Below are 144,179 nucleotides of genomic sequence, written 5' to 3' on the forward strand. Positions count from 1 at the left end.
AACAACAGAGATCCTTGATGCTTAGATGACTTCAGGTGTTTCCTCCACTTGCTGTTGTTCACTCCATACCCCTGTGCATTGTAATTAGGATGTAAAAAGGATGAAATGCAGAAAAGCCTAAGTGGTAGGCTCTTTGTTTCAAAATGGTTTGGGGAGACAACCTTAGAAATTTCTTTTGGAGAAGAATGTAACAATCTCGGGGAGAATGGCATTTTCTATGCCTGATTTAACCAAATACTTTTCAGCCACAGTGGGCAAAAGACAGCACTTGACTGCTATGCTACAGGCTTTTAGTCTTAATGGTGCTGCTACCTCTGCTTCGCTGGGATTCCTCAGAACTTGCTTAGCCATGGGTGTAGTAATTGGACTCAATTATTCATTCCCAATAAATGAGCCAAGTAAGTGGAAGTACATGGGGGAAATAGCGGGGTGGGGGGCAGTCATCGCCTTGGAACTGACAGGAAAGAAAATAACATGAAAGACTTCTTGAATATAGGGAAACATAAGAGCTTTCAGGGAAGGATGTGTGGCCCTTGTTTTGGATCCTTTATTCTGTCTAAACTGAAAACAAAGAGATCAGGGATTATGGAGATGGAAAGAAAAGAAGCAGGAAATAGATGAACTGAGAGCATCTACATAGTATGTGTTTAGCACGATGAATTGAGGTCAGGTTAACAGCTGAAAAATAAAGTCATTACAAACATTGAGCTGGATTCTGGAATTAGGAGATATAAACCCCACTAGATGTCAGGTCTTTCATCTGTAATGTAATGTGTAATGTGTGTGGAGCTACAGTCGCGTGGAGGGAATAATACCTACTCTGACTGCCTTGCCAATCATCATGAGATGCAATAGGGAAAACATGTTCGAAGCACATAAGAAATTAAAGTAAACAGCTGTGCAAATGAAGGCGTTTTTGTAATTTTATAAATTCCTCTTTTGTTCTTAGTCCCTTTTTTCAACCCTTTCCTATTATGCCTTCCCTCCTGCTTTTAGCATTTTCCCTCTTTATCTACGACCTGCAGCTGACTGACTTGAGGAGTAAATGTTTGACAGGTAGATAGCAGAGCTCTTGTACATGGCATGCTCATCAGGATGGGACCACTTGGACCAGCTTCTTTCAAATGAGGCACCATAGAGGAAATTCATTCATTCATTACTATAAAAACTTATTCATCTATCAAACATTTACAGAAAGTTCACTATATCACAGGCACTGCCCTAGACACTGATGATATGGCAATGGATAATATATAGTCATCCTCTCGAGGATGTCAGCTTCCCTTGTGGCAGCTGGTAAAGAATCCATCTGCAATCCGGGAGACCTGGCTTTGATCACTGGGTTGGGAAGATCCCCTAGAGAAGGGAAAAGCTATCCATTCCAGTATTCTGGCCTGGAGAATTCCATGGACTGTATAACCCATGGGGTCACAAAGAGTTGGACACAATGGAGCAAATTTCACTTCACTTCACTTGAGGATGTCAGAGTCTAGTACTTTCTTGGAGGTCTTCCTAGAAAAAATATGTCATATATTTTTTAAGAGAATTTCAGAAATTTGCTGGACAATGTAGTCAACCTTTAAGCAGAGTACTTGCATTTCTTTGGAAGGACAGACTTTCCCTTATCATGTGTAAAAATCCATTTGTTGGGACTGCCTTTTGTATTTCTTGCCTTTGTCTTCCTTCCTCTCCCGGGAAGTCTCATACTGATAATTTATGCATCTAGGGAGTGACCTTGTGATTTCCCTTACTCTCTTTGGAAGTCAAACAGCCAATATGTTGGGCCAAACTGGAGAGACAAAGCTGTTTCTAGAAAGCTAACCAGGTTATGAACTACCTGATTATTAATATGAGGGTGAGGCATGAACGCATGATTGGGGGTAAGTGTAAAGTTGGCCAGGAAGGGATTTGGCTGAACGGAATAAAGGGGGAAAATCATACAGTAACAGGTGAGGTAGTGAGTTTAGGAAGTGGGGAGAAGAGCATATGTTAGGATATGGATGAGTCTGCTGATCCTGCGGTAACTCTAAACAGTTATTAAGCATGAAATTTAGCAAATGCTTCCTGAGCTAAATCACACCATTTAAAAGGAGATAAATTCATACACATATGGACACCTTATCTTTGACAAAGGAGGCAAAAATATACAATGGAGAAAAGACAATCCCTTTGATAAGTGGGAAAGAAGTCATCTGGGAAAACTGTTGAAAAAGTGAGTTCTTTGAGGGCAATGGTGGAAAATTAAAGTTGGCAAAGTCAGTTTAGGCTCAGTTATAAGGTTTGAAATGGCTTAAAATCTAAAAGGCTTATTTATTCTGCAGCTAACAAGGTGACAATTTTTGGTTGTGTATGGAAATGTTACAGTCATAACTCCATGTCAGGAATATGAATACAACTATCATTCAACAAATATTTGTTGGATGTCTACTCATTTGCAAGGTACTATCAATTCTGATGAGAATAAAAAGAAGTATATCACTTAATCCCTGATCTAAAGTTTTTCTTTTTACATTATGGATAAGGAAATACATGCCATATCCAGAGAAAGATAAATAATTATGAATTATTTTAAAATCAGTAGTACTGGATGTACTTGTAACACGTGTACACTTGTACAGTGACACTTGTAACACTCTTTTGGTTTCCATTGAGCATAATCTGGAATCTTCCATTTGAAATTGTTTGTTACAAGTTTGTCTCTTCATTTTCAGTTTGTAATCTGTTAGTTGACTCTAAATTGCTGCTTGTAAAAGAGAAATTACATAGCAAATGTGAGTGCTGCAAACCCACTACCATGAGAGGATTTATAAAGAAAATCTTGCTAAGTCCCCATCTCTTCTCAACTGTGAAGTGCATTAGCTGAATGGAGATTCTTTGTTTGTCTCAATGATTAATTATGTCTTGCACTGTCCTAGAATTTGATATTTAATTATCCTAAAATGCTTTATGAATATAGATCAGGTGTCTTCAGGATCATGTGAGTGTGCCAGGTATGTTTGTCGAGTGATCTTTTCTCTAATCAATGTAAATTTTGCCAGAGACAGGAAGCAATAGTGACTTCTTCGTTGTCTGATTTTGAACTATAGCTACATCTGGAGGGAGGGGAACACCACCTTAGAGCACCTTTTATCTCAGGCCACAATTGGAATTTGGATGCTTATTTCAGTCTCAGCTATTAATTCTGGCTTATTTCCTTGTCAGGCACACACACAGTGTGTGTATGTGTGTGTGTGTGTGTGCACATTGTGTGCACGTGCAGATCATTGACATTATAGACAACACAAAATGAGTGTGTTTTGTTTCTGATTTGTATTTTGCTTGTCTTATTTATTTATTCTTGGGAGGAGGGGATCACAAGGAAATTGCTTGCTTTTTGCTGGTGGAAATCTTGGAGAGGATCTTCCTCTTGTTAGTATCACCACCATCATCCCCATCATCATGACAGCATCGTAAGCTTCATCATCAAAACTTTAGTAATCACTGCCCTTGAGATGGATTCTGTTTGGCTGTTTTTTCCACTATAAGAAAGATACACTTAGACTTCTGGACCATAAGGTCCAGGGATGCCACCATTATCTCCCTATCAATAGACTCTTCTGTTACATAGTAGAATCAATTGTGCTCTTTCTTAGGTAACTTGAGCTCATCCTCGTGGCTCATGGTAAAGAATCCACCTGCAAGGCAGGAGACCTGGGTCCAATCCCTGGGTCAGGAAGATCCCTTGGAGAAGGGAATGGCTACCCACTCAAGTATTCTTTCTGGGAGAATCTCATGGACAGAGGACCCTGGCGGGCTATAGTCCATGGGGTCACAAAGAATCAAACACAACTAACTCAGGTAACTTGACAAGATGACTAACTGGGATTTGGAGCTTAGCCTGAGGTCACAGAATATAACATGTGTAAAGTTAGGACCTATACTTTTATATTAGATTTCATTTGCTCTGTACAGAATTCACTGGGTTAATTGTCAAAGGCAAATAAGGAACTGAGAGTTAATAGAGGACACTGGATGGCTTCTCAAATAACTGCTTCTCTTACATTCTTCCTTCTTATGGGAAGTCTTTCCTTTTCTTTGCCAGCCATACATTAAACCAGCCTTAAAACTGACACAGATGCAGGCTCATGTCTGGAAGATATTAGTCTGCCAAAGAATTCAGCCTGTGAGCTTGTAAGAATTTAACTCAAATATTTGATAATTCCCCTGTTCTAGTGTTTCACAGGTATTTCTATTTTCTGGGTTAGCAGCCACATCACTCAGTATTGTTGAGTATGGAAAGGATTGTGAAAATGTGGGCTGAAGGATGCTTTGAACCTCTGGATCTCCCCAGTGGCACTGGGTCTAACAGCCTAAAAGTGATTTTTCTTTATATTTCACAAATCTAAACTGAGGCCTGTTTCTTAAATACATTTAAATATTAGCTGAATATAAAAATGTTAATATAGCCAACAATCCATGAATGTGCAAATGTATTTCAAAATATTCCTCACCCTGAGAATCAGAAAATGGCATATTTGGGTCAAGTGAAGATGGATACAAAAAACCAAAATGGAAACATGCCTATCTGTGTATCTAAGCATTACTACTGGGTCTATTACTATAGTGCTTGTGTCTTTTGTTGAGAAACGTTTCTCCTCAATGATGATAAACTCAGAAATAAGCAGGAACAAGAGAGCTAATTTATAAATAACATGAATCTCAACCATAATGGCTAATATCAGGAGGACATTATGTAGATGCATCCAGATCATTAAGTGAAAAGGTTGGAAACATTACAAATTCTTTATCCATGTGAAGACACAAAGACAAAAAGGGAGAAGGTAAGAGGGGATGAGAGGCAGGTGCTTTTTGTTCATTAGTTTGTTTTGGAGATCCAAAATGTAACAGGAACCTCTCAATTTTGTATATTAGCATTGCTCTCACCTGTAATACATTGCTGCCCTTCATAACCAAGGTCTTAGTTTACAGATCTTTGTGAAATTAATATCTGGGAATGAGAGTGGTCTGGATGAACTCAATAAAAACCATATTATTACACCATGACTTTGATTTCATTGTGGGTTACATAAAATATTCCATTTACATAGTTACCAATGATGTAACTAAACCCATATACTGATATACTTTATAAGAAATATCTAGAAATCCATCATGACTGGTGACTGAGCCATGATTGAGTTCCAATTTCATAATATTCCCTTTAACTTTTTCATGGAAAACCTTTGTCCCAAATTCGTTTTTCTGCTGAGGCAGTCCACAGTATGTCTTACACAGAATAAAGATTTTCTAATCAGCCCCCATTATAAAGAAGGTCCCATGAATAAATTTGTTGATGAAGCAATTTTAATAGGCATGAACTACTGTTTCTTTTTCTTAAAATGATCACCCAAAGATCAAAAACAACTGAGTGAATCTCATAACTTGAACTATTTTTCATTTTATGTTTCTATCATTCTCAATTTTCATCTCTGTATTTTACAGGAGATCATTAACCAAATAAAAATGTACTTTCAGAGAGTGATAAGTTTTCTCTTTATAGGCTGAATGAGATTCTTTTTTAAATATACTGAAAATAACTTGTAGACACTTCCATTCTTCTGTCATTTATCTAATGTGGTCTGTACTTCAACAGGGTAGATGGCAATGGCACTCCACTCCAGTATTCTTGCCTGGAAAATCCCATAGACGGAGGAGCCTGGTAGGCTGCAGTCCATGGGGTCGCAAAGAGTAGGACACGACTGAGCAACTTCACTTTCATGCATTGGAGAGGGAAAGGCAACCCACTCCACTGTTCTTGCCTGGAGAATGCCAGGGACGGAGGAGCCTGGTGGGCTGCCATCTATGGGGTCACACAGAGTCGGACACCACTGAAACGACTTAGCAGCAGCTAAGTTGTGACTTAGTAGCTTCTTTGTATTCAAGAAATTCAAAAGGAATTTGTACAGCTTTCCTTTGTTCAGCTCCCCAGGTGCTACGTTAAATTCTATCATAGAGTGGTAAACGAAGGCTACTTCCAGATGTCACCGTGCAGAAAGACTAGGGCAGGCACTGCATCAGGTGCTGTAAAGAGGATAAAATATTTAAAGTATAGGTCTTATCTTCAGGAACTGACATTTAGAAAAGGAGAAAATATATGCAGATAATTACCCATTTAATGTAACGTGTGATATGGAGGTGGAGATATCCAGCATGACCAATACTCACATGAAGGTGTTTCATGTTGACACTTTCAAGGAAGACTCCTTGGGAGACGGGACTGACTTGGGATATGAAGGGAAATTTTGACTGGTGGAGAGAGATTTGCAGTGCATGGCAAGGATTGGGGTGAGTTCCCATAATGCACATCCAGAGTGTATTATGCAGGTCAACATGATTAGAACAGAATTTATGCAGGAAAGTGTGAGAAAAGTTTGACTGGTTCAGGTGAGATGGCAAAGGACTTTGAATAGCCAGTTAAGGACTTTAACCATAGAAGTAACTAAAGATTTCTTAGAGTAAAATAAAATTAAATGCTTCAGAATTATATATAAGAGGTTGCAGGAATCTTGTAAGGCTATCAACTTCTAGCTCATGTTTTCATATTGTTGTTCAGTTGCTCTTTTGTGTCCGACTCTTTGTGACCCCATGAACTGCAGGATGCAAGGCTTTCCTGTCCTTCTCCATCTCCTGGAGTTTCTTCAGACTCATGTCCATTGAGTCAATGATGCCATCCAACCATCTCATCCTCTGTCCATCCCTTCTACTCCTGACCTCAATCTTTTCCAATATCAGGGTCTTTTCTAATAAGTTGGCTTTTCCCATCAGATGGCCAAAGTATTGGAGCTTCATTATCAGTCCTTCCAAAGAATATTCAGGGTTTATTTCCTTTAGGATTGACTGGTTTGATCTCCTTGCTGTCCAAGGGACTCTCAAGAGTTTTCTCTAGCACCACAGATCAACAGCATCAATTCTTTGGTGATCAGTTTTCTTTATGGTGCAACTCTCACAGCCATATATGATTACTGGATAAACCATAGTTGTGACTATACAAACCTTTGTCAGCAAAGTGATGTCTCTGCTTTTTAATATGCTGTCTAGGTTTGTCACAGCTTTTCTTCCAAGGAGCAAGCATCTTTTCATTTCATGGCTGCAGTCACTGTCCACAGTGATTTTGGAGCCCAAGAAAGTAAAGTCTGTCACTGTTTCCATTTATTCTCCATCTATTTGCCATGAAGTGATGGGACCAGATGCCATGATCTTAGTTTTTGAATGTTAAGTTTTAAGCTAGCTTTTTCATGCTCCTCTTCCATCTTCATCAAGATACTTTAGTTCCTCTTCCTTCTCTTTCTGCCATAAGGGTGATGTCATCTGCATATCTGAGGTTACTGATATTTCTCCCAGCAACCTGGATTCAAACTTGTGATTCATCCAGCCCATTTTGCAAGATGTACTCTGCATATAAGTTAAATAAACAAGGTGACAACATACAGCCTTGTTGTACTCCTTTCCCAATTTTGAACTGTTGTTCCATATTGGGTTTTAACTGTTGCTTCTTGACCTGTATACAGATTTCTCAGGAGGCAGGTAAGTTGGTCTGGTTATACCCATCTTTTGAAGAAGTTTCCATAGTTTGTTGTGATCTACACAGTCAAAGGCTTTCATATACTCAATGAAGCAGATGTTTTTCTGGAATTCCCTTGCTTTTTCTATGATCCAAACGATGTTTGCAATTTGACCCCAGGTTCCTCTGCATTTTCTAAACCCAGATTGTGTATCTGGAAGTTCTTGGTTCACGTACTATTGAAGCTTGAAGGATTTTGAGTATTACTTTGCTAGTGTGTGAAACGAGTGCAGTTGTATGGTAGTTTGAACACTCTTTGGCATTGCCCTTCTGTAGGACTGGAATGAAAACTAATCTTTTCCAGTCCTGTTATATGTTTTCAAATAACAAAGTATTTATTATACCAGCTAGATAGGTAGTATTTCTTCTGGAACATTTAAACTCTCTAGTCAAGTAGATCACTATGTTCTTTCAATTAAAATGTTCATTCTTTTTGCAACTCAACTTGGACAAACAAGATTTTCAGAAATCAAGGCCTTAGTCTTGCTCATCTCGGACAACTTTATGGGATATCTTTGATTACCACATATACTCAAAAGCCTGGCATTTGTCAGAAGTCAACATACTGGTTACTCAGAGTGCCTGAAGAACTATGGACAGAGGTTTGCAACACTGTACATGAGGCAGTGACCAAAAGCAACCCAAAGAAAGAGAAATGCAAGAAGACAAAGTGATTGTCTGAGGAGGCCTTACAAATAGCTGAGAAGAGAAGAACAAAAAAAGCAAAGGAGAAAGGGAAAGATATACCCATCTGAATGCAGAGTTCCAGAGAATAGCAAGGAGAAATGAAAGAAAAAAAGTCGTAAGTGAGCAATGCAATGACACAGAGGAAAACAAAAAAAATGGGAAAGATTAGAGATCTCTTCAAGAAAACTTGAGATACTAAGTGAACATTTCATGCAAAGATGGGCACAATAAAGGACAGAAACAGCAAGGACCTAACAGAAGGAGAAGAGATTAAGGAGAAGTGGCAAGAATATGCAGACGAATTGTACAAAAAAAGTCTTAATGACCCAGATAACCACGATGATGTGATAACTCACCTAGAGCCAGACATCCTGGAATGTGATGTCAAGTGGGCTTTAGGAAGCATTAATCTGAACAAAGCTAAAGGAAGTGATGGAATTCCAGCTTAGCTATTCAAAATTCTAAATTATGATGCTGTTAAAATGCTATAGTCAATATGTCAGCAAATTTGGAAAACTCAGCAGTGGCCACAGGGCTGGAAAAAGTCAGTTTTCATTCCAATCCCAAAGAAAGTCAATGGCTAAGAATGTTCAAGCCAACATAAAATTGCACTTATTTCACATGCTAGCAAAGAAATGCTCAATGTCCTTCAGACTAGGCTTCAACAGTGTGTGAACTGAGAGTTTCCAGAAGTACAAACTGGATTTAGAAAAGGCAGAGGAAACAGAGATCGAATTGTCAACAACCTTTGGATCATAAAGAAAGCAAGAGAGGTCCAGAAAAACATCTACTTCTGCTACACTGAGTACGCTAAAGCCTTTGACTGTGTGGATCACAACAAACTGTGGAAAGTTCTTCAAGAGATGGAAATACCAAACCACCTTAGTTGTCTCCTGAGGAACCCATATGCAAGTCAAAAAGCAACAGTGAGAACTGATCATGGGACAAGGGACTAGTCAAAATTGGGAAAGGAATGTACAAGGCTTCATATTGTCACCCTGCTTATTTAACTTATATGCAGAATACACCACGTGAAATGTTGGGCTGGATGAATCACAAGCTGGAATCAAGACTGCTGGGAGAAATACCAACAACCTCAGATATGCAGATGATGCCACTATAATGGCAAAAGTGAAGAAGAACTTAAGAGCCTCTTGATGAGGGTAAAGGAGGAGAGTGAAAAGGCTGGCTTAAAACTTAACATTCAAAAAATGAAGATCATGGCATCTGGTCCCATCACTTCATGGCAAATAGATGAGAAAACAATGGAAACAATGACAGACTTTATCTCTTGGGCTCAAAAATCACTGTACATGGCGACTGCAGCCACAGAATGAAGACACTTCTCCTTGGAAGAAAAGTTATGACAAATATAGACAGCATATTAAAAAGACCTGTTGACACAGGTTTGTATTGTCAAAGCTATAGTTTTTCCAGCAGTCATGTACGGATGTGAGAGTTGCACCATAAAGACGGCTGAATGCCAAAGTAATGATGCTTTTGAAATGTGGTTCTAAATAAGACTCTTGAGAGTCCCTTGGACTGCAAGGAGATCAAACCAGCCAATCCTAAAGGAAATCAACCCTGAATATTCATTGGAAAGATGGATGCTGAAGCTCCAATACTTTGGCCAGCTGATAGGAAGAGCCGACTCACTGGAAAAGACCCTGATGCTGGGAAAGATTGAGTGCAGTTGTACAAGGGAGTGACAGAGGATGAGATGTTGGATGGCATCATCAACTCAATGGATATGAATTTGAGTAGACTCTGTGAGATAGTGAAGGACAGGGAAACCTGGTGTGCTGCAGTCCATTGGGTTGCAAAGAATCAGACATGAGTTAGTGACAGCACATTTTATAATTGTGATATAGAAAGATGAAATGAGACAGTAACACTCCCTCCATCACATGAAAATTCTTATCCATCTGCTCTGATGTCTCTGTAACAATATTATGAAATTAACATTTGACATGATGATCCAATGATGATCAGGGTGATCCTCAGTACACTGATTTTAGCATTATCTCCCTTATTCCTTTTTTACTTTCAGACACTGTGCAAGTAAAAGCTAGATAAGCATTATTTCCTTTTTTAAGTACATTAAGCATAGGTAGTGGGCAGCCAAGAGGATAAATTAATTGTCTGCTTAATGCATCTGAGTGCATTATCTTACCCAGAAGTGAAAATCTTTAACTCTCAGGTAGCAGCACAATAGGGAAAAACCAACTACGTACTTTTCAGGGATTCAAAATACCGTGAATTGGGAAGTCAGGGAGGCCTTGGACAAAAGTAAAATACATGCACTCATTGGACAGTATTTTGGACTACTTAATATTTTCTTTTTACTCTGATGACTGCACTTTTGCTATGCTTTGCTCCAGAAGTGGTCTGGACTCACTCCTTTCAAATGGACTTATTCTGTTTCACCAGGCAGCAGATCTCTGTGATCCCTAGAATTGGCAGTCTGTTTTCCTGCAGAAGAGCTGATGTAATCTGGAATGCTTGCTCCTTTGTTCTTGCTCCATTTATCTTCTCCCCATTCTTGAAGGTGCCCGCTCCAGGACACTTTCTGTGTCTATACTAACCTCTCACAGTGGCTCAGGTTCACACTGCACCACCTGCAATTGCATTTCACATGCATATTCTCATTTTTGGTTGTGCCAGAGAATCATTCATGCAGACTTCTTTTCTTTTTCTTTCTTTTAAATATTGAATCATTTACTTTCAACTTGACTCTTGTTTCCGAATTAGTTATGCAACTTTGCAAAAACAAAGAGACCATACCCAGAAATCATGCTGGTCCTCTGCATTTGTATAAAGTCCTATGGGTGATCCCGAGGCCTAATTATGGTTCAGAACTTTTGACTTACTATTTTGCATTTTTGCCTTATTTGAGTAAATCTTCTTTGTAACTAAATTACAAGGCACTGCAGTTTCACTAGAGTATTTCACCTTACAGCATCTGCACTGTCAATAGCATTGTGCATTGCTTTGATTAATTCACTTTGCAGAGATACTGGAAGAAGTCATGGCTCTGACCCCAGATATACTTCTCCAGGACAGTTACTAAACACATTTAATCATAAGGAACATGCAAAGACTCCCCCCACCCCCACCCCCCCCCCCCCCACCACAGAACACACATGCTTCAAGAGCCCTGTTTATTTAGCCAAGAACAAAAGCCTGCTGGCAGTTTTAGACAATTTTTTTAGAATTCCGAATTAATATGAAAAACAATAACTCCTGATGAAAATAAAAATTTGGACTTACCTACATCTAACCTGACTGTTATGAAATTTATTTAAGAAAACCGTGGTGCTCCAAAATCCCATCTGAATCTGAACAGACCAAAATGAAGCTTAAATAGTGTAGCCTATTCCTCAAGGGCCTGTGCCCCTCAGTGACCTGAAAAATATTAAAGGCAGGTCAGGGAAACCCTTCAGGCTTACCCCCACTTCATCTTCCCTTTCTGGGGCGTTTTCACAGAGCGGTTTTTGCACGGCGGTAGACCTTTGTGTAGCCTCTGTGAGCTCACTGACATGGGGAGTGGTGATGAGGATGCAGGCGCTTCTGGCGTAAGGGCAGGTGACCAGATAGCCTGATGTGCAGCCTCTTCAACAACATATGCCACTTCTTGCTCGTAAAGAGGAGCCCTGATTGCCCTTACTCCTCCTCCATAGAAAACTGAACCCTGTATGTTCACAACGCTGCCTTGTGACGACGGTGCCCCCCGAAGAAGCCCACCCTCTGAACTCCCCCTCCTATTTTAGCTTGACTGTGGGGGGAATTATGTTGGGTCTCTAAAGGGCGCGTCTTCCATCGGGCTTTTAGGTCAGGGAGCCTGTTCTTCCAGCTGAGCTCCTTTTCGGCCTCTTTCCTTCCTCCCCTCCACAACTTTGAGGGGCGGCTGTTTTCACGTCTGCGCTTAGACTTGCGGAAGCAAACGCCAAAAGGAATTAACTGGAGTCGCTCTATTAATTTATGCTTCGACAGTAATGACCTTAAGACAGAGAGGAATCGTATATTAACTTGTTCCTAGGATATAGCACGGCTAAGTTAACGCGTTTAGGAGAATCGGCCCGGCCGGGCCCATTTGCGAGGGTAAGTGAGGCCGCGCGAGGCCGTGAGCGGAGTTCCTGCGCGTCCCGCTAGATGGCAGGGCGGCCTCGGCCACGGGTGGGCCGCGGCGGCCGCAGACGTTGTGTTTGCCACTCATTATTTGACACGCTCACAAATCGACCATTTTTCTCATGTTGTTCATTTGGAAATTGTATTTAAACTTATTTATTTACACGGGCGCATACATAGCCTGGATGCTTACAAATAAATAAGCCTACACCGGCCGAGGTAAAGGTGTGGAAGAAACAAGGCGTCCCCGCGCGCGGCCGCCGAGTGAGACATCCGCCGCGCCGCAGACGCCCGCCGCGCTCCGCACCAGCGCGCACGCCGCCATCCCGCCTCCTTGATGTCAGGAAGGGAGAGACGGCTGTGAAAGTCAAAGGGCATAATCCCTTCCAGGAGGGAAACTGTTTTTAACACATGGTTTGGTCAGTGAGGGGCGCTTAGGGGAGGAAAAAAAAAAAAGGCAGAAAAATCAGCATCGTACATTCAAACCCTCCCCCGAAAGAAGATTAAAACCAGATTAGAAATTTGAATTTTATTCAAATCCTTTCTCCCCTTTCCTCTCCCTCCTTTCATCTCTCCTACCCTTTTTACTTTCCAGTCTCTCTTTGTCCCTGTTCCTATCAAGTCTCCCTCCTCTTTCCGCCTTTCTCCGCAGTCTGAATTTCCACATCTCCCTTCCCCATCCTTCATTCTCTCAGAATTTGATGCCGCTGAGCTGCCTCTGATCCCGCATCCCTTTATGTCGCCTTTTCCCGTTAATGAATTGTTAAATTTTCATAGGGAGCAGTGACTGTGCTCTTCTCTGCTCCTGGGCACTGCAGTTTGCAGGCTGCTTTCCTTCTGGGCAAGAATGCCACAGCTATGAGCCGTCTACTTCTTGTCTGCAAATAATTTTTCAGGGTTTAAACATTGCATATGCAGGAAGATCTTTCTTTCTTTTTTGTCTGTCTTCCTCCCTTCCTCCACCATCCAGGTTTAGTTTAGGTAGGGTTAGAATTTCAATTAATGAAAGGTACTGGAAAAGGAAGACTGACTTCCTTCCGTGGTGATGAAAACGGTTTTCTAAAATGCCTGGCTTTTGTGGCTTTCTGCAGTGGAAACATTTCAGGAAACTCATGCGTGCAGAGGGCCATTTGGCTGCATTTTCAGAGTGAGATTTTTGGAAACACCCTCTGCTGTCATTGCCTAGTGGGCAATCTTGTACCCTTAAATTATAACTTTTAATGTATTTTCTTTCCAGATTACACTGCATTAAGGTCATTGTTCAATTGTTCTATGTTCAATAACACACTCCTTTAGTTGTGTGTCCTTCTTCCTTTTTTGTTACAGGATGATTTATGATTAATGTGTGGGTAAGGAAAAATAGAACAAAAAGTAGTCAATAAATTTCAGTCTGATTAAGAAGTGATTTCTTTCCCCCTTAAAATCTACATGTAGGATATTTAGGGAATTATATGTGGTTCAATATAAAATGTACAAATATAGTTTTAACCCACTCTGATATTTTATACAGTGGTCTGTAGTCTAACCATGTACCTAACCATTTCATCCTCTGCTGCGCCGTTTTTCTTTTTCCTTTCATCTTTCCCAGTATCAGGGTCTTTCCGAACAAGTCAGCTCTTCGCATCAGGTGGCCAAAGTATTGGAACTTCAGCTTCAGAATCAATCCTGCCAATGAATGTCTTAGGCACTTGAAATTCTTAAGTTCTTTGAAATTTTATTACAGAAAGTTATGTTTAATTGGAGTTTTATGTTAAATATATTATATTTTTAATAATAGGAAAGCGATGTGTAGTATGCAGAATACTGTCAGTTGTGAAGAAATATTGCTTAAACATACCATGAACATCCCATCCAACTTAAAGACGTTGGGTACCTCAGTACTTAATGCCCTCCCTTCCCTTTTACTTCCCCCACCTCTTTTTTTTTTCCCATTATATCTTTCTTATATGTCATTGTGGTCATTAATGAGAAATTCATGTTAGCAGTGTATATAATAAAAAAAAATGAAAGTAAACCACTTTCTTTTCATTTTAGCATTTTCTTCAAACTAGGGATGCTGACCATTTCAAAAACCTATAGATAGGTGCTGACATTTTATGTTTGTGCCCTTACCATAAACCTTAACCAAATCCTTTAGATTATTTCAGGAGAATCTTTCTTCTCAGCTAATCCTGGACACATTTAGAGATCTATGAAGAAATAAATTGTTCTCCTCCTGATCTACTGTGGCATACTTCCCGTTGTTAGGTGAATAATTGAGCAATTTATTTTAATCAGGAGCTCTTTGCAGAGGGGGTGCTGGAGAGGGTTAATTGCTAGGGTAAAACAACTACAGGAGTTCAGTTTACTGGGGTGCTAATTGGGTAACAGGTGAGCATAAATAGTGTGGAGAAGCAGGAAATTAGAACATGGGAGGGACAATGTAGATTTTAAGCTCCACAGCCCTGTAAATGTACTTAAGTCATCAGTGCTGCAAACTGAGTAGTAAAGTGTTTTCCCTTCAGACATTTCAGCCTGCAGTGCTATCAATGGGATTGGCTTGGGAGAGAAAGGGAGATGGATTTACTGTTGAGTAAATGACCTCGGCTGTAGCAAACAGTTTTCCTTTAGGCTTTCTGCATCGATGTTGTGTGTTGAGGAAAAAGGCAAGTGCTAGTGAAGCTGGGCTAATTCCTAGTTATGCTATGACCAGTGACTCTCTTGTAACTGTATGTGATATAGTTTGATTATTTTGTATTTAGTGTCATACTTTTGGACATCTATGAGGGATAAAGAGAGACTGTGTGTAGGGGATGCAGAATCATTAAAAGGTGATATAAATCTTGTGCTACAGGCCTGAGGGAAAGGGTCATATTTTAGAATAGAACAGAAATTTATTTTCTCCAATTCTGGAAACCAGAAGTCCAGAATAAGTATTACTGGAACAAAATCAATGTGTCAGTAGGTCTTGCGACCTCCAGCCCATAGTGGCTGCTAGCATTCCTTGGTTTATGGCCACCATCTTCAAATCTCTCTCTGCTTAGTCACTGAAGAGAGATGTGTGTGTCAAATTTTCATTTGCCTCCTTATAACATGTGATTGCGTTTAGGTCCCACCTGGATAATCCACAATACTTTCTCTATTGCAAGATCCTTAATCTACTCACATTTGTGATGACTTTACACATAACACTCATAGGTTCTATGATAAGATCTGCTATCTTGGGGGCATTCTTTAGCCTACCGTAGAGGTCTGTGAGTTACTATTGCTGCTGTTCAATATAAGCTTAATGAATTTGATGTAATTGCTCAGAAATATCCAATTTCTCAAACAGGTGCCTCCCCAGACTTGGAGACCCACCTGAACCATCCTCCAACCTAGCCTAAATGAGTGGAACAGACAGTTGGGGAGCTGCTGGAAACTCCTAGGCATTGGGGTAGTATTGGCCAAGAAAAATACAAAGCAATATTATTTTTCACAAGCCCTTTTTTATCAGTAGCTTTAACTTAATTTCTCATAGTTCTCTTCATCTGGTCTTCCTAACAGTATTAATTAACTCATTAATTAATCCACCAGAAGGCATTTATCAAGCACGGACTATGTACAAGGTATTGTGTAAACTGTGGAATACAGAAATGAGTTCGGGGCATCCAGAGGACTGCAGTAATCATAGTCCTTAGCTTATTGTTAACTTTTGTCAACAGTTAGCATAAGTTTCTTTCACCTCTCCCTCCTTCTCCTTCCTTGCTATGCTTCTTTCCCTAGGAAATACAAAAAAAAAAATTGTGTCTTGGAGGTCGTGAAGAGGACGTGACTGCCAGTTGACCACAGAGCTGAACCTGGGCAATCTCAGGCGTCTAGTTCCATCCCCCATCTTTGGAACGTATGCTTTGCCCACCGTTCCCACGTTAGGAGCCAGGTTCAGGAATGTAGCCTTGAGAGAAGAATGTGTTGCTGAGACTATCTGGACTGAATTTGTGACTGAACCTGGAAGGTAGAAGACAGAAACTTCTATCACTTTCTTCTTGATTCGCAGGTGTATCTTTTATCTTATAGAGCAGTGTTGTCTGATAGTGTGGCAACTAACTGCTTATGACTATTTGAATTTAAAATAACTAAAAATTAAAATTCAGTGCCTTGGTCACACTAGCTACATTTCAAATGCTCAATAGCCACGCGCTTCTCCATATAGCTACCAGAGACCATGCATAGACAATTTCCATTATCACAGAAAGTTGCTTAGGATAGTGCTGTCCTAGAAATATTAGTTCCTTATTGGTTTTAGACATAGTTAATATTTTCTTCAAATCTGTCCTTTACATTTTCTATGATGAAGCAGATTAAAGAAAACTTCCCTTTCTTTGACATTCCCTTTAATGGGAAGAATAATCTATGTCTCCTCCCTTTGAATCTGGGACTCTTTTGAATAGTACAGAAGTGATGCTGTGCCAGCTTCTGGGTGAAAGACTTCATAAATTGGTAGGTTTGAAATCTGATTTCTCTGAAAACAACCAACGTAGGAGGCATGTAGAGGTGTTTTGTCAACAGTCCCAGCTGATCCCGGTTATCAGTTGTTTCTACTTACCCTAGACGTTTTAGTGGAGCTGTCTTGGATGAGTGCTTGGCTAAGAACTACCAAATGGGGTCATTCCATGAAATGTGGACTAGAAGAATAGTCCAGTTAAGCCCTTCTTGAATTCTAGACCCAGAAAGCTATGAAATAAAATAAAATGGAATTTTAAAAGACCGTTACATTTCAGGGTAATCTGTTATGCAGCAATAGGTAACCAGGTAGCCTTTTTATTAAACAGACAAAAAACTGATGTAAGCAGTGCAGTTTAATATGCACACTATTGCATAACAGCTATGAATGATAGAGCCTTAGCAACAGTCAGGCTGGAGTTTATATTTTGACTCTGCCCCTTGAACAGGTTGATTGTACTGATTTCATTGTCTGCACTTATAAAAGAGAGAGACTAGTGCATTGCAACACTAATATAGAGACGAGGAAGCAATGAAACGGCAGATGCTAAGAAAGCCCTTGTACAGTGTTTGATTCATGAAGGAGATGCTCTAATTAAGAAATGTGTAAGATATAGATGTGGCGCAAAGGACAAATGATTGACCTACTTGGTCAAGTGAGATGGGGGCAGTTGTCAGGCAAGTATCCTCAGAATTAAAGGATTATCTGTGTATAGAGGTAATAAAAGAATTTTTCAGTCTAATTTAGGGGAGAAAAAGATATCTGAGGTAATGCAATTAGGGTGTGCTAAAGCAGGCTCAGTCATTTATATATTTGTTTAAAAATTTGTATATGCATATATTTGTATAATATATAGGTATATGTCTGTATAGATTTAATATGTCTGCATATATTCTTATATATCTATAAATATATGCATATGAAATAGATATAAATATTCTTTATTATATTTCAATGAAGACAGGCCTAACTTAATATAGTCAAATTTATAATCTTTTTTTTTTTTAATAACTCTGTTTTGGGTGTGTTGTTTAACAAATACTACCCTACGTAGAAAACATAGGTACTTTCCTATAGCATCTTCTAAGATTTAGTTTTGCCACTTATATATGTCTTTAACACATCTAGAAAAAATTTTGTTTATGAGGTAAGGTAGGAATTTGATTTCATGTGGATAATCAATTATCTTAGAACAATATATTAAACAATTCATCCTTTCCTGCTGATTTGTAATGCCCTCTGTGTCAAGAATCAAATTTCCAAATAGGCATGGGTCTATTCTTTTCAGCACTTCTGTGTATTTATCAATACATTACTATCACATGGTCTAATTACTATAGAGATCACATCTTGATATTTGATAGGGCAAGCTTTCTTTCTTTCATCCATCTCATTCCTTCTTTCCTTCCTTTCTTTCTTAATTTTTTTAATTAAAATTTTATTTGTCAGAACAGTTTTAGGTTCACAGCAAAATTGAGGGATGGGAGAAGATGTCTTATATAAACCCTGCCCCCACACAAGCACATATGCTCAGGATTCTCCAATATCAACATTTTTTACCAGAATGATATATTTATTATAATTGATGAAATTAGAAGTAACTACATTTTTATTTTCACATTTTGAAGATTAGGTAACAATGTAGGAAAATAATCATGATATTATTAAATGAACAAAAATAAACACAAGATTTCCAAATTTCCAAATCTGCTAGAAATTGTAGATGTCTGTATCATTAAGAGAATGGAAGAAAATATCTCAAAATATTTACCATGATTGTTTCTGGGTAATAGGCCATTTTCTCAGTTATCTCCACACTTCTTTATATCCTACAAATGTTTTAAGAGTACAATTACTTTTACAATCTGAAAAGCCAGTACAGCTCAACAGAAAGAGCATTCATTTTGAAAATATTTGTGTGCAAAGAAGTCTCAAGAAGGAGCTCTTTATTCTTTTTTTGCTTATTCAGAAGGAAGAAATGCTTGACAGTTCTTCCTTTTCCTCTCACTCTTTCCTCTTGCATCTGTCTCTGGGGGCCGCCCTAGTGGGCACCTACATATCCATTATTTTCAATATAACTTAGCAGAAGGGTTATTGGGCTTCCTTGATAGCTCAGTTGGTAAAGAATCTGTCTGCAATCCAGGAGACCCCAGTTAGATTCCAGGGTAGGAAGATTCACTGGAGAAGAGATAGGCTAAGAATACTTGGGCTTCCGTTGTGGCTCAGCTGGTGAAGAATCCACCTGCGATGAGGGAGACCTGGTTTGATCCCTGGGTTGAGAAGATCCTCTGGAGAAGGGAAAGGCTACCCACTCCAGTATTCTGGCCTAGAGAATTCCATGGGCTGTATAGTCCATGGGATTGCAAAGAGTCGGACACGACTGAGAGACTTTCAGTTTCATTTAGTAGAAGGGACAGGTTGTTGCAGAAAATAATGTACTATCCAGCAAGTGGCTCTCCAGCTGTTCAAATCAGGTTTGAGTTCATACTCAGTTGGATGCAGACAGATGTTGTGGAATTCTCTGTCTTCAATCCCCTTCTGGTTTATGGAACCATCTCTGCCTAGGGGTTCACCTCTTATGCTCAGAGATCACCTTACTTTAGTTTGATATGTTCAGTTCAGTTCAGTTCAGTCGCTCAGTCATGTCTGACTGCGACGCCATGAATCGCAGCACGCCAGGCCTCCGTGTCCATCACCAACTCCCGGAGTTCACTCAGACTCATGTCCATCAAGTTGGTGATGCCATCCAGCCATCTCATCCTCTGTCGTCCCCTTCTCCTCCTGCCCCCAATCCCTCCCAGAATCAGAGTCTTTTCCAATGAGTCAACTCTTCGCATGAGGTGGCCAAAGTACTGGAGTTTCAGCTTGACATGTTGGGACTATTTAAAAAAAAAGTTCCTAAATAATTCTATTTTCTTTTTTTGTGGTCTCCAATGATGTTGACTTTTTATTCCTACAGAAATTGATACTATTTTTTTACAGTCTGACTTCTAAGTGAGTTTCCAGTCTTTCCCCTTGTTCTGAGCAGAAATGTCTGTGGTCGTGAGATCCAGAGGTCACCACGTGTGTGTTGATGGCAATAGTGGTCAGCCTGTCCTTTGAATCCCAATTAGTTGGCCCTGAACCCCATTCTTGAAGAGTTGTACTGATCAAGGAATCTCTACCATCAAAACAACTCTAATCTTAGGTATTGGCTCACAGATGGAGGTGACGATGCTGGGAGACAACTTTTGAAAGTCATCACTTCTTAGTTAGATTTGCATTTTGTCATAAAGTTCATCCTTAATGCTGAAATTCTTTATTTTGAAAAGGTCACTGAGGATTATTGTGCTTTGGAAAACATCTAGAGGTTTCTGTGTAATGTTCATTCTTTGGCTCTCCTTTGACCATTTACTTGTCCATATTGCACTTTTCACACTTGGAAACAGATCTATATACTCATGGGCTATTGCAGTGTTGATGTTCCTCTGTTCACTATTTTTTTTTTTTTACTTTCCATTTTTAAAATATAAGATCTTGTGACCATAGTATTGCATTCAAGGTTCTCAAAAACATGACACCATCCTTTAGTATCATTTCCCACTATACCTCAATTTCCTTAAACCCTCTGGCTCAATAATTTCTCAGACTCATTACCATTTTATAACAAGATCATGTATTTTTCAGTCCATGTTATTCTTAGTTCAAAAAAATCTTTCACCAAAGTTCAAGATCTTAGAAGCCTTTCTATTCCTCAACTGTGTCTCGAAGACATTCCTCTCTTTCAGCAGACCCCACCTTCCCTTGTACTACTGCTCCTGCACACATTTAGGAAGTATATGGGAAAAAAAGGAGAAACTTTTAGAAAAAAAACTTATTTTAGAAGCAATCTTCTTTCTTTCATTTTTTAAACCTTCATGTATATTGACAAGCCTATCAAGTTCTGTATGGCAGGAAATGAATCAAACTACAAATATTGATCAAGAAACATGTTTGTTGCTGATCAGAGATACAATTGCTTGTAAAAATGTGCATTTTGGTCAATATTTATTCCTTCCTAAAACTACACAATTATGTTTTCTTCTCTTAAACTCAATTTGTCCAGTTTTATTCAATTTCTTGTACCCATGTGTAATTTATTTATATGATTAGCTTGTCCTCTGTGGAAACTTAAAATGATATAACTTCCTTTGAACAACGTATCTGGAGCAGTTATGATGTGTTATCATCAGCTAAGGGAAATCTCTTGCTCATGAGTCACAAAAACAGATGTGAGCAAATAATCCCTTATTGTAATCAATTTTCGGAGAAGGCAATGGCACCCCACTCCAGTACTCTTGCCTGGAAAATCCTGTGGATGGAGAAGTCTGGTGGGCTGCAGTCCATGGGATCGCTAAGAGTCGGACACGACTGAGCGACTTCCCTTTCACTTTTCACTTTCATGCATTGGAGAAGGAAATGGCAACCCACTGCAGTGTTCTTGCCTGGAGAATCCCAGGGACGGGGGAGCCTGTTGGGCTGCCGTCTCTGAGGTCACACAGAGTCGGACACAACTGAAGCGACTTAGCAGTAATCAATTTTCATAAGGTAGTTACAGCAAAGACAAGGGTGGACAAAATTTATACTAGTCCCATAACTAAATTTTCACAATCTTAAATATAGTTAAGTCATTAAGTCTTATCTTCGGAAATAAGATAATAGTAGTTAGAGATCTTAAACTTTTGTTTATTACCTAAGACACATTAACAATCATTAACTGATTGTTACATTATATTAGCATTGTGAAATAATTTTATTTTTTCTTTTAAGTATATTAAAATTTGGTTTATAATGACTCCTATAATATATAGCAACTTACATATGGAGTACAACACTGCTAAGTGATTTATACCTGTACTTTGTAATGTCCTATAAGCCCCATGTGTTGTATAAAATTTTATAATAGTTCAATTCAGTTGCTCAGTCATGTCCGACTCTTTGAGATCCCGTCAACTGCAGCATGTTAGGCTTCCCTGTCCATCACCAATTCCCGGAGCTTGCTCAAGCTCATGTCCATCAAGTTGGTGATGCCATCCAACCATCTCATCCTCTGTCATCCTCTCCTCCTCCCGCCTTCAATCTTTCCGAACATCAGGGTCTTTTCCAAATGAGTCAGTTCATTGCATCAGAAAGCCAAAGTATTGGAGCTTCAGCTTCAGCATCAGTAATTCCAATGAATATTCAGGACTGATTTCCTTTAGGATTGACTGGTTTGATCTCTTTGCAGTCCAAGGGACTCTCAAGAGTCTTCTCCAACACCACAGTTCAAAAGCATCAATTCTTCGGCACACAGTTTTCTTTATGGTCCAAATTTCACATCCATACATGACTACTGGAAAAACCATAGCCTTGACTAGACGGACCTTTGTCAGCTAAGTAATGTCTCTGCTTTTTAATATGCCGTCTAGGTTTAGCATAGCTTTTCTTCCAAGGAGCAAGCATCTTTTAATTTCATGGCTGCAGTCACCATCTGGAGTGATTTTGGAGTTGGAGAAAATAAAGTCTGTTACTGTTTCCATTGTTTCCCCATCTATTTGCCATGAAGTGACAGGACTGGATGCCATGAGCTTAGTTTTCTGAATGTTGAGTTTTAAGCCAACTCTTTTGCTCTCCTCTTTCACTTTCATCAAAAGGCTCTTTAGTTCCTCTTCGCTTTCTGCCATAAGGGTGGTGTTATCTGCCTATCTGAGGTTATTGATATTTCTCCTGGCAATCTGGATTGCAGCTTGTACTTTATTATTTATAATAATCATAATCACTATTATCATTATTATTTTTTTATACATTTGTAAATTGAGGGGATGAATTAATTCTGTATGCAGTAAAAAATAAATGAATTTTCTTTATAAAAGGTAAATATCATAAGGAAAGTAACATCAAAATAATATGGACCCTAAAATTTGTTCTCATGTCACATTGAGAAAATATTTCTAACATGTAGTTAGAAAAATTCTTTTACTTGCTATATAGAAAGATACTACCTTCATCAAAAAATTTTGGTCAAAAAATATGGATGGGAAATTCACAAAGAACTTACACGTGAAAGTGACTGGTGAACTTATGAAAACTTGTTTAAACGAATTTATGCTTAAAAGGAATTTAAATGAAAGAAAGGTAAGATTTTTCAATCATTACAAGAAACAATATTAAAAATAAGTTGTAATTTTAGTGAGGATATAGGAAAATGGTACTCATACATTGTGATGTAGGTAAAATTGATACAACTCCTATGGAAGAAAAATTTGCCAATATTTGTCAACATTTAGATTTTTTTTTACCCTTTGACCTTAATCTGTTATTTTAAATAATTTGACCTAAAGAAATAATTGTATGCTCAATATGCATGTGTAAAGATTAACTTTATGGATGGTCATCTTTATATTACTATAGGAAAAAAATTGGAAACAACTTACATTTCTAATATAAGGAATAATGTGTAATAACATGGAAATATGCATACAATTTACAAAAGAAGTTTCAAATTTGACTGTATTATCTCTGTCTATAAAATATAAAGTAAAAGTGAAAGTTGCTCAGTCGCGTTCAACTCTTTGTGACCTCTTGAATTATACAGTCCATGGAATTCTTCAGGCCAGAATATTGGAGTGGGTAGCCATTCCCTTCTCCAAGGGATCTTCACAATCCAGGGATCAAACCAAGGTATTCCATGTTATATTTATATTATATATATATATATACACACACACACACACATATATATAAATATAAAAATATATAGGCATATACATACATATATATACACACAAATTACATTATTAGGGATTATTTTAAATGACAAGCTTATATTTCTATTTATTTACTTCTTTTACCTTATCTGTTTGAGGTTTCTTCTACTGACCCTGTATTCTGTAACAATAAAAAAAGTAATAAAAAACTTCGTGGCCTGGGTAAGATCACAGGCTGAAGCTCTAAGGAGGGAGAACCAAATCAACATGAGAAGTTTCTTCACAGTGGTCACTGATAAGTTGTATGTGAAACTCCTGTGACTTTTGACCCGTGCTAAGCTCAGTTTTGTCATCTGTTGGCCTGTATTTTATTTTCTGTCCTAATGAAGAGTTCATCTGTATTTGAACCGTCAGTCAGTTTTTAAACTATCTCACCATGGCTATTCAAAGAAAAGTATTATCCCTGAGGATTATTTTGTGATAATTCCCTACACATTTCAAACTTCTATGATAGCATGAAACCCCAAAGCACTAGGGGATATTTTTCTTATCCTTTGAAACTACTGTAATAGAAATTAATGACAAAAATTTTCTAGTTGGTATGTAGTTATTGTCTTGATTTGTTCATTTAAATGTCCAGCTATTACTGCTTCTTGGCCAGTTTGATCACTGTCCAAATAATTAAAATTAGCAAAGTTCCATTCTTCCAAACAACTGACCTTGTATTGCAATTTTTAAACAATTATGCATAAAAACAAATACAGTTTATAAAAGCCTTTCCTCAGTTGTGTTGTGGTCGTGTGTGAGGTGTGCTAAATCACTTCAGTCGTGTCTTACTCTTTGAGACCCCATGGACTGTAGTCCATCAGGCTCCTCTGTCTGAGTGTTATGATATGTGGTAGCATAAAATCTTGAGCTACAGAAAGAAGTTTCAGAGTACACCACACGTAACTGAAGAAATAATTGATCCACATGGATAACAAGAGTCCTAAACTAGTGGATACTTTTCTTGTTGACTGTACTGTTTTACTACAAAGTTCCCATTAGATTGCCAAGTTGAGCACCATCGTGACCTAGAAGAGAGGACACAGTGGAACAAGTAAGGAAAAGAAATAAAACTTTTTTACCAAAAAAAAAAATCACTCTTATAAGGTCCTCTGATTATTTTGTTTAACACTTTTGCCTTTCCAAGCAAAAATCCATATACACACACTTATCAGGGAGAAAACATATTTTAATAAAAAGAATATAGCAGTAAGAGTCAGAGTCTCATTCCCATCTGTTAGACAAAAGCACCTACATGGCCTCTACCCACAAGTTGAAATAAGAATAAAATGTGAATATGGGAGAATTTTGCATTTTTTTAAAATTGCCTTTAAAAAGGCTCTATGCATGTAATATACTATTAAGTGTTAGTTGCAAGTTTCTCTTATTTTGCAAACTGGAAGGAATAAGGAATAAAATAATATGCTTCCCCTATTTCCTTTAGAAGTTTGAAAAGTAGTAATTAAAACTTCAGATGAATCCAAAGTTTGCTCTTCCATAACCTTTTCATTGTGTCCTGCCTCTTTGAATGTCAATGAGTATACTTCAAAATTATTCCTGTCAATTATAAAGGTTCTTATCTTTGCATTGATTTTTACATGCACAGACCAATAGCAGGAGATGACCCAATAATTAATATTGGGAAACTGAATTGCTTTTTTTCCCTAGGCATTTAGCCTTAGCTATAGAAATATTTCTCTTTTATCAATACTATGTTTTTATATTTATCCTGTTTTGTTTCTGTTTCTGAGACAAATTCTCCCATATAACAACACATTGGTTTTAACTCATCAAATGGAGGTTGAAACCTACTGCAATTTTTTAAACAAAGCTGATTCTTATGCAGTTATATCTAAAATATCCTATGCAAATAGATTTTAAATATAAAGTACATTCTTCATCCATAGATTCTTTCTCACATATTCTCTAACATTGGTGTAATTTCCTCCAAAGGCTTTTTTTGATAAGTAGTTCTGTGTGTCCAACACTGTGTGAAGCACTGCAGAAATAAAAATGAACAAGAAATTGTCTCTTTAGTGACTTCACAATCCATTGAGTGGAGAGAGACAGGCATAAGGAACCCGTCATGATCTGTACCATAGATGGACACAAAATGCAGTAGTTAGTTCTCTTTCAGAATGCGGTGGGGCCGGCTCACTCTGAGTTAGATAATGCTCTTCTTCCCAATCTCATTCAGTGACTTGACATTGGGATCTCAAAATCTACTATGGTGAGCATATTTATACCATGGAAATAGGCAAATGCACAAAACAGAAATCCCCCTTCCTAAAGAACCATTTGTTAAACATTTACCCACACCACTGTCATTAAACCTTCCCAGGAGATTCTTTTTAATTTTTTTCAAGGATAAAGTACACAAATCCCTTTACTTCATTTTCTCCCCTTTTATCAAGCTCTAGTTATAAATGCTTCCACATCCTTATTATGCAAAGAAACTAACATACAGCTCTCTTTATTTGTTTAACTTTAAGTACTGACTAAAATTTTTAAAAATCGACACATTACCATTTGTTTAATCATCAGATCAGATCAGATCAGATCAGTCACTCAGTCGTGTCCGACTCTTTGCGACCCCATGAATCGCAGCACGCCAGGCCTCCCTGTCCATCACCAACTCCCGGAGTTCACTCAGACTCATGTCCATCGAGTCAGTGATGCCATCTGGCCATCTCATTCTCTGTCGTCCCTTTCTCCTCTTGCCCCCAATCCCTCCCAGCATCAGAGTCTTTTCCAATGAGTCAACTCTTCGCATGAAGTGGCCAAAGTACTGGAGTTTCAGCTTTAGCATCATTCCTTCCAAAGAAATCCCAGGGCTGATCTCCTTCAGAATGGACTGGTTGGATCTCCTTGCAGTCCAATGGACTCTCAAGAGTCTTCTCCAACACCACAGTTCAAAAGCATCAATTCTTCGGCGCCTAGCCTTCTTCACAGTCCAACTCTCACATCCATACATGACTACAGGAAAAACCATAGCCTTGGCTAGACGAACCTTTGTTGGCAAAGTAATGTCTCTGCTTTTCAACGTGCTATCTAGGTTGGTCATAACTTTCCTTCCAAGGAGTAAGCGTCTTTTAATTTCATGGCTGCAGTCACCATCTGCAGTGATTTTGGAGCCCAGAAAAATAAAGTCTGACACTGTTTCCACTGTTTCCCCATCTATTTCCCATGAAGTGATGGGACCGGATGCCATGATCTTAGTTTTCTGAATGTTGAGCTTTAAGCCAACTTTTTCACTCTCCACTTTCACCTTCATCAAGAGGCTTTTTAGTTCCTCTTCACTTTCTGCCGTAAGGGTGGTGTCATCTGCATATCTGAGGTGATTGATTTCTCCCGGCAATCTTGATTCAGCTTGTGCTTCTTCCAGTCCAACATGCTTTTCTCCTGCACAAAATTTTGGAAGCTGTGCTGGTGTCAAATGATCAAGGGCAAGCTGGACTCCAAGAGAAATGTAAGTAGAGCCTGTAAGTGTGTTTTAGTCAAGGATTACTTTACTGCAAGGAACTGAAGCCCACTAACTGGCTCAGGTATAAAGTAATTTTATTGAAAGGACATAGCAGGCGCTATTGCAGCTGAGAGAGTTCACAAAACTAGGTCTTGCTCAGACAACCACAAAAGGACTGGAATAGCCAAGATATGAACAGAGGCTCCTCTCTCAATCACTTGTGGAGGTATGTAGCCTCTGGCTTCCACTCATGCGTGTGTGAGCCTTTCTCTTCCTTCACTCAGCTGGGTTCTGCTGCTCATGGCTTGCCTGTTCCCTTTAACTTTTCTCTGTACTTGTCTTCCGTTTGTCTTGCTGGCTAGTCTAACTGACAACATGACCTCCCAGTTTAAGAACGTCTTCCAGCTGACAACTGTGTAAATTCTGATAAGATCTAGTCTCATTGCCAGCCAGGGGATGGATATTCAACCTGGGGCTAGAGCCACAAGCTGCACTTTCCAAGCTCTGAGGGTAAGGTTAGTTCTCTAAGAAGTGGGTGTGGTAAGAGAAGCAGTAACATGGCAATTTTAACATGCCAGGATTAAAAGGATTAAAGTCAGAATTGGAACCCTTTGAAACTGTAATCTTCTTAAATGTACTGGAGTGAAGGACATAAGTAGAGGAGTAGTATCAATTAAGGATAAAGATAGTTGGGGGATTCATATTATTGTATTTTACCTCATAAATAATGAGGATACATTGATGGGTTTTGGTTTGGGAGAACTGTGTACAGGAAACATCCTGTCAGAAGCTTATGGGATATATTATATCCTGAGATGGGTAGAAATTTGGAACCATATATGAAGAGGTCATTATTATTGTACATTAAATATGTACATACAGTTTAACTATTATACAAAATGTGATTTATAGTTTCTAGTATTATGACTTTTTATATGTTACCTTTATGCCTTCACCTGACAGAGAATATCTCCTTCACTGGACAGAAATCATGTAGTTCTGTATGTTTATAAATTGCTTGACTCATTTGTAAGAATAGCATATATCATTTTGAATTATGTGTATATATATATATATATGTATGTATGTATGTATAAACTGTCTCTTTCCCCTAGTAGACTGCAATTTCTTGAGGGTATTGTTTTTCTACCGTCTTATGTCTTTCCTATCCTTACCTTTTGTACAGTGCCTGATACATATCAGGATTTCAATAAATGGCTGTTCTATTTTCTGTTCAGGGAATGCTTTGTTTTCATTTAGAAAATAATTTTCAAACTGAAAAAAAAGAGAAGATAATATTGCAAAAAAAAAAAAGAGGAAATTAGACAAGAAGATAGCAAAAGTTCTTATTCTGAAAGAACTTACAAGCATGATCACAGAACCTTCCACAGTGGACATTGTGGGGTGACTGTGGGAAATGTGAGAGGTAGTAAAGAATAGCAGTGGGTGAGATTGTCCTGAGGTTCAGGATGAGGAAGATATGCATATTTGGAATTGTAGATGTCCAGCTTAGTTCAGCAATGAGCTATCTTGTGGAAGTAAGATAGGACTTAACTTTATGTGGCTCCAGATGACAAAACTAGTGAGTAGGGGGAGGTTGATTCAATATTAAATAAGGAAGAACTTTCAAGAGATGGAGTTACTTCAAATGGGATTGGCTTTCAAAATAACTTTTATTAACAGAGAATGTTCAAACAAAGACTAATTGTTTGAGAGACAACATGGAGATACTTTTACTAGACAGAAGGTTGTGTTAAACTTTAAGGAACTTTTCAAATCTAACATTTTATGAGGTTGCTTACTGAGTTTTATTGAAGCCTTATGTACCTTTAAAATGCAATTCACAAGCATAGTGATGTCTGTATTCCTTTGGGGGAAATTAACTAATCAGGTTGGAATAATTACTTCTTTGATGCATTTATATGATTTTTTTTTCACAAAAATCAAGAAAAGACATTAAAAATAACATTTTAAATCATCTGTTACCTAGAGGAAAATATTTCAGTGGCGGAAAAACTGACAGGCTTGTTAAGAGTAAGGAAGGATCCCAAGAAGATTAACAAGTATGAATTATGCGTCTAGATCAGAAGGGTCAGTTCAATAAGGCAAGCTTTAAAAAGGTCCACTGGTCCAATCCCCAAGAGACAAGTTATAAAATGACTGATGCCAATCAAATCTCAAGTTGAAGGTTCTGTGTGTGTGAGTGTGTGAGTGTGCCTGTGTATTTCAACAGTTGAAATGTCAAATCAAAACCAATGTCAGTCATCATGGTGTCAGTGTGGTGGAGATAGAATTGGCATGAAGCTAGAGATTTGGGGAAACTGAAAGATTTTTTTAACTGTTGAGAATTCATCTTAGAGTATTGGCAAGCAACAGAAGATTTAAGGCATAGTACATAATTTTAAACATGTTTATAACTAGAAAAGTTTCTGTATTAATGGAAAGAATAGTATTTGTCATAATATAAAACACTTTCCCACAGACAAACTCTAAGGGTGATTTCTCATTTCTAATTCATTTAACCCCAGCATTATCCTATCCTTTTATTTTCTCACCCACAATTCTTACTATTGACTGCAGTCAGCCTTTTCTCCTCCAAGTTCCCCAAACTGATGGTTCTCATGTTCTTATATGTGATTTCTTTCATTCTCATGTGTTCTTATAACTCTTTTCTAGTTATTCATTTGGAGAAGGTGATGGCACCTGACTCCAGTACTCTTGCCTGAAAATCCCATGGACGGAGGAGCCTGGTGGGCTGCAGTCCATGGGGTCTCGAAGAGTCGGACACGACTGAGTGACTTCACTTTCACTTTTTACTTTCATGCATTGGAGAAGGAAATGGCAACCCACTCCAGTGTTCTTGCCTGGAGAATCCCAGGGACAGGGTTGGGGGGCCTCGTGGGCTGCCATCTCTGGGGTCGCACAGAGTCAGACACGACTGAAGTGACTTAGCAGTTATTCATTAGAAGTTAGAGTTTAAAAAAAACCTTAAAATGTAACATGTAATTTTAAAGTCACAGCATAAAATGAGTGTCACAGTATATCATTCATTCTGACCTATCTAGCCTTGTTCCATATTCTCCCCAGAGCTGTTCCCAATTATTCTTGTCCACAGCTCTGTCTGCTCACTGGCCTGCTATTGAAGGAAAATGCATCATCTTTAAGAGGAATGAAAAGCAGCATAACAATTTTTATTCAGCATTTATACTGTGACATCAATGAAAACAATTCATGACTTCTGAGTCTAGCACATTTCTTGTGATTCTCCTAAATTTTTTCTATCATAATACTTTCATTAAAACACCACATTAAATTTGAGCTCAATCAGAATAACCTATTTTATGGTTAACAACAAGATTATTGAACTTAAAATATGTGAAACAAAGGAAAGATGGAAAACATCCACCCTGAGTCTTCACTGTACTGACTGCTGCTGCTAAGTCACTGCAGTCGTGTCTAACTCTGTGTGACCCCATAGACGGCAGCCCAACAGGCTCCCCTGTCCCTGGGATTCTCCAGGCAAGAACACTGGAGTGGGTTGCCATTTCCTTCTTCAATGCATGAAAGTGAAAAGTGAAAGTGAAGTCGCTCAGTCGTGTCCGACTCTTAGCAGCCCCATGGACTGCAGCCTACCAGGCTCCTCCGTCCATGGGATTTTCCAGGCAGGAGTACTGGAGTGGGGTGCCATTGCCTTCTCCGACTGTACTGACTAGGTGTTGCCTATTTCACTGGGGCTTGAGTTTCTCAAGGCAGGAGATGTGCCCAAGGAGACTTATTTGGCTCTTTTGGAATGGCATCTTCCATAGTGTTTGGCATATAAAACGTAATCATTAATTCATACATTTTAGAAATATTATTGAGTCTTAACTATGGTGAGAGCATTTTTTCTAGTTTTTGAAAAAACAGTGGCCAAAAATAGGAAAACTTGATTTCTGTTCTCTAAAGCAGGTGATATAGTAGCATAGTGATTCAAACATGATCTGAATTCAAATACCTAAAGTAATTCTACTTCTTAGAAAAGTATGACCTGGAGAAATCTACTTGAGTCTGTTTTTGTTTGTTTAATCAGAAGAAAGAAATCATTGGTTGGAAGACCTGGAGGATTCATTGAATTACTACAAAATACTTTGATCACTGGGCTTCCCAGGTGTCACTAGGGGTAGAGAACCCACCTGCCAATACAGGAGACATAAGAGATGGAGACACAGGTTCCATCCCTGAATCAGGAAGATCCCCTGGAGGAGGGCATGGCAATCCACTCCAGTATTCATGCCTGGAGAATTCCATGGACAGAGGAATCTGGCGGGCTACAGTTCATAGGGCTGCAAAGAGTTGGATGCAGCTGAAGCGACTGAGCATGCACACGTGCACTTTGACCACTGTCTGTCATGTGAAATGTTTTTAATGATCTTGGGCTTTATATTTCAGCTGAAGGATGGGTAATTTAAAAATAACAGCATAACACCATGAAAGCGTGGCAAGGGTTATGAGAATGAAATTCTGAAGTATTATGGAAAAACTTGCAGAAATACCTGACCTAGTCTAAAGGGCAAGGGACGTGTCTAGGGGAAGTTAAGTTTGCTCTGAGAGCTGCTTTATTAACACTGGCTGAACGAATGCCAACAGCAACTTTTCATTCCTTGTGGGACTATTACTGAGTCTCTGAGTTTTTCAGCTTTTTTTTTTTTTCCATTTTCTCTCTAACTTCTCTTCTGCTAGCCGCAGTGGTGCCCATTTTGGCCTTTTGTACCCTTCAGAGGTTTCTGCTTAGCAGATTATATGCACAGTCTTCTGCACATGTGTATTGCATAGCTCCTGTGTGCTTTTTCTTGGTTGATTTTAATTAATAGAGTGGTTATAACAAGATGGGGGAGGTACTACATTACATTCTATGTGTGATGAGGGAAGGGCTGGAAGCCAGGTAGGGGTAGAATAAACTTCCCAGATCAGACCAAGACTGAAGCAAAATTATAAAATAGGTGACATTTACCTTTAGTTCTCACTTATTAATTTTCTCTTACCAGCACATCTATGTAACCAAAGGCCCACTGTCGTCATGTTTCTCCAGGGTCTCTTCTGTTACTGAGAGTAGCAAACTAATGGATGAAAGTATGATTTTTATAGAGTGAATATAATTTATTATTTTATATAAATTTTAAGCATGAAAGAGGTTACTATTAATTATTTCAGGACAATAGGCATAATCCAAGACTGTCTTGGGTAAATGAGGATGTATGGACTTCTTAAATATTAAAGACTTAATATAATAGCCTTTTGGAGATACTTCAGTGTGCACCTAATAAATGCTACCTTTTGCTTTGAATACTTTTTCTTTTAAATTAAAATGACCAAGTGAGAAGACAATAATTAACCCAAGTTAATTCATCTCCAATGATAGAATTCTCTTTGCTTTACTCTCTTTATCCCATGATGAGAAAGATATTTATTGGTGGGTCATATCCCAGTACCTGTTGAATTATACACTTCATAAGTGAATTTAAGCTTGGCCTTTGTATAACCTTTAAAGAACATCAGTGTATATGTGTGTCCAGGGGAATACACAGTCAGAAGAGCTGGCAACTCTTTTTTATTTCAGCTCGTGCACACCAAGACAACTCACAATTAGGACTCGGATCAAAACTAAACTATATCCAGTGGTAAATAATTCATAACGCAATTCTTTGTCTCATCTCCCTTGCTTAACCCAAACCGAGACCCATTTTCTGTTCCATTCCTCCTTTTCCCAGTTTCTGTCTTTCTGATGATGTCTGCTGTTTCAAAACACCTCATTATCTCCACTCTCCCACTGAGCCTGCAATGTGATGGCATTTGCCTTGCCTGAGGAAGGAAGAGAGAGTTTTCCTCTCCCAACAGCCCTGCACATTGAGATCTGACCAGAGCATCCTCAAGCTGATTCCAAATGCATCCCTTGGAAAGGGGAGAGCAGACTTGCTTATCCCACTGTCATCAAGTGGGAGGATGTTCTGCCAGGTCTCCGGACAGATATCATAGTCAAAGAGAAAAGCTCTATAGTGCTTAGAAAACAAAGCTATTTCAGGTTGTTTGGCTGCGAGCTGATAAACAAAGCCTGGGGTAAGAAATGCAAAACACACACACATACACACATAGACATAAAGATAAAGACCCACACACGGGCCTCTGGTCAGCTGAAGACAGAACTGACATATTTAGCAGTCAAGCAGCATTGCTTCTTTCTGACCTGTTGGCTACATATTCAGTTGATAGCTTCCTGCTACCTATCACAAACAATAAAAATCTTTTAAGAAGACAGTCCAAATTGCTCTAATACTTTCTTTAAAGAGAACAAAAATGCAGAAAGTTAGCCTGTAGGGACTTCATTTTTCATAGATATGCAATTTATGGTGTTTAAATATAAGCTTTTGATTTTAGGTTGAAACGATCTTGTCAAAAAGGTACATGAAAGACATTTACTCTGGGCTCTTTTCTATTAATACTTAGGGTTATAGCTGATCCTTCTCACGTCTTTTTATCCCCAGAACACTTGACTGGCACCTGACTTCCCTACTTTACTTTAGTAGCTGATTCAGAGAAGCCAGCTTCTGATTTTCTGTTTTTCCTTTATCTTTTTTTTCTTTCCTTTTTTTTTTTTGGTCACGAAGAGATTTGGGGTCAGGTTTAGGGAGAGGTGGGCTTCCCTGGTGGCTCTGTTGGTAAAGAATCCGCCTCCAGTGCGGGAGACTCTGGTTCGATTCCTGGGAAGGGAAGATCCCCGGGATAAGGGATAGGCTACCCACTCCACTATTCCTGGGCTTCCCTTGTGGCTCATTTGGTAAAGAATCTGCCTGCAATGCGGGAGGCTTGAGCTCGATCCTTGGGTTGGGAAGATCCCCTGGACAGTCCAAGGGGTCACAAAGAGTCAGGCACCACTGAGCGACTTTCACTTTCATTTTTCACTTTAGGGTGAGGTGGCTTTCCCGGTAGCTCAGCAGTAAAGAATCCACCTGCAATGCAGGAGCTGCAGGAGACTTGGATTTGATCCCTGAGTTGGGAAGAAACCCTGCAGGAGAATATGGCAACTCAGTATTCTTGTCTGAAGAATCCCACGGATAGAGGAGCCTGGTAGGTTATAGTCCATAGGGTCACAAAGAGTCGGCCACAACTGAAGCACCTTAGCACACAAAAAATCCCAAGAATCAAGATAGTCATACTTTTGTGCAATATTTTGAAAAATCAAAATCAATGCAAAAATTCATGATGAACAAAATACCAACATTCTAATATAAGGCAGGAACAGTATTACAGATATTTTCTTTTACCTCAGGCTCCACTATGGTTCTGTACAGCATTGAGTGGAATGTAATGACAATAAGCTGGAGAATGAAGTGTATTTCTGAAGCAAATGGACATCTATTTCTCCATCTCTTCTAGGAACATGTTGGACGGGCATCAGGGTTCAGGATCAATGGAATCATGAATTCATTGAGCAAGAATTTTCCTCAGCCTGTAGCTATCATAATTACATAAAACAGACCTGAAGGCACAGTGCTCAAAATAAGTCTAAACAGAAAGATGGGGCAAAGGCAAAACAATTAGATGAGGATCATACATCTGAGTAGGTCTGCTCAGTAGAAAGTGGGAAAAGAAGGGAGGGACAGGGAGTTGGAGTAGGGAAGGCATTAGGCTATTGTGGGAGGTTTCATGGTCAGGCACACAAGGGAACCGGAGTGTGTGCACAGTATTCTTGGCAATGTTTCTATAGATTTCCTGGAGAGGTTGCTGGCATAGGAATTGGAAATTGCAGAAGACCTTGGACAGATTACTTAGCCTTTTTGTGATTCTGTATTTTTGTTCTTGCCTGGAGAATCCCAGGGATGGGGGAGCCTGGTGGGAGGCCGTCTATGGGGTCACACAAAGTTGGACACGACTGAAGTGACTTAGCAGCAGCAGCAGCAGCATTTTTATCTGAAACATGGAATTCATAGTGTCTGCTAAAGTGATTCATGTGTTAAATGGTTATTGTTTTTGACTTCACACTTTCTACGGAGACACTGGAAGTGATTCACAGCTAAGGTCTGTGAGTCTCATTCCTAGATGATCTCCCTGATATTGTCATTTTGTGTGTGTGTGTGGTGAAAGGTAGAACTTTACTATTTTAACCATTTTAAAATATACAGTCCTGTGGCATTAAATATATTCACAATGCTGTGCAACAGTAATGTGCATGCTAAGTTACTTCAATTGTGTCAGACTCTTTCAACTCCATGGACTGTAGCCCACCAGGCTCCTCTGTCCATGGTTTCTCCAGGCAAGAATACTGTAGTGGGTTTCCATGCCGTTCTCTGGGGATCTTTCTAACCCAGGGATCGAACCCATGTCTCTTATATCTCCTGCATTTGTAAGCAGGTTCTTTACCACTAGCACCACCAGGGAAGCCCAGTCACCACCATACATTCCCAGAAATTTTTCATCTTTCCCAGTGGAAATTCTGTATGTGTTAAACACAAATTCCCCACTTCCCCTCTCTCTAACTTCTGGCAACCACCATTCTACTTTCTATTTCTATGAACTTGATTAGTCTAGGTACCTCAAACAAGTGGAATCATGTAGCATTTGTTCTTTTGTGTCTGGCTTCTTTCACCGAACACAATTTCTTCAGATTCATTTATGTTATAGCAATTGCCAGTTTTCCTTCCTTTTTAAGATTGAATAACATTCCATGGTATAGATACATAACAATTTGTTTATTCATCTACTGATGGATGCTAAGGTTGCTTCCACTTTTTGGCCATTGTGAATAGCACTGTAATGAACTTGAGTGTACAAATGTCTCTGATTTCGATTCTTTTGGATATATACCTGGAAGTGGAATTGCTGAATCATTTGATAATTTTTTGCTTAATTTTTGTGAGGAGCTGCCAAGCTGTTTTCTTTCCACAGAGGCTGTTGCTTACCTTTTCACCAGCAGTGCCGAGAGTTCCAATTCCTGTATGTCCTCAACCACATATTATTTTCTACTTTTGCTTGTTTTATAATAAAAGAGATCCTAATGGGTGTGAAGTGGTATTTCATTGTGATTTTGATTTGCGCTTCTCTAATAATTCATTATATTGAGCGTTTTATCATGTACTTGTTGGTTGTTGTATATTTTTGAGAAAATGTCTCTTTAAATCCTTTACCCATCTTCAAACTGAGTTATTTCTTTTTGTTGTTGTTAAATTGTAGAAGGTCTTTATGTATTCTGGGCTTTTGTTGTTCAGTTGCTCAGTCATGTCTGACTCTTTGCAACTCCATGGACTGCAACACTCCAGGATTTCCTGTCCTTCACCATCTCCCAGAGTTTGCTCAAACTCATGTCCATTGAATCTTTAATGCCATCCAACTATCTCATTCTCTGTCACCCGCTTCTCCTCCTGCCCTCAATCTTTCCCAGCATCAGGATCTTTTCCAATGAATTGACTCTTCACATCAGGTGACTGAAGTATTGGAGCTTCAGCTTCAGCATCAGTCCTTCCAATGAATATTCAGGGTTGATTTCCTGTAGGAATGACTTCTGATCTCCTTGCTGTGTTGTTTCAAGTTATCCAGATGTGTCAAGAATTCTGAACACACTTAAATGCCAAATATCTGACTGAAATAGATGCAGATCACAGACTTGGGCAAGAAAAATAATGTGACTGTCCGCCATCCAGACTGCCAGGTCAGCACCTTCCCTTCTCTTTGGTCACCTGTCCACCTCAGCTCCTGGGCATGTAGGCTGACTTTGCCTAGACTGGTCCTTCATCTGCTGCATTTTACTTGGGTTTGGCTTCCTTGATTTTTTTTTGCTGGGATCAAAACTATACCTTTCTTTTGTTCTTCTGAGTAACAAAAGCTCCTCTGAAAATTTATTCTGAACCAAAGCATTCAAGGGATAATACTTTATAGATTATTATACCCATAGAAATTGTTTGTCTTTGATCAGGGTCATTTAAGTTCTTGTCCGACAGTAGTTAATTTTATGATGCAAGTGTTAACACTTATGACATGTGAGCTTGTGGGAAGATATCTCTGAGGGTGGGTGATATTCTGGGCTTCTTTTTTCCTTTCTAAGAAAGAAGTTTTTTTAGCAGACTAAAGCAATTAATTGCTCAAGGATCCAACTAATCTGACTTTGTTTTCTTTTCTGGGGGACAAAATTGGGGAGGGCTTGGAAAATAAGGGGTTGGGATTGCTCTGGATATTGAACTGATTCCCTCTTGCTAGTTAAGAAATCACTCTGGCATAGCTGTTTGCTGTGGTATTTTTCACACTTTATCTACCATCCCATGTCTCTGTTGCCTGAGAACTGTATTTGTATTTACACTGTGAAGCGTGAATATGCTGCTGTTCTTTGGGGAAAGGGATTCATCAAATAATCCTTTTGCTTGGGTATTATGAAGTGGACCATGGAACTTCCTCTGCTTGTTTTTGCTTGGAGCCCTTGGGACATGTGAGGTGGCCTTGTCCAGTTCAGTGGGTTTCAGCAGGGTAAGCCAGATTTGAAGAAACATAAATTCAGTTGAAATAGAAGGTAACATGGCATAGCTGAATAATGGGCTTTAATAGGCAAACCAAATAGTTAAATGCAAGATGCTTGCTGCATGCTAAAACTTAAGGAATGCATATTCAATGCAATGCATTATTAAATACAACATTGAGCATATGGGTACCCACAATTAATGTATATAAATAGCTGATAAAATTGCTCAGTATTAGAAAGCTAGCGGCAAAAATGACCTCATATGTCAAGCAGACAAGTAGGCAGCTACCATTTTCTTTGTACACCTTACAGATGATAAATTAGTTTTATGGTCTGCATGGGGCCCTTATCACACTACAGCACCAAGTGCATGATAAAGAAAAAAAATGCCTTGGCTCAAAAATCGAACTGGAATTTGGAGTCCCAGCGGAGCTCATTTTTTAAATGTAAAGAATTTTAGCCCGCTTCCTTTGGGGAAGATTTATTGTGGCCAAGAGAAATGTAGATCTTGGTTATGTGTTTTGATTAAAACTTGATTTTTGTTTTTATTGATACTAGGTAGAATGTGAATCCGTCATAACAGGCTGCCTATTGACTGAGAGCAGTTTGGTCCAATGGGCACAGGACAAGAAAAAGAAGGGTGAGTTCTGACTTTTATTTCCAGCTCTAGTACTAATAGACAAAGCTGACCTTGGATAAACTTTGTAACTCTTTAGTAGTTCTGCCTGCCTTGCTCAATTCCACCCCCTCCAATACTTGTGAATAAAGACTCTGTTTTATTCTATGTTCATAAGATACAGGAGTGCAGTTACCCATTTTAAAATTAAAGAAAGCTGGACTAATTCGTCCTAGAGTTATATAGTAAAACACTGCCTAAATAAATAGTATTGTTGTGCAATATGTGTGTGTCAGGGTTTTGGGGAGGGAAGCCATTGATGTCTATTTAAAAATCTTGAATAGATAAAAAAAGTCCAGAAAGATACCAAGCTCTCTCTCAGGGTTTGTGTGTGGTTTCTCAGTCTTTTTAAAGCATAAAAGCTCATGTGTTCCCTTCATACAATTTGAAATTCAAAATAAATTCAATATTAGACTGAAATCAATCTGTTAGGGTCAGAGGCCTGCTTTGCTTTCAAGTAGCATGAGACTCAGTCCTCTCCCAAACTCTGCTCTCCTCAAATCACTGCTTTGTCAGCCAAGGGTCTCCTTAGCCTTATTTTCATATCAAGCTCATCGTGATCTGTTGTTTCATAGCAGGCAAATGACACCGTGTACCTGTGATAGGATGCATTCCTGTGCCTCTGGGATGTGCCTGGGATTTCATAGGCAACTGAATTCCTTGTTTTAGGATGAGCATTATTCAGAAAGCTGGAGTGAGAAAAGGTCAACTGAAGTTATAAAGAGGGGTAGTTTGAAGATGAGCAAGTCTTTTCCTTTTTTTCTCCTGTCTTTGTCGACTCTTGCTTCACTTGCTTCACCAAACTCTTTCCCCTCCAGTCTCCTGGAAGAATGGTCTTATCTTTTACAACTATTTTGGAAAACTCACTTGATTCCTGCAATTAATTAGGAACAGCATTGTTTTTGTTTCCCACCTGGTAGCCAGAAATGATGTGTTTGGACCATATTGAGGAAGTAGGCTATTCCTCATGGGGAGTAGCTGTGCTCTGAGAGGGGCTAAGGGCAAGCCAGAGGCAAAGCCTCTGGGTCCCCTTCTGCTAAGGTGGTGTCTCTATGGTCTCAACAATGCTCCAGTGTAAATATATGTATTTCCTCACAGTTGTTGTTACTGTTGCTGTTGTTGTTTGGCCCCTTTTTAGAGTTATGGGACTGACACGTAGGAACTCTTATTCTCTCTCCAAACTTTGAGCAAAGTAAACAGTTCTTGGGATTTCACATATGTCCCTGGTATTTCATTCATCCTTGCATGCATGTGTACTGTACATAGTCATTGCACAGTCACTGTCCTGAGACCCAGTGACACAAAACCCTAAATGAACCTGCCCGTCTCCTCCTCAAGCCCGATTTCAACCTCTTTATCAGCACCACTATTTCCCCACGCTTCCCTGGTGGCTCAGAGAGTAATGAATCCACTTGCAATGAAGGAGACCTGGGTTTTATCCCTGGGTCAGCAAGATCCCTGGAGAAGGGGATGGCTACTCACTCCAGTATTCTTGCCTGGAAAATACCATGGACAGAGGAGTCTAGTAGGCTACAGTCCATGGGGTTGCAGAGTCAGATATAACTGAGCAACTGACACTTACACTGTCATCCTTCCTTCCAAGGATCCTCTACTAAATGACATGTCACCTACCTTTGCATGTGTTGCATACCTTCTTTCATCGGAGTCTCCCTACATGAAGTTTGTCTTGGCCCAAACTGTCCTCACCCCCATTTCTTCCCAACTTACTCTACTCATTCTTTGAAGCGAAGTGAAGTGAAGTCACTCAGTCGTGTCCGACTCTTTGCGACCCCATGGACTGTAGCCTATCAGGCTCCTCCGTCCATGGGATTTTCCAGGCAAGAGTGCTGGAGTGGATAGCCATTTCCTCCTCCAGGGGATCTTCCCTACCCAGGAGTTGAACCCGGGTCTCCCGCATTGCAGGCAGACACTTACTGTCTGAGCCACCAGGGAAGCTGAACTAATCATTCTTTAGGTGCCTTATTAATGAATACTTTCACCAGGAGGGCTTTCCTAGAACTCAGACCAGACTGAATGCTCCTCCATTATAATTAATTCTTGATAAGCTTCATGATACAACTGTTCAGTTGCATTTCATCCCCACTGCACAGTATGATCCTTTAAAGCAGAGACCATCCTTTCTATTATATCCCCAGAGTCTACATAGAACATGGCACACAGACGACATCTAATGAATAAATGCAACCACAATGGTCTTTGTCTCATAAGCTGCAGAAGGGTGTGAAGCTGGCATTTTGACCTCCTGGAGGGTCAAGTTTACCTCCTCCTGGCTTTTGTAACTTAGGAGTGCCTAGATGTGTAGTTGACAGACTCAGAGAACTAAGGATCATGGGGAAGATTTTAATTTATAAAATATTTATTTAAGCTGCAGTTATATGTATATTAATGCTATATTGTAATTAGATGCCAATATCATTTTGCTATGTAAATAATGTTCAGCACAGGTTTATTAAGTGATCCATACTATTAAACCACTGGGAATGATGAGGAAGAAAAGGCTATCTGACCACTCTTTGCTTCAACTGTTAGATCTGGGCAACTCTCCCTGACACTGCGTAGGAGCTCTTGTCTACATTGTTTACATGACACTCATGTAAGCTCTGCATGGCATTTGTCATTCTCCTGGGCTGGCAATAAACCTATCATCACTTAGAGGAAACTAATCTGGGTAGGTAATGACAGGAATGAATAAAGTCATTTTGTAGATGTGCAACTGTGGTCATTAAAAATAAAGCAGACCCTTCTCAGGGGGCTGCTAACCTTGCCAGGTAGTTGACATTGTTTAGATCAGAGGACACTCAGCCTGTGTGTGAAGAGAGAAGAAAAACAGCAGGATTTCCAAACAAATGCTTGCTCTCTCTCCCTAAGTTTTACTTGAGTTTATCAGCAGTGGAGCTGATCTGGAATGAAATGAAATGGTGGCCCCAAGTGGGATCCAGCCTCCCAGTTATTAGCTACACAGTGGGAGACAATTGACAGACATATGCACCGAGATCACGTGATAAAATTTCTGCTCCTTATCTCAGCTTATCTCATAGCATTGTCCTCTCACATCCTAGCAAATTTTGGGGCCCTAGAGAAATGAAGGGACAGAATGCTTCGTCTTTGTTTGTTAGTAAAGTCGTTCCAGAAAGTGCCACTGACAAGAGGGTTAGGGATTGGTTTCTTTGCACAGAGATTCTAAATGAGCACATAGACACATATGCAAAAAGTAGGATTTATGCCTCTGAATATGGCTTGTGAGGAGAGAGTAAACCTCCTGAATTTAGCAATCAAATTTGTTAAGGCTTCTCTAAAGCCTAAACTTCCAATTAACAAGCAAATCATCATCAGACAGCCAGTGAATGGCGAATTCATTCCATTCAACATCTTTTCAAAAGTGGATTTTGTGCACTTATCTCCATGAAAACCCAGCAGGAAGATTTTCCCTGGGAGTGCTCCTACATCTGCCTGTTTTTAATGACGGTAATGGCAAGCAATATTCTACAATTACTTTGGCGATCTCATTTCAAGCATGCAAATCATATTATTGAAGAGCCCAGCAAAAGCCATTTGTTCCTTGGAACCACGAGATAAGTTCTGTGGGGTGAATGAATGCAGCTTGGAGAAGGCCAGCCCTCCTGTCTCATAACCTCTACTGCATGGTGGTAAAATTTACTCACCTTAATATAGACATCAAAGAAGAAATGAAACAAAATCATTCCCAAAATGAAGTAGTTATTTTTTTTATTCCATTCATGAAAGATCTACTTTGTAACTCATTTATTTAATTAAAAATAACATCATTTAAAGAAAAAATTAGAAAAAGGAAAAAAGCACGTGTTGTTGCTAAAGTTCATGGAGTCAAAGCCAAGACTGCTAGGGAGTGAGAGCTCCTTTATGTTCCACAAAGGTCCTGAAGCTTTTTCCATTTTCTCTACCTTCTGGCCAACTCAGCTGAGCTGTAACATGGTCAGTCTTTTATACATATATCTAGAGGCAACATAAATGGGATAAAGCAATCATAGCATAGTAGCATTAATATATGTTAAAATTCGTTTAACAAATACCATATGAAAGGTTAGTGACTTCCCTGGTGGCTCAGATGCTAAAAGCGTCTGCCTACAATGCAGGAGACCTGGGTTCAATCCTTGGGTCAGGAAGATCCCCTGGAGAAGGAAATGGCAGCCCCCTCCGGTACTCTTGCCTGGAAAATCCCATGGACGGAGGAGCCTGGTAGGCTACAGTCCATGGGGTTGCAAAGAGTCGGACATGACTGAACGACTTCACTACTACTACTACACTATATGGAAAGTTGGAGCTTTCCTGGTAGCTCGGGTGTTAAAGAGTCTGCCTGCAATGCAGGAGGACCAGGGTGTGTTCCCTGGGTCAGGAAGATCCCCTGGAGAAGGAAATGGCTACCCACTCCAATATTCTTGCCTGGAGAATCCCATGGACAGAGAAGCCTAGCCGGCTATAGTTCATGGGGTTGTAAAGAGTCAGACACAACTGAGAGACTAAGACACATACAACTCACAGCCACATATATGGACGGTTCAGTGGGGAAAGAGGAAAGATAAACCACCAGGGTGACTACTCTTTACTGGCTCACAGTTGTAAAATGGGGAGGAAGTGCCCACTACACTGGCTGATCCAGTGATATGTGCTATGCAAAGTGATAGTGCTATGCAAAGTGCTATGCAAAGGTAGGAATTGAGTTTTAATGGAGAGATACAGTTTCGGTAAGTGATGAAGATCTTGCATGAAGTCGCTCAGTCGTGTCTGACTCTTTGTGACCCCACGGACTGTAGCCTATCAGGCTCCTCCGTCCAGGCAAGAGTGCTGGAGTGGATTGCCATTTCCTTTTCCAGAAGATCTTGAAACCTTATTTTTATAGGAATGATACAGAAAGTAAAAGGCAGATAATACTGCAGTGGAAAACTAGAGGCTTAAGTGGGCTTCTCTCATAGCTTGGCTGGTAAAGAATCCACCTGCAATGCAGGAGACCCTGGTTTGATTCCTGGGTTGGGAAGATCCACTGGAGAAGGGATAGGCTACCACTCCAGTATTCTTGGGCTTCCTGCGTGGCTCAGCTGGTAAAGAATTTTCTGCAGGGAGGGTCAGGATGGGGAACACGTGTACACCCATGGCTAATTCATGTGAATGTATGGCAAAAACCACCACAATATTGTAAGGTAATTAGCCTCAAATTAAAAAAATATGTATATATATATATAAGCAAAAAAATAAATAAAGAAGAATGTTTCAATGAAAAAAAAAAAAGGAATTTCCTGCAATAGGGGAGACCTGGGTTCTGTCCCTGGCTTGGGAAGATCCCCTGGAGAAGGGAAAAGCTTCCCTGGAGAATTCCATGGACTATACAGTGTTGCAAAGAGCATGACTGAGTGACTTTCACTTTCAAGTGGGAGTCCACCATCAGTCCTCTCAAACTATTAAGGAAACCTTTTGTAATAAATGTTCCTCATCCAGTTTTATGCACCAAGATCCTGGCTCTAGTTCTGAGGAAGGATCACTGTTTCAGATAACTCCTTTAACATCTCTTGGAAGGTTCTTTAACTTGGAACTTCCTAAAAACATGTAAGTTAGGCTGAGGCTAACAAAACATACACCATGATATGTGAACTTTCTGAATATACTACTCATTTCAGTTAAGCAGAGAAGATATCATAATGTGTACATGGACTATAACCTGGTCTGATACTCACTTCTAGTTACCTCTCCAGCAAGAAGTTCTCTAGGAGAAACTTTTGTCTATTATAATTAGGGTAATTTTTCTGTTTAAATATAGTCATAATATTTTAATATTCAAATTCTGCTCACCCTTTTCTGCGTCTTTGTCCCATCACAATTTACACTGTGTGTCATTTCTTAACACTGGGGCCCTGTCCCATAGGCAGACAATATCAATGGCAGCACATGAAAACATTCTCAAAGTTGCCTACAGGCAAAGGAAGGCTAAAGGAGGTTTGGCTCCTCCATGACATGGTCTTCAAGTGTTTTGCATTAGAATGAATTTTTTATTGTTCTTGAGGTTCTCTGGTTCTCTGCTGTGTCCTCTGTTCTAAGTGCCTTGGATCCTGCAAGCAGATGACCATCTACTCTGTCCATGTGTGCAAATGAAGGGAACAGGTGTTTATGTTTGCTTTTTTGTAAAAAGAGTAACTCACAGGTTGGCATTCAAGCTGATAGGTTTCAAGCATGGACAGGATTTTGCCTTTTGTGAAATTCTACTAGAACTTTTCTAGCCTGCAATAGGTTCAGAACAATTTGTGTCCAATTCCTTGAATCCCTCTTCCTTGAACAAAAAAGACTCCATTAAGTGTTTGCTGACTTGGATGATCTTTTCATCTAAGGAAATGGGAATTTTTCTAGAAGACAATAGAGAGATTTTTGAAGTTTTCTAAGTCTAGTATTTCATAAGGATTTGTCTATAAGTAGGATTTAATAACAATGATATACATAGATAACATTAAATAGCACTTACCACATTTGAGGCCCTGCTCTGAGTGTTTTGCCTACACCATCTCATTTACTCCTTACAGCAATATTGTGAAGTATATAGTACTATTATCTCCACTTTACATATGAGGAAATCAAAACATAGAGAGATTAATTTTTTCCCAAACTCACATACAGATTCAAGTTCAGGTATGCTGGCTCTAGAGTTCATGTCTGTTTGTTTTTATTTTCTATCTGCAAAGGACTCTTTGGGATTCACTGAAATGGTAATGATGTCAGTGATAATGATTCACATATTTGATTTTCCCTTAAGAATCTGTATGTTACAGTATAACAACCAGTGACTGATGCAGAGGCTTTGCTTTTAAGAGACGGGGCTGTTGATGCTGCTCTAAAGCATCGTGTCAGCGCATCAAACTTGCTGACAGCTTGGCCACCACTGCTGTCCCCAGACGCATCAGAATTGCTTACAGCATCTGTCTTTTTGGTCTTTGAGCACCTGAGTTACATCCTGAGTGGTCATAAAAGAGTCACAGAGTGAGTCCTTCAGTCATCACCCATAACTGAGCTGCCAGAATTTCTTAAGATGTAACGAGTCAGGGGAAACGTTCATTCCATTCTCCTGAAAGTAAGTTACAACAATCAGCTAGTCTTCCTTACCTTCCCCACCTACTCCTTTCTTCTGTGAATTTCTCATAGCAATTCTTCCAAGTCTCTGAGGGGGTGGAATGAAGGAGTTTGGTCATAGGAGGATGGTAACTGTAAAGGTACAAGAGTAAATATTGTTGTTTCACTTTTCCCTTCTTCTCAAAACTGAACTAAAGGCATGGTACTTTTCCTTAGAAGCTAGTTGAGAAGACAAGAGTATCTGTGATGGTTCAGAACTTGATCTGTGCTCCAGGAGTCAATTCTTTCTGTCCTTAATGGGAATCAGTAAATCTTCTGAGTCAAAACCATGAAGGCAGATATGACATGTTAATGACCACAGGCACACTGTCTGTAACTCAGACCATGGGACAAATGAAGGAGAGTTGGGTGGACAAGTGACCAAACTCAGCACTGTTGTGTTTGGTCTCTCAGTCGTGTCTGACTCTTTGCAACCCCATGGACTCTAGCCCACCAGGCTCCTTCATCCGTGGGGATTCTCCAGGCAAGGATACTAGAGTGGGTTGCCATGGCCTCCTCCAGGGGATCTTCCCAACCTAGGGATCAAACCCAGGTCTCTGGCATTTCAGGCAGATTCTTCACTGTCTGAGCCACTAGGGAACCCTGAATATACTCATTGATCAACATTAAATTGCTTAAAAGAGGATTTCAAGACACTGGTTAAAACTTGTTTTTACTAGCTGTTTTAGGGAATGATCAAGTGGGAGGAACACCAACCCTTCCATCTTTAGTTCTGAACTTTTAACTGCTTGACACTGGTTTTAATTTGGTTGTCCTGTGCCTTGATGCATGACACATGCATTAATTGTCCTTTTCTCTTTTCTCTGATACTCTTTTATTTGGCAGGAGTGACCGGGGGCTAATCTGGCTTGTAGACTCCATTAGGCTGGGAAATGATAGTCTGTAACTGTATCTATGAAGCATGTGGAACTTAGGGGTAGGTGCAGACTGGAAAGTCAAAAAGGAACCAGGTTCATTAAACCAGCTGCTGCTGCTGCCGCTGCTAAGTCGCTTCAGTCATGTCCAACTCTGTGCAACCCCATGGACAGCAGCCCACCAGGCTCATCTGTCTACGGGATTCTCCAGGCAAGAATACTGGAGTGGGCTGCCATTTCCTTCTCCCCACTAAACCAGAGAGGAGACTAAACAAGTTGCCAAACTGAGGAACTAGAAATAGATATTCACAGCCAGAGTAAAGAAGGAATAACAAGTCTGAGAGCAGACTTGAGTGATGGCCAGTAAATGAATATCTATGTATAGCTGGCTTTTGTCTGACTACTGTGTGGAGAAGTGGAAGAGATGCTGATGACTTTAGGAAAAGGAGAGCAATTCCTCTCAATGTGGGCCTCTTTCCATACTTTACCATATCAGGTGTATTCATGTATATTCATTGGGCCTTTATTATTTCCTACATTGCTTATAGTTAATTATCTGTCAAGTGTGCATATCTTGGTTTCCTAGTTTATAGGAAGCTCTTGGAGGGCAGGTCTCTTTTCTGTATTACACACAACTCATAAAAATTATCTTGAACATCTCAAGAACTCAGTGAATACTTGTGATGAATTGATCAAGACAGGTCATTAAGACTCGCTGCCATGAGCCGTCTCTAGTTGATTTGAACAGATGGTGGTGGTTTTGCCTACTTCACATGACATAGTATGAAAACAGGAACTATTCCAGGCATGGATAGGAAGCCAGACATGCAATTTGGGCATTATGGTTACCTCAGATCCTAAAGATCTGTTTACAAAAGGGAACTGCATTTCTTACTGGGGTTGCATTGAAAAGGCATCCTAATAAGAGGTTCCCTTGTAATATATTGCAATATCTTTAAATTTAAATCCATCCAATTAATAGTGTTTTGTGACTACCCAAAATCTTTTAATGAGTATTTAATTTTTCTGATCAAACCAGAATCACAGAGTGGATAATTCAAGACTAAAAGATCATTATTTAGAATGTGTATGCTTAGTTGCTCTGTTGTGTCTGATTCTTTGGGACCCCATGGACTGTAGCCCACCAGGCTCCTCTGTCCATGGGATTCTCCAGGCAAGAATAGTGGAGTGGGTAGCCATTCCTTTCTCCAGGAGATCTTCCTAACCGAAGGACTGAACCCAGGTCTCCTGCATTGCAGGCAGATTCTTTACCATCTGAGTCACCAGGGAGGCCCTTATTTAGGATAAGTTTTCCAATTTATCTATTATTATGGTATTAACTAGATAACTGCTTCATCTCTAAGGAGGTTTTTAAATCTTTTTTTTTTTTTTTTTTTCAACTGTTAAAGGAATATTTACTGATGGTTGACTGGACAAGGTGTGGGGGGAGTGAAATATAGGTTTTTTTCCCCTATTCCACTTGTTTGAGGAACACCTTCATGATTTGGGGATCTGTGACCCCTAGTTTGTGGGGATACTATTGGGTTCAGTTCAATTCAGTTCAGTCTGACTGTTTAGAGCGTCTCCATCTTTGGCTGCAAAGAATATAATCAATCTGATTTCGGTACTGACCATCTGGTGACGTCCGGGTGTAGAGTCTTCTCTTGTGTTGTTGGAAGAGAGTGTTTCCACTGGGTGCATTCTCCTGGCAAAACTCTATTAGCCTTTTCCCTGCTTCATTCTGTACTCCAAGGCCAAATTTGCCTGTTACTCCTGGTGTTTCTTGACTTCCTACTTTTGCATTCCCGTCCCCTATGATGAAAAAGACATCTGTTTTGGGGTGTTAGTTGTAGAAGGTCTTGTAGGTCTTCAGCTTCAGCTTCATCAGCATTACTGCTTGGGGCATAGACTTGGATTACTATGATATTGAATGGTTTACCTGCATTGCATGGTGGATTCTTAACCACTGGACCACCAGGGATGTCCTTATATTCTTTTCTAAAAGGAGCTTAGGCTTAAATTACACCATAAACATGTCCTGACTGGTCAAAATAATTCAGTTGTATTTGGACTCATTCATGTATGGCAAAGAAGGGGTTAAAATATTTGGAGATTTGTTCCTTCTTTTTATTTTTTTTATTTTAAATCTTTGTTAAACATTTCAACCTATACTGGTCTTTTTGTGATCTGATCTTATATAACTCATATTACTTGATTTCCTGATTTTTGTGCTTGATTAAATGTGATTGCATCATTACATTTTTGTTTTGTAAGCTACAGTAGTAGCTACTATATCTTATGTCTATTTTGCATTGCCAAAAGCAGGTACCCAGACACTAAATACAGTAAGTTTTCAGTGTATAGTTTTTGAATGAAAATAAATAGTAAACAGGGGTAAATTGTGTAAGTCCTGGATTTGAAACCGGTGCTAAATTATTCGACTGCTTTCATTAACTGCCAGCTCTCCATCTGTTCAAAATACTATACTTCTCAATGCCAAAGCAGTATTATTCAAGCATTATTTAATAAATATTCACAGTCTGTGAGGACCATGGCGTTTGTTTTTTTTTTCCAGTTACCCTGGTTCTTCTCTGCTGCACACAGGCTTTCTCCAATTGCAGAGAGAGGAGGCTACTCATTAACTGTGTTGCACAACCTTCTCATTGCAGTGGGTTCTCTCGTCATGGAACACAGGCTCTAGGCACAGGGGCTCAGCAGTTGTGGTGCATGGCCTTAGCTGCTCCAAGACACGTGGAATTTTCCTGGACCAGGTATCTAACCCCACTTTGGCAGGCAGATTCTTATTCAGAGTATCACCAGGGAAGTTCAACCATGGCTTTTAAGATGAAAGCCTATGTTAAGACAGCACATCAAATGTTGAAAACAAACATAAAACAAACAAACAAACAAAACCAAACCCAGCAGGCTTCAAGGAGGATGTCCTTGGCTTAATGCCCTTTAACATTAAGCTCAAAAGTGGCAGTGGTAGAGCTCAAGAAATGGTAGTGGGCTGAGGGTCCTCTCACCATTAGGTTGCCAATTCACAAGTATCAATTCTTTACCTTCTGATGTCTGCTTCATGATATAAAAAGAAAGTTTTTGTCCAATTCCTAGCTAAGGTGTGTGTATGCAGAGTGTGAGTGGCATATACATACCCATCTTTTTAAAATTAACTTCCTAATATCACTGCTAAGTTGGTTGCCACTTCTCTGACCCCAGTTAGCATTAGCTTCTGTGAAACTAATAATATATAATACAAGTATGTAACTGCTGCATTTTCACCTGTTGACTAGTGGTTCTCAAATTACATAGGTGAACTTCCTGAGAAAAAAGTCGTTATGCTTTCTTTTTACCTAGGATGAAGTTTATGTTCAATAAATGTCAATACCTTCTTGACTGCCTCAGCCACTAATGACTGATTTCACGAGAAATCCCTGGTACATGAAAGTGTACACAGAGACCAGTGTTAATAAAATTGGAACTCTTCTGCCCTTTAATTTTTACTCAGTTGTAGACTCCTTGACTAACTTTTCTTTCTCTTCTCAAAGTGCTTTGAGGCAGACATTAAAGGCAACTGATTATTCATAATATTCTTAAAATCCAAACTTTTCTACATCCCCTGGAGGTGGTTCAGCAAGTTAAGTACCAGAGCATCAGGACATAGCCCCTCCCAAATATGGCCTTTCTGTCTTGCAATTTCCCTAGAATGAGAACCTTCAACTCCCCAAAGCTGTCAACCTGATATTTTTTTTTTAACAACATTGATAAAAGCCACCCAACAACAATGACAAGTCCCCAAAATAGATTCACAGGGTTTGTGGTGGCTAAGAGCTGGGTTTGCTAAAAATAAATCTGTTTCTGCTCCCTCCATCATCCTTTTTCTGCTAGACTATAATTAAAGTCCACATCTGAAATTCTTGTTGAGCAGCAAAGTCCCATGAGTGATTGGCATCTGGCATCCAAAAATATTCCACAAAGAACAGTGTTCTTAGTGGCACATCTGACAGGCTTGGCTCATTTTCAGGGCTCCCAGCTTCCCTATGAATGGCAAACCAATGGCTGAACAGGAAGATTACTTCAGCCCAATATCAATCAATCAGTTGGTTCTTCCATTAAGGACTTCAAGCAATTTCCTATGCCTACCCTCACTTACTCCACACTGGCACCTGAGAGGAGTATGATAGGAGAAAAATCAACCTCACTAATTGGAACACTTTTTGTTTTGCTGGGAGAGAGGAACCCAGCTTGGCTGGGAAAATGTGTTTTCCTGACAAGATGGAGAGTTGCACTTTCCTGCTGGTCCAAATAACTCTAGCTTTTGCATAGAAATTCCATCCAGTTAAAGGACCTTTGTTTGAACCCCAAATTTGTGGTCTCCCTTTAGAAGGGAGAGATTAGTTTTAGGGAGGAGGGGAAAAGCCTTTCCCATCATCTTATTTTTCAGGCTTATGCCATTTGCATGAAGACTAGACAATGTGTGATTGCTTGTGGGATACTCCTCATAGCATCCTAAGTAAGAATATTTTGGACAATGAGAAGTACTTTTCCCTCTGAGCAGTCAAATAAACCTAATCATATGAATATACAATGAGATAAAACACCAATCTTACCCTGAAAGGTTTTATGATTTTAAGTAGACCTGTGCTAAACTCTTATCATAATTGTAATTAGAAAGAGCAGGCCAGTATCCTGCTGCTTCTGCTCACATTTGACATGTGAACAGTATGAGCTTAGATGCCTGAGCTGAATTCTTGATTTGCATTAGTTTAGAGTTACTGTTTGCTATGTTGCAAGTAAAGAGGTCATATATAATGTTAACTCTGCTGAAACCAAGTACATATATTATTTTTCTATATTTGCTAGAGACAACCAGTATTTCAATTTTTTATTGTGTAAAATTATTAGTATACATTATGTTAATAATAGAATGACTTAACAAAGAAGGTCCAGATATATAAGAACTATAATCTTAGGACAGAGGCAATGATCCAAGTGTTTTGAGATGCATGTGATCCATATAATGAGATAGGTGGCTGGTGGTATGAATTTCTGCAATTAATACAACCTATTTCCTGGGTCTTGCTTTATTAATGCGTGTTGAAGATAAAGAACAACAAACAACAAGGAGGTAAAAACAAAGCAAGAGTCTTGATGGGGAAAGAGTCACTGAGATGAATTTAGAAGTAAGCAGAAAGAGAGTGGAATGTCAGGGATGTTTTTGCTGAAGGGACTGATACACCAATACACGTTGACAATTTATGCTTCAGTGGCACCTTTTGGTGAGTTTCAAATGATCTTTGAAGCTATTATATGGTAGTGCTTGACACACATGCCAAGGGCAGGTATTTGCCTATTATTGCAAAGCCCATTTCTCTATACTTAGACTATTAGAAGGATAAACACTAGAAAGTTACCTTGAATATGCTGTAGCCCTTTTTCTTCAGATGGAAAGCTGTAACTAAAGAAAATTAAAGAATGAACGTAAAGTCCATATCTGATTATGGAAGATCCAAAATATAACTTTGGTCCTTTGGACATAATTCAAGTATGCTTTCTAAATTGAATATTCATCATGAGTATTGCATTGAATGGAATACGAGAAATGAAGTGACACCTCGTTCACTTTGCATTAGTACCAAGAGATACCATCATAGGTACACGTGAGACATGAAAAGTTGACATTGGCTTCTTTTTTGTTTTAGAATGTTAGTCCTCTAGAGTTGATTAATACATTTTCAGGAGTTTTGTTAGCTGGTTATTATCATGTTGTAAGCTTGAAATCAGCCATAGTGGGAAATGCTAGAATCTACAACCCAGGAGAAAATATTTGTCAGAATGTTATTGACTTCATGTGTATTTAGGAAAATGGAAATTTTAAGTAATATGACCGATAACTAAAATGACAAATGCCATGTTTGCTTGTATAAATATACCAAAGTAATGCTACATGCCAAGACTTTGTTCAACATGAAAGAAACAGTGAATCCCACTCCTTTAACACATGCTCATAAAAACAGCACAATCGATTAGACACTGAATAAAGCAATGGTGGTATTGTAGAGATGACCTCTGACTCGAGATGAAGAGAGATGATTTCTTTTCTTCATGTCAAAGAACAAACATCTCAGTCTCTCTTAGAACACTCCATGCAGGAATTCTGAGACAAATTTCTAAAGTGGAAAATTCAGCTTTGTTCTTGGACAGCTTTTAGTTTCTTTGTCAATGGGAATGATATTTAGATGAGTCTACTTAAGAACTGCCAAAAGAGATAAGATTTTATGATATTCTAAAACAGAGACTATCATCAGTCTTAAAGATTCCTGTGGTGAGCTGGGACTGGCATGCACTGGTTCTGGAGGCTGGTATGCACACTTCTTCCCTACTTTGCGCTCTGTAACATCATTGTGGAAGCTTGAAATCAGTCATGATGGGACCGTTTATACCATGAAACCTGAAAAATACTGCAAATTAAGCTTTTTTGCTTTTCTACAGAAAGATGGTTGTTAAACCTTTACCAGAACAACACTGGACATTATAGTATCCTAACATTAAAGCCATAGACAATAACAAAAATTTTATTCAGAAGTTTATTTTCCTTTTAAAATTGTCCCTTTAAAATAACTTTGGCTAAATATATTATTTTTAACTAGAAGCATGGCAATAATAGATATGAAAGGAAGTTCATTTTTTATCTATACTTGGAGATATAAGAGGATCTATTGAAATAAATGGTTTATATAAAAGTGGAGAATTGGCAAGTATTTAGTCACTCATCATTTAAGATGTTTTAAGCCTATAGTATACTTACAAATATGATTGCTTTAGGGAATGTAAAAGATGTATAAGTCTCACCTTAGGTAACTGAGAGTCTATAAAGACAAGACCCAAATGAATAAAATACTTGAAGAACAGTAACCTTATATCAAAGGGATGCATAAGTATAATAAAAATTAAGAGGTAAAAAGAGCTGAGTACTGGGTAGGCTCATCAATAGTATATAATGAAGGTGAGACCAGAGCAGAATCTTAAAGAAAGAGCTGTATTTGAACAGCATTTGGGTCATGGAGAGGTGATTGCCAGTATGATCAGGGAGCCATGTAAGCAAAAAGTTTGTAGGAGCAGATATTGCGTGTATAGGGTTTGCTAATAGACCTTCCTGTAAGAGTAGAGGGTGTAGAGGGTATAGTACAATACAGGCATAATGAGATTCAGGAAAAAAGGAAAGAAGAAAGTAAGGAAAAAGGGAAAGAAGGAAGGAAGGAAGAAGAGAGAGGACAGGAAAGGAGTAAAGCAAGGAAGAGAAGCAGAAAAAGAGTTACTCAGTGCAGAGCACTGTGTGAAATAACCCTCATGTATATCGTGTCGGGTACTCTGCTGGTCTCTGGGGGCAGGCACTTGACCTCTTTTCACAGACAAGGAGACCAAGGCTGAGCCAGATGGACTCTCTAAAAATTTCAGTTCCCAAGAGTGAAGCTTGGTGTCCAGTTCAGCTCCTCTGCCTCTGGGACCAGGGTCCTTGCCACAACACCATGTTGTCTGGCACTTGATTTCTTGAGAACTCTTAACAGTTTCCCTAAGGTATTGTTGTAGCTAAATGCCAGTCAGAGAAGGGAAATGTTATATGTGGGAACACAGAAACTTGAACCCGCTTACCTAGACAAATGAACAATTAATAAATGGCTTGACTGAGTACAGAAACAGTCTTCCATGTTTGGGTGGACGTTAAGGTTGACAAAAGAGCAGGACTCCAACTCTAGCTGAAAAGACATCCAGGGTCAATAGCCATATATTACAAAAGGAAAGAGTCTGCAGTCATTGGCATGGAAGGAGACAGAACTTTCAACTCAAAGGAAATACCAAATCCTGAACATTTATTATGAACTGTACCTCTAAATCTTTCCCAAATCACAGAATTACTGCAAGTTAGCTCACTAGAGAACAAAGAATACTTTGGACAGAAATACACAATCCCCTGGTAAAGATAAATGGGATGTAATTTAAGTAGTCCCAAACTTTCCTGCAAGCTTCAAGATCACTGCACATTGTTGGATCGGTTCATAATGGCCTGGATTGTATCCCAAAAATACCAGTGGGAGAGACTCAGCGGACTGGCCAAGCTAGAAAAGGAAAATGAAGCCATTTGGACTTGGCGGAGGCTATGGATGGTCTGACAGTTTGCAATTTATAATTTTTTTTGCCCCTTTAACATTCTTTATCTGCCTTTATTTGCTCAACAGCCCTTTGCTGAAGTTCACGCTCAGCTTACCACATTCGGTGAAGCACACAGCAGTGGACAGGGGAATTTAATCTAGAAATCAGTCTGACTCGTCTTCACGATGCCTTTTAGCTTCCAGGTCTATGCTATGAGGATGCATAAGTAAGAGCTCTGGCTAGGTCAGATGGCCTGAGAGCCCCGCCAGTATCCCTAACAATGCCTTGTAGGCAGTGCTGTCAAGCAGACTCCTGTCTCCTTAAGTGACAGCGATGAGCATTTTCATAAAATGAGATTCTGGCTGTTTTGAAGCATGAAGCCTAGTAGAAAGGAGAATCTGATCAGCTTTCTCCATGCCTTTCATAATTGTGAATCCTTCCATCTGACTGCCAGTAATTCGCCTTCCCAGACATTCACAATAGATCATCCTCACTTCGAGCTGTCTCAGACATATTGCTGGGGATTCTTTCAACCTGCCTCCTAGCTTTCAGGTGGTAAGATGGCAGGCGTCCAGTCTCTCTAAAGAAAAAAGCCTTCATTGTTCATTGTGCCACGGTATCTTCCAGCCCTTTTTGTTATATCCTGGAAAACTATTTGCTTTTTAACTGCTGCCACATGCTGGGAAAACATCTTTATCGAGCGGTCCTCAATGTTGTGCCTTGAGTCCTTTTCATCAGGGGGCCTGTGAGTCCCTAGCTGAGATGAAAAGTCGGAATGTTTCTGGCCACCTGGTTATCTTTATGTAAAACCGATGTGAATGTCATTGGCCCCTGTTTTGCTTTGTTGTTGAAATTTCCTGGAATCGTCACCATCTTCCCAGAAGTCGTAATTCAACATCATTGGCAAATATTCTCAAATTAAAATTGCTCTAATACATGTGTCACATTAATGCTATTCTACAAGAGGGTCTTTTTGACTATAATAAAGAAATACTGGGTCAAACATACTACAAGAAAGGATACTTGTTCATATTGCCAAAAACAAAACAAAAAACCCTCTCGTCTCCCTCCTGTATTTTTAAAAAACTTGTATAAAAGACTGTGATTTCTATTGACAAGAGCTTAATTTGGATTTTAAACACATTTGTCACTCAATGCATGTATTTTAACTGTACTTTTCAAAGTGGACATAATGATGGTAAGATCAAAACTTCTCAGCCAGTCACACCTTAGTTATCTATTTAATTATATTTAATATTATTTATTTAATTATATTGCTTCCCTGTGACATGCAGAGACCAGCTGCACTAAAGAGTACAACTAGTGTGGAACAGAGAAAAATGAAATTTAGAAGAAAGCAAAATGTGATTTTGAACAAGTAACTCTCTAAGGAGAGACTTCCCCAGTGACTCAGATGGTAAAGAATCTGCCTGTGATGCAGGAAGCCTAGGTTCGATTCTTGGGTCAGGAAGATCCCCTGGAAAAGGCAACCCACTCTGTTATTCTTTCCTGGAGAATTTCATGGACAGAGGAGCCTAGCAGGCTACAAACCTATTAAACAGAGGACTATTCTCTGTGAGGACTATTCTCTGAAAGGACTATGAGAACATCAAGTGCCTGGAAAAGTGTGGTGATGAGTTCAACTAGATCAGAAGTCCCAACTCGTGCTGAAATTTATGTAGCCGTTTCTAACCTGTTTTCCTGATTTGAAAGTGAAAGAAATGATAGTTTTTGCCTCATAGTCAGCATGTGAGGATTAAATGATGTGGGCAATAGAGCAGAGTCTGGCATATTAATAATTTAATTTTTATTTTTATGACAGTAGTATTGCCATTATTATAGTATTTATGTAAGACCATCTTCATCACTTTTCTGAACTTTCTCAAAGTTACTTTAGAAGCAGTTTTGTTTCACATGTGGGCCATTTTATCAAATAGTGATATATGTTCCCTTGATGACAAGGAATAATTGTATGTAAAATTTCTGAGGACAAAATTCCTGTCCTCACCTTAGCTCTAATCAGAATGTGCCCAGGGAGCAGAGTTCTGGTTTCCAACCAGGTGTGTGTTGTTTCCAGATCCTTACTTATTTATACACAGGCAAAGAGCATCTCACAGATGCCGAAGGGAAATCATTCTTGCCTTAGGATTAAATTCATTCCTGTGATGATTGGTGTCAGTATCTTGCTTGCTTGATTTCCTGAATTTCAAGATACATATTTACCTTAGCCATAAGGTCTGATTATTCTTTCAAACCTTTGAAAATGTGAATTTTGGGTTCCTGGACTTTAACTTGCTCATGATAGGATATCTCAAGTGCCTAGGTGCAAATTCGTTTGAGTTTATTCACTTGGAAAAATTGCAAGAAGGACTCAGCACCCTCTATTTAAGCATTTTCTGTGGTGTTGGTTATAACAGAATGTGTATGTTTTCAAGGTATTTCTAGTTAGATTATGCAAAACCATGTCTTTTTGCAATAAATTTAATCTCCTCCTTAGTCTCTTGCTTCTGACAACTTGAAGTAAATACTTTGACTAAATACTTTGACTCTGCCCTGAGTGCTTGGTACACTGAGTTATCTCAGCCTAAAAGGAAGAGAGTTGTAAAAGGAAGAGAGTTATATTTATTGAACAATTCTCTCCATCTATTCTCCAGAATCTACATCCCAAACTTCAGAAATAAGAAAATTTCCATACTTATAGATAGTGTTTATGGGGGTGCTAAATCCTGAAAGATGATGCTGTGAAAGTGCTGCACTCAATATGCCAGCAAATTTGGAAAACTCAGCAGTGGCCACAGGACTAGAAAAGGTCAGTTTTCATTCCAATCCCAAAGAAAGGCAATGCCAAAGAATGCTCAAACTACTGCACAATTGCACTCATCTCACACGCTAGTAAAGTATGCTCAAAATTCTCCAAGCCAGGCTTCAGTAATATGTGAACCGTGAACTTCCTGATGTTCAAGCTGGTTTTAGAAAAGGCAGAGGAACCAGAGATCAAATTGCCAACATCTGCCGGATCATGGAAAAAGAAAGAGAGTTCCAGAAAAATATCTATTTCTGCTTTATTGACTATGCCAAAGCCTTTGACTGTGTGGATCACAATAAACTGTGGAAAATTCAGAAAGAAATGGGAATACTAGACCACCTGATCTGCCTCTTGAGAAATCTATATGCAGGTCAGGAAGCAACAGTTAGAACTGGACATGGAACAACAGACTGGTTCCAAATAGGAAAAGGAGTACGTCAAGGCTGTATGTTGTCATCCTGCTTATTTAACTTATATGCAGAGTACATCATGAGAAATGCTGGACTGGAAGAAGCACAAGCTGGAATCAAGATTGCCGGGAGAAATATCAATAACCTCAGCCGCAGATGACACCACCCTTATGGCAGAAAGTGAAGAGGAACTCAAAAGCCTCTTGATGAAAGTGAAAGAGGAGATTGAAAAAGTTGGCTTAAAGCTCAACATTCAGAAAACGAAGATCATGGCATCCGGTCCCATCACTTCATGGGAAATAGATGGGGAAACAGTGGAAACAGTGTCAGACTTTATTTTCTTGGGTTCCCAAATCACTGCAGATGGTGACTGCAGCCATGAAATTAAGACGCTTACTCCTTGGAAGGAAAGTTATGAACAACCTAGATAGCATATTCAAAAGCAGAAACATTACTTTGCCAACAAAGGTCCATCTATTCAAGGCCATTTTTTTTCCTGTGGTCATGTATGGATGTGAGAGTTGGACTGTGAAGAAGGCTAGGCGCCGAAGAATTGATGCTTTTGAACTGTGGTGTTGGAGAAGACTCTTGAGAGTCCATTGGACTGCAAGGAGATCCATCCAGTCCAGTCTGAAGAAGATCAGCCCTGGGATTTCTTTGGAAGGAATGATGCTAAAGCTGAAACTCCAGTACTTTGGCCACCTCATGTGAAGAGTTGACTCATTGGAAAAGACTCTGATGCTGGGAGGGATTGGGGGCAAGAGGAGAAGGGGACGACAGAGGATGAGATGGCTGGATTGCATCACTGACTCGATGGACGTGAGTCTGAGTGAACTCCGGGAGTTGGTGATGAACAGGGAGGCCTGGTGTGCTGCGATTCATGGGGTCACAAAGAGTCGGACATGACTGAGCGACTGAACTGAACTGAACTGAACTGAATGAGGATATGGGCTTTTCTTGTGGCTGAGCTGATAAAGAATCCACCTGCAATGCTGGAGACCTGGGTTTGATTCCTGGGTTGGGAAGATCCCCTGGAGAAGAGAAAGGCTATTCACTCCAGTATTCTGGCCTGGAGAATCTATACAGTCCATGCGGTTGCAAAGAATTGGACATGACTGAGTGACTTTTACTTCCTTTCACTTCACTTCAATAAGGATATATATTCATCTGAAGCTTCAAAATATATTGGAAACTACAAGAATTGTTGCAAGAATGTATAATAATGTATTAAATGTCTATTTTACCCCAAGCCTGACACTAGCTTCATCTGCTATAAACGAAATAATGTGCCCACTGCCAGAGGAAACATTAAAAGGATTTGAGTTTATTTTTCTGTATGGAAACAAATCTCCAGTCCAGGTTTGATGCATGATACAGGATCCTTGGGGCTGGTACACTGGGATGACCCAGAGGGATGGGACAGGGAGGGAGGTGGACAGGGGGTTCAGGATGGGGAACATGTGTACATGTTGATGTATGGCAAAACCAATACAATATTGTAAAGTAATTAGCCTCCAATTAAAATAAATAAATTTATATTAAAAATAATAATAAAAAATTTAAAAAAGCAAAATGAAACTTTTATTTTTCCTAGAACATCAAAAAAAAAAAAAAAAGGATTTGAGGACTACCTTTCTGCATTTCAGTATAGTAAAGAGAATGGAAACATCATGAACCTGAATTTTAAAAGTAACTGACAAAGGAGACCAGAGATAAGATATATCTGAGACAATGTAGGGAATTCAAAGTAAAGAAATCACTTTGAGTGGAAGAGAAAGAAGATAATGATATTTAAATACCTATAGACAAAATATAATTGTCAAAGTCTCTCTTGAGACTTAGCAGGTTAAGACTGATGAAAGGAAGACAAAATTTGTTCTTAAGATAGTATAGTAAGTAGAGAAGGAATAAAGTTTTATATCTTCAAAATGTCTATAACTATGAAAAATCAAGGAAAATGGGGTGGTGGATGTGGTGGAAGCAGGTGAATCCAGATTAGAAGACTTAGACACAGAATCAATGATGTAGCAGGAATATGCTTCAAAACACGCAGAGGGAAGACAGAACAAATGTCTATGTTATAAAAGGGACATATATATATATATATACTTATATAAAGGGATATATATATTTATGTATATAAAGGGGATATATACATATATATAAAGCTAATTTTGCTGAAAGTAAGAGCTACATTTTTCCTGGTGCCTCAGCAGTAAAGAATCTGCCTGCCAATGCAGGAGGCTCAGATTCAATCTCTGGGTCAGAAAGATCCCCTAGAGAAGGAAATGACAACTTACTCCAGTATTCTTGCCTGGGAAATCCAAAGGACAGAGGAGCCTGGAGGGATAAAGGTGATGGAGTTTCTCAAAATGGTTGGACTTGTGCAAGTCGCTTAGTTGTGTCTGACTCTTTACAACCCCATGGACTTATACAGTCCATGGAATTCTCCAGGCCAGAATACTGGAGTGGGTAATCATTCCCTTCTCCAGGGGATCTTCCCAACCCAGGGATTGAACCCAGGTCCCCCACAGTGCAGACAGATTCTTTACCAGCTGAGCCACCAGGGAAGCCCATGGCTTGGCTACTAAACAACAATAAGAGCTATATACTTAACATAACATGATGCCCATTTAATTTTTTATCAAATACTGAAGATTGATATCCCAGGCTATAGCTTACTGGAACTCATAATAAAGAGTAAGAAAAGACAATATTAACCTAGAGGTGCCAAATGTGACAGGGCAAGGAAAAGATAAAGGTGCAGTGAAACCACCTGGAGGGATTGTGAGCCACAGATGCCCTCCTCACCTGTAGATGGCAATGCATCCGAATGCATCTGAATCTTTGTGATGTCGAGGGGTCAGGGAAGGACCCTAAGGATGTGGTTCATCTTTCTTAGAGAATCCAACATACCAGATCTTCCCTGGTCATTGATTAGACCCACAGCAAGGTCTTGACCCAGGAGACTCATTTTTTAAGGAGAGCCAACCAGTCCATCCTAAAGGACATCAGTCCTGAGTGTTCATTGGAAGGACTGATATTGAAGCTGAAACTTCAATATTTTGGCTACCTGATGCGAAGAACTGACTCATTTGAAAAGACCCGGATTCTGGGAAAGATCGAAGGCAGGAGGAGGATGACAGAGGATGATATGGTTGGATGGCATCACAGACTCAATGGACATGAGTTTGGGTAAACTCCAGGAGTTGGTGATGGACAGCGAGGCTTGGCTGTGCTCCATGCAGTCCAGGGGGTCGCAAAGAGTCAGGCAAGACTGAGCGGCTGAACTGAACTGAACTATCACCAAAAAACAAACAAACACAAACAAACAAAAACAGTAATAATGTCAGCAAGAGAACTTACTAGATTCTGTCTAGGAGTAGAAGGTGGGATAATCCAATTTGGGGACTGTGTATACCTCCTAGGCTTTTCTTTTTAATGTTTTAGAAGAGAATCTCAAGGCTGAAATACTGAATTTCCTATTCTGCAGGCGTATTGAGTCTCTAGTCAACCCTCTCTGTTTGACCAGATTTGTAACCTGAATTTGTGAAGCTTTTTATGCTGGTTGTAAGAAAAATGTGACCTGCAGAAGTGGGAGTTAAGCTGGGTGTATAGGATTGATTAACTAGGTTTCAGAGCCATATAGATTTTTTGTTGGTGGTGGGGCACAGAGTCAGAAATGGCACAGGATAATGTTGTCAAGGTCAGGGATAAACCCAGGAAGAATAACTGAGATTGTAGTTGATGCTGGTGATGGAGTATCAAGGCATGGAAAAAGCAGTCAGAGAAAGGGGCAGGAAAGGAATAACACATAGAAGAAACTAGCAGTCTCTTCATTCCTCAGGTTAAACAAATACAGTTAGAGTAGTGCTGAGGCAGTCATGTGGCTGAAAAGTAGATGAGAAAGTCTGAAAATAGTGTCCAGATGATATTCCAAATTCAGAGCATAAAGAGTCATTTACAGAAAATGTGTGCAGGTTTTCAGATCAGATGGAGTCAAAGATTAAAAGGGATGGAGGAAAGAAGGAACAAAGGGCTAAGAGTAGATGGAAAAGAAAAATAAAATTACACAATAAAAAGCTAAAAAAAGTGTTTCAAGAAATCTAAGTCCCAAGCTAAACTGAGGCTCACAGAAATATATTTAAAAATAATACTAAGGATTATTAATGCTATGCACAGGGAGAGACTGGTATAATACATGGGGATAAAAATAGGTAGCAGAGAGAATAGAGGAGGTCATCGTGTGCTCTGCTTCTATTGTGCTCTCACACTTTCTGAACAGCAGATGGATTGTCCCCTTTAGGCTTCATTCAGTCTTCAGTGTAGTATCACTGTCCTTGCTTTGTTACAATCAACACCTTTTATCACTTCGTGAACCTGTATTTTATCATTTCATGACTCTGTATTTTATCACATCATGACTCTGTATTTTATCACATCATGACTCTGTATTTTATCACATCATGACTCTGTATTTACAGGTTTATTTACTAATAGAGATATATGGGTCTATCATTATATTTGAAGATATCTCTGTTGTACATTTCATCAGATCTTTTACAGATCAAGATCAGTAAATTGTTACAACTCAAGGTCACCAATACTGCAATAGCTTGAGTATTGCTTTGACCTTCATGAATATGCATCACACTCATTTTAGGCTTAATTTTTCTTTCCTTTATTTTTGCTTTAAGAGCTAAAACCCTAGGAAAAAAAAAAAACAAACAAAAACCTAAGTTCCTTATTTTAGTCTGAATGTGATCTGAAGATAGTTAACCTTGGAAAGAAGGAAGAAATGAAGACAAACTTTCCTTCTGGCCTCCTGATGCTTCCGTGTGAATTGATGGATCCCTCAAGGATGAATGCGACACCATGACAAGTGTGGAGGGAAAAGTTATGCTGAAGCTGACATTCACAGGGTGTATTAATTATAAGTATCCATCTCCCTAGTGATCATGTACTTTTTTTCCCCAGGAAGCAAACCAACCAAAAATTTTACTTTTGATGGAAGGGAGGAGTGTTTGGAGTTCTGTTAAGTTTTAATATCTTTAAGTTAGATTCATCTTCACAATAACTTTAGAGATTTTTAAATCTCAAACTTACATGTGTAAAATTTAGGGGGAATGGGGTGGGAAGGTACTTTTTTTTCTCTTGGCAGTGCACAGAACTTGGAGTGAACCCCAAATTCAATTAATATGAATGAAGGAAAGGTTGGATTTTATTTTTGAGGCTGTAGGTGACAGGGTTTCTTTGGCTATGATCAAGATTTTTCTTTCTATTAAGTTGTTGGAAGAGTGCTCCTTTATTTAAATCTTGGATGCTGAATGTAACCATGATTATGATGCCAAAAAAGAAAGAGAAGTTGGATGGGAGTAGTCATTAGCACCTCTATGAGATGAAGCTTCAGGTAAAAATGGTGGGCTTGTGAACTCCCCTCAGCTGGAACATCACCTCCTACAGACCCAGAAACCACAGTTAGCTATTTCTAAAGAAAACCACAGGGAAAACCACTCAGTTTGACTGTCATGTTTTGGACCAAGATATAAAAGCAAACGATGTTGACAGTATGTTCATAAAGAAGTTCTATGGCAACAAACTACATATATATTTATTTCATCTTCTCACATCATTTGCTGACATGCAGACACAGCTTTAGACAGCCTGTTTGGCTAATTCAGGTCAAACCTGATGCATTTTCTCAGCAGGTTCTTTTGCATGAGTTAAGTGCAGCCAACGTTTCATCTGCATGTATTTGAGTTCTCCTGATTTCCATACCTACTGGGGGCTCTGAAGTGATGTCATTTTCCTAAGTTGATTCTTTTTTTCCTGACTGGACTTTTGCTGCTGCTTCCGTTGCTGTTGTAATTTGTTTGCTTCCTTCCAGATAGCTTCATGAGAGCAAAAGGACAGTCTTTTCTTAAACTGGACATGATTTTTTTTTTCTTATCTGAGACTTCTTTGTAGCTCTTTCCAAATTTTAATGAAAATAATTCTCTTAAGTGAACAAGTATATGCACCAATGTTTGAAAGACAGACTAGGAAGGAAGATATTTCTATCTTTGTAAACCAAAAACTTTTCATGTGTTTTTTGAATATATCAAAATGTATGGATTTTTCCCAAATGGTAACATTACTTTAAATGGTACAGCTCCTATTCTCCAACATTTTATTCGACTATTCATTATTTACTCATAGCACTCAATTTTCCTTCCTTTATACTATGAATTTTATAATGTTCAGAAGCTCAGGAACTACTTTCTTTTAGTCAAATGTTTTACTACTTGAAAATGTCACTGTGTAGATAATTCACAATAAGATCAACTCATGAATATTCAGGATATATTTTGAGTGCTGTATTACTCACTTAATGCTCTTTTACTGGCTGGATCACCCATATTCCTGATTACTTTCTCCCATTAAACCCTTAATTGCTATTTAAACCAGGCAATTTTTCATCCTAACTCTTGCCCAGTCTAGTGTCCTGCTATTGCCACTTGATATTAGATATGACATAATTCTCTCTCATTTTTGAAATTTGTGTGTGATTTATTTCTTGCTCTGCTTTTCAAATCAAGATGTTCTATTTTTTTTTAAATTCTTTAGCCACAATTTTCCAAAAGAGAACTTCTGAGCTGTTCCTGGAAAATAGATTCTAATATAAAAGTTCTATAACATTCCCCCTTCATATGAAAAGATCTCAATATAATCACTCAAAACTCTTCATTTCTCAATTTACAGCAAAGTATTATATACTTATATCAATAATCTCAGATATGCAGATGATACCACCCTTATGGCAGAAAGTGAAGAGGAACTAAAGAGCCTCTTGATTAAAGTGAAAGAGGAGAGTGAAAAAGTTGGCTTAAAGCTCAACATTCAGAAAACTAAGATCATGGCATCTAGTCCCATCACTTCATTGGCAAATAGATGGGGAAACAGTGGAAACAGTGTCAGACTTTATTTTTCTGGGCTCCAAAATCACTGCAGATGGTGATTGGAGCCATGAAATTAAAAGATGCTTACTCCTCGGAAGGAAAGTTATGACCAACCTAGACAGCATATTAAAAAGCAGAAACATTACTTTGCTAACAAAGGTCCATCTAATCAAGGCTATAGTTTTTCCAGTGGTCATGTATGGATGTGAGAGTTGCACTATGAAGAAAGCTGAGTGCCAAAGAATTGATGCTTTTGAACTGCGGTGTTGGAGAAGACTCCTGAGAGTCCCTGTACTGCAAGGAGATCCAACCAGTCCATCCTAAAGATCAGTCCTGGGTGTTCATTGGAAGGACTGATGTTGAAGCTGAAACTCCAATACTTTGGCCACCTGATGTGAAGAACTGACTCATTTGAAAAGACCCTGATCCTGGGAAAGATTGAGGGTAAGAAGAAAAGGGGATGACAGAGGATGAGATGGTTGGATGCCATCACCAACTCAAAGGACATGGGTTTGGGTGGACTCTGGGATTTGGTGATGGACAGGGAGGCCTGGCGTGCTGTGGTTCATGGGATCACAAAGAGTTGGACATAACTGAGTGAATGAACTGATCTGAACTGATTATATACTTGGATATTTGTTATGTTTCTCACACCAGGTATACATCTCGCACCAGGTATAGGTGCATAATCTGGAGCTGCTTTTTATTCTTTAGGAGGTCCTAGGAGCTAGTAAACTTCTTACTTAGAATTTATATTCCTCCCTAATCACTCCCCTATCCAACTTTTGTTATGTGGTTTCTTGCTAACTAGTTATTGAAGCTGTAAAAAGTCTTTATTAAATGTTGGCAGAAATGCAACGTCATTAATATTTTCTTGTTTAGGTTTTGACTAATGTTTTCAAAAGAGTATATAAACTGTTTTGATATAAAGTAATGTTCAATAGTTGAAATTGACTGTCAACTGCTTGGTGAATGGGAAGTTTACTTTACCCCATAAAGTTTAATGTTTTATCATATAGAATTTCCCATACTCAATCTATTTTGATCCATGAAAATATGCTAAAATTTATATTTTGACTTTGAAATTATTTGAATTAATATGTGCACACTACTTGAATACTCAGTCAGTTCAGTTCAGACACCAAGTCGTGTCCAATTCTTTGTGACCCCATGGACTGCAGCATGCCAAGCTTTCCTGTCCATCACCAATTCCTGGAGCTTGCTTAAACTCATGTCCATCAAGTTGGTGATGCCATCCAACTATCTTATCCTCTGTCATCCCCTTCTCCTCCTGCTTTCAATCTTTCCCAGAATCAGGGTCTTTTCAAATGAGTCAACTCTTCACATCAGGTAGCCAAAATATTAGAGTTTCAGCTTCAACATCAGTCCTTCCAATGAACACTCAGGACTGATTTCCTTTAGGATGGACTGATTAGATCTCCTTGCAGTCCAAGGGACTCTCAAGAGTCTTCTCCAACACCACAGTTCAAAAGCATCAATTCTTCAGCGCTCAACTTTCCTTATAGTCCAACTCTTACATCCATACATGACCACTGGAAAAACTATAGCCTTGATTAGATGGACCTTTGTTAGCAAAGTAATGTTTCTGCTTTTTAATATGCTGTCTAGTTGGTCATAACTTTCCTTCCAAAGAGTAAGTGTCTTTTAATTTCATGGCTGCAATCACCATCTGCAGTGATTTTGGAGTCCCCCCCACCAAAAATAAAAAACAAAGTCAGCCACTGTTTCCACTGTTTCCCCATCTATTTGCCCTACTACTACTTGAATAATTAAGGTAATTGCCTTATATAAGAATACAACATATTCCCATTTTCTCTGTATCTGATTTTAATTCTTATTTTTTATTTTCAATTCTGAAGGAAAGTGTTTGCTACATTGCTTGACAGGTTAGGTAATTCTGGTCCAGTGGGATGGTCATGCCTGGATAATCTATAATGCGATTATAAGGGAATGCCAACTGCAGGGAACTGGGCTAACTGTCTTACCCCATATTACAATGAAAACAGCCCCAATTGAGGTAATGCATTATATAAAGGTATATCTTACTTTCAATTTTGTGGGGATAGTTTTTTTGGGGTGTATGAAGTCATTGTTGTTGTTAGTGCTAAGTTGCTAAGTCGTGTCCAACTCTTTGTGACACTACAGACAGTAGCCCTCTAGACTCCTCTGTCCATCAGATTTCCCAAGCAAGAATAAAATAATACTGGAGTGGGTTGCAATTTCCTTCTCCAGGAGATTTTCTCAACCCAAGGATTGAAACTGCGTCTTCTGCATTGGCAGACAGGTTCTATACCACTGAGCCACCAGGGAAGCCCTCTATGAAGTCATTAGACTGTAGCAATTTTGGAGCCAAACAGACCTGGGATTTGGCCCAGAAGTATCATCTCTTTGATATTTGTCTTTGAGCTAGTTAATCTCTCCATGCCTAAGTTATTCCATCTATTGAACATGGATAATAATATTTATAGATAAGAGTTAGCCTGTTCAAGTCTGATCATTTGCAAAGCAGTTGACGGCCCTCAAAGCTCCATGGCAACCAGTTTTGCACCAATGCTATATAGCTACATCTAGATCCCAACCATCATATTCATTGTGTCATATTAGGGACTGGTGCTTCTTCAACCAAAGAAGCTCCATGTAGGTCCAGCCACTATCTTGACACAGTACATCATTAAAATTACAAGGCTTGTATCACACCAGATCACACCAAGCGAGGGGGACTGCTTCTCTCCAGAATCTTAAACATTCAGCTTCCAAAAAGGGTTATCCTAAAATAATACCATTTCATAATTTTATTTGTATCTTGGCTCCAAATGAAGGCAGCAGAGAGGGATTCCTAAACATGTAGCTTATAAAAAACAGCCAGGAAGGTTGGATCTCTCAGCCTAACTGTCTTTTCAGGCTGTATGTAATGCAATGGTGAAGGCATATATGCACACCTACTTCTACTTTAGTCTTTATGACTTTTCCCCAAAGAAAGATGTTCCAGTAGTTTCAAACAAAATCTTAATTATCCAAAGTTACTTTCTTTAGTGTTTAAATTCATCAGATACATCTGTGTCACTTTTGCTGTCTCGCATACAGGGTTATTGTTACCATCTTTCTAAATTCCATATATATGCGTTAGTATACTGTATTGGAGGAGAAGGCAATGGCACCCCACTCCAGTACTCTTGCCTGGAAAATCCCATGGATGAAGGAGCCTGGTAGGCTGCAGTCCATGGGGTCATGAAGAGTTGGACACTACTGAGAGACTTCACTTTCACTTTTCACTTTCATGCATTGGAGAAGGAAATGGCAACCCACTCCAGTGTTCTTGCCTGGAGAATCCCAGGGACGGGGGAGCCTGGTGGGCTGCCGTCTATGGGGTTGCACAGAGTCGGACACGACTGAAGCAACTTAGCAGCAGCAGCATACTGTATGAGTGTTTTTCTTTCTGGTTTACTTCACTCTGTATAATAGGCTCCAGTTTCATCCACCTCATTAGAACTGACTCAAATGTATTCTTTTTAATGGCTGAGTAATACTTCATTGTGTATATGTACCACAGCTTTCTTATCCATTCATCTGCTGATGGACATCTAGGTTGCTTCCATGTCCTGGCTATTATAAACAGTGCTGCGATGAACATTGGGGTACACGTATCTCTTTCAATTCTGGTTTCCTCGGTGTGTATGCCCAGCAGTGGGATTGCTGGGTCGTATGGCAGTTCTATTTCCAGTTTTTTAAGGAATCTCCACACTGTTCTCCATAGTGGCTGTACTAGTTTGCATTCCTACCAACAGTGTAAGAGGGTTCCCTTTTCTCCACACCCTCTCCAGCATTTATTTCTTGTAGACTTTTGGATAGCAGCCATTCTGACTGGTGTGAAATGGTACCTCATTGTGGTTTTGATTTGCATTTCTCTGATAATGAGTGATGTTGAGTATCTTTTCATATGTTTGTTAGCCATCTGTATGTCTTCTTTGGAGAAATGTCTGTTTAGTTCTTTGGCCCATTTTTTGGTTGGGTCATTTATTTTTCTGAAATTGAGTTGTAGGAGTTGCTTGTATATTTTTGAGATTAGTTGTTTGTCAGTTGCTTCATTTGCTATTATTTTCTCCCATTCTGAAGGCTGTCTTTTCACCTTGCTTATAGTTTCCTTTGTTGTGCAGAAGCTTTTAATTTTGAGGCAGCAAAAGAGACACAGATATAAAGAATAGTCTTTTGGACTCCGTGGGAGAGGGAGAGGGTGGGATGATTTGGGAGAATGGCATTGAAACATGTATAATATCATATATGAAATGAATCGCCAGTCCAGGTTCGATGCACGATACAGGATGCTTGGGGCTGGTGCACGGGGATGACCCAGAGGGATAGCACGGGGAGGGAGGTGGGAGGGGGGTTCAGGATGGGGAACACATATACACCCATGGCTGATTCATGTTGATGTATGGCAAAACCAATACAATATTGTAAAGTAACTAGCCTCCACGGAGAAGGCAATGGCACCCCACTCCAGTACTCTTGCCTGGAAAATCCCATAGACGGAGGAGCCTGTTGGGCTGCAGTCCATGGGGTTGCTAAGAGTCGGACACGACTGAGCGACTTCATTTTCACTTTTTACTTTCATGCGTTGGAGAAGGAACTGGCAACCCACTCCATTGTTCTTGCCTGGAGAATCCCAGGGATGGGGGAGCTTGGTGGGCTGCCGTCTATGGGGTCGCACAGAGTCAGACACGACCGAAGCAACTTAGCAGCAGCAGCAGCAACTAGCCTCCAATTAAAATAAATTTATATTAAAAAATAACATCAGTCATAATAACATACATAGGAATAAAGTAAATAATGGAAACAAAATACTTGTATACTGAAAAATGTTTAATATTAATAAAAGAAATTAAAGAAACAAAGAAGGATACCCAATGTTCATGAATTGGAAGAATAAAGAAAAATATTGTTAAAGTGACTACACTATCCAAATCAAATGGAAAAGATCAGCAATCAAGGGAAATATATATAGTTAATTTATAAGCGGTTCATGGAAAAGGAATATAAGTGACTTGAAACATGTGAAAAGATCCCCAGACAGCATTTCTGACAATAACTATCAACATCATCATTTAAATACATAAAATAATTGACTCAATAATTCTACTTCTTAGAACTAATACAGAAAAAATTTTTTTAATTTCATTACAGAATTATTAAACATAGAAAAAACTGAAGAATTAATGAATATAACAAGATGCATCAATTTTAGTCTAGCCGTGTGAAAGAGTTAAGTAGTTAACTAACTAGATTGAGTTAGAGTCTATGTAAACTGGCATGTAAATATCTCCAGGAGGTTGTGCAGTAAAATAAAAAACTTCTATACTGAAACAGAAATATAAACACATAAATGAAAAAAAAAATTCATCAGATAATTGCACAATTATCCACTTTGTTTAGACTATGTAGGTATCCTGGCTCAACTCCATTAACCAACTGCTGCTGCTGTTGCTAAGTCGTTTCAGTCGTGTCCGACTCTGTGCAACCCCGTAGATGGCAGCCCACCAGGCTCCTCTGTCCATGGGATTCTCCAGGGAAGAACACTGGAGTGGGTTGCCATTTCCTCCTCCAATGCATGAAAGTGAAAAGTTAAAGTGAAGTCACTCAGTCGTGTCTGACTCTTAGCGATCCCATGGACTGCAGCCTACCAGGCTCCTCCGTCCATGGGATTTTCCAGGCAAGAGTACTGCAGTGGGTAGGAGATAGTGCCTATGTTGATATTTCTGTTTTCAACTCTAAGGCTTGTATATAACATTAATGTCTGCTATCCTCATTAAGAGTCATCAAAGCAATGTTCACTGCAACCAGCAAATAAACATTTACTCTTTGGCTTCCAGCTTGAAGAGGTATTGTTTCTATGTTGGAGGAAGAGAGGCAAATGTCCCTATTAATACTAGAAGACATTCCATATAGAATTTGAGCATTGCTATATGTATTGTATTGGGGCTTCCCTGGCGGCTCAGAGGTTAAAGCGTCTGCCTGGAATTCAGGAGACCTGGGTTCGATCCCTGGATTGGGAAGATCCCTTGGAGAAGGAAATGGCAACCCACTCCAGTACTCTTGCCTGGAGAATCCCATGGAGGGAGGAGCCTGGTAGGCTACAGTCCATGGGGTTGCAAAGAGTCGGACACGACTGAGCGACTTCACTTTCACTTTTCACTTTCATATGTATTGTATGTACAGGTAATTGTATCTCAGGCTTTGTTTCTAATGGGTCATAATTTCAAACTCTTTCAGTTGGAATTAATTATGCTCTTCCCTCACTGAAATCTCCTCACCCTAGTTCTTGATATGACCTAGACTAGCAGATGCCAGCATCAGTGGCTTTAGCTGACCCATTGGTGAGACTTGATTTCTAGTATGTGGATACGCTAGGTAACTTACAAGCTGATGGCCTCATTTTTGCTACATAGCAAACTTTATCTCCTCTGGGATTATATCTCTGCCTAGAACTTCAGCTTGGATAAGGTTGCCTCACCATGCAATGGGGGAATCTTGTGCTCAGGATGGCATTATAGAAGGATTGTGGGCTTTGGAGTCCGAATCCATTTTATGTCCTGTGTAAGTTACTTGAATTTCTTGATTATCATGTTCCTTATTTGGAAAATATAACACACATCTCACATTCTGTGAAGGTTAAACGGGGTTAAAGAACAAGAAGGAGGAATCACAGAGCTTGGCATCTTTTGGCATCCTATTATTGATATTTCACTGGTGTTCAGTCTCTCAGTTATGTCTGGCTCTTCATGACCCCATGAACACCAAGCATGCCAAAAGTCCCTATCTGTCATGATCTCCAAGAGTGTGCTCAAACGGATATCCATTCAGTCGATAACACCCTCCAACCAACTCATCCTCTGCTGCCTCCATCTCCTCTTGCCTCAATCTTTCCCCACATCAGGGTCTTTTTAAATGAGTCAGCTCGCTCCAACAGGCGGCCAAAATATTGGAGCTTCAGTTTCAGCCTCAGTCCTTCCAGTGAATTTCAGGGTTTATTTCCTTTAGGACTGACTGGTTTGATCCCCTTGCTGTCCAAGGGATTTTCAACACTGTTCTCCAGCACCACAGTTCAAGAGCATCAGTTCTTCAGTGCTCAGCTTTCTTATGGTCCAATTCTCACATCTGTACATGACAACTGGAAAAACCATAGCTTTGACTACATGGCCCTTTGTTGGCAAAGTGATGTCTCTGCTTTTTAATACACTGTAAAGATTTGTCATAGTTTTTCTTCCAAAGAGCAAGTATCTTTTGTGGCTGCAGTCACTGTTCACAGTGACTTTGGAGCCAAAGAAAATAACACCTGCTACTGTTACCATTTTTTCTCCATCTATTAGCCATGCTCTTAGCTTCTTGAATGCAGAGTTTTAAGCCAGCTTTTTCACTCTCTTCTTTCACCTTAAGATGCTCTTCAGTTCCTCTTCACTTTTTCCCATAAGGGTGGTGTCATCTGCATATCTGATTGTTGATATTTGTCCTGGCAATCTTAATTCCAGCTTGTGATTCATCTAGCCTGACATCAGTCTGCATATAAGTTAAATAAGCAGGATATGATAATATATATCCTTAATGTATACCATTCCCAATTTTGAACCAGTTCTTTGTTCCATGTTCAGTTCTAAAGTTTGCTTCTTGACCTGCATACAGGTTTCTCAGGAGGCAGGTAAGGTGGTCTGGTACTCCCATATCTTTAGGAATTTTCCACACTTTGCTGTGATCCACACAGTCAAAGTCTTTAGAGTAGTCACTGAAGCAGAAACAAATGTTTCTCTGGAATTCTCTTACTTTCCCCCTGACCTAACAAACGTTGGGAATTTGATCTCTGGTTCCTCTGCCTTTTCTAAATTCGGCTTGTACATCTGGAATTTCTCAGTTCACGTACTGTTGAAGCCTAACTTGAATGATTTTTGAGCATTTCCTTGTTAGTGTGTAAAGTGAGAGCAATTGTGTGATAATTTGAACATTGTTTGGCATTGGCCTTGTTTGGGATTGGAATGAAAATTGACTTCTTGTGCCTTCTGCTGAGTTTTCCAAATTTGCTGACATATTGAATACAGCACTTTAATAGCATCATTTTTAGCATTTGAAATACCTCAGCTGGAATTCCATCAAGTCCACTAGCTTTGTTCGTAGTAATGTGTTCTAAATCCCACTTGAATTCATACTCCAGGATGTCTAGTTCTTGGTGAGTGACCACACCACTGTAGTGATCTGGGTCAAGACTTTTTTTGAATAGTTCTGTGTATTCTTGCCAACTCTTCTTAATCTCTTCTGCTTCTGCTAGGTCCACACCATTTCTGTCCTTTATTGTGCCCATCTTTGCCTGAAATGTTCCCTCAATATCTCTAATTTCTTGGATAAAGCTCTGGTCTTTCCCATTCTATTGTTTCCCTCTATTTCTTTGCATTGCTCACTTAAGGAGGCTTTCTTATATCTCCTTGCTATTCTTTGGAATTCTGCATTCAGTTGGGTACACCTTTCCTTTTCTCCTTTGTCTTTTGTTTGTCTTCTTTCCCCAAGTATATGTAAGGTGTCCTCAGGCAACCATTTTGCCATCTTGTTTTTCTTTTTCTTGTGGATGGTTTTGGTCACTGCCTCCTCTACAACGTCATGAACATCTGTCCATAGTTCTTCAGGTACTCTGTCTATCAGATCTAATCCCTTGAATCTATTTGTCACTTCCACTGTATAGTCATAGGGGATTTGATTTAGGTCGTACCTGAATGGCCTAGTGCTTTTCTTTACTTTCTTCAATTTAAGTCTGAATTTGGCAATAAGGAGATCATGACCTGAGCCGTAGTCAGCTCCCAGTATTTTTTCTTTCCTTTCTTTCTTTTTTTTTTTTTTTTGCTGTGTAGAGCTTCTCCATGTTCAGCTGCAAAATATATAGTCTATCTGATTTTGGTATTGACCATCTGGTGATTTCCATGTATTGAGTATTCTCTTGTGTTCTTGGAAGTGGGCCTTTGCTATGACCAGTTTGTTCTCTTGGCAAACTCCATTAGCCTTTGTCTCTTTCATCTTGTACTCCAAGGCCAAGCTTGCCTGTTACTCCAGGTATCCTTTGACTTCCTACTTTTGCCTTCCAGTCCTCTGTAATGAAAAGGACATCATTTCTGGTGTTAGTTCTAGAAGGTCTTGTAGGTCTTTGTAGAACCATTCAACTTTAGCTTCTTCGACATTAGTCATTGCGGCACAGACTTGAATTACTCTGATGTTGAATGGTTTGCCTGGGAAACGCATGGAGAGCATTCTGTCATTTTGCGATTGCACTCAAGTACTGCATTTCAGACTTTTGTTGATTATGCAGGGTATTCCATTTCTTCTAAGGGATTCTTGCCCACAGTAGTAGATATAATGGTCATCTGAATTAAGTTCTCTCTTTCCTGTCCATTTTATTTCACTGAATCCTAAAATGTTGATGCTCATTCTTGTCATTTCCTATTTGATCACATCTAATGTACCTTGATTCATGGACTTAACATTCTGTGTTCCTATACAGTATTATTCTTTTCAGCATAGAACTTTACTTTCACTACCAGGCACATCCTCACCTGGGCATCATTTCCACTTTGGCTCAGCCTCTTCATTCTCTCTGGAGTTATTTCTCCATTCCTCCCCAGTAACATATTGGACACCTGTCAACCTGGGGGGCTCATCTTCCAATGTCATATCCTTGACATTGTTTGTCAAATGTTTGTCTTTTCATACTGTTAATGTTTTGTCTTTTCATACCGTTCAGTATTCTTGTTCAAGGCAAGACTTCTGAAGTGGCTTGCCATTCCCTTCTCCAGCAGACCATATTTTGTCAACTCTTCACCATGACCTGTCTGTTCTGTGGATTGCTCTGCAGGACATGGCTCATAGTTTCATTGAGTTACACAAGGCTGTGAGCCATGTGATCATCTTGGTTAATTTTCTGTGATTACTGACATGGTTTTGAAATAATGGATTTAATATTTGGAAACATATCTGCTTAGCTTCAAAATTACTGATTTCTGCCATAATGTCTTTCCCCCTCCAACTCTGGACTCCCAAGTTATTGAGTGATGTTTATTTCCTAGCTTAAGTGCCTATAACATAATGAACACTGAATAAAGGGATGGATGGATTCATGGACAGAAGGGCAAATAGAAGGATACCTGATCAAAATCAATCCACTGTATTCCCTTTAGAGCACAGCCTGTTGGCCTTATGCCTTTCCTTAGAAAGACTGAAATCTCCATGAATTAATTTCTCATTACCCCATCTTTTTCCTTTTCCTGCATGGTTCCTGCAGTTCCTTGTCTTGAAACAGTGTGGATCATAACACATTGTGGGAATTGTCTGGCGATGAAGGTAATCCTCTATCTTTAACTACAAAGATCTGGCACTATAGACAATTCATGATTATCTTGACTAGAAAAACTTAAAAAAGTTAATCATGGTTAAGACATGTGGTATTTTTGATCAGCTAATATCCTTTAAGACAAACCCGAAGAGCAGGCCATAGGAGTAACTTTATTTTAATATATGAACAAATGGGCTTTACAGCCATACAGTGACAGCATACAGATCAATGCAATATTTTTGTTAGAATATTTAAAGTTATAAGAAGGAAAGAGAATATAAGATATTCTAAAGTCTTTATATGTTGAATCGTGTTATAATTTTCTTATTTATTCTTTTACAACCAATGATAGAAGGTTTTATTATCCAACATCCCTAAGGTAAAAAGAACAGCTGTGATTTGCTGTCATCTACTGTACTCTTCTTGGCTATAATTGTGGCAGATGCCTTATGAACTTCTTTTCACTCAGCTGTCTAAAAAGGGAATGGTAGCAAAATATGATCTGAAAGGAGTTCCACTTCTGGTTGTACCTATGAAACTGTAAACTAAAAAACAGTATAAGAAGTATGTGATTATTATTATTATTATTTTTACTGAAATATTCACATACAATAAAATTCACCCATTTAGACTGTACAATTCAATGACTTTTATTATATTCATATATCATGCAAAATAGTATGTCACGGGACATTTTCATCACCCTAAAAAGAAATTCTGTACCCATTAACAGATATTCCCCAATGACTCCTCCTCAGGTACTTGGTGACCACTAATCTACTTTCTGTCTCTATGGATTTTCTTCTTATGAACATTTTATATGAATGAAATCATACATCATGTGTAGGTTCATCCATGTTGTACCATGTATCAATAATAAGTCCATATTTATTGCCAAATATTATTCTGTTATATACACATACAACATTTTGTTTATCCATGCATTGATTAACAAGCATTTGTTTTTCTTTTTCCATATTGGGGCCATTATGAGTTAAGCTACTGTGAACATTTGTATACATATTTTTGTGTGAAAATGTGCTTTCAACTATCTTGGAAATACACCTGGAAGTGGAATTCCTGGGTCATAGGCTAACTCTAGATATATCTTTCTGAGTAACAGACATTCCATTTTCCATTGTGGCCACACCATTTTACATTCCTTCTGGCAACGAATGAGTGTTCCAATTTCTCCACATTTCACAAACATGTTATTGTCCATCTCTTTTGTTACAATCATACTAGTGAAAAAGTACCATATTATGCTTTTGGTATATATTTTTTTAATGATTAAAGATATTTAGCATCTTTTCATGCACTTGTTTCAATTTGCATATGTACTTTGGAAAAATGTCTTCGATTGTATTGCTAGATTTTTAGTTGGGTTATTTATCTTTTTATTGTATAAATAGTTTTAAACACTCTTTACACATTTTGGATTTAGATCATTATCAGGTATAGAATTAGTAAGTATCTTCTTAGATTCTTTGTACTGTCTTTTCACTTTATTAATGGTTTCTCTTGAGGCACAACACTTTTTCATTTTGGTGAAGTCCAGCTTATCTATAGGTTGCTTATGCTTTTAATGTCATATTTAAGAAGGTATTATACTCCAAGGTCATAAGGATTTACTCTTATATTTTCTTTTAGGAATTTTATAGTTTTAGCTCTTACATTTAGATTTACAATATATTTTGAGTTAATTTTTATGTATGCTGTGAGGTAGTAGGTCCAAGTTCATTTTGTAATTACTAAAAGCACTACTCTTTCCCAATTGAATTATCTTGAAAATCATTGGTGTTAAATGTAAGATATTATTTCTTACCATAAATGTAAGAGTTTGATTCCTTTCTGTTGATCTCTATGTGTACCTTCATGCCAGTAAAAACTCTAATTACCTTAACTTTGCAGTAAATTTTGAAATACCAAAGTGTGAGTCCTTCATTTTTTCTTCTTTATCAAAATCGTTTGAGAAATTTTGGGTCCTTGAACTTCCATGCTACTTTAAGGGCTATCTTGTTAATTTCTGCAAAGAAGTCAGCTGGGATTTTGATGAGGATTGCCTTGAAATTGTAGGTCAATTTGGGGAGTATTTTCATCTTATCAATATAAAATGATTAAATATTTCAATCCATGAACACAGGATGTCTCTTCATTTACTTAAAATTTATTTCAACATTGCTTTGCAGTTTTCAGTGTAAAAGTCTTACATTTCTTTTGATACATATTACTAAATATTTTAATGTTTTTAATGCTATTGTAAAAGGAATTTTTTTCTTAATTTATTTTTTGGTTTAGTCATTGCTAATGTACAGAAGTCCAATGGATTTTTGTATGTTTGTCTTGTGTCTGGAAAACTTGTTTAAAAAATGTTTAATTAATCTAAAAGGCACCCCCTCCACCCACTTTGGGTTCCTGAAGATTTTGTATATACAAGATTATGTCATCTCCAAATAAAGATAGTTTTGCCTCTTTCTTTCTAAACTGGATGCTCCCTCCCCCCTTTTTTTTTCTTGTCTAATTCCTCTGGCCAGTAGCTCCAATACAACATTGAACAGAGTGATGAGAGTGGACATCCTTATTTTGTTCCTGAACTTAAGGGATAAGCTGTCATGGTTCCATAATTACTATGATGTAATTGTGAGTTTTTGTACTCATACTTGATCAGATTGAGAAAGAACCCTTTTATTGTTATTTTATTGAGAGTTTTTACCACAAAAGGGTATTGGATTTTTATTAAATTCTTTTTTAGCAGTGATTGAGATTATCATGGATTGTCTTGTCTTTAACATGGTTGTATTAAACTGATTGATTTTCATATGATAAACTAATCTTACACTCTTGGGAAAAATTTCACTTGTTCATTGTGTAGGAGGCTTTCTGTAGGTTACTGGATTTGGTTTGTTAGCATTTTGTTGAAGATCTTTACATCTATATTTATAATGAATATTACTTTGTAGTTTTCTTTCTTTCTGATGTCTTTGTTTGGATTAGGTAGTAAGTAATACTAGCTTCATAGAAAGCATTGGTATGTTTTCCCTCCTCATGTTTTTGCAAGAGTTGGAATGGGCTGCTGTTAATTCTTTAAGTGAAGTGAAGTGAAAGTCGTTCAGTCATGTCTGACTTTTTGCAACCCCATGGACTACACAGTCCATGGAACTCTCCAAGGATTTGGTAGAATTCACCAGTGACACCATCTAGGCTTGGACTTAACTTACTTTGTGGGAAGTTGTTTGATTACTGATTCGATCTCTTTATTTACTATAAGTCTATTCAGATTTTTTTCTTAAATCAATTTTAATAGTTTGCTTCTTTCTATGAATTTGATCATTTATCTTCATAAAAAGATTTTTTAAATAAAATTCAACATATTATTCCATAACACATTTTTAATAATGAAATAATTCTGTCTACTTAATGAATCACAGCCTTGTTTTGGCTAAAGGCCTTGTCTAACTCAGTGAAGCTATGAGCCATGCCTTTCAGGGCCACCCAAGACACACAGGTCATAGTGAAGAGTTCTGACAAAATATGGTTCACTGAAGGAGGAAATGGCAAAAGACTCCAGTATTCTTGCCATGAGAACTCCATGAACAGTATGAAAGGCAATAAGATATGACACTGGAAGATGAACCTGCCAGGTTGGAAGGTGTCCAATATGCTACTAGGGAGGAGTGGAGGGCAATAACTAAGAGTTCCAGAAAGAATGAAGTGGTTCGGCCAAAGCAGAAATGATGGTCGGTTGTGGATGTGTTTGGTGGTGAAAATAAAGTCTGATGCTGTAAAGAACAGTATTGCATAGGAACCTTGAATAGGTCCATGCATAGGTCCATGGATCAAGGTAAACTGGATTCAGTCAAGCATGAGATGGCAAAAGTGAATATCGAAATCTTAGGAATCAGTGAACTTAAATGGACATAAATGGGCGAATGAAATTCAGATGACCATAACTACTACTGTGAACAAGAATCCTTTAGAAGAAATGGAGGAGCCCTCAGAGTTAACAGAAGCATCCAAAATGCAGTACTTGGAGGTAATCTCAAAAATGACGGAATGATCTCATTTCGCTACCAAGGCAAATCATGGAAAAACACATTAATTCAAGTCTATGCCCCAACAACTAATGTTAAAGATGCTGAAGCTGACTAATTCTATGAAGACCTACAAGACCTCATAGAACTAACACCACAAAAGATGTCCTTTTCATCATAGGGGTTTGGAATACAAAAGTAAGACAAGAAACACCTGAAGAACAGGCAAATGTGGCCTTGGAGTATGAAATGAAGCGGGGCAAAGGCTAACAGACTTTTGTCAATAGAAAACACTGGTCATAGCAAGCACCCTTTCCAACAATACAAGAGACAATTCTACACATGGACATCACCAGATGGATTGACAGTGGCTCAAATCATGAGGTTCTTATTCCAAAATTCAGGCTTCACTTAAAGAAGGTAGGGAAAAGCAATATGTCATTCACATATGACCTAAATCAAATTCCTTATGATTACACAGTGTAGTTGATGAATAGATTCAAGTGATTAGATCTGGTAGACAGAGCATCTAAAGACTAAGGATGAAGGTTCATAATTTACAAGAAGCAGTGACTGAAAATATCCTCAAGAAGAAGAAATGCAAGAAGGCAAATGGTTGTCTGAGGAGACTGTACAAGCAGGTGAGGAAAGAAGAGAAGCAAAAGGCAAGAGAGAAAGGGAAAGATACACCCAACTGAATGAAGAGTTCTTGAGAATAACAAGGAGAAATAAGACCTTTTTACAAAAACAGTTCAAGGACATAGAGGAAAACAATAGACTGAGAAAGACTAGAGATCTCTTCAAGAAAATTGGAGATATCAAGGGAACATTACGTGAAAGGATGGGCACAGCAAAGGACGGAAATGGTAAGGACCTAACAGAAGCAGAAGAGATTAAGAAGAGGTGGCAAAAATACACAGAAGAACTATACAGAAAAGGTCTCAATGACCTGGATAACTATGGTGATGTGGTCATTCACCTACAGCCAGACAATTTGAAGTGTGAACTTAAGTGAGCTGTAGAAAGCATTGCTATGAAGAAAGCTAGTGAAGGTGATGGGATTTCAGCTGAGCTATTTAAAATTCTAAAAGATGATGCTGTTAAAGTTTTGGACTCAATATGTTAGCAACTTTGAAAAACTCGGCAGTCACAGGACTGGAAAAGGTCAGCTTTCATTCCAGTTTCCAAGAAGAGTAAGGCCAAACAATGTTTGAAATACATACAATTGTGCTCGTTTCACATGCTAGTAAGGTTATGTTAAAAAAAATTCTTCAAGCTAGTCCCCAGCAGAATGTGAACTGAGAACTCAGAGATGTACAACCTGGGTTTCAAAGAGGCAGAGATCAAATTGCTAGCATTCATTGATTCAGGGAGAAAGCAAGGGAATTCCAGAAAAACATCTATTTCTGTTTCACTGACTATGCTAAAGCTTCTTATTGTGTAGATCACAAAAATTATGGAAAATTCTTAAAGAGATGGGAATATCAGACCACCTTGCCTGCCTCCTGAGAAATCTGTATGCAGGTCAAAAAGCAACAGTTAAAAGTGGACATGGAACAACTGACTGGTTCCCAATTGGGAAAGGAGGATGGAAAAGCTGTATATTGTCACCCTGCTTATTTAACTTATCTGCAAAATGCTGGGCTGGATGAGTCACCAGCTGGAATTAAGATTGCTGGGAGAAATATCAATGCCTCAGATATGCAAATAATACCACACTACACAGATGACACCACCCTTATGGCAGAAAGTGAAGAATTAAAGAGCCTTTTGATGAAGGTGAAAGAAGAGAGTGAAAAAGTTGGCTTAAAGCTCAACATTCAGAAAACTAAGAACATGGCATCTGGTCCTGTCACTTCATGGCAAATATATGTGGAAACAGTGGAAACAGTGTCAGACTTTATTTTTTTGGGCTCCAAAATCACTGCGGATGGTGATTGCAGCCATGAAATTAAAAGACACTTACTCCTTGAAAGGAAAGTTACAACCAACCTAGACAGCAAGACAGCATATTGAAAAACAGAGATATTACTTTTTCAACAAATGTCCATCTACTCAAGGCTATTTTTCCAGTGGTCATGTATGGATGTGAGAGTTGGACTATAGAGAAATCTGAGCACAGAAGAATTGATGCTTTTGAACTGTGATGTTGGAGAAGACTCTTGAGAGTCCCTTGGACTGTAAGGATATCCAAACAGTCCATCCTAAAGGAAATCAGTCCTGAATATTCATTGGAAGGACTGATGTTGAAGCTGAAACTCTAATACTTTGGCCACCTGATGCGAAGAGCTAACTCATTTGAAAAGACCCTGATGCTGAGAAAGATTAAGGGCAGGAGGAGAAAGGGACGACAGAGAATGAGATGGTTGGATGGCATTACCGACTCAATGGACATGGGTTTGGGTGAACTCCAGGAGTTGGTGATGAACAGGGAGGTCTGGCATGCTGCAGTTTATGGGGTAGCAAAGAGTTGGACACCCCTGAGCAACTGAACTGAACCACACTAAGGGCAAAAAGTGAAGAGGAACTAAAGAACCTCTTGATGAGGGTGAAATAAGACAGTGAAAAAGCTGGCTTAAAACTCAATATTCAAAAAAACAGTAATTATGACATCTGGTCCCATCACTTCATGACAAATAAGAGGGGGAAAAAATGGAAGCAGTGACAGATTATTATTATTATTTGGTCTCCAAAATCACTTCAGATGGTGACTGAGGCCATGAAATTAAGAGATGCTTCCTCCTTAGAAGGAAAGCTATGACAAATCTAGACAGCATACTAAGAAGCAGAAACATCATTTTTCCAACAGAGATCCATATGGTAAAGCTATGCTTTTTCCAGTAGTCATGTACATATGTGAGAATTGGCCCATAAAGATGGCTGAGGGCTGAGGAATTGATGTTTTTGAATTGTGATGCTGGAGAATACTCTGGAGAGTCCCTTGTACAGCAAGAATATCTAACCATTCAACCCTAAAGGAAATAAGTACTGAATATTCATTGGAAAGCCTGATGCTGAAGTTGAAGCCCCAATACTTTGGCCACCAGATGTGAAGAGCCAACTCATTGGAACAGATCCTGATGCTGGGAAAGATTGAAGGTCAAAGGGGAAAGGGGCAGCAAAAGATAAAATGGGTAGATATCACCATCTATTCAAAGGACATGAATTTGAGCAGACTCTGGGATATACTGAAAGACAGAGAAGCCTGGCATGCTGCAGTCCATGGGGTTGCAAAGAGTTGGTCATGACTTCACATGTTGTTGAAAAACAACAACAAACATTTTTTAAAGGTGGTAGTATCTGCTATTTTATTACTGACTTCAGCAACTTCAGTCTTCTCTCCTTATTGGTCAGTTTAAAGTTTTATCAATTTTGTTTATACTGATCATTTTTAAAGTTCATGAGCAGGAAATACAAGGACTCTGTTGAATAGTCTTTCTGACTGATAGACTCCAATATGTTGTTTTTTTTTTTAAATACAAATTTATTTATTTTAATTGGAGGCTTATTACTTACAATATTGTATTGGTTTTGCCATACATCAACATGAATCTGCCACAGGTGTACATGTGTTCCCCATCCTGAACCCCCCTCCCACCTCCCTCCCCATACCATCCGTCTGCGTCATCCCAGTGCACCAGCCCCGAGCATCCTGTAGTTATCATCTTTAGCTAATTATTTTCCTAAAACAGCTCATTACTCATTATGGAAGCATTCTCTGGAAGTTAAGATGAAAACTTTCTAAAATGATACTTTCAATATACATTCCTTCTTTGGTGGTAAACGTCAGAAAGTTCTATAAAATGGACTTCCTTATATTCATCCCCCCACAATCTAATTTTGTAAAGTATAAAATATTTTATGTCATCACAAAATGCTAACAACATGGTCTTTTCTTGATTATCTGTTATTCACAATTGGATACACTTATGAAATGTGGAGTTGAATTACTTATTGTTTGTAGCACTAAAGACTTTAGTTGTGTTACCCTTCTGTCTTTTTTTTGTGGATTGAAGGGTCCCTAATCAGTCCAGTATCCCAGTCTATGCTATTGTATAAGGTCCTTAATCAGTCTATTAGATTATTTGAACCTTTTCCATTGATGTTTTCCCTCCTTTGAGGTGAAATGCCAGAATTTCATGCTGTATTCCAGGTGTGAATACACTACAGTTTTGTAACAAAAGAGGATAATCTTCCTTGTGTTGTGGAAAGGAGATTTCAAGCTATATGAAAACGGCAATTCATGAAGGTTTCAGGATGGTGGATTTGAAATATTTGGAAAGAAGAAATAAAAAATTTCCTATGTTATCCCAAGGACATAATGCCTCAAATAAAGACAAGAGAACACATCTTCCTCAAAATGGTTCTGTGATAAAGTTACACTTTTTTTTTTTTTTTTGGTGGGGAGTTTCTATGGCCCACAAAGCCTCTTTCTTCTGTCTGAGATCAGAATCTATTTTGAAGTGTGCATGCTCCATCATTCATCTTAGCATTCTTATTTGTGTGACTTCTGCTGCTCAGTAGCCAAATGGAAGATTAATCACAGAATTAGCATTTTCAAATCGCCAACAACCTCTTTTGCAGATGTGCAGTTATATTACTAAAGTCTGTTGTTTTGCCCTACATTTATTGTTAATAATTAATGTACATTTCTGGGCAAAATTATGTGCTATCACCATCTGGTTAATTTAATATAAATAGTCAAATCTAAAGCACTTTATTAAATATGTTGGAAGTAATCATCATTACTATAATGTAGCAAGCATCATGTTTTTTCACTAAAAGATGTCAGAAAATAGAACAATTCACCATATGTCAGATTAGTTACTGTTACTACAAATTCATTTTTTAAAAAACCTCATTCCTTGTATTATGTAGTCAGTGTCAAAATTAAAAGAATGCAAAGTTCATAGATTAAATGGTAAGCTATATACAGTCTATTGAATTTTCAGTAAAGAGCTTGGGTAATAAAAGTAAATTATACCAAATAGGTTAAGAGAAATTATTTTCCAGGTCTTCATATTAGTCTTCCACTGAATATCAAATGAAAATTCTGGAGAGTAACAAGAATATAATTATTTGGTATTTTTCTTTTTGAAACTGTCAATGGAAAACAAATTATATGAGGCAATTGTTCCTTTCTTAATTTTCTGCCAATATAATGGAGAAAATATCATTTAGCCATTATACTGTGTGTCCCTCTTGATAAGCATTCCTCTGAAGATTGCAACTTAGAGCCCCACGTGGTTTTTAACACCACCTTGTGAATGTTCTACTTATGTAATAAACTCTCAATATTCACGTCAAAGGATACAGAGAAGTTTCGAGGGATTCCTCACCTCAAGGTTGATATCACTCACATATTGAAGACTGAGATTCTTTCAAATTGCGTGTTTCCATAATTTAAATATGCTTAAACACAGTCATCGCTTTCCCTCCCATTGGCTTCCCACAAAGGCCAGCCAAGGAGAAAACTGTGATGATGTAAGGTATTTCATTTTCGTTTGTGATATTCTAGTTTTCATATATTTCCCAGGTGAATGTCTTGCCATAAACAGTTCCCAGTTGATCATCTCTGAACTGTGAGTGGATGTGGGGTCTTCATGGTTTACATTAAGATGTTATCCTGTAGGGTCATGCATTGTAACAGTCAAAAGAATGTCCTAACTGGTCTACACTCATGACTGGAGCAGTCATTGGTTACAGGATCTCTGTGGTGAGAAATGAACACAAGTCACAGTGCCAGTCCTTGAGTAGAATGAAACAGAGATGATTTTTATTAACAGTATTGTACTCACTGTTGTTCAGTTGCTAAGTCACATACTGCTGCTGCTGCTAAGTCGATTCAGTCGTGTCCGACTCTGTGCGACCCCATAGACGGCAGCCCACCAGGCTCCCCCGTCCCTGGGATTCTCCAGGCAAGAACACTGGAGTGGGTTGCCATTTCCTTCTCCAATGCATGAAAGGGAAAAGTGAAAGTGAAGTTGCTCAGTTGTGTCCGACTCTTAGCGACCCCATGGACTGCAGCCCACCAGGCTCCTCTGTCCATGGGATTTTCCAGGCAAGAGTACTGGAGTGGGGTGCCAACTCTTTGCAACCCCATGGAATGCAGCATGCCAGGCTCCTCTGTCCTCCACTATCTCCCTGAGTCTGCTTAAATTCATGTCCATTGAGTTGGTGATATTATCTAAACATTTCATCCTCTGCCACCTCCTTCTCCTTTGGCCTTCAACCTTTCCCAGGATCAGGGTCTTTCCCAATGAACTGGCACTTCACATCATGTAGCCAAATTACTGGAGCTTTAGCTTCAGCATCAGTCCTTCCAATGAATATTCAGGACTGATTTCTTTTAGGATTGACTGATTTAAATTCCTTGCTGTCCAAGAAACTCTGAAGAGTCTTCTCCAGCACCACAATTCAAAAATATCAATTATTTGGCACTCAAACTTCTTCATGGGGGCTCCCTGCTGGCTCAGCTGGTAAAGAATCCACCTGCATTGCAGGAGATCTGGGTTCCATCCCTGGGTCAGAAAGATCCTCTGGAGAAGGGAATGGCTACCCACTGCAATATTCTTGCCTGGAGAATTACATGGACAGAGGAGAGGATACTGCTGAACAGTCCATGGGGTCGCAAAGAGCTGGACACGAATGAGTGAATGACACTTTCACTCTCACTTCACTATTATTTCTGGCCCAATTCTTGTGTCAATTGATTTTTTTCTCAGTTCACATACTGTTGAAGCCTAGCTTGAGGAATTATGAGCATAAACTTATTAGCGTATGAAATGCATGCAATTGTACGGTAGTTTGAACATTCTTTGGCATTGCTTTTCTTTGGGATTGAAATGAAAACTTACCTTTTCCAGTCCTGTGGCCACTGCTGAGTTTCCCAAGTTTGCTGGCATATTCAGTGCAGCACTTTCACAGCACCATCTTTTAGGATTTGAAATAGCTCAACTGGAATTCCATCACCTCCACTGGCTTTGTTTGTAGTGATGTTTCCTAAGGCCCACCTGACTTTACATTCCACGATGTCTGGCTCTAGTGAGAGATCACACCATTGTGGTTATCTGGATCATGAAGATCTTTTTTTGTATAGTACTTCTGTGTATTCTTGCCACCTCTTCTTAATAGCTTCTGCTTCTGTTAGGTCCATACAATTTCTGTCCTGTCCAAACAATTATTGTTCCCATCTTTGCATGAAATATTCCCTTGGTATCTCTAATTTTCTTGAAGAGATCTCTAGTCTTTCCCATTCTATTGTTTTCCTTTATTTCTTTGCATTGATCACTGAGGAAGGCTTTCTTATCTCTCCTTGCTTTTCTTTGGAACTCTGAATTCAAATGGGTATATCTTTCCTTTTCTCCTTTGCCTTTAGCTTCTTTTATTTTCTCAGCGATTTGTAAGGCCTCCTCAGGCAACTATTTTACATTCATTTTTCTTGGGGATGTTCTTGATCACTGCCTCTTGTACAATGTCACAAACCTCCATCCATAGTTCTTCAGGCACTCTATTAGATTGAATCCCTTGAATCTATTTGTCACTTCCACTGAATAATCATAAGGTATTTCATCTCCACCAGCTTTGTTCATCGTAATGCTTTCTGAGGCCCAAGTGAGTTCACATTCCAGGATGTCTGGCTTTATGTGAATGACCACATCATCATGGTTATCCAGGTCATTAAGACTTTCTTTTCTTTTTTAGTTCTTCTGTGTATTTTTGCCACCTCTTCTTAATCTCTTCTGTTTCTGCTAGGTCCTTACATTTTCTGTCCTTTATCTTGCCCATCCTTGCATTGAATGTTCCTTGGTATCTTCAATTTTCTTGAAGAGATCTCTAGTCTTTCTCATTCTATTATTTCCTCTATGTCTTTGCATTGTGGATTTTAGAAGGCCTTTTTATCTGTCTTTGCTATTCTCTGGAATATACCCAACTCTGCATTCAGTTGGGTATATCTTTCCCTTTCTCCTTTGTCTTTCACTTCTTTCCTTTCTTCAGCTATTAATTAATATTTGTATAGCTTCCTCAGAAAGCCACTTTGCCTTCTTTCATTTCTTTTTCTTAGGGATAGTTTTGGTCATTGCCGCTATACAGTGTTATGAGCCTCCACCCATAGTTCTTCTACCCGATCTAATCTCTTGAATCTATTCATCACCTCTACTGTATAATCACAAGGGATTTGATTTATGTCATATCTGAATGGCGTAATGGTTTTCCCTATTCTTTCAATGTGAGCCTGAAGTTTGCAATATGGAGCTCATCATCTGAGTCACTGTCATCTCCAGGTCTTGTTTTTGTTGACTGTAAAGAGCTTCTCCATCTTTGGCTGCAAAGAATGTAATTGATCTCATTTTGGGCTGTTGGAAAAGGGGATTTGCTATGACCAGTGGTTTCTCTTGACAAAGTTCTGTTAGCCTTTGTCCTGCTTCATTTTATATTCCAAGATCATACCTGTCTGTTACTTTCACCACCAGAAATATGCACAATTGACTGTCATTTCTGCTTTAGCCCAGTTGTTTCATTCTTTCTGGAGCTATTAGTAATTGTCCTCCACTTTTCCCCAGTTGCTTATTGGACAGTTTTCAACTTGGGTGGGGGGGTTCATCTTCCAGCATCATATTTTCTTGCCTTTTCATACTGTTCATTTGATTTCAAGGTGAGAATCCTGGAATGAGTTGCCATTTCCTCCTCCAGTGGGCCACATTCTGTCAGAACTTTTTACTATGACCAGTCCATCTTGGGTTGCCTAGCATTGAATTACAGAAACCCTTTCGCCATGACAAGGCTGTGATCCATGACTGGGGTTAATAGTGTTAGCTCTAATCTTTTGAGCTTTAAGCATGAAGTCAGTGATATTTTAAGGATTTTCCATGGCTTATTCTTTTGAATGCTCATGACAAACCTGTGAGGAAGGTACCATTAATAATTCCAGTTTAAGTATTGGAGACTAAAGTCTAGAGGTACTAATTTACTTGTCCAAAGTCACAGAACATGGGATCTGAATTTAGGCAGATTGACTTCAGCACTGTCATTCATTACTCTCACCCTTAGTTGTAGGTTAGAATCACCTGGGTAGCTTTTAGAAATTACCTAACACTTGATTCTCTTCTAAGAATCAAATCAGTCTGAGGTGGGATCAGAAAACCGGTGCTTTGTGAAATCTGTTCAGTGTTTCTCCCACATGGCCAAAGTTGAGAACTCAGACTCCAGAGGCTATAATCTTAGGGGAGATTAACTTAGATCCAGATGCAGCTGGCAGCTGAGATGTTTATAATGTATGAGGTGCGGTGCTATGGGCATCACATGAATGACCTCTTCTACGTCTCACTGAGCACTGTGAATGAAGACAGACGTCGTTATCTCAGTGATTACGAGAAATTCTAAATGTAGGGAGATTAAGCTGCCTGAGATTGCCCAGCTAATAAGAAGTACACCCTGGATGTGAATGGAGTTCCTTTAACTTCTAAATCCAGATCTGTTTAAAGAATACTTAGTGATATAAAAAGTATATAATTAGTTATTAGTATTAGGACTACTAATTGTGTGGTACTGACTAGAGTGATGAGGAGTTCAGAGGAGCAACTGATGGTGACTCCATCAATCAGCAATGCTTGGTCGTAGGATGACTCAGAGAAAAGAAAAGGAAATGTTCACTTGCAAAGAGAGTCAGACTTCAGAACAGCTTACTAAATTAAAACAAAACAAGTATTTTAAAGATAAAAGCAACATGAAAAATTAGCGGTAATCACCACATTTACCTTGGAGTGATGTTGAAGAAACAGAACTCACCTCATATAATCATCATATTCACAAAGATATTCACTTACCTTTACACATCAGCATAGGGAAAGCAGGTTTTCTTTTTCTTTTATCTTGCTATAGAGTCACATTTATGGAAAATCTCAAAGACTTCTTTTATTTTGACCATAACTGGATACCTTTTTTTCCCCTGACTATGGTATGTGAAATGCTAGGCCAAACAGGGTGCAGGGAGACATAACCAGTTTTTGCTTCCATTTTCACTCACTTCATGAGTGAGATTTTATGTTTTTCCTGGACTTTTAATATTTATAAATGAAATTCAAACTCCAAAAGCATTCAATTTAAGATTCTTCTTGGGCTCAGAACTTGCTCCATATACCTCAAATTATACCACTGATATCTTGACTAATAATTTGAGCACCAATTCCCATGGCTGTTTTCAGCATTTACTATCAAGCAGCCATGTTCTTTTCAAGGTCAAATTAGCATTCAGTTAATTCAGTGTTTTATTTATTCAAACAGTGTTTTATTTATTCAATTTTTTATTAAGTATCCATTATGTTTCAGGCACTATTTTAGGTACTGGGGACTATCAATAAACAAAATAAATTTCATGATTATATAGAACTTGCCTTTTGGTAGAACGAGGAAAGACATATTAAATAAATAAATAGACAATAAATCAGATGATAAGTTCAATGGAAATAAATGTAGCAGAAAAATAAGCATATGAATAAACAGAAATTGGGAGATAATATTTTGGGGATCATGATGTGAGTGGGATTCATTTTGATTTGGAGACAAGCCTGTGTGATTCCATTGTCTATGCCCCTAACTTCATAGTTTGTTTCTTTCTGTGTGTGCAGAGGATGGTGTCAAAAAACTGTCTTAGACTCGAACTAAGCAAGCAGATCTCTGAATCAAGTTTTTATCCCTTTGGATACCTGATTCCATTCCATATTCTCTTTCCACACCTAAGGATGATTGCCTGCTTTGTTTCTCCATAAAGGCAGTTATTACTGGTCATTTGATTTAAATTTCTTATTCCAGAATTTTTGTGTTGGAAGGAATCTTTTAACTTTTCTAAACCTTAGTTTCAGCCTTTTAAAATCACAGTTTGGGTTAGCTGATCCAGATGGCTCCTTCAGGTTCTGAAAAATTATACATTTTATAGGTATACGTTAATAAACATGAAATCATGCTATTAAATGTGAAGAGTGACGCAAAGTGCTTTTTTTCCCCAATAAGGGCAAGAATAGCTAGGCATTGGTGCTCAGTCATGTTAGAAGAGGAGGAGAAAAGGTTACACAGTATCTCATAATTCTGAGATGTGGTGTGTAATTATCCATTTGCAAAAGGCTTTCTTTATGTTCTCCTTCACTGGGAAAGTTAGAATAAAGTGAAAATAAAGTTCTGCAATTATGAAATCTGCTCACTTGGCTCTTTCTGCTCTTCAAAGTAAATTCTATGTTAATAGAGAAAAGTTAGTTAGTGTAACAAACCCCTAATTTGTTACCATTGCAATTGCTTTTTTGTTTCAGACCCATTAACATTTGTGTATGAATTTAACTGCTCAGTAAAATGTCAATCTCAGCCATGGTCTATCAAGTCATGGCACCAGCCTCCTGGGATAAGAATCTTTTAAATTGCCTCCAATATACTTAATTTTCGCTTAAAGGTTGCCCTCCTTTAAACCTTTAGAGATTTGTTTACCTGAGATTAAATGCTCTGGATATCATCTAGTAACTGTTCAATCAGTATTTACTAAGCACTATGTGCCTGTGTGGTTTATTCTAGGAGCAGAGCAGGGCACGCGTGAGGGGCTTGTGCTCCTATGAGGAAGACAGTCATTTTAAAAAGTTACTATAAAATATGCTACATATTATGATGGAAAAAATTGGATGCTATGGAAAATGGGTCTGTACTTAGCCTAGGGTCTGGGAAACTCTGGAGGAAGTGAAATTTAAGCTGGAATCTGGAGATGAATAGGAGCTAGCTAGATGAAGCCAGCATGTCTGTATTGCCTCCATGTATGCCTGTGTGACTTAGTGTGAGACAGGTCCAGTAGGGATGGATGCAAATAGGGAAACAGCCTGTGCAAAGGGAACAAAACATGGCAATATGAAGGAATCCAGCAGAACCAGCTACTGATGGGAGTTAAGATTGGAGAGTATAAAGGGAAGGAAAATAGGTGGGAGACGAGTTTGGGGAGGTGAGTGGGAAGAAAATGGGGAAAACTTTTTTAACATTTAAGTAGTTTTGTACTTAATCCTAAGAGCAACCATAAGAGGAAGGATACAATTAGATGTGAATTAAAGAACAGTCATTTAAGTTCTAACGTATATCGTGTTTTTGAAGGGAGAAGTTAAGGAGACAAGACACTGGTGTTATAGTTCAGGAGGTAATGGCATTTTTGAGGTAATGGCATTTTTGACTAGGGCATCGGCAGGAAATCTTGAGAGGAAAGAGTCAAGAATGACTCCCAGTTTTCTGGCTTGAGGTACTGGATAGATGGTGTGTCTATGGTGTTGCCACTTACTAATATGGGAAGCTGAGTCTGGATGAAATTTGACAGTCATTAGTATGTAGATACTCACCGTCTGCCAAGCACTCTGATTGTTCTGTTATGGGGTTCATCTTTGAATTGTTGATGTTTGTAGTATTTCTTATCTCTTTACTCTGGAAAGGGTTTCTTGAAGGCAGAAACCGCATTACTTACCTATTTATTGCTTCCCTCACAGTTGTCTTGGGCTTCCCTGGTGGCTCAGATGGTAAAGAATCTGCCTGCAACCCAGGGGTTTGATACCTGGATTGGAAAGATGCCCTGGAGAAGGGAATGGTCACCCAGTCCAGTATTCTTGCCTGGAGAATCCCACAGACAATGGAGCCTGGCTGGCTAGAGTGCATGGGTTCGCGAAGAGTCAGACACGACTGAGCAGCTAAGCATGCATGCACAGCATCTTACACGGTGCTTCGTGAAGGGACCACACTTGACTGTTTGCCTGGTGGAGTCTTCTACAATCATCTGACTCCCCTCACAGCCGAGTTGGTTGCAGCCCACTGAGCGGCCCCCTTGTTCTTCCTCCTGTCCTGAAGGGGCTCTCCTCTTTCCTTTCCTAGTTTAAACCCTGATTTCTTCTCAAAGTCTCCTTCTTCATAGTTTAAATAAAGCAGCATGATGTACAGAAGGATACTAAATTGGAGGAAGGGAAACATATGTGTCGGTAGCAGTTAAGTGTTTTTTGACTTGGGCAACCTTTAGTGTATCACATTCTTTCTCTGGGCCTCTACTTACCCATCCGATAAAGAAATAGTACCTAAGATTAAACAGACATAGAGAATAGACTTATGGACATGGGGAGAGGGGAGAAGAGGGTGAGCTGTATGGAAAGAGTAACATGGAAACTTATGTTATCATATGTAAAATGGATAGCCAACAGGAATTTTTCTGTATGGCTCAGGAAACTCAAACAGGAGCTGGGTTGGAATGGGGAGGGAGTTTCAAAAAGGAGGGGATATATGTATACCTATGGCTGATTCCTGTTGAGGTTTGACAGAAAGCAGCAAAATTCTGTAAAGCAATTATTCTTCAAATAAATTAAATTTTTTTTAAAAGAAATAGTACGTAAGATTGCTTCCAAGTACAATGAGTTTCAGGTTTTTCATATATTCACCTAATTTATCTTGTGGTTATTCTCTTATGTTCTGAACTGTGCATAGTGATGCTTATGTTCCTAAATGTATAGTTATTTATGCATGTTATGGATTTCCTCTGCTCAAATATCATTCAAAGCTCATCAAGAGTTTATTTTCTGGTACTACACACAGCCTTCCTTTCAATACAATGATAACCATAACAAGAGGTTCAATAAACACTTATTGAATGGAATAAGATAGGCATAAAGGTGTCAGAAACACACATATAATCATTCTGCACTGTTTGGTCACTGCTTTGCCTCACACAACCAAAACTCTATAAGGTGAAATGGAACAGGAGTTAAATTCTGCTGTTTTTCTCACACTTGCTCAAGGGAGAAAGTTAGATGATAATATCTTGAGGGTGCTACAGGAAGATTTCTCTAAGTCTTTTTTTTTTAATTAAGCAATGGAGGACTTTTTTCAAAAACAATAACTTCATGTCATATAATCTTGCAAAATATTTAACAATTAATGAAAGATAATTTGGTTGAAATAGTGATGGAAATTGGAGCCTTCTTACATAATTTCTCTTTTGTGTACCCCCTTTCTGGACATTTGGGCAGAATGCTTGGATTTCTGGATAGACTAGGTGGTCTATCTTTAAGTTTCTATTTGACTCCATACTTCATATCAGACAATGGCATGGCTTATTATTTTTCTCTTATCCCCAGGCTTATGCCAGAAGCTGTGAAAGCTTTCAGAGATGAAGAAAATGTATCCTTTGTCATCACTGAGAAAGATGACCTGCCCCACATGCATGAAGCAAGTAAAGGGCCTCAATATAACAGCCCTGTACATTTTTCTGTCTATGGAGGAGCTGAAGCAGGTGGTCCTCATAGTCTCCTCCAGTTTTCACATTCTATGATTCTAAGTGTTAATGATGTAGCCATGTGTGTTAAGTGATCTGAGCTCAGGAGTAATGCACTATATAAATTCAAGGACCATTACATGCATAATCACAGCTGCTAAGCAGGGACAAATTCCCTGTTTGCATGATAACCTCAATAAATCCCAAGGGGAACACTTGAGACCAAAACACTAGTATATATATATTTTTTAAATATAAGAAAAGAAAGAAATGCTAATCCCAATGGCTCCCTAAGTTCTTCCTCAACATGTTGTTGCAAGCAAATCATTCATTTGTCATTTAGGAAAATATCCCAAATAACATTCTCCCCTGATTAAAATAAAACTTCCAGTGCTGGGCTGTGATGGTTGCCAGAAGTGTGTCTGGGTTAATTGCACACCTGCATTTTATTTCAAGTAAATTGCATGGAGCTCCCCTCTCTGTGCCTCTTACAAAGCAGGAGCCCACCTGTCTGGAGGCTCTTTGGGCAATGAAGGGCTGCAGAAAAAAAAAAAAAATTAGTCATCCTCTTTTCTTCCTTGTGACTTCTTTGACCTTGAGACTTCTAATGGCATTTCAGACAAAATGAACATAATCTAATGGACAGCGGGGAAGAGGGAATGGCTGGGTACATCTGTCGTATTACTGGGCTGTCTGAACAGTCAATGAAGCAGGGCCAAACCATAAGAGGCCTGTTCAGTTTAGCTCCAGGGTCTGCAGAGAAGGAGCACAATCATTTATCTTTATTTACTGAACTCTGCTTTCTGTTTAAGAAAAAAAAATTGACAGGTTGACAAAAACCCACATTGGCGCTGCCTGCTGCCCAGAGATAAATGCTATTTGTGCTCTGGAGAGTCAAGGACAGCTCACGATGCCCTTTAGCTGGTTTCAGTGGGTGCCTATTACATGGAAACAAAAAATGCCAAGGCACCTGGATCTTCTTTCCCTATCAGCACATACACATCTTCCCGTCGAGGGATCCAGTAGATGAATCCACAAGAAAGAAGAAATAATGTGGCCCATGATTCTCCCAAGCAAGCAATCTAAATTGGAAGAATTTAGGCAAGAGAACCAGGGACAAAGATGAGTGGGAAATGTTGACTATCTCACAGATTTCTATATGAGGAAATGGTTAGAGACTGTCCATGGCATCCATAGCAGATGCATTCTGACTTATATCAATAAAGGGAGATACAAACAATGTATATTCCAGCTGCAGAGAAAACTTTACTCTGAGCAGGAATTTAAGAATAGGATCTGAAAGTCCTATCCACCAATACCTACTCCTTGCTGGATTATGCTGATCATGTCACTGACATTTTTAAGGTAACACCTACTGCTTGCTGCTGCTACTGCTGCTGCTAAGTCGCTTCAGTTGTGTCCGACTCTGTGCGACCCCATAGATGGCAGCCTACCAGGCTCCCCTGTCCCTGGGATTCTCCAGGCAAGAACACTGGAGTGGGTTGCCATTTCCTCCTCCAATGCATGAAAGTGAAAAGTCAAAGTGAAGTCGCTCAGTCGTGTCCGACTCCTAGCTACCCCATGGACTGCAGCCTACCAGGCTCCTCCATCCATGGGATTTTCCAGGCAAGAGTACTGGAGTGGGGTGCCATTGTCTCTATACTTTTATTAGAATAGTCATCACCAAAGTCAAATTCTTTTTCCTCAAGGAGTATCTAAAACTCTATTAGGAGTAAAAAAAAATGTGAGAGCTTATTTTATTTTCCTTCTTTCTCTTATCTCATCTTTTAAAATTTCTATTTATAAAGGTTTTATAATGTTCATGATGTAATCATGCAATAATATACAGATATAATTTATAAATATAAAAAAGAGATATGTGCTTGAAACTTTTATTTACAATTGGGAAGTGCAATTTTAAAAATCTGAGATCATTTTTTAAAATGCAATATGATCATTTACAGTAATTCCCATGCTAATTGCCCAGACTTGAGATGCCCTAACATACATGGAGTTATTTTTTCCAGAAATTCTGGAAAACAGTGAACTCATTATCTCCCCTAGTTCTTAAAATAAATAATGCTGCACATTGCAATTATTACGCCATTGGTAAACATCACTCTTAGTCTTTCTACCAAATAGTTGGAAGAGAGAGCAGTGCTATTAATATTATCAATAGTCAAGCTTTGAGATAGTTTCTGCACTTGTCACTTGTCTCATGATATTTACATAAACCCAATAAGTCCCTTAGGGCAGGAGTCCACAGTCAGTCCCCTGTTAGGAACTGGGTCTCAGAGCTGGAGGTGAGTGGCTGGTGAAGCTTCATCTGTGTTTACAGCAGCTCCCCATTGTTTGTATTATTAACACTGCCTGAGCTCCACTTCCTGTCAGATCAGCAGCAGGATTGGATTCTCACAGAAGCTTGAACCCTACTGTGAACTGGACGTGTGAGGGATCTATGTTGTGTACACTTTATAATAATCTAATGCTTGAAGATCTGATTCTGCATTGTTGTCAGTTGCAAAATTATTTCATTATATATCACAATGAAATAATAATAGAAATAAAGGGCACAATATATGTAATGTGCTTAAATCATCCTGAAACCATTCCTCCCTTCCACCCTGGTTCATGGATTTATTGTCTTCCACAAAACTGGTCCCTGGTGCCAAAAAGGTCAGGGACCACTGCCTTATGGGACAGGATTTGGGAGTATGATTGGAGGGCATATGGAGGAAAATATAGCAAAGACTTTGAGGCTGTGATTTCCTGCATTTGGGCCCAGAAGAGTGTCTAGGAGAGTAGCAGAGACCCTGCAAGCCACAGTAAAGCAGTTTGGGGAGTTGAAAAGGGCAGTCCAAGAATAGACTCATCAGTTTTCATGCTCTTGACTAACTTCATTGCTCCATATTCTATGGGTTTGCTTTGACTACATCCAAAAAAAGCAAATGAGATGCAGATGTGTGCCTGTGAAGGGTCCTAATGTTTGGAAAGGAAGTGAAAATTTGACCAGAGGTAGAGCCAGTATTTTGGAGCCCAGGCTAGCCAGGCTGCAAACTCCAGGGGGCCACAGTACTGAGGAGCCAAGGCACATTATTGGAGAGCTGGGATGTATGCAGGCAGGTGAGGATGGAAACTAGTGTCAGAGTAGGAAAGCTTGAAGAAGCTAGAAGAGACCCTACTGACAAAAAGCCATGATCTCATTACAGGAATGTTAATAATACAGACATCAGGGTATGGTTAGAATGAGAAGAGGCCACTCAGAAGGTGTGAATGGCAAGAGGTTAAATGACAGTGACGAGGAATACATTAGTTTTGGTTTCATACAACTGATCCTTGAATTCTCAGCAGTAGGACTTGAAGAAGAAAGCTGATATACTTGGCTCAAGACAAAATTGGAAGCTGTGGAGGCCAGCAGAGTGAGGAAAGCTCTCTTTCTGAAAGTCACGTTAATAATTTGTGAACTGTGGTGTCTGCTGGCCTGTAACATGTCCCTGTGTCAGGTTTTGTCGTGTTCAGATAACTCTCCTTGACTGACGCAGCAGGATGGGGCCCCCAGAACCCGACCCTGCAAACCAGAGTCATTGAAGAAACAGTTTAATGAATCCAGTCTCAGATGCTGTGGATGTCACAAACTCCAGCAAGCCTGACTTCTCTTGCTCTGAGTTGTTTGCTAACATTGTTTACTAATTAATATTTTTACCCCCTTAATAAATAACTGCCAGGATATTTTTATTGCATTAACTAAAAAAGCAATAAATTTGTTACAAAGAATGTAGCTTATATACATTTCATCCATTTATTTAATGATTTACATAAAAACAATTTGGGAGAATTGTAAAGAATATTTTCGGAAAATGTCTTAACTCATTATTGTTTTCTATTCACTTTGTTATAATTGAATAATTCAATTCATAGCTGTTAAGAATAATTATTTTGAGATATTAAACATAATTATAATTTTCTTCCTTGCTGTTTATTTCTTATATTATTTATGTTGTTTTGTGCACTAGTATCCATAATGGCTGTCTACTTTTTATTCATTGAAATCAGTTCATGATATGAGTTTTTGTTTCTATTTAATTTAATAAGCACTGAACATTTAGCTCTATCATAGCATGCTATTAGATGCTGTAATAAAAGATGCTGGCATTGCAGGCTTTCAAACAGGATGGTCTAGAATACACCTTGGTATCAAACAAACAGCAATATCTCAGGGTTAAACAAACAACATGTTGTTTTCCTTTCATTTTAGAGCCCAATGCATGGCTTGGCAATTTTCCTTGGAGACAAGTTCTCCAGCACTTTTTGGGGTCTAGGATCTTTCCATCTCAAGGTTTCGCTGTCTTCTAACATAAGGTTTCTAAGGTCCATTTGGAGGGAAAGAAAGCTAAAGGATTGCATAGGATGGATTTTAGGAACAGACCTAGAGGTGGCTTTATCACTTCTACTGACACCTTATCAACTAGAAACTAATCACCTTTTCAACACATACTTCTAACTTTAAGTTTACCAACCTCTTTCTCCAGTGCAGTAAGTTCATTAGGTATGTCATCTGCATTCCCAAGTTATATAACAGATGACAGTTCTGTCAAGAGTTTTCCGTTGCATATCAGGCATAGCCATCTTCCAGCTTCTTATTTCATTTTTATCTCCTGTTATTAATTGGTTGCTATCTCAATGGCATATACTTTAGGAGTTTGTTACAGCAGTATCCATACCCATCTTCAATGAACCCTTTTCTATACTATTAAATATAGCTAAACTATGATGTAGTAATAAATAAAGTCTAGAATTAGAAAGCGAAGAAGAGTAAAAGTTAAAACCAGAAATGTCTGTAGGATCTAGATCATAGGTAAGTGAGAATAGATGTTATGTAGGATCTTAATCTGAGAGGGGCATGAGGGCATGAAAGAAGAAGAAACAGAGGCAGAGTACTCTCCTTTAGGAGATGACTGCTATCACCTAAGAAGGAATAGCAAGGCTCTAAACCAAGGTTCGGAGAAGGCAATGGCACCCCCCTCCAGTACTCTTGCCTGGAAAATCCCATGGATGGAGGAGCCTGGTAGGCTGCAGTCCATGGGGTCGCTAGAGTGGGACACGACTGAGCAACTTCCCTTTAACTTTTCACTTTCATGCATTGGAGAAGGAAATGGCAACCCACTCCAGTGTTCTTGCCTGGAGAATCCCAGGGATGGGGGAGCCTGGTGGGCTGCCGTCTATGGAGTCTCACAGAGTCGGACACGACTGAAGCGACTTAGCAGCAGCAGCAGCAAACCAAGGTTGTGTGGAAGAAATAGAAAAAATAAAAAAGGAAGCATCTGAGAGATGTCCTGAAGGAAGAACATCTGGCTTTGTAGAAAAGTAGTCAATCAAAGTCAAAGGCACATGTTCTCATTCCAGTTACTCAATTTACTACCTATTTAATTTCCTGTATCCTTTGTTGCCTCACTCTAAGACTAAATATGATCAAATCTGACCTATTTTATTTTGAAAATAATTTTTGAAAATAAAATGCTATTAAATACATGAGAATGTTTTACAAACTATAAAACTGAATGTAAATGTCAATTCATTAACTAAAAAGAAACAATAGAAATGGCTTTAAAAAGCAGTGTGCCTGGGTAACTATGAGAATGTTGCATCTCTAACAGAAACGACAGAAGGAAGAGACAAGTGAGGCATGATGATACCCTGGCTTTGCCTATGATAAAGTGCAGTTTTCATCCAGACCTTCAGTTACATACATCCAGCAACAGTCTAGCTTAGTTGGGTTCCCCAAAAGAATGTCCTAAGATGATGAATTCAATGCAAATGATTTATAAGGAAGAATCTAGTAAGGAAGTGTGTGCATTCTCAGTTGCTTAAGTTGTGTCTGACTCTTTGCAACCACATGGATCATAGCCCACCAGGCTCCTCTGTCCATGGGATTCTCCAGGCAAGAATACTGGAGTGGGTTGCCATGCCCTCTTCCAGGGGATCTTCCCTACCCAAGGATTGAACCGGAATCTCCTGCGTTGCAGGTGGATTCTTTACTGCTGAGCCACAGGAGAAGCCCAGTAAGAAAGTGGAGGAAACAATTGAGGAAAAGGGAAAAAGCCATGCACAGCTGAGATTAGAGGCAGGGACATGTGAAGGGCAACCTCAGCCTGACCCAAGAAAGTTCTGCAGTGTAAGTCATGCCTCAGGGTTCATTCCACCTGAGGGTAGGAGGCTTTCATACTCCAGCAGGACCAAATGTCAGTTGTTGACTAAGAGCCTGGTAACAGCAACTTCCAGGCACTTCCTATGCTTACCTAGGCTGGTAATCTGCTCCAGGAGCCAAGGGTAGAAATCTGGCTAGAGAAGAGCTACAGATTTGGGCAATCAGAACCAAAAATAAAAAAGAGAGGAACCTAGAATCAGCAAAAGACTTCCAATAGGACTTGAGGGAAGCTTTCCAAGGGTAGATTTCAATTTTAGGAGAAAGGGTGAAATAAGAAATCTGTTTGTTTTGTTAGCATCCTATAAGCAATTAAAGTTAAGGGCTTTACATGTTAATGGGTTTTAAAGTATCTCTGAGCTTTTAATTATTATCTTTCTTTGCAATTTTTTTTTCTTTTTGTAAATTCTAATATTACTCCCAACCCCTGTTTTCTTCTCTTGTCCTTGGGGATCTGTGATGAAGAAATGGAATTGGGGAGATGCTGGAGAAAGGGTACAGACTTGCAATTAGAAGATGAGTACATTCTGGAGCTCTGGAGACAGCATGGTTCTCACAGTCGACAGCACTGTGCTGTATACATCAAAGCTTCCAAGAGTTTAAGACTTTAAATGATCTCACCACAAAAAATGAAATGATAACTATGTGAGGTGATAAAGGTGTTAGCTGTAGGACTATGGTGGTAAGCTTCTTGTGATAAATAAATGTATCAAATCAATACACTGTACACCCTAAACAATGTTATGTGCCAATTATATCTCAATAAAAAATAATAAAATACACAGTCACCCCCCCAAAAAACAAAACAAAACAAAACTGTGACTTAGGCAAAGCTATCTTCATTGCCTTACCTAACCTTTGGAAAGACCCTTCACCAACACTCAACTATTATGGGATGCCCCACTAGCCCATGTTCTCTTGAACACCCTGTCTTCTCTATTTGTGAGATTCTAATCATGAAGTTGTATGTACCTAACAGAGATTATGGAGAGGGCAATGGTACCCCACTCCAATACTCTTGCCTGGAAAATCCCATGGACGGAGGAGCCTGGTAGGCTGCAGACCATGGGGTTGCTAGAGTGGGACATGACAGAGCGACTTCACTTTCACTTTTTCCTTTCATGCATTGGAGAAGGAAATGGCAACCCACTCCAGTGTTCTTGCCTGGAGAATCCCAGGGACAGGGGAGCCTGGTGGGCCGCTGTCTATGGGGTCGCACAGAGTGGGACACGACTGAAGCAACTTAGCAGCAAGCAGCAGCAGCAACAGAGATTAAGCTCTTTTTATCCTCTCCTACCCCTCCTCCCTTTCCCTGCCCCTCTGAGGATATTACCATTTAATAGCAAATTTATTTCTGATGGTGAAATTCTAGGTAATATCAAAAGGCAAGTAGATTTTCAAAATTCTTATGTCTTTATTAGGTCATGACTTTTTATAGAATATCAGGATTGGAGGAGATTTAGCTTATTTCACCCTACACCCGCCTTGATTTATTTTATACATTTGATCCTCTAATAGTTTATTTTTAGGGAGTTTTTGTCGCTTCCCCATAACTTGGTACTAAAGAGCACTAAGTGAAGATTCTACTGAATTTTGAGAATAAATGTGAGGATGCTGATAAAGAGGGTACAGGGCTGAGCATGAAAAAGTGAACCTCAACTTTGCAGGAACTCCAGTTTGCAAAGAACTCCAGACTTCTTTGCTGTGCATTGCAAGCAGATCTTCTTCCATAGGCTGCTCTCTAAGCTCACAAATGAGGTTACATTTTTTTCCCCTCCCTGGGAAGTGAGGATTTATGTGGCAGAATTTTTACTTAGTAATTAATTTGGACCCCAACAGCGTGGAGATGGTGAGAAAGGGACCCTATTAAGACTTGATATTAAGTTAATAGCAGGTGACAGTGACTTCATCAAAACCCCTGTGCAAAACATCAAGTAGATGGAAATTTCAGTTCTGGTACATTACTCAGCTGAGTATCGTCAGACCTGCTTACAAGGGTCATAAAGATTATTTGTACATTAAAGAAGGGCCTGTCCATCAAGCTCAGTATGAAAGAGAAACAGGAAAATTACCATCACATAAACCACAGAAAATATAGTGGTACTTTTCCACTAATGAAACATTCAATACTTTGGAAATTCTCACTATTTTTTCCTTTGTTGAGATACACACACACACACACACACACACACACACACACCCCATACATTCTTGCCACAAGAATGAGTGAGAGTGTGCTAGAACAGATCATTTATGTATCTTACCTATGCACAGAAACCATTACAGGAAGATAGGGGACGACATCAGGGATTATGCCTTTGTGATTTAGACAATTGATAGCTAAACAGACAGCAAGGGTCACTTGATGAAATGTTAGCAAGGCTAAACAGCCTCTTTGGAATATTAACCTCCCTGTTTTTGTTTTGGCTGTGCTGCACGGCTTGTGGTATCTTATTAATAGTTCCTCAAACAAGGATTGAATGTGGCCCAAGGCAGCGAAGGTGCCAAATTCTAACCACTGGACCACCTAACTTCTCTGTTTTATCATTGGATAAAGTCATTGCATATAGGTCAGGGGTCAACAGACAAAGCAATTAGAAAAGATGTTTCGATATAGTTATCACAACATAGCAACCTTTTCCTTCAAATGAAGTTAAAGGACAAAAAGGTTATTTATTTATGTGTCCTGATACTGAGGATTTGGGGCAGTCACAGGATACTCATGTCACTTTAAATTCTGAGCAGTTGCTTAGTGAGAAGACTGGACTATCTTCTACTCACTGAGGGTGAAAAGCCTTCCATTCAGCAACACTTCCATACTTTGTGAACAGGAAGCTTGGAAGTTTCTTGCAAGTGGTTTGCAACGGGAATATCTTTGTTTCTTACCTCTGTCCCTTGATACTTTCTACAAGCCAAAAGGATATTTCTGATTAATATGGTAATTAGATAGTTATTAAAAACAGTAATCATCTAGAAATTATTTGGTACCATAAACATCTCATATACAGAAAATATTCGAACATTTAAAATTTGAACATTACAATTGGCTTCATATGCAAGAAGCCAAAGGGGATATAAAGAATTTTTAAGTTCCCAAGAAAGCACTCACATTAAGAACAAGTTGTCTTCTTGATCAGGTTGGAAGTTAGTGCCACACACCCAATAGATTCCCCTTGTGGCCAGTAGCAATGAACCAATTTCTGTTAATGAAGAGCTCATGTTTATGGTTAATATAGAAGAAAATGTACTGAAGAGGGGAGCTCAGTCATTCACTGGAGATAGCTTAATTCTGGTAATTTCCAATTTCCAAGCTTGTTTTAATTTGTTATCAAAGTAATCACTCATTCCTGCTGGAGTCAGAAATAGCTTTTTGTTGCCTATAGCCTGGCAGATTATTCAGATGGAACCCCATTTTTTTAAAGCTCACCTGCTCAGCATCTGTGATATGTTCATAACTTCCAACAGGTATGTTTTCAGCATCAGACCCAGGCTGAAAAGAACTGAAGATACTTTACTGCAGTTTCTGAGCCAGGAAAAAATGTTCCATGACTCTAAATTCTGATTGAAGCTTACATACAAATAGCAGACCATGATGGGGAGGAGAGATGGGAGAATGGAGTACTCATGGGACTTCATCTTCTTTGCCAGCCTAATCCTGCATGCTTTCTCTCCACTTTGCCACAGGGCAAGTTTATCTGGATTTTGCTTCAAGCATGAGACTACTCTTGGGGGATTGCCCTTGGGTTTTCTGGTACTGGTTCATATTTCCTTTGATTCGCAGTATTCATTTACTCACAATGTCCAGGAGAGTGGTCAGCTAAGTGTGTTTGGCCAGCTGCAGACAAGCTTAGCAAATGATGCTGTGCAAATACTAAACACTATTTAGAAATTTAATGTTGAGGTCCACCCCAGATTATTCAGTTTACAAAGATGATTCCACCACCAGAAACATGGATATTATTTTACATTGTTTTATCAGAGCTAAACTAATGAAATAAATGTTCCTACTTGTCATAGTTTTCATAGACTGGGTTTGGGTACTGGAGTTGATGAGAAGAAGGATGCAGGGGACCTAAGTCTCGAGTGAAACAAGGGTACTTTATTTGCAGAAATGCATACTTCAGTTCAGTTCAGTTCAGTCGCTCAGTCGTGTCTGACTCTTTGCAACCCCATGAATCACAGCACGCCAGGCCTCTCTGTCCATCACCATCTCCGGAGTTCATTCAAACTCACATCCATCAAGTCAGTGATGCCATCCAGCCATCTCATCCTCTGTCGTCCCCTTTTCCTCCTGCCCCCAATCCCTCCCAGCATCAGAGTCTTTTCCAATGAGTCAACTCTTCGCATGAGGTGGCCAAAGTACTGGAGTTTCAGCTTTGGCATCACTCCTTCCAAAGAACACCCAGGGCTGATCTCCTTTAGAATGGACTGGTTGGATATCCTTGCAGTCCAAGGGACTCTCAAGAGTCTTCTCCAATACCACAGTCCCAAAGCATCTATTCTTGGGCTTATATATCTTCAATAAAATGATTACTCAGCCATTACAAAGAATGAAATTCCACCAGTTGCAACAAAATGGATAGTCCTAAAAGGTCACTGAAGGGAGTCACTGAAGGGAATCCAAGCAGGTGCTCTTTCCCATGATCTCAGTCCTGAGAACTGCGTGCAGCTCTGCTCATTCCTGTTCCAGGAACTGATAAGGAACAGAGAGTCCTTGAGAAACGGCACACAAAGGAAGAAAACAACATATTGGATCCCTTAAAGTTGAACATCCCCTGACACCTACTCAGTGCCTTAATTGTTTCTAAAACTATGGAGATAGAGGGCATGCAGGAATCATATGAAATTTTAGCTTCATACTGCATAGAGGGGCTCAGGGGCCCTTCCACAGGGGGCCAAAAGCAGCCTTGCTCGATCTACTTAGCCACGCTTATACAGCTTGCTAAGATCACCATGAGGATTAGAACCATGATGTGTAACCAGGATTTCCTCTGGAGAAAAATGACAGCTGCAACAGAGATGGAGGGTGAGAGGAGACAAGGAATAGAAGGTTATCAGGGATGTGGCAGGAATTAAAGAGGAAGAGGGAAGGAAGGGAGAGGACATATTTGTCTCAAAGACTTCCCTTCTCAAGTTAGTCATCTTTGTCTAACTCTTGGAAGTGCCAAGTTTTAAATCAAAGTAGAAGAGTAAGATGGAGAAGGCAATGGCACCCCACTCCAGTACTCCTGCCTGGAAAATCCCATGGACGGAGGAGCCTGGAAGGCTGCAGTCCATGGGGTCGCTGAGGGTCAGACACGACTGAGTGACTTCACTTTCACTTTTCACTTTCATGCATTGGAGAAGGAAATGGCAACCCACTCTAGTGTTCTTGTCTGGAGAATCCCAGGGACGGGGAAGCCTTGTGGGCTGCCGTCTATGGGGTCACACAGAGTTGGACACGACTGAAGTGACTTAGCAAAGCAAAGAGGAGTAAGATAGTTAAAGGAGATAAAGCTAATTGTCCCTAAAACCACAACTTCAGGACACGTGTTCTGAATATATACAGAAACACAAACAATCCCAAACCACAGTTCCCTCATCGTCACTGAGTAGCTTCCAGGGATGATAATGAAGAATTGTCTCCTCTTTATTGCTTTGGCTGATGCTTGAGTCTGTGGCGCCAAGAATCTGGATCTCCCAGAGCCAGGCAGTAGAAAAACAATACATTAGCCTTAAATAATGGGATCTCTGATGCCCGGATTGCCACAGAGGAAGGGTTAACTGAGCCAGGGCTTTGTACAGCAGGAGCCTCCATATATAATCTCTTGTTTCTCTAGGCTGGGAGGGAGAGAAAGCAGCCTTAGGGGAGGAACACACAGAGGGCCCTAATCTTATGATAAAAATAATATGATTCCTCTACCTGCTATCTCTCCCCACCAGGTTTCTGCTTCCTTTGCAGAACACTAGTAATGCCCATAAATGTCGGTTAAAATAAAAATTTCTGTTCCATTAAACATATGAAAAATATGTTGCATTGAATACAGTTGGTTTGGGAAATCTGTTTTTATCCCTCCTAACCAATCGTCCATACTAACTGCTGCTGCCACAAGTGGCCGTGCTGGGTCTGGGGCTGGCTCTGATGCACGGTCAAGCTGACCACACACACAGTGTCCTGTGACTCCACAGGGCTCCACAGAGCTCCACAGTGAGCCCTGTGACTCTCACACTGGACTGACCCCGCCAGTGTTAGAGTACAGAGTATGGCCAACTGCTCTGAGAACATAGGTGAATTTATGCTCTGGAGGAAAAATATGGTCTGCTTCTATTTTCATTCTGAGAATCTTGAACTACAGTGGCGTGTCCTAAGCCAGGCCGGGACTCTCACAGCAGACTCTAGGGCTTCAAGGTTAGTTTGTGCTGGCTTATAATCCACATGCAGCCAAGTTGGCTGAGCTAATTCACTTGAGTGTAGCAGGTGATATGGGAATCTTTGCCTACCAACCATTTAAGAAATATTTCTTGTCTACCCACCACATGCAAAAGTCTGTCCTAAGGATACTGCTTAGTTACGAAGCATCTTCCAGGTGCCAGGAGCTTGCCGATGTGACCTCCTTCATGAGACAGTTATTATCTTTTCCTCCGTTTTTACAGCAAGGAATCTGAATCAGAACAGACACCTGGCTAGGGGCATGTCTTTTAATAAATGATGCTTTTCTCATTGAATGTCTCACCCCACTCCCAGACATGCATGGCCCCTCAGCTATGGCAGTTCTACATTTTTCTGTCTTTTTGCTTCAGACCTGAGTACAAAGCATTTTCTTTCCATGGAATTCCTTTGGGCATACTCTCCCTCTTCTCTTTTCCTTAACTCTGATTCATTCTTTAAGATAAGATACCAAATTTAAGGCAACTTATTTCATTCAGGTTATTGTAATAGGGAGAACATGTCAGGCCTGAAGATGGAGGCATCTCAGCAGAGGCTTTGTCTTAGACTTTGAGAAAAAAAGGGTGGACAAATTCCAGATGGGATGATTTTACAGTTGGAATTGTTTTTGAAATCAGAAGTTCAAGTCAACTGAACATGAAATGTATCTAACTAATTTTGGGAGGATAATTTCTAATTTCAGCTACGAATTCATGAACAAAAGATGGGGAGTTGGAAAGTCTTTTTCAGCAGGTTCAGGTAAAAGAGGCAAGATTTGAATCTGACTTTGTCACAGGTAAAGAAGTGACTCACGTGCAGGTCTTATAGGGAGTTGTGATAAAGAGTGAACTGACCCATCGTATCTAAGCCCAGAGAGCATGCTTCTCCACGGTAAACCACTTACAAGAACACAGAAAAGTGGGGTGGGGGAGGAAGGGCATGAAAGGAGGAACAGCATGAAACATGCTGTTTTCATGACACGTGGTCACATTTCAGGAACTGTCACCCCCAGGGTCCCAGTCTGAATCAGGAACTTCCTCTCTTTCTTGCTTGAGGACACCGGATCACTGTTTATTATCTCACTCATCATTTTGTACTTTCTTACGTGTTTGCTTGACTGATTTTCCAGTTAACCATCAGCCTGAAGACAATGACTGTCTCCTTGCCTTTGTATCCTCATCCTGAGCCAGCTCAGTGCCTGGGCTACAGGAGGCACTGACTTCATTAACTGTGGACATAGAATGGGGAGACACCAACTGGGGCTGAGGGTTGTCTTCCAATATAAGAGGAAAGTATGAACAGAGATTCCGTGAATCAACCTGAATAGTGCAGAGGGGTCTAGTGAGAGATGAGCCCAGGATGCCCCAGAGCCCACAGTTTCTACCAGGGCCTCTCCAATTCATTCCAGAGTTGGGCAGAGGGTGCCCTTCAACACCCTTGGTGGCTCTTCCTGAAGCTCAGTCTTAAGTGATCTTGGGCTGTCACCTTCACCCTTCTCCTGTGGCTGATCTTCCTGCAATTCTGATGGCGTTGCTATCAGAAAAATTTTCCTGGCAATTCAGCAAAGGGAAGCGAAGGGCACTGTATTCTATCGGTAGCACAAGAGTCCCTTCTCTTCTTACTGCTTCCGCCTACAAATATTTATAGAGATCATTATGCCTCCCTTAGCTATCATTTATCCAAGCAGTAACAGCACTAGTCTTTCCATCTTGCTCATAAATCAACCCCTCCAGCCCCTGTAATCATCTCCCTGCTCCTCTATGAACTCTCCAAGGTCTGTTGACATCTTAATAAGATACCCAAAACTGAAGGCTCCTCTCCACCAGGGTACCAAAGCAGTTGCTTGCCTATTAGAGGGATGGCATATTCTAAAAAGACACCTTGGCCTTGTGGATGGAATTGTGGAGTTAAGCTCATTTCTCACATATGGCCACGTCTCCCCTTCACACTGTTTTCTGTATGATTGTTGCCTGTGCGCCCCTCTCCCAAACTTCAGTCTGGATGATCCAGCTCAGGTAGGCTTTGCTTTCAGCCTTTGCTACTCTGCTTCAGGACTCTACTTTCCAAATCTTATTTTCGCATTCTTTGGGCTTTTATAATGACCCCTAAAGTCTTCATTATGGTGTTCTAGCTCAACTCAAGCTTTCCTTCTCCTGCCCCCCATCAAAATATATCAACTGGGCTCTTTGTTGTTGTTCAGTTGCCCAGTAGTCTCTGACTCTTCGTATACCGCATGCCAGGCTTCCCTGTCCTTCACCATCTCTCAGAGTTTGCTAAAACTCATAGCCATTGAGTTGGTGATGCCATCCAACTATCTTGCCCTCTGTCATCCCCTTCTCCCCCTGTTCTCAATCTTTCCTAGCATCAGGGTCTTTTCTAATGAGTCAGTTCTTTGCATCAGGTGGCCAAAGTACTGGAGCTTCAGCTTCAGCATCAGTCCTTCCAGTGAATATTCAGGACTGATTTCCTTTAGGATTTAGTGATTTGATCTCTGTGCAGTCCAAGGGACTCTCAAGAGTCTTCTCCAACATCATAGTTCAAAACTATCAATTCTTCGATGCTCAGCCTTCTTTATGGCCCAACTCTTACATCCATACATGACCACTGGAAAAACCATAGCTTTGACTATTTGGAACTCTGTCAGCAAAGCAGTGTCTCTGTTTTTAAATATGCTGTCTAGGTTGGTCATAACTTTTCTTCCAAGGAGCAAGCATCTTTTAATTTCATGGCTGCAGTCATCATCTGCAGGGATTTGGAGCCCCAAGGAATAAAGTCTTTCACTGTTTCCATTGTTTCCTCATCTATTTGCCAGAAAGTGATGGGACTGGATGCCATGAATGTTTTTTGAACGGATGCCATGAGTTTTTTGCATGTTGAGTTTAAGACAACTTTTTCACTCTCTTCTTTCACCTTCATCAAGAGGCTCCATAATTCCTCTTCACTTTCTGCCATAAGGGTGGTGTCATCTGTGTATCTGAGGTTATTGATATTTCTCCCGGCAATCTTGATTCCAGCATGTGCTTCATCCAGCCCAGCATTTCACATTATGTACTCTGCATATGGGGCTTCGTTAGTGAGTCAGCTGGTAAAGAATTTTCCTGCAGTGTGGGAGACATGAGTTCAATCCCTGGGTCGGGAAGATCCCCTGGAGAAGAGAACGGCTGCCCACTCCAGTATTCTGGCCTAGAGAATTCCATGGACTGTATAGTCCATGGGGTCACAAAGAGTCAAACACAACTGAGCAACTTTCACTTTCACTTTCAATCTGCATATAAGTTAAATAAGCAGGATGGCATTATACAGCCTGACGTACTCCTTTCCCAATTTGGAACCAGTCCATTGTTCCCTGTACAGTTCTAACTGTTGCTCCTTGACCTGCACACATGTTTCTTGGGAGTCAGCTAGAGTTGTTGTGTATTCCCATCTCTTTAAGAATTTTCCACAGTTTGTTGTGATCCACACAATCCAAGATTTTAGCATAGTCAATGAAACACAAGTGGATGTTTTTCTGGAATTCTCTTGCTATTTCTATGATCCAACGGATGTTGGCAATATGATTTCTGTTTCCTCTGCCTTTTCTAAATCCAGTTTGAACATTTGAGAGTTCTCAGTTCATATACTGCTGAAGCCTAGCTTAGAGATTTTGAGTATTACTTTGCTAGCTTGTGAAATGAGTGCAATTGTGCAGCAGTTTGAACGTTCGTTGGCACTGCCTTTCTTTGGGATTGAAATGAAAATTGTTTCCAGTCCTATGGCCACTGCTGAGTGCATATTGAGTGCAGCATTTTAACAGCGTCATCTTTAAGGATTTGAAATAGCTCAGCTGGAATTCCATCACCTCCACTAACTTTTTTTTGTAGTGATGCTTCCTAATGCACTTGACTTTGCATTCCAGGATGTCTGGCTCTAGATGAGTGATCATACCATCATAGTTATCTGTGTCATTAAGCTGTTTTTTGTATAGTTCTTCTGTGTATTCTTGCCACCTCCTCTTAATATCTTTTGCTTCTGTTAGTTCCTTATCATTTCTGTCCTTTATGGTAACCACCATTCATGAAATGTTTCCCTGGTATCTCTAATTTTCTTGAAGAGATCTCTAGTCTTTTTCATTTTTTGTTTTCCTCTATTTCTTTGTATTGTTCACTTAAGAAGGCTTTCTTATCTCTCCTTGCTATTCTTTGAAAGTCTGCATTCAGATGGGCATATCTTTCCAGTTTGGACAAACTTGATTCAAATCCTAGGCCTATCACAGTGGCTTGGTGAGTGACTTTGAACAAGTGGTTTAACTTCTCTGACCCTTAGCTATTTAATCTGTTATTAAAATAGGGATACATATTATATACAACTCATGGACTATTTTGAGAATTAAAGAAAAAGTATATGTTAATAATGGGCTTCCCAGGTGTCTCAATGGTAAAGAATTCAATTGCAAATGTAGGAGATGAAGGTTCAATCACTGGGTTGTGAAGATCCCCTGGAGGAAGAAACGGCAACCTACTCCATATTCTTGCCTGGGTAATCGACGAAAAGAAGAGCCTGGTGGACTATAGTTCATGAAGTCACAAAAGGATTGGACATGACTTAATGACTAAACAGCAAAGTGTTAACAATATCCAATTAATAGACACTGTTGTTATTGTCCTCTCTCTTCTGTTATCCTCTTTCTTTTTCAGGTCCTCCTGTTCTTATTTTCACATCCAATGGGGAAGAAAGGCTGATTGGACTTATTACTTTCTCATATTCATGATTTTTTAAAAATAATTAGGAAGACGGTGACAGAAAACCCACAGGAGGCATGTACTCAATGAGGAATTAAGTGACATTCCTTCTGAAGCAGCCATGATACTGTCCAGGAAAATTAAGGAAGAAATAGAATGTATTTGATGATATTAGAGAGCATTCAGCTATATGAATTAAGGAAGGTTATGTGAGAGGAGGGCTTCCCAGGTAATGCTAGTGGTAAACAACCTGCCTGCTAATATAAGAGACAGAATAGGTGTGGTTTTGATCCTTGGGTCTGGAAGATCCCTGGAGGAAGGCATGTTGGTCCAGTCCAGTAATCTGTCTGGAGAATACCGTGGACAGAGGAGCCTGGCTGGCCACAGTCCATGGGGCCACACAGAGTTGGACACAACTGAAGCAACTTAGCACACACGCACGCACTTGTGAGAGGTATATTTTAGGTATATCTGAATCTTATCAGTAAAACAGCTACCACAAGGTTGTTCAATTGTAGAAAATTATTTTGAGCAGCTAGTTAAAAAGATCTTGAAAAAACTCCAAAGCCAGGTATTAGCAGCTGTGCTAAGTCGCTTCAGTCATGTCCGACTCTCTGTGACCCTTTGGACTGTGTCCCGTAAGGTTCATATTTTCATGGGATTCTCCAAGCAAGAATACTGGAGTGGGTTGCTATTCCCTTCTCCAGGGGATCTTGCTGATCGCTAGATAGAACTTCCCTCTGTCTCCTGCATTGGCAGGCAGTTCTATACCACTAGCGCCATCTGCAGGTCAAAAAGCAATAGTTAGAACCGGACATGGAACAACGAACTGATTCAAAATTGGGAAAGAAGTACGTCAAGGCTGTATATTGTCTTTCTGGTAATTTAACTTCTCTGCAGAGTGCATCATGGGAAATGCCGAGCTGGATGAATCACAAGCTGGAATCAAGATTGCCAGGAGAAATATCAACAACCTCAGATATGCAGATGACACCACCCTTATGGCAGAAAGTGAAGAGGAACTAAAGAGCCTCTTGATGAAGGTGAACGAGGAGAGTGAATAAGCTGGCCTAAAACTCAACATTCAAAAATCTAAGATCACGGCATCTGGTTCCACCACTTCATGGCAAATAGATGGGGGTGGGGAGGAAATGGAAACAGTGACAGAATTTATTTTCTTGGGCTCCAAAATCACTGTGGATGGTGACTGCAGTCACAAAATTAAAAGACATTTGTTCCTCGGAAGAAAAGCTATGACAAACCTAGACAATGTATTAAAAAGCAGAGACATCACTTTGCTGACAAAGTTCTGTTTAATCAAAGCTATGGTTTTTCCAGTAGTCATGCAAGGATGTGAGAGTTGGACCATAAAGAAGGCTGAGTGCTGGAGAAATGACTCTCTTAAACTGTGGTGCTGGAGAAGACTCTTGAGAGTTCCTTGGAATGAGAGGAAATCAAACCAGTCAATCTTAAAGAAAATCAACCCTGAATATTCATTGGAGGGACTGATACTGCAGCTGAAGCTCCAATATTTTGGCCACCTGATGTGAAGAGCCGTCTCATTGGAAAAGACCCTGATGCTAACAAAGATTGAAGGCAGAAGAGAAGAGGTCAACAGGGGATGAGATGGTTGGATGGCATCATTGACTCTAGGGACATGAATTTGAGCAAACTCAAGGAGATAGTGAAGGAACATCAAACTCCAGGACTAGTGAAGGAGATAGGGAAGCCTTGTGTGCTGCAGCCTATGGGGTCTCAAAGAGTTGGACACAACTGAACAAGTGCCATCTGGAAAGCCCTATGAGCAACTGTAGGAAGATCCCATTACTCCAGGATTGGAGAGATCAAAGGAAATAATGTGTTAATAGAGTCTGGGGGCCAAGACTGCCTGGAAAGAATTGAAACTTTGAGAGATTCAATCATAAAGGAATAGGCAGCACTGCTCAAGATGCTTGACATAATAAGAGAGAAAGGATGCTTCTCCCAATTTCCTACTCTCCAGTTTCCCACCACTGGCTGAACTTAACCACAAACCATTTGGCAAAAACTGTGAATCAAACTCCATAATACAAAGCAAAGAAGCGTAAGGGCAGAGAATGGATCTGAGAGCAAACAGGTTAGTTGATAGCACAGCAAGAATCATTAACACATTATCTATAATGGAAGTTGATAAAAGCTGCCTAAAGGGTTCAGAAGACTAGACTAATGACTAAAGGTATCTCAAGCTCCATCTCCATCTCTGCTTCTGCCTCTGTGTCTATCACTGTCTTGCAGATTAAAGGAAATTTGCTCTCCCCTAAGGAAAAACAAGTCTTGCTTCTTAGTCTCAGGGGCCCAGTTAGGAGACAGAAACCATTTCAATTATTTTGAACTGGGTATTTTTATCCAGTTTTACTGAGCTATAATTGACACATTACATTGTATAAATTTAAGGTGTACAGAATGATGCTGTGATGCACATATATATTGCTAAACCAGTATCTCAGTATGTTTAGTTAAAATCCATCAACTCACATAGTTGATTGTTTTTTCCTTGTGATGAGATCTTTTAGGATCTACTCCCAGAAACTTTCAAATGCACAATACATATTATTAAGGTGTGTGTGAATAGTTGATACTAAGTTAACTACTAAAAGAGATAAACAAGAGCTTAGAGGTAACAAAAGTAGCAGTACAGAAAATAGCTACAGCCAAAGATTGAAAAAAAAGTAAGCAAGAAGAAATTCAGAAGCACAAAGGAGGGCCCTTGAATCTAAGATCCAGCTCTAGAATCATTGTGCGTGTGTGTTAAATCACTTCAGTCATGTCTGACTCTGTGTGACCCTATGGACTGTAGCCTGCTAGGCTCCTTTGTCTCCATGGGATTCTCCAGGCAAGAATACTGGAGTGGGTTGTTATGCCCATGTAGTATTTATTCAGTTCAGTTAAGTCGCTAAGCCATGGCTGACTCTTTGTGACCCCATGGACTGCAGCACAGCAGGCTTCTCTGTCCTTCACCATTTCCCAGAGTTTGCTTAAACTCATGTCCATCGAGTCAACGATGCCATCCAACCATCTTATCCTCTGTAGTCCCCTTTTCCTTCAGGCTTCAATCTTTCCCAGCATCCGGGTCTTTTCTAATGAGTCAGTTCTTCGCATCAGGTGGCCAAAGTACAGTATCCGTCCTTCCAAAGAATATTCAGGACTGATTTCCTTCAGGATTGACTGGTTTGATCTCCTTGCAGTCCAAGGAACTCTCAAGAGTCTTCTCCAATACCACAGTTCAAAAGCATCAATTCTTTGACGTTCAGCTTTCTTTATGGTCCAACTCTCACATCCATAAATGACAACTGGAAAAACCATAGCTCTGATTAGACAGACCTTGTCAGTGAAGTAATGTCTCTGCTTTTTTTTTTTTATTGAACTAAAAGAAAATTTATTTTTAGTTTTTTATGTCTTTGCTTTTTAATATGCTGTCTAGGTTTGTCATAGCTTTTCTTCCAAGGAGCAAATGTCTTTAAATTTCATGGCTATAGTCACCATCTTCACTGATTTTGGAGCCCAAGAAAATAAAGTCTTTCACTGTTTCCAATGTTTCCCCATCAATTTGCTATGAAGTGGTGGAACCAGAGGCCATGATCTTTGATTTCTGAATGCTGAGTTTTAAGCCAGCTTTTTCACTCTCCTCTTTTACTTTCATCAAGAGGCTCTTTAGTTCCTCTTTGCTTTCTGCCATGTGGATGGTGTCATCTGCATGTCTGAGGTTGTTGATATTTCTCCTGGCAATCTTGATTACACTTTGTGCTTCATCCAGCCTGGTATTTCACATGATATGCTCTGAATATAAGTTAAATAAACAGGGTGACAACATATAGCCTTGATGTACCCCTTTCCCAATTTGGAACCAGTTCCTTGTTCTATGTCTGGTTCTAACTGTTGCTTCTTGACCTGCATACAGATTTCTCAGAAGGAAGGTAAGGTGATCTGGTATTCCCATCTCTTTAAGAATTTTCCACAGTTTGTTGTGATCTACACAGTCAAAGGCTTCCAGTATCATAAAATAGAGCAAAAAGTTGTGCTTGAAGTCAAGAAGAAATTAGTTAATAATTGGCACACCTGTTATACCTTGGTGATACAGATTTTCATTGATGAAGTCCATGATTTTCCATTTTGCCATTTAAGCCCATATGCTAAGAGTCAAATTCAGGACACTTTCAAATCCATATGTTTGATTAAGGTTGGAAACATGGAAGCCCCAAGAGTGATTCTGGATATTCTATATGAACCTTGAAAGCCTCTACCAGATATGATCCACTACACTGAAAGGCTGCTAAATATGGAGTCTATCTTGACTGAATCAATAAAGGATCTTTGCTTCTGTAGGCAGATTGCTCTAGTAGGAATGTAAGGAATTGCTTCCTTCTCTTTGCTTATCTAAGTCAGAGCCTTACTTTAAGCTTCAATTGAAGTCACATCCCTCTCCCCAGTCTGACATCATCTTTTTCTTAATACAACTGTTTTTTTATGGTATTTTTTTCTTTTTTTCCATATCTCTCATTTAGGAAAACAAACAAAGACTAATTGTATGTGAGTGTGTCGTTTGGTTATGGTGGTGAGGTGGGTCTCATTTCTAAACAATGAGAGCGAAGTGGGTCACGGGGAAGACAGGAGCTATATCTACAGGACTGAAGATCAGCAAACCAACAGGAAGCAGACAGGAGAATGTGAGGTAAAAAATGGGGCACTGGAGAAATATTCTTGTCCCCTGTTCTGTCCCGGAATTGTTTGCATGTTGACCTCAAGAATGCACACAGTGCACCCACTGATTAGCAGTAAACTCCATTCAGGAAATTCTCCTTATTCCCAGCATCCCGTGAAATGCTAGTTCTCTTTGTACGGTTTGTTCTTGCTGAATGAGTATGGAAGATCTCTCAGGGCATCTCTTCACCATCTTTTCAGAGTTGCATTGTTCCCAGCACAATGCAATCTTTCCTTGCTTTTGTTCATTCCAGGTTTTCATTTTGAGAGCAGAAGCTGCTTCACTTTGTTGGACAGATTGTCTCTGACTAATACGTCTCAGCATCAGGATCAGCTTCTTTGTACTCACCCAGAATTTTAGGCTTTATTTTTCCAAAACTGAATGTACCAAGATGTACTTTCTCCAGTGCTGTTCATTATCTTTGCTATTTTGGTTTTTGCTCAGGATTATTCTTTGGAACAGTAGGTGGCAGTGATTGCCCCAGGCACTGTGTTACAGCACCCAGCACTACTATAACTTAGGGACGATGTGTTTAAAAATTAAAGAAAGCAAAGAATCCAGCTTGTACACTCTTAGTTTTCCTTGGCTCTCATATTTTCAGAGTTAACTATTATGTGACATTTATTAAAGAAACAACAGTAACAAATTCAACCTTAAGCTTTGGGTAAACAGGGACTATTTCTTATTGAATATCTACTATATTCTAGGAACTTTTTATATATTGACTGCATTTCATAAAAACTGGGCCAAATAGAAACTATCTGCTTCCATTCTACAGAAGAAGCTCAAAAGGTAAAATGATTGGCTCGATCACAAAAACTGTAAGAGAATAAGCACGTGGTCACTGTAGGAAGATAAGGGCCACAGGGAACAGAGTATTGGGAGACCATCCAGGAGGCAGATGGGCTCTGCATTCCATTCCTGAGTCCTGTTACCTCATGGCTGTTCTTGGTGATGTTTTTCCTTTGGGGAAAAGATTGGGAAGAGGGTCGTACAATGGAAACCAAGTAGCTAGTTATAGACAGGTGCTGGCCTATCATTTGAAGGAAGGATAGATCCTTTCCTTGTACTTCCAGAGGTCAGACAGGACCAAAGAATGCCTATCAAAGGAAGATTGATGTTGATATAGAATCAGCAAGTTCATTTGATAATTAGATCTGCTCTAAAATGGAACTGGTGTGTGGGGAACACCCAGCTCCCTGCCACTAGGAGTGCTGAGCAGAGTCCACACCTCTATGCCCCTTCCAGCTCTGACTGTGATAAATAATTCTGTATTCTCTCTTTAGCTCCATAATTCAGCTCTCAATGGGCAGCAATCACTGCTTTTAGTCATCAATTTTTTTCTTTTAGCTTACGGTCGAAACCCAGAGTGGAAACTCTAGGAGCCTCAATTCCTAGATGGATTTTGAATAGCTGAGTTTAAGAAAATCAATACACTAACGTGTGTTTCAGCAGAGCAAATACTCAAGGAAAGCACTACCAAGCTAGCATTTGTTAAATGAGTTGATAGTGTGTTTCTGGTCATGTTTGTGTCAAGTGGATGAAGAAATTATACAGGGTAAGTGATTTTAAACACTACAAATGGGCTAACACATGAGGCCGCATCTAAGGAGTACTAGCTATTGAAAAATGCAAGTAGCTTGTTGGGTAATTCCAGGCATCTTGAAATTTTTATTAATTTAAAAAAAATCAGTATTTTACTTTGCTGACTCAACCTGAATTTAGATTTCAATTAGTTTACAAACACTCAATTACTATAGCCAATCTAGAATTTAATTCCAAAGGATTTGGTCACAAGGAAACAAAATCCTGAGGGAAGATTCTAGAGTGACATTTTTCCCTCTCATCACTGAGGCAAAATTCTTTTTATTAATACCATTGGCTTTTGGTTATTTCTGACAGAAATAAATTTCACCAACTAAGACTTAAAAGACTGAAAAAGTGTGGTCATTTATTGCTTAAATTAACCCACCACTCTTCCCCGATTCCTTTCAACTCCATTTTCTGGGGAGTAGTCAAGGATTTATTCAAAATCATGCAATGCCTAAAATAATCATTATTCCCTCTATTATAGGTGGTATTATATCCGGGGCCCTCTCACTTCTAGGCATGTCTGTCAAAAGGACCATTTTTCAGGCTCACAGTTCCCAAGACTCTGTCACTTTCTTACTTACAGAGGCCCAAAATGGAAACTATTTTTCTTTTCATTATGAGCTGTCACTTTTTCATCTTGGCACTGCAGTGATAGACTTTCATTCATCTTCTATATTACCTTTCCTGAAACCTCTGACACGGACTGACACAATGCAAAATGCAGGAGATCTTGGAGCATACGTTGGCAATTTTGAGGGAAGGCAGCAGCTTGTCTCACTCCGTTATTTTAAATATATATTGAAAACGCTGAGATCCCTGATGTGGTAGACTGGAAATGCTAATGGGCCATGCTCTGTTTTTACCTGTCCTTATAATGCCTGCTCCCTCACCCCAAATCAAAGTGACGAGCTGGCAGAGGGCAGACGAGTTGCCAATACTTTACCATAGTGGAGGGCAAGAGTAGAAAGTTTGCTCTAAATCCATGAGGACATGAGACAGAGGAGGGAACAAGAGTTACATTTTCTCAATTTCTTCTGAGATTACTGAAGAGACCACTGATTGCGTGTCCATTTGGGCTATTCCAAAGACAAAATAAGTCTCTAGACAGATTCGCTTTGTTAGGTGAGATGACATAGGTTGTGAAAGTATTCACAGAAGAAGAAAAGAAAGTTTCTATTCACTTTCCAAGGGAGGAAATGGGCCCCACACATGGAGTTGGTGTCGACACTGAAGGGCTGGAGTTTGAGTCTTTTACTGAATTTCAAAGGGCGAGGTGTGGGGAAAGGGGTGGGTTCATGTCTGATCTGGCCCACAGCAGTATCCAGGCTGGTTGTTTCTCTATAGGATGTGACTTTTTGGAGAACAGACTCACAGTCTTCAGGAATTTTCCAGTTCTTGGGTGTCTTTTTTTTTTTTTTTTTTAAACTTTACATAATTGTATTAGTTTTGCCAAATATCAAAATGAATCCACCACAGGTATACATGTGTTCCCCATCCTGAACCCTCCTCCCTCCTCCCTCCCCATACCATCCCTCTGGGTCGTCCCAGTGCACTAGCCCCAAGCATCCGGTATCGTGCATCGAACCTGGACTGGCAACTCGTTTCTTACATGATATTTTACATGTTTCAATGCCATTCTCCCAAATCTTCCCACCCTCTCCCTCTCCCACAGAGTCCATAAGACTGTTCTATACATCAGTGTCTCTTTTGCTGTCTCGTACACAGGGTTATTGTTACCATCTTTCTAAATTCCATATATATGCGTTAGTATACTGTATTGGTGTTTTTCCTTCTGGCTTACTTCACTCTGTATAATAGGCTCCAGTTTCATCCACCTCATTAGAACTGATTCAAATGTATTCTTTTTAATGGCTGAGATACTCCATTGTGTATATGTACCATAGCTTTCTTATCCATTCATCTGCTGATGGACATCTAGGTTGCTTCCATGTCCTGGCTATTATAAACAGTGCTGCGATGAACATTGGGGTACACGTGTCTCTTTCCCTTCTGGTTTCCTCAGTGTGTATGCCCAGCAGTGGGATTGCTGGATCATAAGGCAGTTCTATTTCCAGTTTTTTGAGGAATCTCCACACTGTTCTCCATAGTGGCTGTACTAGTTTGCATTCCCACCAACAGTGTAAGAGGGTTCCCTTTTCTCCACACCCTCTCCAGCATTTATTATTTGTAGCCTTTTGGATCACAGCCATTCTGACTGGTGTGAAATGGTACCTCATAGTGGTTTAGTGGCCCTTATCAGATGCTCCTCTATTTTGAACAATGTTGAGTTTACACACTCCTTCTCACAACCCCAGATACTGAGCAGAAAGGCAGTGACATCTCACTGTTTTTCTGGGTCTCTGTTCTCAGTGGGATGGTTCCAGAAGCATTCCTCATATCACGGGAGACCCAAGACAGAGAGGGATGGAAAGAATAAGAGAAAGCCAGATCCCACTTATTCCTACTGCCCTCAAACCATGCTGAATTTTGATTCTGCATCTTATTCAGAAATATAAATATATAACATACCAACAAATTCTTGCCACGGTTGGATTCTGGAGAGTGTCAAAGGAAAAATACCTCACATTCTTGATATTCACATTTGTAAGGGGACATGGAGCTGGCTATAAGTGAAACTGTGAAAAAGACAGTTTTATATTCCCATTACATTTCCAGTTGGGCTTAGATATTTAGTGGATCAAAATGTTCATTGCTCAGCATTTTTCTGTAGCAAAACAAGCTGGATAGGAAACTCTTATGCTTTGTTTCAGGACCATGTCATCACAGCCCAGCACTGGTGAAGTGGGTCTCACATCTGCTCTTTGATTCTATGCTCTGTTTGACCATGCCCCTGTTACATAAAATCTCATTTGGGAGTCTCACTTTACTTTCTCAAACAGATGTTTTGTCCTCTAAGTAGATTACAAACTATTTCTAATTAGGGGTTGGGTCTTATTTAACATTATATTACCAGTGTTTGACATACTTCTTGCTTAATAAATGTCTGCTAATCAAATGCGTGTGTAGTAATAAATTCTGACCAGATTTATTGCTCGTTTATGTCTAGTTCTGACCTCAGCTATGAACTATTAGAGGTGTCTTCTTTTCACAGGTGAATGCTTTAAAACTATGAATTGGGTGGCGCTTTTTAATTCTCCATAGCTCTCTTCCTATGTTTAGTATTACCTAGCTGACTCACCTGAGCTTAGAGTTTGGGATTCTTCCATTCTGCCTTGGACTAACATTTTAACACCCCTTTTTTTCCTAGTGTCTTTTGGTCTCTTCTCATTGCTTTTACTTAAGGTACATTTGTTCTGAGCCTGACCAAGATTATTGACATTCTCCCACTCATATGAGGTTACAGTCAATGAGACCTGTCTTCAGTTAACTGTCACAGCCTCACCTAGAGAACCGAACCCACTCTACGCCTGAATGGGCAACCATCCTTTGTCTGTTTCTCAATCCAACTCTTAGGGTTAAGTATTGGTGCATTATGAATGTGAAGATAAGAGAGAGATTAATAATTAGAAGGGGACAGAAAAATTGCAGAAAGCTAAGTTTTACCTGGAATACTAAAGAACTGAAAATTTATTTTTAACGGGCAAGAGAACTTAATAAGATGGCTGAATACCAAATAATATACAGGAACTAACAATTCTTATATGTTTGATCAAGAATACGTATAACACCAAGTTAGAATATGCAGTGGAAGAAAAAATGTATAAGACCAATTTTTAAAACAATTTTATTGAGATATAATGATATACAATAAACACATATTTAAAGTATATAATTCGATATGATTGACATATGTGTATATATAAATAATTAAGATAATGAGCATATCTATCACTCCCAAAGGTTTTATCAGGAACATATCTATATAGTCAACATAATAGAACAAAATGGAATTCTATATAAAAACATAAGATATTTGTAAGGAAAAAGATAAGCTAATTAGAAAATTCAATTTATATGATAGATGAAAAGGCATATTACTTAATATATAAAGAGCATCTATAGATTAATAAGAAAAAATATAGTAATAAATATAAAAAGTGGGAAAACAGACCAATACATATTTTATAAAGAAAGAAATAGCTTTTTAACAAATATGCTCAACCTCATTAAAATAAGGAAAGTAAAAATAAAGCTATAACCGTTACAATTTTCCATCTAATAGGTTAAAAAACTAAAAAATATAAATAGTCCAGAATATTAATTATTATGAAGATAAAGCACCCTGATTCCATTATGAATGGCATAGGGCCTTTATGGAAGATATTTGTGAAATATCATTTAGTGAAAAGTCACATTCCATTTAAGCCAGAATGGAATTTCTTGGTGTTTATTCCACAGATATACTAGCACTTGTGCTAAATGATATAAATGCAAGAATATTTCTGCAAAATTGTTTTAAGTACAATATATTAAAACCTGATGCCCAAAATATTGGATTTGTTACATAAATGGTGGTATATCAGAAAGCAATTCCTTGAAGTTATTGACAGGCTAATACATGTATATGATACAAAATTCAAAAAATATGAAAGAATATACAGTATAAAAGAAACCTTTTTCATTTATACCCAAATCATATTGCTATTTTTCTCAGTGCAACTATTGCAACTGATTATATCCACTACTGGGGGCTTCCAGCAAGTGTCCTAGTGCCTCGCTATTTTTCCCCGTGAAGGACTCCTCTACTGGGCCATCTTGGTTCTCAGCTTCCCATCAGTATAGTTGAGGATTTGTTAGATCTATGTCATCATCTGAGTCTCTCCCTGCCCAATCCTACATTCTTTACTTTCTTCTGTCAGTGGTTTCTGTTCTCCACAGAAGCTAAGACTTCCCCTGCCTAATTTTCTTCTCTCCTCACTTTAAAAAAAAAAAAAAATTCCAGAGAGTTAGTTTCATAATAAAATAATTTGTACTCCTAAGCCTATCAGCTTCCAAGAAGATTCCACTGTTACATATGGAAATTACAAAAAAGGAAGGAGATGTGATTTACCAATAATAGCTGAGAAATGGGAGAAAAGTGTGACATAAATGAGAGGGAAATTTCAAAGTACAGATGACAGTAACACTGACTACAACAGTTTCTTCTTCAAAGGTTGCTAGTGGCTCACAGTGACAGACTTTATTTTCTTGGGCTCCAAAATCACTGCAGATGTTGGCTGCAGTCATGAAATTAAAAGATGTTTGCTCCTTGGAAGAAAAGTTATGTCCAAACTAGACAGCATATTAAAAAGCAGAGACATTACTTTGCCAACAAAGGTCCATCTAGTCAAAGCCATGATTTTTCCAGTAGTCATGTGTGGATGTGAGAATTGGACTATAAAGAAAGCTGAGCACTGAAGAATTGATGCTTTTGAACTGTGGTGTTGGAGAAGACTCTTGAGAGTCCCTTGGACTGCCAGGAGACCCAACCAGTCAATCTTAAAGGAAATCAGTCCTGAATATTCATTGGAAGAACTGATGCTGAAGCTGAAGCTCCAAAACTTTGGCCACCTGATGAGAAGATCCAATTCATTGGAAAAGACCTGATACTGGGAAAGATGGCAGGCAGGAGGAGAAGGGGATGACAGAGGATAAGATGGTTGGATGGCATCACCGACTCAATAGACATGAGTTTGAGTAAACTCCAGGAGTTGGTGATGAACGTGGAAGCCTGATGTGCTGCAGTCCATGGGGTCTCAAAGAGTCGGACACGATTTAGTGGCTGAACTGAACTGAACTGAATTGAAGTGGCTCACTATCACCCACAAAATGGGAACAAACTCTTTTAAGTCTTCTCTATTATCTCTTTCTAAAATTTCTCTTTCACTTTCCTATATACAAACTAGTTGCATTACTGACTATACTATGTAGACATATAATTTTAGAATTGGAGAAATGTAGTTTATATTGTGTCCTTCCTCATTTTAGAGGTAAGAAAATGGATTTATAGTAAGTCAATTGGCCAAACTTTCCACCCTCTAAACATACACACACACACACACACACACTCACCAGATGAGCAAAAACTCATGTACATACATGCACACAATGCCTTTCCAAGAGTCTAAGACAATGCTAATTAGTGGAGATGTCTATGATGCTGGATGTGTTCTACATGGGCTCAGTTCATTATGGTCACCACCAGCCACATACGGCGTCTGAGCATTTGAAATGTGGCTAGTGAATTAGCCATGTGCGACTAGTGGCTATGATACTGAACAGTGTAAGTCTAAGATTTTATCTTATTCCGTCTATGATGCTTATTCCATTCCTTTTTGTCTTTCTAAATTCAACACATTATAAAGGTGTTTGTCCTAAGTCTAAGCAATTTTCCTTAATGAATCCTCCATTGGCTATTTTAGCTTACTTATAAATTTATATCCTCTATACTATCAGACTTGCCTCATAACTCACTTGCTAAAGAATCTGCCTGCAATGCAGGAGACCCGGGTTCAATTCCTGAGTTGGGAAGATCCCCCTGGAGAATGAAATGGCAACCCACTACAGTATTTTTGCCTGGAGAGTCCCATGGACAGAGGAGCCTGGCAGGCTACTATCCATGGGGTGACAAGTGTCAGACGTGACGTAGTGATGAAATCATCATATACTATTATCTTTGTTGATATAGTTTATCATTCAACACATGTTTAATGAGTACACATTGTGTTCAAAGTCTTACACAAGATGATTTTAAAAAGCTACTTGTATTGTCACTTACTTTTTAAAATTTATAATATAACTTCAGTTCAATTCAGTCACTCAGTCCTGCCCAACTCTTTGCGACCCCATGGACTGCAGCACACCAGGCTTCCCTGTCCATCACTAACTTCCAAGCTAGCTCAAACTCATTCTGTCGAGTTGGTGATACCATACAATCATCTCATCCTTTATCGTCCCCCTTCTCCTCCTGCCATCAATCTTTCCCAGCATCAGATCTTTTCCAATGAGTCAGTTCTTTGCATCAGGTGGCCAATTGGAGTTTCAGCTTCAGCATCAGTCCTTCCAAAAAATATTCAGGACTGATTTCCTTTAGGATTCACTGGTTGGGTCTCCTTGCAGTTCAAGGGACTCTCAAGAGTCTTTTCCAACACAGCAGTTTAAAAGCATCACTAATACAATTATGTAAAGTTTAAAAATAAAATAAAATTAAAAAAAATAAAATAAAAGCATCAATTCTTCAGTGTGCAACTTTCTTTATGGTCCAACTCTCACATCCATACATGACTACTGGAAAAAACATATCTTTGACTAGATGGACCTTTGTTGGCAAAGTAATGTCTCTGCTTTTTAATATAGTGTCTAGATTTGTCATAGCTTTTCTCCCAAAGAGCAAGCATGTTTTAATTTCATGGCTGCAGTCACTATCCACAGTGTCACTATTTCAATTTTTTCCCCATCTCTTTGCCATGAAGTAATGAAGTAATGGGACTGGATGCCATGATCTTAGTTTTTTAAATGTTGAGATTTAAGCCAGGTTTTTCACTCTCCTTTTTCATTTTCATCAAGAAGCTCTTTAGTTCCTCTTCACTTTATGCCATAAGAGTGGTGTCATCTGCATATCTGAGGTTATTGATATTTCTCCTGACAGTCTTGATTCCAGCTTGTGTTTAATCCAGCCTGGGATTTCGCATGATGTACTCTGCATATAAGTTAAATAAGCAGGGTGACAATACTCAGCCTTGACATAGTGCTTTCCCCATTTGTAGCCAGTCTGTATTTCCATATTCAGTTTTGACTGTTGCTTCTTGACCTTCATACATACATCTCAGGAGGCTAGAAAGGTGGTCTGGTATGCCCATCTCTTTAAGAATCTTCCAGTTTGTTGTGATGCACACAGTGAAAGTCTTTGGTATAGTCAGTAAAGCAGAAGTGAGTATATGTTTTTCTGGAACTCTCTTGCTTTTTCTATGATCCAATGGATATAGGCAATTTGATCTCTGGTTCCTCTGCCTTTTCTAAATCCAGCTTGAACACCTGAAGTTTTGGGTTCATGTACTGTTGAAGCCTCCTTCCTTGCAGAATTTTGAACATTACTTTATTAGTGTGTGAGATGAGTGCAATTTTGTGGTAGTTTGAACATTTTTTGGCATTGCCTTTATTTGGGATTGGAATGAAAACTGACCTTTTCCAGTCCTCAGTGGCCACTGCTGAGTTTTCCAAAATTGCTGGCATTTTGAGTGCAGCACTTTCACAGCATCATCTTTTAGGATTTGGTTACTGAATCTTGTTTTGATTTGTAATATGTCTCATAGGTATTCACCTTTCTTACACTACCAGGTTTTAGATCCCATTCAGATGGATATTGTGTCTAATGACAACCTGATTTACTAAAAAATATGCGTCTAGTATTAAATAACTATGTAAGTTTATGTGATAGATAATTATGCCCAGGGATATTAGTAACTTATTAACCAGGTAGGGAGGTAAGAGTGACTTTATAATGAATTGGAATAGAGAGAAGAACTATAATATTGACCAATTTATGGTCAAAAGTTTCAAGTTAAACTTTTACAGTAGATAGTTCAGAAGTCGAATTTACTAAATTTTATTTCAAAAGATCTTGGAAATACTAAAACATCTGTTTCTTTAAAATACATATTCCAGTTCCCTACCACTATTGAAAGGAAAGATTTTTCACTTAATTTCTTATTTGTAATTTCTTTCTACCTTAGAATTGTTAAGAAGATACAGTTTTCTCGCAGGCCCAACTGAGTCTGCGCCTCTGAGGACTACCCGAGTGCCTGAACCTGAGCGGCTTGGACCTGGGAGGTGCATGCAGCCCAGGGCCAGCCTCGGATTGTTCCCGGCGGAACAACCTAGAGTCCGAGCAGTGTGGACAGGGAGGCTACACGCGCCGTGAGCAGGGGCAGACCCAGGGTGGCTGAGGCACTGCGAGCCCACGCCAGTGTTATTTCTTTGCAGCATCCCTCCCTCCCTCCCCACAGCGCGACTGAACAAGTAAGCCTAAAAAAAAAAAAAAAAAAAAAAAAAAGTGTCCTCCACCGTGCCCTTTGAGTCAGGGCGGAAACCAGATACTGAAGAGACTAGCAAACAGAAGAAGATATAACAGAGGGAAACGCCTTGGAAGCTATAGGCAATAGATCAAAACCCTGTGGTTACTACGGACTACATAGGAAGGGGCCTATAGATCTTGAGAAATATAAATCTGACCAAGGAACTAGCCAAAAATGAACTGAACCCACTCACCCACAAAAAAAAAAAAAAAAAAAAAAGTCCTAGATATATTTTTATTATTTTTACAATCATTCTTTCTTTTTTTTTTTTTAATTAAAAAAAAAAAAATTTTAAGTCCTCTATTGTTCCTTTAATTTTCACTTTTATAACCTATTACTTTGCCAAAAAAAAAAAAAAAAAAAGACCCTATTTTTTTCTTCTTCAGCAAACTTCATATATATATATTTTATAATTTTTTGACCTTGTTTTTTTTGTTTGTTTGTTTTTGTTTTTTTCTTCTTTTCTTTAACATTGTATTTTTGAAATTCCAAACTCTACTCTAGATTTTTAATTTTTGCTTTTTGGTATATGTTATCAATTTTGTACCTATAGTTTTTTTTTTTATATAATTTCTGTGACTTTTTTTTTTTCTTCTTCTTCTCTGTTTCTTTCTCTTCTTCTTTTATATAACATTGTATATCTGAAATTCCAAACTTTACTCTAGATTTTTAATTTATGCTTTTTGGTATTTGATATCAATTTTGTACCTGTATTTTCTTTATAATTTTTGTGACATTGTTCGTATTTGTTTGTTTGTTTTCTCTCTTTATTTTTCTTCTTCTTCTTCTTCTTTTTTTTTTTTTTTTTAAACATTGTATTTTTGAAATTCCAAACTCTACTCTAGATTCTTAATTTTTGCTTTCTGGTATTAGTTATCAATTTTGTACCTGTACTTTCTTTATAATTTTCGCGACCTTGTTTGTTTTTGTTTGTTCGTTTTTTCTCTCTTTCTTTTCCTTCTTCTTTTCTTTAACATCGTATTTTTGAAATTCCAAACTCTACTCCAGATTTTTAATTTTCGCTTTCTGGTATTAGTTATCAAATTTGTACCTGTACTTTCTTTATAATTTTCGCGACCTTGTTTGTTTTTGTTTGTTCGTTCTTTCTCTCTTTCTTTTCCTTCTTCTTTTCTTTAACATCGTATTTTTGAAATTCCAAACTCTACTCTAGATTTTTAATTTTTGCTTTTATGTATTTGTTACCAATTTTGTACCTTTAAGGACCCAATCTTCAGGACCCATTTTTCACTAGGGAGTGAGATTACTGGCTTGACTGCTCTCTCTCCCTTTGGACCCTCCTTTTTCTCCACCAGGTCGCCTGTGTCTCCTCCCTAACCCCTCTCTACTCTACCCAACTCTGTGAATTTCTGTGTGTTCCAGACGGTGGAGAACACTTAGGGAACTGATTACTGGCTGGATCTGTCTCCCTCCTTTTCATTTCCCCCTTTTATCCTTCTGGCCACCTCTGTTACCTTCCTCCTTCTTCTCTTCTCTGTATAACCCCGTGAACATCTCTGAGTGGTCCAGTTGTGGAGTGCACATAAGGAAGTGACTACTGGCTAGCCCACTCTCTCCACTATTGATTCACCTCATCTCATTTGGGTCACCTCTAACTCCCTCCTCCCTCTTCTCTTCTCCATGTAACCCTGTGAACCTCTCTGAGTGACCCTCACTGTAGAGAAACTTATCATCTTTAATGTAGATGTTTTATCAATGGTGCTGTATAGAAGGAGAAGTTTTGAAACTACTGTAAAAATAAGACCGATAATCGGAAGCAGGAGACTTAAGTCCAAACCCTGACTCCAGGGAACTCCTGACTCCAGGAACATTCATTCACAGGAGCTCATCAAATGCCTCCATACCGACACTGAAACCAAGCACCACACAAGGGCCAATAAGTTCCAGGGCAAGACATACCAAGCAAATTCTCCAGCAACAAAGGAACACAGCCCTGAGCTTCAAGATACAGGCTGCCCAAAGTCACCCCAAAACTATAGACATCTCATAACTCATTACTGGACATTTCATTGCACTCCAGAGAGAAGAAATACAACTCCACCCACCAGAACACCGACACAAGCTTTCCTAACCAGGAAACCTTGACAAGCCACCTGTACAAACCCACACACAGCGAGGAAACACCACAATAAAGAGAACTCCACAAACTGCCAGAATACAGAAAGGACACCCCAAACTCAGCAATTTAAACAAGATGAAGAGACAGAGGAATACTCAGCAGATAAAGGAACAGGATAAATGCCCACCAAACCAAACAAAAGAGGAAGAGATAGGGAATCTACCTGATAAAGAATTCCGAATAATGATAGTGAAATTGATCCAAAATCTTGAAACTAAAATGGAATCACAGATAAATAGCCTGGAGACAAGGATTGAGAAGATGCAAGAAAGGTTTAACAAGGACCTAGAAGAAATAAAAAAGAGTCAATATATAATGAATAATGCAATAAGTGAAATTAAAAACACTCTGGAGGCAACAAATAGTAGAATAACAGAGGCAGAAGACAGGATTAGTGAATTAGAAGATAGAATGGTAGAAATAAATGAATCAGAGAGGATAAAAGAAAAACGAATTAAAAGAAATGAGGACAATCTCAGAGACCTCCAGGACAATATTAAACGCTACAACATTCGAATCATAGGGGTTCCAGAAGAAGAAGACAAAAAGAAAGACCATGAGAAAATACTTGAGGAGATAATAGTGGAAAACTTCCCTAAAATGGGGAAGGAAATAATCACCCAAGTCCAAGAAACCCAGAGAGTCCCAAACAGGATAAACCCAAGGCGAAACACCCCAAGACACATATTAATCAAATTAACAAAGATCAAACACAAAGAACAAATATTAAAAGCAGCAAGGGAAAAACAACAAATAACACACAAGGGAATTCCCATAAGGATAACAGCTGATCTTTCAATAGAAACTCTTCAAGCCAGGAGGGAATGGCAAGACATACTTAAAATGATGAAAGAAAATAACCTACAGCCCAGATTATTGTACCCAGCAAGGATCTCATTCAAGTATGAAGGAGAAATCAAAAGCTTTTCAGACAAGCAAAAGCTGAGAGAATTCTGCACCACCAAACCAGCTCTCCAACAAATACTAAAGGATATTCTCTAGACAGGAAACACAAAAACGGTGTATAAACTCGAACCCAAAACAATAAAGTAAATGGCAACGGGAACATACTTATCAGTAATTACCTTAAACGTAAATGGGTTGAATGCCCCAACCAAAAGACAAAGACTGGCTGAATGGATACAAAAACAAGACCCCTACATATGTTGTCTACAAGAGACCCACCTCAAAACAGGAGACACATACAGACTGAAAGTGAAGGGCTGGAAAAAGATTTTCCATGCAAATAGGGACCAAAAGAAAGCAGGAGTAGCAATACTCATATCAGATAAAATAGACTTTAAAACAAAGGCTGTGAAAAGAGACAAAGAAGGTCACTACATAATGATCAAAGGATCAATCCAAGAAGAAGATATAACAATTATAAATATATATGCACCCAACACGGGAGCACCACAGTACGTAAGACAAGTGCTAACAAGTATGAAAGGAGAAATTAATAATAACACAATAATAGTGGGAGACTTTAATACCCCACTCACACCTATGGATAGATCAACTAAACAGAAAATTAACAAGGAAACACAAACTTTAAACGATACAATAGACCAGTTAGACCTAATTGATATCTATAGGTCATTTCATCCCAAAACAATGAATTTCACCTTTTTCTCAAGCGCACATGGAACCTTCTCCAGGATAGATCACATCCTGGGCCATAAAGCTAGCCTTGGTAAATTCAAAAAGATAGAAATCATTCCAAGCATTTTTTCTGACCACAATGCAGTAAGATTAGATCTCAATTACAGGAGAAAAACTATTAAAAATTCCAACATATGGAGGATGAACAACACGCTGCTGAATAACCAACAAATCACAGAAGAAATCAAAAAAGAAATCAAAATTTGCATAGAAACGAATGAAAATGAAAACACAACAACCCAAAACCTGTGGGACACGGTAAAAGCAGTCCTAAGGGGAAAGTTCATAGCAATACAGGCACACCTCAAGAAACAAGAAAAAAGTCAAATAAATAACCTAACTCTACACCTAAAGCAACTAGAAAAGGAAGAAATGAAGAACCCCAGGGTTAGTAGAAGGAAAGAAATCTTAAAAATTAGAGCAGAAATAAATGCAAAAGAAACAAAAGAGACCATAGCAAAAATCAACAAAGCCAAAAGCTGGTTCTTTGAAAGGATAAATAAAATTGACAAACCATTAGCCAGACTCATCAAGAAACAAAGGGAGAAAAATCAAATCAACAAAATTAGAAACGAAAATGGAGAGATCACAACAGACAACACAGAAATACAAAGGATCATAAGAGACTACTATCAACAATTATATGCCAATAAAATGGACAACGTGGAAGAAATGGACAAATTCTTAGAAAAGTACAACTTTCCAAAACTGGACCAGGAAGAAATAGAAAATCTTAACAGACCCATCACAAGCATGGAAATTGAAACTGTAATCAAAAATCTTCCAGCAAACAAAAGCCCCGGTCCAGACGGCTTCACAGCTGAATTCTACCAAAAATTTAGAGAAGAGCTAACACCTATCCTGCTCAAACTCTTCCAGAAAATTGCAGAGGAAGGTAAACTTCCAAACTCATTCTATGAGGCCACCATCACCCTAATACCAAAACCTGACAAAGATCCCACAAAAAAAGAAAACTACAGGCCAATATCACTGATGAACATAGATGCAAAAATCCTTAACAAAATTCTAGCAATCAGAATCCAACAACACATTAAAAAGATCATACACCATGATCAAGTGGGCTTTATCCCAGGGATGCAAGGATTCTTCAATATCCGCAAATCAATCAATGTAATACACCACATTAACAAATTGAAAAATAAAAACCATATGATTATCTCAATAGATGCAGAGAAAGCCTTTGACAAAATTCAACATCCATTTATGATAAAAACTCTCCAGAAAGCAGGAATAGAAGGAACATACCTCAACATAATAAAAGCTATATATGACAAACCCACTGCAAACATTATCCTCAATGGTGAAAAATTGAAAACATTTCCTCTAAAGTCAGGAACAAGACAAGGGTGCCCACTTTCACCATTACTATTCAACATAGTTTTGGAAGTTTTGGCCACAGCAATCAGAGCAGAAAAAGAAATAAAAGGAATCCAAATTGGAAAAGAAGAAGTAAAACTCTCACTATTTGCAGATGACATGATCCTCTACATAGAAAACCCTAAAGAGTCCACCAGAAAATTACTAGAAATAATCAATGACTACAGTAAAGTTGCAGGATATAAAATCAACACACAGAAATCCCTTGCATTCCTATACACTAATAATGAGAAAACAGAAAGAGAAATTAAGGAAACAATTCCATTCACCATTGCAACAGAAAGAATAAAATACTTAGGAATATATCTACCTAAAGAAACTAAAGACCTATATATAGAAAACTATAAAACACTGGTGAAAGAAATCAAAGAGGACACTAATAGATGGAGAAATATACCATGTTCATGGATTGGAAGAATCAATATAGTGAAAATGAGTATACTACCCAAAGCGATTTATAGATTCAACGCAATCCCTATCAAGCTACCAACAGTATTCTTCACAGAGCTAGAACAAATAATTTCACAATTTGTATGGAAATACAAAAAACCTCGAATAGCCAAAGCGATCTTGAGAAAGAAGAATGGAACTGGAGGAATCAACCTACCTGACTTCAGGCTCTACTACAAAGCCACAGTTATCAAGACAGTATGGTACTGGCACAAAGACAGAAATATTGATCAATGGAATAAAATAGAAAGCCCAGAGATAAATCCACGCACATATGGACACCTTATCTTCGACAAAGGAGGCAAGAATATACAATGGATTAAAGACAATCTCTTTAACAAGTGGTGCTGGGAAATCTGGTCAGCCACTTGTAAAAGAATGAAACTGGACCACTTTCTAACACCATACACAAAAATAAACTCAAAATGGACTAAAGATCTAAACGTAAGACCAGAAACTATAAAACTCCTAGAGGAGAACATAGGCAAAACACTCTCCGACATACATCACAGCAGGATCCTCTATGACCCACCTCCCAGAATATTGGAAATAAAAGCAAAAATAAACAAATGGGACCTAATTAACCTTAAAAGCTTCTGCACATCAAAGGAAACTATTAGCAAGGTGAAAAGACAGCCTTCAGAATGGGAGAAAATAATAGCAAATGAAGCAACCGACAAACAACTAATCTCAAAAATATACAAGCAACTCCTACAGCTCAACTCCAGAAAAATAAACGACCCAATCAAAAAATGGGCCAAAGAACTAAATAGACATTTCTCCAAAAAAGACATACAGATGGCTAACAAACACATGAAAAGATGCTCAACATCACTCATTATCAGAGAAATGCAAATCAAAACCACTATGAGGTACCATTTCACACCAGTCAGAATGGCTGCGATCCAAAAGTCTACAAATAATAAATGCTGGAGAGGGTGTGGAGAAAAGGGAAACCTCTTACACTGTTGGTGGGAATGCAAACTAGTACAGCCACTATGGAGAACAGTGTGGAGATTCCTTAAAAAACTGGAAATAGAACTGCCTTATGACCCAGCAATCCCACTGCTGGGCATACACACTGAGGAAACCAGAAGGGAAAGAGACACGTGTACCCCAATGTTCATCGCAGCACTGTTTATAATAGCCAAGACATGGAAGCAACCTAGATGTCCATCAGCAGATGAATGGATAAGAAAGCTGTGGTACATATACACAATGGAGTATTACTCAGCCATTAAAAAGAATACATTTGAATCAGTTCTAATGAGGTGGATGAAACTGGAGCCTATTATACAGAGTGAAGTAAGCCAGAAGGAAAAACATAAATACAGTATTCTAACGCATATATATGGAATTTAGAAAGATGGTAACAATAACCCTGTGTACGAGACAGCAAAAGAGACACTGATGTATAGAACAGTCTTATGGACTCTGTGGGAGAGGGAGAGGGTGGGAAGATTTGGGAGAATGACATTGTAACATGTAAAATATCATGTAAGAAACGAGTTGCCAGTCCAGGTTCGATGCACGATACTGGATGCTTGGGGCTAGTGCACTGGGACGACCCAGAGGGAGGGTATGGGGAGGGAGGAGGGAGGAGGGGTCAGGATGGGGAACACATGTATACCTGTGGTGGATTCATTTTGATATTTGGCAAAACTAATACAATTATGTAAAGTTTAAAAATAAAATAAAATTAAAAAAAGAAAAAATAAAAAAAAATAAAAAAAAAAAATAAAAAGAAAAAAAAAAAAGAAGATACAGTTTTCTTATTGACTGTATAGTGTTCCAATTATTGTATTTTTAGTGGAAATCAGTGGATGAATGGTTTCAATTCCAAAAAGTGTCTGCAGTCTGTCTGATTCCACAAAATTGGAGGGATCTAGTTAACTTAGTTAGGCCCTGTGCTTTGTATTCATTAATATTTCTTTCTTTTTCAGTCTGAGCTCCATAATTACAGTCTGATGAGTTTTAAGTGTTCAGCTCTATTTTTGAATTTAACACATGATTTGGCAGTTTGCACAGGGATTGACAGACACTTTAAATATATCAATAGAAATCTATTTTTTTAAAGGAATAGATTAATTTGCCTGCAGTAAAAATGTCCTTTCTGCAGTATCAAAAGCCACTGGAAGATTGAGGATAAGTGGCTAAATAATTTATCTGTTCACTGACAGGAGTTAAATAGTTAGGATGCTTTAAATAAAAGAGGCCTGCATCTGCTCTTCTCATTATCTGGCCGAGTCAGAAGAGAATGAACTCCGAGAGAAGTCCCTGTTTGGCAGGAAACATTCTTTCCTTTACCATGCATTCTTCCTTTAGGGCAACTCAAGTCTCACTTCTTTAGGAATCTTTATTTGTTCATTCACTTCATACAAACTTATTTCTCTGAATTCCTATATTGTATATGGTTCTTTCTATACAGTCAGGTGCCACCTTTAATTTCCTTTTCATCCTCCCATTCTCCTTCCTGCCTTTTCTCCTTCCCTCCTTCCATTTCTCTCTTCCTCCTTCTGTCCTCTCTCCCTTCCCTGTTCCCTCTTTCTTTCTTTCTTCCATTCCTTTACCTGAAATTCCAGTTTAATGGTTTTCTCCCAAAGAGGCAGGAAAGCATGCATCTGTTGTCTGCCTAATATGGTATAAGTAGAGAAGAGATACTAACATTTTGTACTGATTTAAAGAATGCTCAAACTACCACACAATTGCACTCATCTCACATGCTAGTAAAGTATGCTCAAAATTCTCCAAGCCAGGCTTCAGCAATATGTGAACCGTGAACTTCCAGATGTTCAAGCTGGTTTTAGAAAAGGCAAAGGAACCAGAGGTCAAATTGCCAACATCTGCTGGATCATCAAAAAAGAAAGAGAGTTCCAGAAAAACATCTATTTCTGCTTTAATGACTATGCCAAAGCCTTTGACTGTGTGGATCATAATAAACTGTGGAAAATTCTGAAAGAGATGGGAATACCAGACCACCTGACCTGCCTCTTGAGAAACCTATATGCATGTCAGGAAGCAACAGTTAGAACTGGACATGGAACAACAGACCGGTTCCAAATAGGAAAAGGAGTACATTGAGGTTGCATATTGTCACCCTGCTTATTTAACTTATATGCAGAGTACAACATGAGAAACGCTGGGCTGGAATCAAGCTGGGCACAAGCTGGAATCAAGATTGCCAGAAGAAATATCAATAACCTCAGATATGCAGATGACACCACCCTTATGGCAGAAAGTGAAGAAAAACTAAAAAGAGCCAGTTGATGAAAGTGAAAGAGGAGAGTGAAAAAGTTGGCTTAAAGCTCAACATTCAGAAAACAAAGATCATGGCATTCAGTCCCATCACTTCATGGCAAATAGATGGGGAAACAGTGTCAGATTTTATTTTTTGGGCTCCAAAATCACTGCAGATGGTGATTGCATCCATGAAATTAAAACACTCTTACTGCTTGGAAGGAAAGTTATGACCAACCTAGATAGCATATTGAAAAGCAGAGATATTACTTTGCCAACAAAGGTCTGTCTAGTCAAGGCTATGGTTTTTCCAGTGGTCATGTATGGATGTGAGAGTTGGACTGTGAAGAAAGCTGAGTGCCGAAGAACTGATGCTTTTGAACTGTGGTGTTGGAGAAGACTCTTGAGAGTCCCTTGGACTGCAAGGAGATCCAACCAATCCATCCTAAAGGAGATCTGTCCTTGGTGTTCACTGGAAGATCTGATGTTGAAGCTGAAACTCCAATACTTTGGCCACCTCATGTGAAGAGTTGACTCATTTGAAAGACCCTGATGCTGGGAAAGATTGAGGGAAAGAGGAGAAGGGGACGACAGGGGATGAGACGGTTGGATGGCATCACCGACTCGATGGACATGGGTTTGGGTGAACTCCGGGGGTTGGTGATGGACAGGGAGGCCTGGTGTGCTGCAGTTTCTGGAGTCACAAAGAGTCGGACACAACTGAGCAACTAAACTGAACTGAATGAATGAATTGGTTGTTCTTAGAAATCTCTCAAGGGCTTCTCTGGTGGCCCAGTGGTAAAGAATCCACCTGCCAATGCAGAAGATGCGAGAGAAACGAGTTCAATCCCTGGGTCGAGAAGATTCCCTGGAGAAAGAAATGGCAACCCACTCCATTATTCTTGCCTAGGAAAGCCGTGGACAGAGAAGCCTGGCAGGCTACAGTCCACGGGGTTACAAAGAATTGGCCATGACTAAGCAACTGAGCACAGGAACCTCTCAAATCTTTGGAGTGTCTGTGCCTCATCATGTCCATGTATATGCATCACTTTAAGTAAAAATTCATATTCTGATGGTGTATCTACTCTTGTATTGGTTAGCAAGGCCAAAAGGTCTGTTATTTTTTTTTTTCCTGTAACATGTCTCTAGTAGTGCTTAGTTATCTTTAACTTCATTGAAACAATTTTGTTAGATTGTATTATGACAGCTGTTGTATCAGCATGCATTTAAAAAGTAAAAATTGGTGAGTTTTTGTGTATCATTTTAATATTGAAGATAGAAAAAAGCAACTTTTCCCACATATTATGCTTTATTATTTCAAGAAAAGTAAAAACACAACTGAAGCACAAAGATTTGTGCAGTGTGTGGAGAAGGTGCTGTGGCTGATTGCATGTGTCAAAGTGGTTTACAAAGTTTCATGCTGGAGATTTCTTGCTGGGTGATGCTCCACAGTTTGGTAGACCAGTTGAAGTTGATAGCGGTCAAATCAAGAAATTAATTGAGAACAATCAATGTTATACAATGCTGGAGATAGCTGACATACTCAAAATATTCAAAGCAAGCACTGAAAATCATTTGCACCAGATTGGTTATGTTTATCACATTGATGTTTGCATTCCACATAACCTTCTTGACTGCATTTCCATGTGGTAGTCTCTATTTAAATATAGCAAAAATGATCTGTTTTTAAAACAAATTGACATGTGGTGAAAATTGGATACTGTTTAAAAATGTGGAATAGAAGAGATCATGGGGCAAGCAAAATGAACCACCACCAGCTTACACCAAAGGCTGGTCTTCATCTAGAGAAAGTAATGTTGTATATATGGTGGAGTTGCTGCTGCTGCTGCTAAGTAGCCTTCTATTATGAGCTCCTCTGGAAAGTTAAGCAATTAATTCTAAAAAGTACCACTCACAATTAGACGAACTGAAAGCAGCACTTGACAAAAAGTATTTGGAATTAGACAACAGAAAACACATGATTTTCCTTCAGGATAATGTGATCACATTTTTTGATGATAGGTAAAAACTCATACAGCTTGGCTTGGAAGTTCTGAATCATCTGCCATTTTCACCAGACACTGTACCTTTGGATGTCCATTTATTTTGGTCTTTATAAAATTCTCTTAATGGAAAAATTTTGCATTCCCTGGAAGACTGTAAAAGGCATGAGAAATAGTGCTTTGCTTAAAAAAATAAAAAGTTTTGGAAAAGCGGAATTATGAAGTTACCTGAAAAAGTGGCAGAAGATTGTGGAACAAAATGGTGAATACATTGTTCAATCAAGTTCTTGGTGAAAATTAAAAATGTCTTTTATTTTTATTTATAAACTGACAAACTTTTAAGCCAATTCAATAAATACGTGACTCACAGGTAAACAGCTGAAGGCAATTGCTTCCAGATGGTTACCAGACGAAAGCATTACCTGTTAGTAAACCAGTGACAGATCAAGGCTAATTTCTCAGAAAAAGTGATTAACTCCCAGGAATCTTGGTGAAGTATTTTAAGAGAATAAATATTCCTCTTCATTCTCTCCTATAATAATCTTTGTCCATGCACAAACACACACACTAACAGAAGCCCACATCTTTTCAGGGCCTCTGTGGAATCATATTCACTTTTCAGGGTTACTGATTGAAGCAACACATATCCAAAGATTCACCAGCAGAAACCAGATTATCTGTACTTTAAAGCAGTAAGAATAAAAATAAGCAAGTAAAATAAAGCAATAAAGGTTACATACAGTCCTCCATTTGAATGGATATAGAGAATCCAATATTTTCATCCTATGGGTATTGATCATATATAAGGATTTTTCATAGGCTAGCACACGAAGTGCAAGATGGCAGAGTAGAGGAATGTGTACTCATCTTCTGTGAGTACACCAAAATTGCAACTAGCTGCTGAGCAATGATTGACAGGATAATTTTGGAACCCACCACAAAAAGATACTCCATGACCAAGGGCAAAGGAGAAGCCACAAAAAGACAGTAAGAGGGCTGCAATTACATTTAAAACCAAACCTCATTCCCACCAGAGGTGCTTGGAGGGCACTAAACAAAACCGTGTGCACACCAGGACTGAGGGAAAGGAGCAGTGACCCCCACAAGAGACTGAGTCAGACCTGCCTTTGAGTGTCTGAGGGTCTCCTGAGGAGGCATGAGTCTGCCATGGCCTGCCACGTGGAGACAGGCTCTGACAACAGCAGACCTGGGAGGTTTAGTGTGTGGCACGAGTCCTCTTGAAGGAGGTTGCCATTAGCTCCACTATAGAGCCTCCGGTGGGTGACTCACAAACTGGAGAACAATTATACCAAAGAAGTTCACACACTGCTGTGGAAGTTCTAGGCCCCACGACAGACTTCACAACCTGGGAATACAGCGAATGGACTGAGAACCCCCAGGCAATCTGACTTTGAAAGTTAGCAGGATTTGATTGCAGAACATCCACAGAACTGAGGAAACAGACTCTTGGAGGGCACAAACAAAACCTTGTGTGCACCAGAATCCAGGAGAAAGGAGCAGTGACCCCACAAGAGACTGAGCCAGACTTGCCTGTGTGCGCTTAGGGAGTCTCTGGGGAAGGTATGGGTTGACAGTGGCCTGCTGTGGGGTCAGCAGCGCTGACTATGACAGTCCTGTGAGGCCCAGTGTGTTGAAGGAGGCTGTCATTACTGCCATTGCCCCTACCATAGATTGGCCTCAGGCCAAACTACACAGACGGAACACAGCCCCACCCATCAGCAGAAAAGAAACAATTAACACAGTTAATACAATCACCAAGGACATAGAAGAAATAAAGAATAAGCAGAGACGAATAACACAATTACTGAAATTAAAAATGCTCTGAAGTGAAAGTGTTAGTCACTCAGTTGTGTCCAACTCTGTGATTCCATTGTCTGTAGCCCATCAGGCTCCTCTGTCTGTGGAATTCTCCAGGCAAGAATACTGGAGTGGTAGCCATTCCCTTCTCCAGGGGATCGAACCCAGGTGTCCCACACTGCAGGTGGAGTCTTTACTGACTGAGCCACCAGGGAGGTGTGTGTATGTGTCCTATTATTTCTGTAATTATCTGCTTGATCTCCTCCCTCTAGAACACAGACACAAGGCACCCCTAATAAGAATCAATACAAACCACTCAACCAACCTCTCCCTCCAAGGGCAAAAACCAAAAATGCTCTAGAAGAAACCAATAGCAGAATAACTGAGGCAGAATAATGGATAAGTGAGCTGGAATATAGAATGATGGAAATAACTGCTGAAGAGCAGAATAAAGGGAAAAGAATTGAGGATAGCCTCAGAGGCCTTTGGGACAATATTAAACATACCAACATTCGAGTTATAGGGATCCCAGAGGAAGAAGAAAAAAACAAAGTCATTGAGAAAATTTTTGAAGAAATTATAATTGAAAACTTCCCCCATATGGGAAAGGAAATAGTCAACCTAGTCCAACAAGTAAAAAGAGTCCCTTGCAGGATAAACCCAAGGAGAAACACATTAAGACACATATTAATCAAGCTAACAGAGATTAAACAGAGAGAAAGAATACTAAAAGATGATGCTGTAAAAGTGCTGCACTCAATATGCCAGTAAATTTGGAAAACTTAGCAGTGGCCACAGGACTGGAAAAAGTCAGTTTTCATTCCAATTCCAAAGAAAAGCAATGCCAAAGAATGCTGAAACTACTGCACAATTGCACTAATTTCACATGCTAGCGAAGTAATGCTCAAATCCTTCAAGATAGGCTTCAATAATATATGAAATGAGAACTTCTAGATGTACAAGTTGGATTTAGAAAAGGCAGAGGAAACAGAGATCAAATTGACAACATTTGTTGGATCATAGAAAAACACAAGGGGAGGAGCCAGGATGGCGGAGGAGTAGGACGGGGAGAACACTTTCTCCCCCACAAATTCATCAAAAGAGCATTTAAACGTCGAGTAGATTCCACAAAACAACTTCTGGATGCCGGCAGAGGACATCGGGCACCCAGAAAAGCAATCCAACTCTTCGAAAGGAGGTAGGAAAAAATATAAAAGACAAAAAAAGAGTCAAAAGAGGGAGGGACGGAGTTCCGTCCCGGGAAGGGAGTCTTAAAAAGAGAGAAGTTTCCAAACACCAGGAAACCTTCTCACTGCCGAATCTGTGCCGAGCTTTGGAAGCACAGAGGGCAACATAACAGGAAGTAAAAATAAATAAACAATTAAAACTTGAAGATTGCGAGTCCTACGGTAACTCCCCCAGCGGAGAAGCAGCGCAGACGCCTGCACGCGCCATTAGCAAGCGGGGGCTGGGCAGGGAGGCACAGCGCGGGCTGCATTGCTTAGAGTAAGAATCTGGCCTGAATACCCTGAACACTATCTGAGCGAAATAATTTGGGCTAGCAAACCAGACTGTGGGATATCTACCATGCGAAAAGCCAGCCCTAACCTAAGACCGCCAGGCCCGCGCACGGAACAAAGAATTGAACAGAGATAGCCGGCTGCAGACCTTCCCCCTCCGGTGACAGGCAGCCAGAGCCGGAAGGGGGCAATCGCAGCCCCAGAGAGACATTGTCTATAAAACTGTAAGCAGGCTTCTTTACTAACTAAAACTTTTTGGGGGTCTGGACGGTTAACATCTGCCTGAGAAGGTGCGCCGGTTTTACACCCAGATAACCGAGTGGCAGGGAGGCGATAAGTCGCAGCATTGGCGCTCGCCAAACACCTCATCACTTGAGCTGCTCGGACCTGGGAAGAGCACAAAACTCAGGCCCAACTGAGTCTGCGCCTCTGAGGACTACCCGAGTGCCTGAACCTGAGTGGCTTGGACCTGGGAGGTACATGCAACCCAGGGCCAGCCTCGGATTGTTCCAGGCGGAACAACCTAGAGCCCGAGCAGTGTGGGCAGGGAGGCTACACGCGCCGTGAGCGGGGGCAGACCCAGTGTGGCTGAGGCACTGCGAGCGCACGCCAGTGTTATTTGTTTGCAGCATCCCTCCCTCCCTCCCCACAGCGCGACTGAACAAAGAGAAGAAATACAGCTCCACCCATCAGAACACCGACACAAGCTTCCCTAACCAGGAAACCTTGACAAGCCACCTGTACAAACCCACACACAGCGAGGAAAAGCCAATAAAGAGAACTCCACAAACTGCCAGAATACAGAAAGGACACCCCAAACTCAGCAATTTAAACAAGATGAAGAGACAGAGGAATAGCCAGCAGATAAAGGAACAGGATAAATGCCCACCAAACCAAACAAAAGAGGAAGAGATAGGGAATCTACCTGATAAAGAATTCCGAATAATGATAGTGAAATTGATCAAAAATCTTGAAATTAAAATGGAATCACAGATGAATAGCTTGGAGATGGGGATTGAGAGGATGCAAGAAAGGTTTAACAAGGACCTAGAAGAAATAAAAAAGAGTCAATATATAATGAATAATGCAATAAATGAAATTAAAAACACTCTGGAGGCAACAAATAGTAGAATAATAGAGGCAGAAGATAGGATTAGTGAATTAGAAGATAGAATGGTAGAAATACATGAATCAGAGAGAATAAAAGAAAAACGAATTAAAAGAAATGAGGACAATCTCAGAGACCTCCAGGACAATATTAAACACTACAACATTCGAATCATAGGGGTTCCAGAAGAAGAAGACAAAAAGAAAGACCATGAGAAAATACTTGAGGAGATAATAGTTGAAAACTTCCCTAAACTGGAGAAGGAAATAATCACCCAAGTCCAAGAAACCCAGAGAATCCCAAACAGGATAAACCCAAGGCGAAACACCCCAAGACACATATTAATCAAATTAACAAAGATCAAACACAAAGAACAAATATTAAAAGCAGCAAGGGAAAAACAACAAATAACACACAAGGGAATTCCCATAAGGATAACAGCTGATCTTTCAATAGAAACTCTTCAAGCCAGGAGGGAATGGCAAGACATATTTAAAATGATGAAAGAAAATAACCTACAGCCCAGATTATTGTACCCAGCAAGGATTTCATTCAAGTATGAAGGAGAAATCAAAAGCTTCTCAGACAAGCAAAAGCTGAGAGAATTCTGCACCACCAAACCAGCTCTCCAACAAATACTAAAGGATATTCTCTAGACAGGAAACACAAAAATGGTGTATAAATTCGAACCCCAAACAATAAAGTAAATGGCAACAGGATCATACTTATCAGTAATTACCTTAAACGTAAATGGGTTGAATGCCCCAACCAAAAGACAAAGACTGGCTGAATGGATACAAAAACAAGACCCCTACATATGTTGTCTACAGGAGACCCACCTCAAAACAGGGGACACATACAGACTGAAAGTGAAGGGCTGGAAAAAGATTTTCCATGCAAATAGGGACCAAAAGAAAGCAGGAGTAGCAATACTCATATCAGATAAAATAGACTTTAAAACAAAGGCTGTGAAAAGAGACAAAGAAGGTCACTACATAATGATCAAAGGATCGATCCAAGAAGAAGATATAACAATTATAAATATATATGCACCCAACACGGGAGCACCGCAGTATGTAAGACAAATGCTAACAAGTATGAAAGGAGAAATTAACAATAACACAATAATAGTGGGAGACTTTAATACCCCACTCACACCTATGGATAGATCAACTAAACAGAAAATTAACAAGGAAACACAAACTTTAAATGATACAATAGACCAGTTAGACCTAATTGATATCTATAGGACATTTCATCCCAAAACAATGAATTTCACCTTTTTCTCAAGCGCACATGGAACCTTCTCCAGGATAGATCACATCCTGGGCCATAAAGCTAGCCTTGGTAAATTCAAAAAAATAGAAATCATTCCAAGCATCTTTTCTGACCACAATGCAGTAAGATTAGATCTCAATTACAGGATAAAAACTATTAAAAATTCCAACATATGGAGGATGAACAACACCCTGCTGAATAACCAACAAATCACAGAAGAAATAAAAAAAGAAATCAAAATTTGCATAGAAACGAATGAAAATGAAAACACAACAACCCAAAACCTGTGGGACACAGTAAAAGCAGTCCTAAGGGGAAAGTTCATAGCAATACAGGCACACCTCAAGAAACAAGAAAAAAGTCAAATAAATAACCTAACTCTACACCTAAATCAACTAGAAAAGGAAGAAATGAAGAACCCTAGGGTTAGTAGAAGGAAAGAAATCTTAAAAATTAGAGCAGAAATAAATGCAAAAGAAACAAAAGAGACCATAGCAAAAATCAACAAAGCCAAAAGCTGGTTCTTTGAAAGGATAAATAAAATTGATAAACCATTAGCCAGACTCATCAAGAAACAAAGGGAGAAAAATCAAATCAATAAAATTAGAAACGAAAATGGAGAGATCACAACAGACAACACAGAAATACAAAGGATCATAAGAGACTATTATCAACAATTATATGCCAATAAAATGGACAACGAGGAAGAAATGGACAAATTCTTAGAAAAGTACAACTTTCTAAAACTCGACCAGGAAGAAATAGAAAACCTTAGCAGACCCATCACAAGCACGGAAATTGAAACTGTAATCAAAAATCTTCCAGCAAACAAAAGCCCAGGTCCAGATGGCTTCACAGCTGAATTCTACCAAAAATTTAGAGAAGAGCTAACACCTATCCTACTCAAACTCTTCCAGAAAATTGCAGAGGAAGGTAAACTTCCAAACTCATTCTATGAGGCCACCATCACCCTAATACCAAAACCTGACAAAGATGCCACAAAAAAAGAAAACTACAGGCCAATATCACTGATGAATATAGATGCAAAAATCCTAAACAAAATTCTAGCAATCAGAATCCAACAACACATTAAAAAGATCATACACCATGACCAAGTGGGCTTTATCCCAGGGATGCAAGGATTCTTCAATATCCACAAATCAATCAATGTAATACACCACATTAACAAATTGAAAAACAAAAACCATATGATTATCTCAATAGATGCAGAGAAAGCCTTTGACAAAATTCAACACCCATTTATGATAAAAACTCTCCAGAAAGCAGGAATAGAAGGAACATACCTCAACATAATAAAAGCTATATATGACAAACCCACAGCAAACATTATCCTCAATGGTGAAAAATTGAAAGCATTTCCTCTAAAGTCAGGAACAAGACAAGGGTGCCCACTTTCACCATTACTATTCAACATAGTTTTGGAAGTTTTGGCCACAGCAATCAGAGCAGAAAAAGAAATAAAAGGAATCCAAATTGGAAAAGAAGAAGTAAAACTCTCACTATTTGCAGATGACATGATCCTCTACATAGAAAACCCGAAAGATTCCACCAGAAAATTACTAGAACTAATCAATGATTATAGTAAAGTTGCAGGATATAAAATCAACACACAGAAATCCCTTGCATT

At 39.2% G+C, this 144,179-nt stretch overlaps 1 long non-coding RNA gene across 1 annotated transcript; it reads left to right on the forward strand.

Annotated features, from left to right (window-relative positions):
- The first annotated feature begins 23,480 nt into the window (after window positions 1-23,480).
- Window positions 23,481-96,969, forward strand: LOC139179342 (uncharacterized). Its single transcript, XR_011563717.1, has 6 exons — window positions 23,481-23,555; window positions 38,128-38,209; window positions 74,899-74,957; window positions 84,517-84,562; window positions 93,113-93,155; window positions 96,792-96,969. It is a non-coding gene; the product is annotated as an uncharacterized lncRNA (long non-coding RNA).
- The last annotated feature ends 47,210 nt before the right edge of the window (window positions 96,970-144,179 follow it).

Source organism: Bos indicus, chromosome 24 (assembly GCF_029378745.1).
Source record: "Bos indicus isolate NIAB-ARS_2022 breed Sahiwal x Tharparkar chromosome 24, NIAB-ARS_B.indTharparkar_mat_pri_1.0, whole genome shotgun sequence".
NCBI lineage: Eukaryota > Metazoa > Chordata > Mammalia > Artiodactyla > Bovidae > Bos > Bos indicus.